The sequence below is a fragment of the Leiobunum rupestre genome, chromosome 5 (assembly GCF_980474605.1).
Source record: "Leiobunum rupestre chromosome 5, qqLeiRupe1.1.hap1, whole genome shotgun sequence".
Lineage (NCBI taxonomy): Eukaryota > Metazoa > Arthropoda > Arachnida > Opiliones > Sclerosomatidae > Leiobunum > Leiobunum rupestre.
Genome location: NC_143388.1, coordinates 62,976,621 through 63,120,799, shown reverse-complemented (window position 1 = coordinate 63,120,799; position 144,179 = coordinate 62,976,621). Strand labels below are relative to the sequence as shown.

General features: G+C 36.7%; 6 protein-coding genes across 11 annotated transcripts; 4 read left to right on the top strand and 2 right to left on the bottom strand.

Annotated features, from left to right (window-relative positions):
* Nucleotides 1-7,728: 7,728 nt before the first annotated feature.
* Nucleotides 7,729-8,885, top strand: LOC149945572 (uncharacterized). The gene is made up of 3 exons (XM_090176609.1): nucleotides 7,729-8,514; nucleotides 8,572-8,734; nucleotides 8,839-8,885. The coding sequence occupies exons 1-3, from the start codon at nucleotides 7,729-7,731 to the stop codon at nucleotides 8,883-8,885; spliced, it is 996 nt and encodes a 331-aa protein (XP_090032735.1).
* Nucleotides 8,886-40,345: 31,460 nt separating this feature from the next.
* On the bottom strand, nucleotides 40,346-65,206 carry LOC149945571 (thiamine pyrophosphokinase 1). 2 transcript variants are annotated; one of them, XM_090175931.1, is made up of 9 exons: nucleotides 65,006-65,206; nucleotides 64,790-64,936; nucleotides 62,040-62,132; nucleotides 61,236-61,307; nucleotides 48,846-48,988; nucleotides 48,352-48,456; nucleotides 45,748-45,897; nucleotides 42,691-42,802; nucleotides 40,346-40,603 (listed from the first exon to the last, which is right to left on the bottom strand). In XM_090175931.1, the coding sequence occupies exons 3-9, from the start codon at nucleotides 62,119-62,121 to the stop codon at nucleotides 40,488-40,490; spliced, it is 780 nt and encodes a 259-aa protein (XP_090032057.1). In that variant the 5' UTR covers nucleotides 62,122-62,132; nucleotides 64,790-64,936; nucleotides 65,006-65,206; the 3' UTR covers nucleotides 40,346-40,487. The 2 variants fall into 2 exon arrangements, with proteins under 2 accessions (XP_090032057.1, XP_090032058.1); XM_090175932.1 differs by having other exon boundaries at nucleotides 64,827-64,936.
* Nucleotides 65,207-65,813: 607 nt separating this feature from the next.
* Nrx-IV (neurexin-4) lies at nucleotides 65,814-93,042 on the top strand. 4 transcript variants are annotated; one of them, XM_090174457.1, is made up of 22 exons: nucleotides 65,814-65,960; nucleotides 66,555-66,644; nucleotides 71,451-71,647; nucleotides 73,055-73,196; nucleotides 74,194-74,397; nucleotides 74,485-74,654; nucleotides 76,245-76,415; nucleotides 77,036-77,194; nucleotides 77,545-77,623; nucleotides 78,533-78,670; nucleotides 78,965-79,103; nucleotides 81,379-81,485; nucleotides 84,375-84,500; nucleotides 84,583-84,786; nucleotides 85,636-85,944; nucleotides 86,209-86,598; nucleotides 86,693-86,929; nucleotides 86,989-87,162; nucleotides 87,224-87,357; nucleotides 87,956-88,052; nucleotides 88,121-88,384; nucleotides 90,545-93,042. In XM_090174457.1, the coding sequence occupies exons 1-22, from the start codon at nucleotides 65,903-65,905 to the stop codon at nucleotides 90,733-90,735; spliced, it is 3,780 nt and encodes a 1,259-aa protein (XP_090030583.1). In that variant the 5' UTR covers nucleotides 65,814-65,902; the 3' UTR covers nucleotides 90,736-93,042. The 4 variants fall into 4 exon arrangements, with proteins under 4 accessions (XP_090030583.1, XP_090030582.1, XP_090030584.1 ...); XM_090174456.1 differs by lacking the exon at nucleotides 71,451-71,647 and adding an exon at nucleotides 70,741-70,937; XM_090174458.1 differs by lacking the exons at nucleotides 65,814-65,960; nucleotides 71,451-71,647 and adding exons at nucleotides 66,156-66,214; nucleotides 70,741-70,937.
* A 4,320-nt stretch (nucleotides 93,043-97,362) lies between these two features.
* On the top strand, nucleotides 97,363-98,007 carry LOC149945569 (zinc finger MYM-type protein 1-like). Its single transcript, XM_090176608.1, has one exon. It carries the CDS (start codon nucleotides 97,363-97,365, stop codon nucleotides 98,005-98,007), a length of 645 nt encoding a protein of 214 aa, XP_090032734.1.
* A 122-nt stretch (nucleotides 98,008-98,129) lies between these two features.
* Nucleotides 98,130-99,413, top strand: LOC149945568 (zinc finger MYM-type protein 1-like). Its single transcript, XM_090176606.1, has one exon. It carries the CDS (start codon nucleotides 98,130-98,132, stop codon nucleotides 99,411-99,413), a length of 1,284 nt encoding a protein of 427 aa, XP_090032732.1.
* Nucleotides 99,414-108,707: 9,294 nt separating this feature from the next.
* Nucleotides 108,708-140,211, bottom strand: Med (Smad/Smad4 homolog Medea). 2 transcript variants are annotated; one of them, XM_090174332.1, is made up of 13 exons: nucleotides 140,169-140,186; nucleotides 140,004-140,105; nucleotides 139,453-139,730; nucleotides 120,493-120,667; nucleotides 119,498-119,527; nucleotides 118,032-118,511; nucleotides 112,556-112,654; nucleotides 110,889-110,996; nucleotides 110,376-110,438; nucleotides 110,129-110,312; nucleotides 109,504-109,672; nucleotides 109,309-109,447; nucleotides 108,708-109,061 (listed from the first exon to the last, which is right to left on the bottom strand). In XM_090174332.1, exons 3-13 carry the CDS (start codon nucleotides 139,687-139,689, stop codon nucleotides 108,844-108,846), a joined length of 1,902 nt encoding a protein of 633 aa, XP_090030458.1. In that variant the 5' UTR covers nucleotides 139,690-139,730; nucleotides 140,004-140,105; nucleotides 140,169-140,186; the 3' UTR covers nucleotides 108,708-108,843. The 2 variants fall into 2 exon arrangements, with proteins under 2 accessions (XP_090030458.1, XP_090030459.1); XM_090174333.1 differs by lacking the exon at nucleotides 112,556-112,654 and having other exon boundaries at nucleotides 140,004-140,211.
* Nucleotides 140,212-144,179: the final 3,968 nt, after the last annotated feature.

Here is a 144,179-nt window from a genome sequence, read left to right as displayed (position 1 = left end):
CACGGGCAATTAGGCAGTTGGGAAGCCGGCGACGTACCCCAATCGGAACACGACAAATTTTATCCCAACTGTCCGTCACCCGCCACTTTGGAGGGCCAAGATATCCCGCCATCCGAAGAATACATCTCCGGCGGACCCACAACCAGCCCCGACGCGCAGGGACACGGCGACAAAATCGTAACTCTTACCGTCAAACGCCTCGAGGTAGAACATTTAATGAAAATGCTCGTAAAAACGCTAATTTCAGAAGGTTCGTTTCGCCCCTTTGAGTGAACTTCGTTATATACCCTACGAAGATCGACGTAATTACCATGTTATAAATAAAATACATTTCCAAAGACGTATTTTCAATGTAAATCGTATTATACAATCTGTACTCGAAAAATATCTAAATAAAAACTTATAATTTGTATACGCTCTGCTCTTTTTTTTTCCACAACACTTTTAGCGAGGACGCCCGCTGGGGCTATTTTACGCTACCCTTTTACACCCCTTAGGGACCCTAAGACAGCGAAAGTGTTTGAAAATAATGGGGGAAAGTGTTTGGCGGCGGAAAAGTGTTTGTCGGCGGAAAGTGTTTGTCGGCGAAAACCCATTGAACTATTTATTACCACCTCGAAAGACAGGTGCCTTAGGGGGACATTCACTTTGACGGATAGGTTTTGACAAGTTGTTGAGGGACCTATTTAACTACTCGGGTTTATAGCTGTTTGCATAACATCGTGTCAGCTGATTCCACACCACCTACCGAATAGGGACAGGGGGGAGATAAATCATCTAACCTATTGACCTGCCGAAAATGGGGGGTCACGGGGCTTACCACCTAGGTTTTATGAGGGGCCAGGGTTATAACATCGTAAATCATCTAACCTATTGACCTAACCTCGTAAATCATCTAACCTTTTGACCTGCAGAAAATGTTCGCAAATGGGGGGAAGGGGGAATGCTTACCCCCAAAAGGGGGGACTGCTTACCCTCAAAGAGGGACTGTTTCACCCCCCCCCCGCGGGATCTCATATCGGTATACACACTCAGTTATCTCTCACAAGGACATTTGCTTATTTTGCTAAAATGTTCTTGAATAATGTTTGTCCAAGCTCCAGACTGAAATACTGGATATTTCCTGGTCGAATTTAATCAGGTCTTCTCATTACATTTATACACTTTTTCTACTGGTGCCATTTTCAAATATTCTGCCTGAGTTAATAAAATTTCAAACTTGAAACTTTTCTCACGCATGAGTCCAGAAGAACTTCCACTAGGGGACTGTGGCGAACATTCCATGGATGATATCTCAGATGATTCACCATTTTCGTTTTGGTTCTTCGACAAGAAGATATCATGAAGGTTGTAATAATTTTTCATAACGCAATCACATATTGCGAGTGGAGTCATGACTTCTCCCAACTAAGCTCTAATGTTTTTCCAAACATCAAATCCTTTTCTCGTGATGGAGCCGTGGTGATAAACTTCCAATTTATAATTCGTAATTGCTTCGCGCAAGTTTTCGACCTCTTTTTTAGATCTTTCCATTTTATATATAAAGCGAAATATACGTAGAACGGCAACGAACAGATATGGGTCTTTCCGATGTACAATAAAATTCTGACTAAAAATCTTTTTAAAAAAATCCTTTATTTGGTGAAACAAACTATATACAACATATTGGGGTTGAAGTTCGTGACCATAGCGTCACGAGAAACTAAAATACTTTAGGTTCAACGTGTATAATACTATATCACACTTTGGTGCGAAGAAGATAATAAAGGATTAAGCCAAGCCCCGACTAATTTTCAATGGAGCCTACAATACTGCCAAGTTAACTTGACAATTTGTTTATAAAACAGTGTAAAACGTATCTTTGTTTCTACATATTTTTGTTTCTTTCTTTAATGCTTTCCGTGCAGTAACTGCACTACTGCAGAGTTAGCTTGTATAAAACTCTGTAAAGTAGGGTCTGAAAACTATACTTAAATTTAATATTTACTGATATAACTGAAGGCGAGGACTGAAGGTATAGGTCCGCTGATTCCTAACCTAACCAAGGATATTTTTTAACGTTATTGGACTTCATTTTAGATAAAATATCTACTACACAAAGCGAAACCACCAAAATTAGTATATTGGGAAAATGCCCAACTTCTAGGATTTAAATAAAATTATGAAAGGCTATCGATGACGATATAATGTACATCCGAACGAGATGTCATTGACCTTCCTACCCCGAACTGTTGAAGAGATATGCGTGACACGGCGGCATCGGCATCGTCTACACTGTACGTGAAACTAATACACACAAATCCCTAGGATTGTGTGTAAAAACCTTCGCTGAAGCAACACTTCGTCGCAGAAAATAATTTATATTTAGACATTTAATAAAAATTATTTTAAAAAACGTATTTCGAAAAATATCTTAGTTCTTTCAATGCTTTGTGCAGTCATAATTTTAACGAGATTACCTAAAATCTGAACCGTTTAGGCTTTAGTAATAGTCTGAACTTGTTTAAGTTGCCCTTTATGGGTGGGTTTTAAAAACACGCGGGATGGGGCCCCCTTTTCGCGTTCAACCTTGAACCCCGCGGCAATTCGCGATGCCACTGACGGTTCCGTCAGAAAACTTGCATTACCACACAGAAAGTGTCATAGTTAAAGTTATGATGTATAATTTGTATATAGGTAGTTTTTAACGAGAAAAAAATATACTAAAAGTCCCAAAGCCTGGAACGCGTGCGTCTACCGCTTGGGGGCGTCGAAATTCAAAATGGCCGCTTCTAGTTTTTATTTTATTTCTGTCAATCTACTTAACCTAGAATCCAAACCTCAACGACAATTTAAAGGGTATGTTTAGCGTAATTATCTTAATTTTTGTCTCTAATGCAGTGGGACTCTTAGCCTTTTCTCCATTTTTTTAAATTGATTTCATCCGTTGTGACTTAAAAAATAATTATTGGAAATGTTCTCTTAATAGGGACTTGGCAGCATGACGTCACGCCCTACCTTTGGCTATGGCCGCCATGCTGTTATGCTTTTTTCAATTCCAAAAGCTGCCAAGTCCCTATTATTTTAAATGAAATATTTCATACTTACTGCCTAACATTAGTATTAAAACTTTTTGGAACGGATCAGTTGTATTGGAAGAGTCGTGCAGTGTATACTGATGCGTAGGTATATAATCCTTCAGATGTTCAGGATAAAAATCCACTATATCTGATATTTCCACAATTTTGTTTTTATAATTTTTTGTACAAGAGCGTAAATGGGTGCATTTCCAGTTTCCTATGGAAACAAAAAACTTAGATTTATGTTTCTCATAATGAAATGTGCTTTACACGTACAATAACTGGACAAGGAGATGAACTAGTAACGGGATAGGGAGATATACTTGTGTATGCAATCTACAAATTCATAAAAGTTAAAATTAAAAAAATTTCCATTATGTAGGTTTAAAAATTAGTACTTTATACTTTAAAAGGTTATACACTTCTATGTTCAAACCAACTTCCAGTTGGTTTTTAACAGTTCTCAAAAAGATTCTGGTTTAAATATTAATTGCTAAAAACTAAAAACCAATTTACATACCTTTTTTGTCTTTTTCCTTTTGTCCTTCATCATAATTAAAATTTAAAACCGAAAAATTACAAAAGAAAGGCCCTAATCGTGAAAGAGAAGCGTGTGCACCCCAAAAACGTTTCATAAAGCGACTGTGAAATCTTGGATTAAAAACGTGTTATTGGATACTGCACTCTACCTTCGCCAATGCATTCTCAGGCGCCTTACGAATGGCCCAAAAAAAGCGGGGCTGGGTGGTGTTTTCATGGAAACAGTGATACAAGTAAATCTCGGCGCATGCGCGTAACGTACAGTGATTTGAAAAAGTTACTGGTTTCTTCGCCATTTAGATCCTTGTTGTTATGATTATTTTGTGGTAAATATGATTTATTATTAAAAACTGATTCCCGCCATTGAAACTCATACCTAAAATTATTAAGACTATATGAAATCTTACAGTGCGTTATATATACGAAAGAATAGAAGTTTGATTACGTTTTAACCTACCTGAAACTGATATAACGTTTTTGACCCAAGCTGTGTAATTCCTTAAACCTAAAACGCCGTCTTCAGAGTTGCCTGTTTTTCTTTTCACTTCCCCTTCTTTTCCTCTCTTTTTCTTCAAAAGTGGCTGTTTTTCAGACGAACGTTATGGTGTATTCTTAAACTGATATATAGTTTAACAATTTCCACTTGGAGCTATCGCACATTTCAGGGAATGTTATTTGATTAGTATTTTTGGCAATTTGTTGGGCTATTCCCGTTTGATTGATGAGTCGGGTGAAATTATTTTTAAACAAAATTTCCATTCGTTCGACAGTTTCATAAAAAGGTGTCGAAATTAATGTTAATCTTCCAACATCGCTTCCTTCTTCCGGGCGAAATACCTTCGGAACCGTGAGGGTTTCTCTTGTATGAGTAATTTTCTTATGTTCTTTAGTCAGCGCTGATTTACAAGTTTCACATTCATGTCGCTTTTAAAATTTCTTGGCCAGGAAGCCAACAATATAAGTTATTACGTTTGCATTTTTGGAATCTTCCGCTTCTGGAATATAACCATCGCTTATCGATTCTTCGTTTTGCCGGAAAAACGGTAAAGAGTCGTTATATAATGGCTTAATCCAGTTGCGTTTAGCGTTATTAAGAAGATCCACTAAATACTCATCGGTGTTCGGATTACTGGCGCAATTGACTGATTCTGGCTCTTGAAATAATGACGAAGCCATAATTTTTATCAATTGTAGCCGAAACAATTGCGGTGTTAGATTATACGAACAGCCCCCAAGTCTTCGGACTTTGCCAAATGTGTTTTCTAGTACGTCTTGGCTTAATCTTGATGTTAATAGAAAGTCCACGCCTTCAATTTCCAAAAGCTCTTCTGTAAGTTGTATTACACAGGAAATAGTGGTCTTCCATCCTTGGATGACTGGTGGCTGTCGGTCACAATCGAATTTCAGGTTCTCAAGTCAAAGCAACTTTTCTTTTAGAAAAGCAACATGCTTCTTTTTTACAATGGCACATCGGTATTCCTTTACGTCAAATTTTTGAGATGAGTTAAGACAGTTAAATAATTTATCCAACTCCAAAAGAAAGTTGGCTGTCTCCTGTGCTTCGGGAGGAAGCTGACCTTTCAAGACATAAAAAGTAATTCCTATAGCAACGCTGTGACTCATCACCTGCGTGGCTAATTTCACCTTTATTTTACTGAATGGAGTTAGACACAAGTGTCTTGCTTTTAGCTTTGGCACAACTTTTAATGGTTCTTTTGAGTCGAGGTAGAAAAGACGTTCAATGGGCGACCAAGAGGCCCTCGAGTAACCAAATAAAGCATCGCGGTTTTTCAAATTGTTCCGAATGTTTTTTTATTAAATGGGATGGATCGTGCATTAAATAAATATCTCGGTCGTTTAGATAAATGTAGGGAGTGTTTTCAGTTATATTTAATCGTTTGTATACGCTTTGGTTATTGGTTCCTTGGCCGCAAATGACAACTTTTACATTAAAGCCGTGAAGTGTATTGTGGCATTGAAGAATGTAGAAGAGAATAGGGTGAAGATTGTCACTTTTCATAGGCCCTCTGGTTAACAAGATTGGTTGTTTCCAATTAGAAGCGATGCCAGCTAGCAAGAATAAAGTAGCATGATTGGCTATTTGCGACTCACTTGTTTCTGTGCCTAAACTGTCGTAGCCCTCGATTAGATCTTCTCCTTCCTTTTAAGCTAAACCTTCTTTAAGCGAAATTTCATTGAATGTCAAAATAGCTAATTTCTCTTTGTCGTTCATACATTGAGCTTTTTTCGCCAAAACTTCCCAAAATTCTTTCACTATGCCTGGTTTACAAGGGATATTTTTCAACCACAATTTTAAGGAGCTCGAACTAGGAAGAATAAACATTTTCTTAAGTAGGAAATATGACTTTGGCCCATGGTAGTGTAGTGTTAGACAAAGTGGTTTTTCTTTCGCTGACCATCTTCTACCCTTAGCTTTTGAATAACCTGCCTTTAATTGCATTTCAAAGAATTTGGTTCCCTCCTTTGGAAGATTTTTCCTGATTTCATTTCTCAACATTTCTTTGGTAATTTTAGGGTTAGATACTTTCTTTAACAACCTCCCATTTCTCAAATACTGTCTCTGCAATAACTGTTTAAGTCTCAATTTGCTAGGGGAAATAATCTTTTCAGTTTGGGTTTTAACATTCTTAGATGCTGCCTTAGCTTTGGATAACCTTATCATATTATTATCGCTAGACCCTTTAGTGCTAGATTTAGGAGTGCTAGACTTCGGACTAGTTGAAAAACAGTTCTTGGTTTAAATCTAGGTCTTTTTGGCGAGTGTCTAATATCAATTTCACAGTTAGGATCCATCGGACTAGCACTTCTTTTTCTTCTAACTGTGAACTGTCTAACCTCATTGGTTTTTAAGGACACCGGGGTTAAACTAACAACTGAACCAGTTTATAAAATGAAGTATTGACTGACTATCCCAAGAAAATTATTATCATATTCCCAGATATTGCTTTACCACTATCTAAAGCCAGTCGTCGTCTTCGACTGGATTTAACTCTGCTTTTTCTTTTTCGATATGTCACTGGTGTTTGGCCTATTATATTAACTTCATGATTTAAGTAATGATTAATTGTTTGTTTATAAGGTTTCGCTACTACCTCAACATTATGCATACTGCTCAAACTTTCACCTTCGTACGTACTACGGCTTCGGGGTTGTAATACTGATATATCCTCATTTTTTACGTTACCTTCCAGCGTGCTAATGGGACTTTCAAAAGCATGAGTATCACTTTGGGCTTGTAATACTGCACTATCTTTGTCGATTTCATTTTCAGTATATCTAATTGGAATAGCATTCCTCAGCAATATACGCGGTTTACGAAGGGAAAACTATGGGTGGTACCATTGCCTCAAAATAGTTTTTACAAGCGCTATCTGTCGCATGAATTATGAACTATTTTACTGATTTTTGTCGCACTCTACCTTTTAAAATAACAAATATTACAACTCTTTACCAAACTCGCCTGATATCGAATGTTCGCGTGTTGTTGTTTTAAAGTATATTTAAAGTTTATTTTGATAATATAATAATAATGACAGGTTGGGGTAGAACCTGTGCAGTACTCGGGTGTAAAAGTAGCGATCGAGATTTAAGGGAGTGGAAGTAAGAAATTTGTCAAAAACATTCTGAGCCTAACAAAGGCCTAACATTGTACCATAGAAATTGCCCCTGCCTGGTTCCATTTTTACTACATATATTCCCCAAAAATGAAACGTTAAGAAGACAATGGTGTGAAGCTCTTGAGAGACTAGATTATACTCCAGGAAAAGCTGCTGTTGTAAGTATTTTGTAGTTATCTAGTTATTGAATATCTCTCTTAGTAACCTCTGAGTGATATATAAGTTTACATTTCACCGAGAGAAAACCCAGCAAGAATCATCCGGTTCCAACGGTTGACCTGGATCTTGAATGGATACCAAACCGCAAGCTTAATAGATCATTGAATTCAAACACTAGTGATGATAGTATTTCATCAAAACGGTCATGTAGTGAAGATTACCTTAACAATTCCAGTGTAATTAATACATCATCTTCATCTGGATATTCCATATTTGAAATATCCAACTCCACATCTTTTGGATCAGCGTTGGAAAATGAAAGCTTCAGTGTGATGGATAAGTCATTAACCAACGAGGAACACCAAATGTGCAGATGCTCCAAAATTGCTATGGTTACTGTTGGAACTCAGTATGAAAAACAAATAGAAACCGCCAATAGTGAAACACAATGGGAAGATTTTACGTTGAAAGATTATGCCTATAATTCTATTCAACCTCTCTTTAGATCAGTGTCCAGTTATAGTATCTCAACTCAGGTTGAAATGCATGACTATCATCATCGTGTTTCTAACAAGGATTGTAAGTTTTATACTGGTCTGGATTTGGATTGCTTTGGAAAACTTGTTAAAGTCTTGGATAAAACATCGAAACCGCCTTGTTCAATGGAAGAAGAAAATCAAATATTTTTGGTGCTAATGAAATTAAGGATGAATCTACTCTTTCAAGACTTAGGTCGAAGGTTTCACATTTCGGGTTCTCTTGCTGGTAGAATATTCAATTTCTGGTTGGATGTCATGTACCAAAAACTATATGGTTTGATATGTTGGTTACCCAGAGAAAGTATTTATAGTACTACACCGAATACCTTCAAAGTTAATTATCCGCTGACCACTTGCATAGTAGATTGCACAGAAGTATTTGTACAACCGCCCAGAAAACTTCGACGAAGAGCCTTAACTTATAGCAATTACAAGAGTCATAACACATTGAAGACATTCATTGCGATAGCACCAAATGGATTTTTCATGTTAATCTCTCGTTGCTATGGAGGGAAAAACAGTGACAAATTTATCACACGAGACTGCGGGTTTTATAAATATTTACTGCCTGGTGATGAGGTACAGAACCATATTATTAGCTTTTATATTTCGGTATATTTATAAATATATTTGTAGGTTATGGCTGACCGTGGCTTTACAATAGTGGTGGACTTACAATTCCTTCAAGTAAAGCTTAATATTCCAGCCTTTACTCGAGGTAAAGATCAGTTAGAAGAGGAAGATGTCACTGAGACCAGAAGAATTGCAACAGTGAGAATCGAGGTTGAAAGGGTGATTGGTAAATTGAAACGTTACCGAATATAGCAAGGAATTTTGCCATTATAATTTTCTCAAAACATGGATAAAATTTTAAACGGGTGTGCTACGTTATGTAATTTGCAGGCAAGTATTGCTGGCAAAAATGCACATTGTTCATTGTTAGGGAATAAAAGCAACATTTTAGGTTAAAAACTTAATTTAATACTTCAATGGTACCAAAATTAAATTTGTACTTCGTGGCAATCATTAAAATTTGTACCTTTAGCAATCACAGTTCCCACTTTTATAAGCAATTGTTTTTGTAAATAGGAACTTACACACGGCAATTTTAACTTTTTCGCGCTAAATGCATCCACCATAAATGGTAACGTATGACTGGCATATACATTTCTCATCTTTTTAATATATCTTCCATGTACTTTTCATTGAATGAGATTTGCAATTGAATTTTGATTTGACTAGTAAATACATAGAAATAACAGAGAGCTCTGTTTGTAGAAAAAAGTTGAATTTGTAATTGCAAGTAGTAACCATTTTTTCCATATTCGTGTAAATAATATTTCCCTGTTTTATCCAATCTAATATCGTACTTATGACTTTTAATTAAAGATTCTAGGTCTTGTGATACTGAAAATTTAATTTCTAAAATTTTATGAAGACCAATGAGGCCATCCGGGCTCGCACTTAACCAGGGTTCTGATTTTGAAATGACCGTTCCCACTTGTTTTACTAGAAGATTATTTTCATCGCTAAAAATATTTCTTGCCACAGGCTCCATCATAGTTCCATGACGAGTAGCACTATTTCCCTTAAATTTTGTGAAAACATGGTTTTTTATAAAATTTGCGGTTGATGTCGTTATTTTCTTTGGAATTCCTTTTGCCGTTGAACCAGAGATGCGTATTTGCCTTGTTTCGGCCCACAATTGACTCCCTCCTTGGCTTAAAGTTTCTTAGAATTGATCAATATTGCTGTCACCAATTTCGATAAATCTTTTAAAGATACTTTGACAAACTAAGCATTTCAAAGATTCGGAAGTAAGGGGTTGGTCAGATTGAATATCATGGCAACCGTGAATGATGGTACGTGTGTTTGAGCAATTTGGCCTTTTCGACGGACGGAGTATGTTGGTTGGGACTGGTTTATCAATAATTTTAGTAGTCAAAGCATCGTTAATAATGGACCCTGGTAGAGAAACTAATTGTGCCAAATCCGAATTTAAAAAATACTTACGAAGCAAATCATGAGTGTAAAATTGTTGAGCAATCTTGCGCTCTTTAAGTTCCAATGGTTCTCACCGTCAGTGCATGATGGACCTTTTCCTACCTCAGAAATTCAAAATTATACTTTAAACATCAGTGCAGTTACGTGGCTGCAGACCCGGGCTTTACCAGCCATACACGTACAAGATGCTGTTATTAAGGTTTTGAAACGAACTAGGCATGATGTTCTTTCTTTGTTAACTTTCGAGATGGGGTCACATCTCCTTTTAAAACTACTAAATTGTCAGCAACTTTCGCCAGCCTCAATTTTCCAACCCACACACTTTCCAAGTAGTTACTGTTGTATAGTTCAAGTATGATTTAGTTTCTTGCTCATAGGTAGCGCCTATAGAGTGATTAAAATATGTACGACGACGAGGCAGGTAGCGGTAAGAAACTCGGTTGTATTAGCTAGTCATCGTGCGAGTTGCACGATGTAAATATAACTTCCATACACCATCAAGTTGGATTCGAATGCCACACCTTCTGCACTACGTGCGCCGCGCAGAATACCTCTTCCGTTAATGCAACAAACGAAAGAGAAGTTAGATCGCATGGTAGATGACGGAGTAATCACCCCATAACAGAACCAACTGATTTTTGCGCACCAATGGTTATTGTCTCAAAACCTAATAAAGATTTCAAGGGGACACATGAAAACAAGAACGGTGTTAACGTGCCTCCGTTACAGTTGAAGAAGGGAATTCGAATTTGTGTCGATTTGACATACCTTAATCAATTCCTCAAAAGGGAACGCTTTCAGGTTCCATCCGTAGACCATACTTTAGGCCAACTGGCCGGAGCAAAGTATTTCACGAAACTTGATGCCAACAGCGGATACTGGCAAGTACCATTGGACTCCAAATCGGCTAAACTAACAACATTCATCACGCCATTTGGACGATACTATTTTAACCGTATGCCATTTGGTCTCAATTCTGCGTCCGAGCATTTTCAAAGGAAAATTAGCACTTGCATCGAAGGCATTGATGGAACGGTAAACTTAAGGGATGATATATTGGTGTGGGGTCAAACCAAAGCAGAACACGACGAGAGATTGAGAAAGGTATTACAACGCGTATCAGATGCTGGAATCACGCTTAATAGATCGAAATGCCAATTCTCCGTCGTAAAGTTTTTGGGCCACATAATTGTCGAAAAAGGGATATATCCTGATGAAGCTAAAATTGAAGCCATCACCAAGCTACCTCAACCTACGAATGTCACTGAATTAAAACGTTTCTTGGGAATGGTAAACTTCTTAGCAGAGTTTGTACCAAACATGTCCGATGTACTCAAGCCGTTAAATGGGCTACTAAGTACAAAAATGAATGGATGTTTGAACGACCACAGATAGGCGCGTTTCTCAAAATAAAGACTATTTAACAAGTCACCCAGTCTTAGCAGTATATGATCCCAAGTGGCGCACGGTTATCTCTGCCGATTCATCGTCGTTTGGGATCGGGGCAGTTTTAAGTCAAGTCCATGAAGATGATCAACGAAGAGTCGTAGCCTACGCGTCTAAAACATTATCGGAAGCCGAAAAGCGCTAAGCGCAAATCGAGAAAGAAGCCACAGCTTTGGCATGGGCTTGTAACCGATTTAAAGACTATATCATTGGAATCAACGTAGAGCTAGAAACAGACCATAAACCCCTAGTGGCTGTGTTGCAAACAAAGCAATTGGACGACTTATCCCCGCGCCTGCAACGAATAAGATTACGGATGATGAGATACGACTATTTTATCTCGTATGTTCCTGGACGAGATCTTTACGCGGCTGATGCCTTATCACGCAGTCCGTTACTTGACGGAGAAGACGATCACGAGCTAGAAGATGAAATTTCAGCTCATGTTCAGCTAATTGTGACGTCTTTACCAGCTACGGATACTCGTTTGGCGGAAATTTGGGAGACACAAAAGCAAGACTCAGTTTTTACGAAACTACATCGTTATATTCGTGATGGATGGCCGTCTAAAAACCAGGTCGCTGTGGAATGCCAAAACTACTTTCCTTACAGGAATGAACTGACGATACAGAATGGTCTAATTATGAAAGGTCCTCGACTTTTAATCCCTGTGAAAGCTCGTGATGCAGTGCTAGACCAAATTCATCAGGGACATAAAGGAATCGTCAAATGTAGAGCCAGAGCGAAATCCGCAGTTTGGTGGCCTGGTTTGTCCCGGGCTATCGAAGAAAAAGTAAAGCGATGCTTAGCTTGCATTAAAGAATCGAATAACAGAAATGAGCCATTGATTACTTCAGAATTTCCTGAGCGTCCTTGGCAGACCGTCGCCATGGATTTATTCTATTTAGACAAACTGTGGTATATCGTAGTCACAGACTACTACTCTCGATATTTTGAAATCCGTCCCTTAAATGATCTAAAAACTGATGCAGTAATCACTCGAGTAAAATCGATATTTGCGACACACGGTATTCCAGTAACAGTCAAATCGGACAACGGACCTCAGTTCGATCCAACCCTAACTTCTGAATTTAGACGATTTGCGAGGGAAAATGGTTTTCAACACATAACGTCTAGTCCCAGATTTCCCCAAAGTAACAGTTTCGTAGAAGCCGCAGTGAAAGTTGTTAAGAAGCAACTAAAGAAATCTGAAGACGCATACTAAGCTTTATTAGCCTACCGAACAACACCTCTTAATGGGTCGAAAGCTGCGTACCACATTGCCAACCACCAATGAACAACTCAATCCATCAATTCCTCCACGCACCGTAGTTGTCAAGATTGAAAAACGACTCAAGAATTCCCAGAAAACGAACTATGATCATCGTCACAATGTTCGAGAACTGTGACCTCTAGAGGAAGGAGAAGATGTCTGGGTCACTGATATGAGGGTAGAAGGCAAGGTAACTTCAAAAACGCCCGAACCAAGGTCGTATATGATCGCGACCCCAAAAGGAGTTATACGGAGGAATCGATTTCACTTAATTCCTATTCCCCAAGTTAGTGAAGAGCCAAAATATCTTAAGGGGAAGATGTTGTATAGTTCAAAAATGATTTAGTTTCTTGCTCATAGGTGGCGCCTATAGAGTGATTAAAATATGTACGACGACGGGGCAGGTAGCGGTACGAAACTAGGTTGTATTAGCTAGCCATCGTGCGAGTTGCACGATGTAAATATAACTTCTATGTCCTATTAAACTATATGATTATTTGTTAATTATGAGTTTTAATCTTAGTAATTAAGATAACATAACAGTTACTAGCTTGCAGGCTCTTCCTTGCATTGGCTGGTTGATTGTCACAAGCTGAACTATTTATTACATAATCTGAGATGGTTTTTTGTGATATTCGACCAGTTTTCTATGGTATCAATCCATTCTTCTTTTGCAATACATCTCCTATAAAATGTTCAGAGTCTTAGTATTCTTGATTATATAATAATTTAAAAGAGTAAACATTACCTATGGTTAAATCTTCCTTCTGCATTTTAAGATTAAGAATATCTCTTTATTTATGTGAAATGATTATTCACGGGCTAATTCCAATAAAGGAACAATTTGAAACATTTAAGTTGGTAAAGTTGTAACCACTGAGTTTTATTCGGACGTGGCCATTTTAAAAAGTAAAATATGGTCACTAGATGGCGCCAGCAATTACTACTAAGATCTTAAAAGTGGGCGGTAACCTCGTAAGCCGCGCACTCTAAGTTGTTTATTTACAACATTTTCTTCCTGTCCTAATAAATCACATCTCCCAGACTGTTCCAACCATTGTTTACATCTGAAAACGAGGCTTAATGTCAATCAATAAATTTGAGACGCAGATATGATTTTACTGACCTTTGTTTATCTTTGGGGTTGTTAAAAAATAAAATCCCTTCTTTTATTTTCCCCTGAGCATTATTACAATTTAAAAATGAACAACCTGAACCACCGTAAGAACGACGATTCGATTTAATTTCTTTTTCAGGCATGCTTTACGCTAGTCTCTACCTATTTCACGAGAAAATATTTGCGCGCCGGCGGTGCCACCATATTTGATTACCAACTGACACGTTCGAGGCGCCACTGGCGCTCCAGACAGTAGTGCCACCAGGCATTTTCCCGGTAATCGCCTCTCTCAGCTCTCCTTGTATTCCTCCATGATCATATAAAAATGGTGAAGATACAATGAGATTGTAAACTCTTTCTTTAGAATCACAATTAAAGATAATGCTAGAAGAACCATCAGTGCAAGACAAACTGTTCTACAAATCCACAAGGTTGAAAAAGATATCAATGCTTTCGAAGATCTATATGATGCAGAAACATACAAAAGACTTTCAGAAACAGGAATGCCACTAAGCAATCCCAATAATTTGACAATTACATTTAGTTTAGACGGAGCATCTCTTTTCAAATCAAGCAGGTATTCAGTGTGGCCATTATTTGTGGTATTAAATGAACTTCCTCCCAATGAAAGCTATCCTAGTTGGTTTATGGTGCGGAAATGGTGAACCCAAAATGGATATCTTTCTTCAACCGTTCGTTAAGGAATTACACAACCTATATGATGTTGGCTAATTGCCCAGATTCCGTTGCAAGACCCATTATGCAAAATTCTACACAGTTTAATGGTTACTTTGGATGTTGTAGGGGAAATTCCGCTTATTGATTACAATAAATATTCAACTTTCATTTGAACAAAGTAATTATTTTAATAGTAGTATAAACATTAACTGTATGCTATCGCACTAAGCAGGAGAGTGAGTGACAAGTAGTAAGACAAAAACAATGCGCGCCAAAAACAAGTTGGCCAAGCGCCAAATAGTTCATGACGTCATATTTATGACAAAGCGTAGTAAAACATAAAGCTAGTTTGTGTTTACATCCCGGTCACCGAGTAACTTCAAAGCCACCATCCCTGTTAAAACAATGCGTAAGATTTTCAGAAAATTAAAATAGTTACGATGAACGTGAAGAAGAACAAACAATTTTAGATATGGCGACTGCACTTGACACTGGACGAAGTGTTAAAGGATTTAGAGGACCAAGTCCTTTGATAAATTTGCCCCTATTTAACATTATTGACTCAATAGTTCCAGATTACATGCATGTAGTCCTTTTGGGTGTTACGAAAAGTACAACCGAAAAACTGCTTACAAATTCCACAGAATATTACTATATCGGATTTCCAAATAACTTATCCCTTCTAGACTCAAAATTAACTAATATCAAACCACCCGCTGAAATCTGTCGACGACCTAGATCATTAAAAGATAAACACATGTGGAAAGCCAATGAGTGGAGAAATTGGCTTCTTTTTTATTCTTATCCTTGTTTAATCATAAATATTAAAATTTTGTTCCATGGTTAAAAATTGTAACTTAGTAAAAAAAATTTTTTTAAAGATCTGCTACTACATGGAGTTGTTTGATTAAATAAAATAAAATACAATATTATCTTCAACCTAACACCTCACTTTTTCCCTCTAATTTTTTCCGTTTACAATTATTTTTTAAATTCATCCTTGTTTAGTTGGATTGCTAAAGAAAAAATAGCTTAATCATTTTGTTTTACTAGCACAGGCCATTTATATTCTTCTTAAGTCGTCAATTTCCATAGCAGAAGTTAATAAAGCTAAATATATGCTTCACAAATGTTTATCGTTACCAAACACTTTACGGAGAGAGGTCAATGATAGCAAATATACATTTTCTACTCCATTTGTCCAAATGTGTCTTCAAATTTGGTCCTTTGTGGGCTCATTCATCATTTGCCTTTGAAAAAGCAAATGGAGATATAATATCTTATGTAAATGGAACACAAGGCATTCCCATCCAAATATGTTCTAAATATATTAGAATCTTAACATTTCAATCTCAGATTATGTTAGTTAGCTCCAAAATGGCGAGATCAACTGTTCACACTTTACAAAAATTAGGATACGAAACAAAATTAGCTTCACAAAGAAAGCAGTTAGTGCCACTAGGGAAACCTGAAGTAAGAAAGCTTACACAGAATGAAATTGTCCTACTTATTAATTAATGTAGCTTGGAAAATACTGCATTATAAACATCATTACATTGTGTTTATAAAAGATGTATTTTAAAAGGTACTATTTTTCATGGAACTCATTGTTTCGTGAATTTGGAATGTCATGGAGAAACCTTTTTAGGAGAAGTCCAGTATTTTTTATTTATTAATTCAAACATGAATATCGAAAATTATGACCATGACCAAGAAAATGAAAGACAGTTTGTTATAATTAGAAATAACAAGATTAAAGAATGTCCAATTCCTAATTACTGCATTGCAAAACGATCTAATAATCTGTATGTTTTTTAATTATCATGTATAAAAAGAAAATGCATTTCAATTATTGTTGAAAACGATATGTATATTGTCAGTTCCCTAATAATGTAGAGTCTACTGGAATTATGTAGTGTTAAAACAATTTGTATTAAATGTGTAATTATCAATATAATGCATTTTTATCAGCATATAAAATACTAAAATTTAATATAATGTAATTTTATTTAAAATTAATATTGACAACTATCAAAAGTCTCAAATAGGACCCTTATTGAAAACCTATTGGGATCCAATAGGATTCGATACCTATTCAACTCCTATCGACACCGACCAAAAGTCGCAAATAGGACCTTTATTGGAAACCTATTGGGATCCAATAGGATTCGATACCTATTCAACTCCTATTAAAAAAAACCCATAGGAAATCAATTTGCCCCTTGTAGGAAACTGATTTGGGAGTAAAGTTTAAAAAAAATTCAATAGGACTTATTGGTACAAAATACGTTTTCTATAGGATTCCTACTGTTTTTTCCATAAGGGATTACTATTAAATCATTAAAGTGTTGGTTGCACGAAAAGTCGATAGTAATAAAATCGAACGAATGTGGGCTAGTTTTGAAGCCCTGGGAGTTCTCTTTCCAAAAATATCATTGTTGAAACGAATTTCCAAGCCTAAGTGTATAAATTTTTCGCTCCCCGAATTCCAGAACTTTTCTCCTCCGTAGCACAAGAAAATCGAAGCTGTATTTTTATTCCTAAAGTAGAAGGAAATGAATTGGAGGGATTCTGTTAACTTGTTTTCAAACCCGAGATTTTTAATCATAATATTAAGCTTATTACCGACATAAAAATTGTTTTTACCTCTCCGATGGGACTTTGTACCCTAGGAGGGGTTATACAACCACCGTGTCTGTCTGTCTGTCTGTGGGTCTGTCTGCCTGCGTTCGCATTTTCGGGGCAAAGGGTAATCACTGCGTACCCAGTTTCTTAGAATCAGGGAAAAGGCTTTTCCAAAAGCGCCCTCTTTTTGTCATTGGGTGTAGTATAATTTTTTAATCGGCCGGGATTCGAACCCGAGCCCTCTTGCACGACAGGTGAGCATTCAACCGCAGAACCACGGATACAGTTACGCTTTACTGAAAATTAAAAACTCTTCCGAGGAGAGGTATATTTTGGCTTGCCAACTTGTTTTTTATACGCGCGCACATTGCGACGCGTGGGACACGATGTATTTATAAAGAATAAAATAATAACAGTTTTACAAGGCTTGCTTGTGTTTCATATAATTATTCTACTACGTAACCTTGTGTATGACTATTTCAATTACTAAAGCGTAGAATTTTACCTGGGTGTTAAATCAACCTGCTTTTAATCCCAGATGTAAAGAAATGTATTACAGACAATTATCCAATGATACGCTTTGCATTTTCTGACGTCACGGGTGCCGAAAATAATTTTAAAAGTCTGGAAATTCGCCGAAAAACTCGATTCCACCATTTTGACTTCTTTTTATAATAATTCGAAGACCGCTTAACCAATTTTGATGAAATTTTCTGTACTTGCTATAAAACGTTTGCTCTTTCTGACAAATAATTAATTATACATAGCTAAAACTTCGTGCAACCAACACTTAAACGTCTTTGGAATATGCAAATTAATCTAAAGACTCATTTAAAAATATTGCAAAGCATAAGTGTTTCAAAAATCTTTGACGACGTATTATTATCTCTTGCTTATTGATTAGACTACGAAGAACAGGGGTAACTGATAAAAGAATGTTTTACCACCATTAATGAATAGGATTAATGGGTCAATCCTCAGCCATGCGTTCCGATCGGTTTTTTAATTATTCACAGACTTTCATCCGCCGTATTGGGTACCGTGTATTTAATTTTATCTTAACTTTATCATTTGGTATATCCATAGACATAATAAAGAAATAGACACCTTACGCGGAGTTTGATTTGCCAAAAATATACGGGAGCGATAACTAGCAGACAACCGGCAGTTGTTCCGTATTCCTGGGGTACTACGTGTAAAGCCCCACTTAAGTGGGGTGGTGGAGTGGTTAGCACTTTCGTCTCGCAGCAAGAGGAGCCGGGTTCGATCCCAGCTTGTGGCACTGGGTGAAAACTCGGAACAACTCCTTCTGCGTTGAGTTTGCAAGTTCTCTCCCCACTGGTTTAGTGGCGCTTTAGACTAGGCGCCCACTGGCTCACTGTTTCGTATCCATCCTGCCTTCCACAAGGCATTGTCTCCGTTACGAAGCAAAGGCTTGTGGAAGCCAGGACGGAGACGTTACGAGGAACAGTGAGTGCTTGGACTAGGCCACGTAGTACCTAACGCTTAAGAATATTTATCCGGTTTAAAATCAGACGCAAAAACTTTAGGGGTGAATTTGATAAACGGGTAGTACTTTTATGTTAGCTAATACGTTTCATAATTCGTTTTGGTGGTTTTTTTAAAGTTATAGAAAAAGTGTTTTCTACTAAAAATCTGTTTTTATTTGGTAAAAAAGGTTAATATTAGTGTTTTTACGCATTGCAATAACAAGTAAAACAATACCGGAAAAGGTTTCATTCCATAAGTAGGATTAAATTATCATATTTCGATGAATATTCATTCTTATTTAAAATCTTTGTATAACTATAGGTTTCCCTTATCTAAACCTACAATACTTTCTGAATGGACAATTGCTGTAAATCGCGACACATTTAAATCATGATTTACTTTGTAAAGATCACTTTTTAGAACGGGTTATACAAATTGTAAATGGCAAAAGGTGGGTCACACCAAACATAGCAATCTCATAGGTAACTAGAATGCTGCCGCCTACGGCCAAGCTTGTCGCAAGTTCGTTTTGAATCTTCAGCCAATGAGAGGCCGTAGACTGGTTCCGCGGAACCAAGGAGGATTATTATCCTCCTTGGTTCCGCTACTATCGCGGTATCTAGGTGACGTCATTCTCTCTGGTGACATTAAATTCTTGGAAAAACCACTCTTTGAGCTCTGATTGGCTGAGATCTGGCTATCGTCTGCCACGGCGTTTGGTCCATTTGCCCGTTACACGGCAGCATTCTAGTTACCTATGAGATTTCTATGACACCAAAAGCCATTCCAACTCTAGTTTGGTTTCCATAGAATTAAAATAGTCTAAATAATTTTTTTATTTAATTTAAAGAAATTACATCCAGTGGAAAGTGAAATAGAAAAAACCGGTGATGCTAACTTCTCACCTTTAAATTTTGACCAAGGATCATTTAGTGTAGGTTTAATTATGTTATTTTAATTTGAGCAAGATCTCCTTGGTTTTTAGCCAATTTTGTTTAGTTGTTATGAAGAGATATTCCTCTCTCTATAAAAGAAATGTAGTCTAAGAACTAGAACTTGCTGTATTACGAAATATTGTTGGCATGGACATCTTCCCAGATCACCACGAACATGTTTGATGCTGAAGTTGGAATCGAACATCATCATTAAGCAGTGGCGGATCTAGGGGTAGGCAAGGTAGGCTACAGCCTACCCGTAATTTTTTAGGGGGCCCCGCCACCCAAAATCATTTCCATCTACAATACGGTTAAGTGTTTTATGAAAATTTTGTAAAATGGAAATTAAAATTTTAGCTTATAAAAAACATCAAATTCAATTTATCGGAACGTTTTTTAACGTAAAGTGTGGTGAAGGGGGCGGGGCAGAGTGTAACGCGACGGGCCAGGACTATTTGTGTTAACCCCCTTTCTCGCCTTTGGCTTTCGCTGCCAGGTACACAGAACACGCGGAAGAGACCAAATATTTTTGGTCGGCTTGCACAAGAAAGATAAATATTCGTGGAAATGTTTCCCCCGATATAGAATAGAAGAAGGGGAGATAAGGATCAAAAGCCGCATACAATAGTGCAACTGCCCCAAGGTTTGTAGAAGCGATTATCGCAACTGCCCGGGCCCAACCTGTCCAACTAGAAGAGGGGAGAGCCTGGAGAGGGGGAACGGTTTGTGTCTTTATAATTATGGGGTTTTACCCGGTTTTCAACACTTTTGCGATATTTCGTGACTCTTTATCTCGACGAGTCGACGATACGGGCCATAGAGTAACCCACTCACATAGAGTGGAAGGCCCTATGGAAGAGCATGAAACATTAATCCTCACGGGCCAGCTTGTTTTCAAGGCGTGAATAAATATAGTCCGAAGAGCGATGGTGTGGTTTTTACATTTTTTAGAGTATAAACTTACTTTTTTATCCAGATATTGTACATGACCTTTAGGCCAACTTGTTTATTTCACGCCTCGAAAACAAGACGTGGCGTACGAAAAGTGTTAACAGGTTTCGCTGATCGCCTTCCACTCTATGTGAGTTGGTTACTCTATGATACGGGCCATCTTTCGTTCCATTTCGTTTTGTGTTACAGAACGAGTTAGTAGTCTTATTTTTTGTCTCTCCAGTCGAGTTTAAAATTTTGGCAAGAGCGGACTTCTACCTCCTCGAGGTTTAAAGAAGCCTTAATGCGCTTGTCTAAAATTTAAACACTTAGATAATATATCTCCACCAAAAGCCTATTTAAAGGTTAATTAGTTATTACTTTAAAAGGCTATTTGCACTTTTTCAAACAGCCTTTTAAGGCTATTTTTACATTTTCAAACGGCCTTTTCAAGGCTATTAGAAGTTACCTTTTAAGACGGTCCTTTATAGGGTTTAAGCTTTGACTTTTCCTAGGTCCTCTACGGGCTTTTCAACTATTTGCTCTAGTTAATCATTTTTCGTGGTTGGGGAAATTTATTATTTAAAGCCGCTCAGCCCGCTCTGATAAAATTCATTTGAATGGTTAGTTTTAGTGTGGAGATTAAATATGAAAAGATTTAATAACACTCACGCTTCAGGAGCCGAAAAGCGAAAGAAGATAAAATTAGAACAAAAACAAATTGATTCTCAAAAGGATACACTTCGAAAGTTTTTCAAAATTAAAACCAATGAAATTATTGAAGCCTAAGAAAAAGCTACAGAACCAAGTGGGCAAGGAGAATTTGTTGAGGATCAATGTATTTCAAACGACTCCGAACCAAAACACGAAGACATAATTAATAAAACGGCAAATACTATTGGTGAGATTAACTTGGCGAATTCAATGCTTGACAGTCGATTAGCATTTACTGTTTTATTGAGTAACGACAAACCAGCAAAAGATGAAAATATAGACAAAGCACAGATACCAACCATAAAACCTGTTAAAGATATTAGCTTTAGTAAAGACGATGACCCAGTTCAGCCTAAATTGAAAACATTTCCACAAACCAATTTTAATGGGCAAAAAAGAAGTTTCAATTTAAATTGGTATGATAAATTTCCAATGCTAGAATATTCGGTTGAAAACAACAAGGCGTATTGCTTTTGCTGTCGTCATTTTTCTACTACTAAGAATTCTTTGACTAACGGTTATTCAGACTGGAAAAATAAAGACATGAGTTTTAAAAAACACTTTAGCTCAGATAAATGTTTGCATACCAAAAGTTTCAAATGTATCGTCAGAGTAAAATTAACGGATCAGTCGCGACGAAAATCGATAATCAAAGAGAAAGCGATGTTACGCGGAATCGCGACGTTTTAGCTACGTTATTCTTTGCGCTCAGCAAGATATTACTTTTCGGGGACATAGGGAAATGAGTGATTCGGACAACAGAGGTAACTTTATCGAAATTTTAGAGATGGTTAAGACGATGTGCCCTGATTTAAAAAATAAATTAGATAAAATGCCCAAAAACGAGAAGTACACTAGTTGTATAATTCAGAATGAATTAATTTCTTTGAGTGGTAACATAATTCAAAAAATGATAAATTGATTATTCTGGTGGATACAAATCTGTAATTGCGGACGAGTCGAGAGATAAAGGTGGATTATAGCAATTGAGTGTATGCGTCAGATACACTGTTAATGGGGCCAAATCTAGTTCTTCTGGTATAATTAAAATTGTTGAAGAAAGTGGACTTCGTATTAACAACTGCGTTTCTCAAGGTTATGATGGTGCGAGTGTTATGTCAGGAAATATAAGTGGTGTAAACATACAAATTCAAAATGCTGTTGGTGGCCCTTGTCCCTACATACACTGTTACGCTCATCGTTTGAATTTAGTTTTAATAGATTGCTGTTCGAAGTTAGGGCCCGTTAGAGAACTTCTTGGACTTCTTCAAGCAATTTACAACTTTCAGTGCAACTCACGTCGTCAGTACTTAGATCCGAGTTTTTTTTAGAATCACAAAGTGCTCTCAATTACAAGGATGTATTGAAAATGCCCCAGAGTTGCCATACAAGGTGGTCGAGTAAACGAAAAGGGATTAACTACTTCAGAAATAGATTGGATGCAGTATTATTAGGTTTAGGCAATATTATTGAAAATGGTAAATCGGAAGAGTCGGCGGAGTGTAGAGGGTACATTTCAAAACTTGGTACTGATAATTGCTTTAGACGAGGTTTTAGGAACAACAAATGGTCTTTCGGAATATTTACAAAACTCCAAATTGGCATATTCACGAGCCGTTGCTTTGTGCAAAGCTACAGTTAGTGAACTTAGAGAAATGAGAACTGATACTAAATTTACTGAAATATGGGTCGAAGCTTCCAAGCTTGCCAAAACAGTAAATGTTTCAATACCAGATCCAAAGAGTGAATTTGGTCCAAGGAAAAGGGTAGTTAGTAAGAAATTGAAAGAGTTCATAGTTTACGATAGCTTAGGAAACAGGGAAAATGAAAACATGAACGTGAGCCAGAATTTAAAAAGTACATATTTAGAGATTTTGAATAGATTTAGCGCAGAAATGAATAGAAGGTTGACCGATAACTCTTCTGTATTAAATTATTTATTGGCGTCTGATCCTCAGAGTGTTCAATTTCTAAACGAGGCTGATGTTATATATGTTTGTAATATTTTTGAGAAAAAGTTGTTAAACGCCTTATGACAACCGAAAACGTTGTATCAACTCAAGACTGTCACAAGAGTATTTTGGACATCAAGGATGGCTATCCAGAGATTGTGAAGTATTTTGATGTAATTCAGTGTATCCCGGTTTCCAGCGCGGCATGCGAGAGGAGTTTTAGCACCCTTAACAGAATAAAAACAAACACACGAACGACAATGCGAGATAATCGTCTTTCAAACTTATCTTTGTTATCTCTTAATAGAGATCTAACCAATATTTTGAAAGATAATCCCATGAAAGGTGTTGATGAGTTTTCTAAACAGAACAAAAGAACCGCTTTTTCTTTTTGAATTTTTTTAAATAAATAACTTAATTTGTCTCACTTAGCACATTCAACAATTTTATAAATTTAACATTTATTTTTAGAATAATATATGATTGGGGGCCCACTTTTAATATTCTAGCCTACCTCGAAAAAATCCTGGATACGCCACTGCGTAGTTAGTTTTTACTATTTTGATGTAAAATTAAAAATAAAACTACGAGCGTAAATAAAAAATGCCCATTTGTTTTGAACACTTAAGCCTCGTCAGGAACCGCTAAAATTAGGTGACCGCCATTTTTTTGTTTACAACTAACTCTCCTTGCGTTAAGGTCGTTTTAGGTGATATATTCCAACAGAGACCGCCAATACACTTTCTCGTCCCTGTATTTACTGTCCTTGCTTCCTCGAACACAAAGTGTTAAAACCATTCGGTCTCTTCCTGACATGAACTCAATACAGTCTTTAAACCGGCGCGGATGGAATATTAAAAATGCCGTTCTCTAAAAATATGTTGATTTCCGAAACAACTGCTTTCAACCATTTTTATAACCCTTTTCTTATTAATATTTTGGTTCATCAGAACTTTATACCATTATAATGAACTCTACCAAAGACCATATTATAATATGGTCTTGACCAAAGACCATATTAAGCAGGCAGACGACAGAGCAAACGACACATTAGTCAAGTGGTTTTATAGGAGGAGGAGCTCAGCTAACACTCTCGGCTTATAAACTCTGCCCGCTATGTTCCGCCACAACGGCGGGGAATCAAAAGTCGCTTGATGACTTAGGCTTAAGGTGGTGCCTTGGGTATTAGCCTAGCTGATTATTATTATTATTATTCATTCCAAGTAGCGTTATGGATTCCTGCTTCTGCTCTTTACAATTGTACAATGAATGAAAGAAAAACTTTAAGATGTTTAAGTTTTTTATTGGAAGGCGATTGTTACCCCTGTGGCGTCATATGGCGAGAGAAAAAAAAAGAAAGAAGTTTTTTCGTTTATATTTTTTGGTATTTTTAAAAATCATTCGTTTTGTGTATTCCATAATCATATATTTGATAAATTTCCCATAGTATACATCAAATATAATCAAAAATCCCCAATTGATTAAAAATCCTTTAATACACTTGATTAACCCCTACGATACTTGGTATGTCATGCGTGGTATGGTTAGAAAGCCCCAGAAAAATCCTGGAAAATAGATATAATTTAAAATTCTAAATATTAAAATTAAATGAAAAAACCCCTAAAAATCTTAAACGTTTCTTTAAAACCGTAATTTAGCGAATCTATTCATTGTCCCACCTTAGTGTTACCTTCCCCCTGATAGACAATCCGGCGCCAGGAAAAAATAGAAAATCCACCCAGAAGGTCAAATTGCACCATGAGGCGACAGTTCTAAATAAGAAAGAGCGTCCGAATTTCCCCCCCTTTTCCACGCAAACTATGTGACGGCCGACCTAACCCCTGCCTTACAGTGTGAAAGGTCATATTCGCTCTGGAAAAATCCCTCCAATAGAAAATAGTACGGCCTACCAAACCCCCGAGAAAATATAACTGCAAGTAAAAACCACTACCAAGCCTACACTTCCGACACCCGATTTCCCCCCCCCCCCTCCCTAGATGGAAGAACAACAAAACCAGAGAACGCGAGGGAAACGACAAGGATTTTAACAGGAAGAGTTCGTACAGAATCGGAACTAGGAGAGATCCCCAACCCAGTTCGGGCTCAGTCCGCGATGTCCCAATAAAAGATGCATAATGCACAAATTCCACGGTCAATCCAAAAGAGGCGAAATGCCCATCGCGTTTAATTTCAAATGAATCCCTAAATCAAGGAACATTTTAACCGTTGTGGAAAAACTATCAGCAGATCGAGTCAACTAAAGGCACTCCTCCAAACCCACCTGTCGTCGAAGTATCATCCCACTGGCAAAGGACATTCCTGGGTACCGTCCCCTTCTTTATCGAGAAATAAAGTCGTTGAAGTCGCTTTGCAGTAACCCGATATTCGAAACACCAAGAAGCAGACCCAGCAGAAAAAGACAACATACCCTGTCAGCGAAACCGTAACGCTGAAAAATCTCCTTAAAAACCCCCCTCACTTTTCCCCGAAACGGAAACCTATGTTTAAGCATACACGCCAATCCCCGACAAGTTAAAATATTGAGTCTAGAGCCCTAAAACCATGTTAAATCGATATTCCCCAATGATTCCTCCAATACCAAGTTAGAGTGTTTTGTCAATTTCCTGTCCCGAGAGCGAGAAAAACCCCGTGTCGAGAGCCCCAAACAATACTCCTTTATCCCGACCAGTATAAAAACCGAGCCCCCAACCCATAACGGTATCTTAACCGATTTCTACATTCTCCACGCCAGTCTTAATTTAGAGGAACTCTCCCTATAAAATTATATTAAATCTCCAAGTAAATTTAAGCGCCTAACGCAAGTTCTTTTTCTTTATTATTTTTCTTTACCGCCCCAATTTTGAGTTCTAACCTTCACCATGGCTGCCAGGTATCCCGAGGATACGTCCGATTTACGTAAGAAGTCCCATTTTTACCGTTTCGTTTATAGCGTTTATGTTTGTGTTATTTTATATCTTTCAATAAAAGCATTTCAATCAAAGTTTCATTGAATATCCTAATCACTGTCCGATAAAATCATCTTTCTTTTACTTATTATCATCAACGCACTGCTACGTCGTAATATAAACGATATACGCGGGAGCGCGGGGGTAATACGATGTGATCGCCTACTGTCGAACTTGTGGATGTCACAGACTGAAAACATAAAAAATATACAATTTTTTCATAGGCAAAGTGGGTAAAACCACTTGTAGCACCGCCTGTTACACTACTATTCCTACTTTTATATATTTCAACTGTTTTCTAATAATTGTCCTCACCAACGGAGATCGGGCCTTGGAAAAGTATGAATTCACGGCCAATTTTCCCAAGTCAAAAACACAATTAAGCGAAACACAGAATGAATTTTCCAAGTTTCAATCACACTGTGCTAAGAGCAACAAATCTGAATCACTAAGTGATTCTTCTGACAGACAGAGTAAGTTTCAATTTTAGAAGATAAAGACGGGAGTTTCCTAAATAAGGATAAGATATTTTATATCCACAAATAGAGACTCAATAAACATAAATGTCACCTTTCGAGCCTCAAATGGAGTTTTCAGAGTCACAAAAGGAGCTTTCAAAGGGTTACCACTTTTTTAAAATAAAATATTTTAATTAAATTTATTGATCTTTGAACAATTATTTTTCATTCTATTGGTTATGAAATCTTAAATTAAATAAAAGATCATAATTAAATTTAATTATTTAATATTTTAGTTTGATCAGATTTGATTAAAGGGAATAATAAATTTAACCATCAGGTTTAATATAAGCTAGGGGTGATTGGCCCTACTTATGTTAAAAACACAGAAACTACAAGATGAATAGAAAGAGTCGATGAAAAGTGTTACTGGCTCGGTACGGGCAAAAGGTTCTCCGTTCATTTCCGCTTGAATCTAATTGGCCGTAGTTTCCAAAGCTTTTTTTGATTGGACCAGAGATAACCGGAAATGAAGGGAGAACCTTTTGCCCGTTCATCGTAGTAAAGCACGTACAAAGGCAGGGCCTTCTATTCCTGTGGTAGTTTCTATGTTAAAAACAAGCTTTTAGGATATTATTTTTCGATTTAATTCATATTCCCTTTAAGAAACTATTTTAATTATCCTATTGAAATACTTTGTTTTTCAATACCATTGCGCATGATTTGATTTTAAATCTAAGAAACTAGCATGCATGGCTTGATTTTAATATTTGGTGAGTTTTTGTGTAAATACTTAACTTTCCTTTAACTCGAAAAAAATTATTTACCACTGGACATGCCTACTATTGTAAGTTTCATAAATGTATATCTAACTACAGGTCAGAGAAGGCCTAAATAGAAACATTATCTTCGGATAAATTCCTCGGAAATATTTGGCTCGGTCTTTGCCGTATACCGTCACGAAATCGACACGGTGGGGGTGTCCTGATCGCGGTCGCCAATAGCATAAAATCTTATCCAGTGCGCTCCGAGGATACCGTTAAGGCGGTTGTGGTGCGATTTACTATCGGCTCCAAATGTCTAGGGTTGCCTGCGTCTATCGTCGCCCATCGTCCAATAAGTCGTATTACGCCCGGGCCAACGCCTTACTTGAAAAGCTGTCCCAGGGTGTCTCTGATATCCTAGTAGTTGGCGATTGCAATTATAAATCCATAGACTTAGATCTGTTAGAAACCCCTCGATTCGTCGTTCTTGTGCACGGTGCTCTCGTGCCACTACACGCAGCACGTTCTTAGTGCTACCAGAACTACGTCTTCCTGTTAAAGCATTCTCGACTTAGCACTCTCGTCTCCCGCAGGAGTTATTGGCGACGTGATACACCACCCAGGTCTCGGGGACCACGATTTCCTTCAATTCACTCTCTACGCTGAACTCCAGTTACTGTGCCTCCCAAACCAGGATATATGTGACAAGTGGGACACTTTAAAGGCTATCCTCTCTGAGGCAGTCTTACGTCACACCCCCTCACGCAACATCTCATCCAGATTCGGTGTCCCATGGGTAACATAATCAGTGAAGTGAGTTATCCGAAAAACGCACCGCCGCTATCGGCGTTGTAAGCTTTACCCAAACCCCGCAAATCCCGCGGAATTTTGCCGTCAGCGTCCGCTTGTTAAAATTCGCGTTACGGGAAGGCCGTACGCGTTACCTCGACACTGCTCCCTTAAACTTTAAAGAAAACAAGCGCTCATTTTACCAGGCTCTCAGTAGCAAGTCGAAACATTCACAAGTGGCGGACCTCCGTACGGCAGTGGATGTTATCTCTTCTCCAGCAGAAAAAGCCAAACTGCTAGCTGAGACCTTCAGCCGGCCCTACAACGCTCAGCGAAGTCCCCCTCCTCCCCCTATGGAAGATAACACAATCTCAAGCACGGGAATCCTAAAGCTCCTTCAGCAGCTAAATTCCCATAAAGCGCCAGGGCCCGATGGTCTTCACCCAGCAATCCTGAAACGTTGCGCGGGACCACTGGCCTCTCCGGTGGCGGACATGATTGCTTGCTCGCTCACAGCCACACTCCCCCAGGACTGGAAGCGCGCCAATGTTACAGGAATACAGACAAATCTCAATGTCTTCCTAGACTTCAGAAAGGCCTTTGACACGGTGCCTCATCCGCTTCTTCTTTCGAAACTACATAGCTACGGCGTACGCGGCCCCACTCTACGGTGGGTAGCCTCCTAGCTGGAGGGGCGTGAGTTCTGTGTAGTCCTTCCTGGTGCCGAGTCAGATTGGTATCCCGTCACTTCAGGCGTACCGCAGGGCTCAGTACTTGGCCCTCTTCTCTTTAAAATTTATGTCAATGACGTAGGCGCTGGTGTATTCTCTCGTTTGTCCATTTACGCCGATGACGTCGCCCTGTCTCGAGTAATTTGCTGCACTGGCGATCACGACACCCTGCAGCTGGACCTCGACCAAATCATGCTCTGGAGCTGCCGCTGGAAGCTGAAACTAAACTCCAAAAAATGGAAAATGCTAAGCCTTCACCGCCCAGGGTTTAAACCCACCTCCTTCGGGTACCAAGTTGAAGGCACGGCCATCAACCACGTTCAAGAGTTCAAGTATCTTGGTGTTACTTTAACTGCCACGATCAACTGGGATGTCCACGTTTCTAGGGCCCACCGAGTGTTAACTGCGTTTTATATTTCGTGCTTAGGTCATAATAATATCTCGTTTAAGGTGAATAAAAAGGTTTAATGTTTAATCAAAAGGGTACATGATACGTTTAGGCCGACGGTACGCAAGAGAAGACCCCGTCGTTGTTAATACCAACCCGAGGTAGTCAAAACTGGGTTTCTACCCCTAGCGGGAGAAACAAGAAAATAGGCAAAGAAATAGAGGGGAGCTTATGAGACTTGACTATGGTGTCTGTCTGAAATATCGATAACATTCGGTCATCCTCTAATTTTAGACTCCTGACTAAATTAGTTACAATTACGTTCTTTTACACTATTTAAATGCATTAATAGTTACAGTTTACATCAAAACAAATAACTAACAGTTTTAGTATATCCGTTTTTGGTTTAAAATAATCTGGTTTCTTCTTCTGGCGGGTACTTCGCCTGGGTTTGTCTTCATCATCACATTCTGAGTCGGATTTGGAATATCCCGATACTGCTTTGGTGCATGATGAAGTTTCTAGTCGCGTACTGTCATCGTTCTCATCTTCTGATGAAGAAGTAGAGCCAAGATCGTCATAAGCGGTGAACATGTGCCACCGTTTCAGCTTGTCCACTGGTGCAGTGTTACGGTAAAACCTTTGTGTGCGCTTTGTTTCTGGTAGGTCTTCAATGATATACCTATCATTCGGAAGTTTCTCAGCCACAATATATGGGCCTCTGTATTTAGCATTGGTTTTCCTAGGTAGCCCAGTTGCGACTTGTTCTCTTTCAACAACTACCATGTTTCCTACTTTGTAATTAGGTGCCTTGGCACGTTTCGCATTGTATCTAGTCCTTTGACGTTGTTGGTTTATCTTTATGTCTTCTAAAGCTTTTTGGCGTTTTTCCATTTCTTCTGGGTCAAAAGAATCGTTAATTTCATCTATAACTTCATTGCCTTTTGGATTTCTGGATTGAAAATTGAATAGCAGAGAAAAGGGTGATCTTTTCGTGGCTAGATGAATAGTATTGTTAACACCCCACTGTACTTGGGTTAGGTGTTCGTCCCAATCATTTTCATCGGTTCTTTCGCTAATGAAGCTATGGATGGTGTGATTGTTCGGTTGTAACGTTCAACCTGACCATTTGCTCGAGGTGTTGCCGTTGCATTCTTAATATGAGTTATATGTAACTCCTTACACAGGTTGTCAAAAGCATTGCTTGTAAAAGCTGTTCCTTGGTCCGTGATTATACGTCGTGGTGACCCAAAGATTCCTACAAGCTCTTCTAACGTTCTTTTAGCAGGTGTGGTGCCTGTGTGTCTGACTGGCTTCAGTAAAGTGAATTTTGTGAACCCATCCACAATCACTATTAGGAATGAATTTCCTCTGACACTTTTGATAAATGGTCCTAAGTTGTCCATATGTATAGTGTTAAATGGAACTCCAATCTTGTCAATAGAATGTAACTGGCCTGGCTTCTTTCCACCTGGATATTTGTGGAATAAGCACTCCAAACAAGATGAGATGTAACGTCTTATGTATCTGCGTAGCCGTCGAAACCAGAACTTTTCAAGTATTTTTTCTAAAGTTTTGTCCACACTGAAGTGTCCGATGTCGTTTGGCAATTTGCCATCTTGCCTTTGCTGGTAAAACCCATAATAACGTTGGTTTTTGGCTCTGCCCAGATTTAACTTTCTTAAAAAATTTCCCATTTTGTAGAACAAATTCTTCTCTAAGCTGCTTCTCAGATTGTAAAATTTTCCTTTTACTTAGTTTTTCTCTCATTTCATTAAGCTGGGAATCTTGCTTCTGAGCTATAACCAACCAATTTGCCGCAAACGCTGTTCGCCAAAATACAGCTCAACCACTCATAAGAACAAAACGACTACTTCCCCAACAAACAATTCAACAACCAAATCAATCAACCAGCAACCAACACGCCAACTATACACACTATCAACAACCATATTACCAACAGCCACCATTTTATTCCAAGAACACATCGTTTCAACTACCATACTATAACACAGCACTACGAGGATCTTCACAGTGGCCTACACCGCGCTACATCAACCGACCAGTGCTAAGGACCCCACAGCAACTACCAACCAACAATAGCCAATCTCAACTCGCGCGCACCTGCTATAATTGCGGGGACAGTTTCCCACACGTTCAAGGCCGAGAAGGCTGTCCAGCTCGAAACAAAACTTGTCAATGGTGCGGAAAACTGGGTCACGTAGAAAACATGTGTAAATCGAAAGCGAACGAGATTGGAATTAACTCAGCAGCGGCTATTATAGTAGAACCTCCAGCCGATTCGGAACCAGACGCGATCATACAACCAGAAAATGAAGCGTATTATATTTGTACACTAATTTCAGACTACGAGCCATCAATTAACAGCTCTAACCAAGTTCACAATCTACCATCTCAACCGCAAAACAAAATGATGAAAATATTCAACATTGGCGGCTTAGAGATACCTGTTCTCAAAGACTGGCGCGTGTCTAAATATTCTAGATTTCAGTACATTCTCTAAAATTTTACCCAGCCCCAAACTTGAAACGACAACCGTAAGAGTTTTCCCCTACGCCTCCAACGAGCCTCTGCCATTAATCGGGAAATTTACAACGACTTTAATATCCAACAACCAGCCTTTTCACGAAACATTTCACGTACTACACCACAGCAAGTCAGCGTACAACATAATTGGCGCTCCAACATTAGAAAAATTAAATTTGTTACCAACGATCTCATCGATTAACATTGCTTCAGAAACCAAAACGCCAGACGGAAAACAAGACAACACTCTAGGAAAATATCAACATCTCTTCGAAGGTATCGGCAAGTTGCGTAATTTCCAAGCTCATATACACGTTAACTATGCTATGCCACCGATCGCGATACACCACCAGAGAATACCTTTTCACTTACGCCCACAGGTGAAAACGGAACTAGAACATCTGATCGACAACGACATTATAGAACCGGCGACCGGACCAACTACGTGGTTATCACCATTAGTTATAGTACCGAAACCAAATACACAAGGTCAGATACGTCTCTGCGTGGATATGCGAGAACCTAATAGAGCAATACTTCGTGAGCGGCACACTCCACCAAAGGTGGAAGATATAATATACGCGATGAATGGAATGAAAGTGTTTAGCCTCTTAGACCTAAATAAAGGCTACCACCAACTTGAACTCGACGAAGTATCTCGAAACATTACCACCTTTTCGACCCACATTGGTCCATTTAGATATAAACGGCTAAATTTTGGAGTGAACAGTGCAGCCGAAATTTTTCAAAAAGCAATTGAAGACGTCATAAGCGGGATCTCCAATGTCATAAACACCAGCGACGACATCCTAATAGGAGGATCAGACATAGCCGACCACAATACAAAACTTGAAGCGACAACGCCTGAGTGACAGCGGACTCACCCTAAATAAAGAAAAATGCGCATTTCAAAAGAAATCACTCACTTTCTACGGACACATATTTTCGAACGAAGGTGTAAAACCCGACCCAAAAAAGGTTGAAGCTTTAGAATCCCTACCCGCACCAAAGAACCAACATGAAATTCGAAGTTTCCTTGGCCTAGCTAATTATTGCGCGCGCTTTATACCAAACTTTTCCACTATCACGGAACCTCTAAGAAATTTAACAAAAAAGAACATTGAATGGATTTGGACAAAGGCTCACGACAATGCTATACAGAATATAAAGAAAAATTTGAAATCCGCTACTACATTACAATATTTTCACCCTAACAAAATCACAATTGTACACGTCGACGCGAGTTCATTCGGTATCGGCGCCATGCTTACTCAGTTGGACCATTTGGGACAGGAGACCATTGTCGCATTTTCAAGCAGAACACTCAGTTCGACAGAAAAGAAATACTCTCAGATTGAAAGAGAAGCCCTCGCGATCGTATTTGGATGCGAACACTACCACCTATTTGTATCTGGTTCCAAATCCATCGTCCTTACGGATCACAAACCTCTCGTCTCACTGTTCAACAACCCCAGATCACTAATATCCATACGAATTCAACGCTGGATTTTGAGACTTCAACAATACGATTTCGAAGTTCAATTCCAACCGGGGAAAGATAACCCCGTCGATTATCTATCGAGACACCCAAATTACCAATTGGGAGATAACCAAATGGATGAACTACGGATTGCTGCGATTACGGAACCATTCCTAGAAGCTATAACCCTGGAGGAAGTGGAAACAGAAACGCTTAACGACAAAGTTTTACATCTTGTTCGGGAGGCAATTCGTGACGAAAGGAAATGGACAACATCCAACCTCGAAGGAAAAGAGCTGAAACGTTGGGAATCCTACAAGAAAATAAGAAATGAAATAACCGAAATCGACCGGTTACTGCTCAGAGGGAATCAAATCATCTTACCAGAAACGCTCGAACGCAAGGAACTTGCTATTGCCCATGAAGGACACCCTGGGATAGTTAGAACCAAACAAACATTAAGGGATAAGCTTTGGTTCCCAAATATCAACGAACAAGTGAAGAAACTAATTGATACTTGTATACCTTGCCAATCTAACATGCCAAATCAACAATATCAACCAATTCAAATGACTCCAATACCAAGTCATCCATGGCATTCTGTCGCAATGGATTACTTTGGACCAACTCCTTCGGGTGAATACATCCTTATAATGGCGGATGAGTACAGTAGGTACCCGATTACTATTATCCTTCCATCAACAAACACATCAATCGCTGTAAATGCCCTCAAAAACATCTTTTCCCTGTTTGGAATACCAACAAAAATCAAAACAGACAACGGTGCGCCATTCAACGCAAATGAGTTCTCGAGTTTTGCCAAAGAATACGGTTTTCACCACCAGCGAGTCACCACAGGCCAACGGATTAATAGAACGACAGATGCCAATCTTGGCGAAAACAATCTGAACCGCACTCTTAGACGGAACATCATGGAAATCTAGTCTACCAAAATACCTCCTTAACTTTCGAGCAACCACGCACCCCACTACCGGACAAACACCGGCATTCCTTTTTTTCAACCGAAACATCAATACACGCCTACCAACACTCCATTTCACATCACCACATGACGAAGTAGTTAGAGAAGAGGATGCCTGTGAGAAAGCTAAAATGAAGAAACAAGCGGACGCCAAACACCACGCCCGAGAACACGAAATTAAAATCGGCGATCAAGTGCTTCCCAAACTAATTAGACGAACGAAATTCGATCCAATATTTGAGCCAAACCCTTGGGAAGTCACCAACGTGAGAGGAGCGCAAATAACAATTCGGAGCAACACAGGGCGTATTCTCCATAGAAATTGTTCAATGCTAAAGCCAATAAAGATCAACAATCAACCCCTACAACATAGACAAGACATTTACGAAAACCAATACGACAGCGATTTTAAACCATCGGAAAAAGAAGGAAATCTGGAATCTCTAACTGCGACCAACATCCTAAGTCAAAGAAACATCCAAAACGATCCAAACCTGAAACTTCAACAAGCGATTATTAATAACAACCCCCACCCCACTAAAAAACACCAGCATGGTTCTCAAAACCCAAATATACCAATCCAATCTCACACAGTAACTCAACCGCACCAAGCAGGAAGAGATACAAGGGGCCTTCCGGAAACAAGACATCCAAGAAACCGAAACAGGAACTTACGCGAAAACAGAAAAGCTCCTAAGCGCTACACTGATTAAAAAAAACATGCATACAATATAATTTAATTAGAACCTAAAACTTTAAAAAAATTCTTGCTTGTTTAAGGGAGGGATGTAATATCCTCTATAATTATAACCAATATACATGTATATAGCAGCATTATGTCAGACATTTGAAAATTGGCGCGCTCGCTAATAAATAACGTAGATTTTTACGGGCGCGCGGTTTAAAATTGTAAAAGCTTTTAGTCGTTATTAAATAATCAAACTATACGGGTGCGTTTTATTCAAACGGTTCGAATTTTACTAGGCCTAACGTAAGAAAACACGAAAGTATGTGTCCCTTTTTGTGATTTTATTTAGCGAGCGATAATCTACACAGTCTTTCGTCTCCATTTTTCTTCTTTATTATGACAATGGGACTTGCGTAGGGCCAAGTTGATTCAGTAACAATATCAGCTTCCACTAACTCTGATATTTTCTTTCGTACATTTTGACGTTCAGTGAAGGAAAGGCGATAGGGGCGAAAGGTTACAGGCTTTGAGCTTTCTAACTCAATTTCCATGAGAGCTTTGTCCGTTCTGCCCAACTCGTGAATATTCTCTGCAAAGCAATGCCGGTATTCATTCACGAATTTCAGGAGATATTCCTTTTCTAACGTTTAAACACTTGACCCGATCTTCACCTGATCGGCTTGGATTGGTAGTCTTTGCTTCATATCCATGTGTAACATTTCATGTGTAGCTTTTTCTTCTTGGCAATTTTTGCCCTGCTTTGATAACTAAGTCATCCTCCGAAAGATTTAGGACTGATAAAGTAGTTTTTCCGTTCTTGTTAATCTTAGAGATACTGCGAGGTATACAGTGCTCTTTACCCAACTGAGACCTATATTGCATCTCGATAAAAATATCTGCTTCCGTATGTGGCTCTTTAATGAAACAGTCCACAAATCCAACGTAGTTGACTGGTACGACAGTTGCTTCACCAACCAAAAGGTTAACAGGTTGTTTTGGAAATTCCGGAATTTGCATTTGCTTTAAACATTCATCTTCATCTTCCTCATCTGATAGCGTCTCTTCAAACAGCCTGACAGTGTTCCTTCGCCTGACAATAGTAATGTGGGGTTTCTCCGTAAATGGTTGACCAACAAATAGTGGAATGCTCTGAGCTTGATCAGGGACAATGTAAATTTCAACCTCTGCCTTTGCTTGGTCGACTTGCATACGATTTTTCAGCATCCCCAATGGGTACGTGACTCCTGCTCCGTAGCTCACTATTGTTGTTCCTGGAGGTGCGACTTCATAGGCTAAGCTTAAGGATTCTGCACCACTTTTCCGTAGAGTTACACATTTACTTCAATGTAACATTTTACTTCCGTACCATTCACTGTTGCTGTCTTATAATATTTCGCATTCGTATCATTGATTTTACCATCGTCAATGTGATTGCATTCTTTAGTCTGTGCCAGTGGCGTAGCCAGAAATTCCTCAAGGGGGGGTCGTAGTATGTGAATGTTAAGAGGGGGTCGAGAAGGGGGTGGAAATTTAGTAGAGTCAAAGGTAGACCCAAGAGGGGGTTTGGACACGGAAACCCCCCCTTGTCTACGCCACTGGTCTGTGCTGACTTTGTGCTTGTGCATTCTTCAGTTTTATGCCCCGTTCGTTGGCAATTTTGACATCTGAATTTCTTTTGGGGTTTCTTACAGTCTTTTCCAACATGCCCGTAGTCGTTGCAATTGAAGCATAAAATTTCACCTTTTTCATTCTTCAGAGGTTTCTTTGTGGAAGGGTGATGATTTTTGTGAGTAGCGTTTTCCGGACGTTGGGAATTTCTTTGCTGTGATTCTTTTCGGTCATTGTGACTAATTTTTGGGCGCGACTCATGGCAGATTCTTAGCCGTTCCTCAGTTCTCTTAATGCTTCTCATTAATTCTTGAGGAGTTGCGTAATCCCTTGCACTCAATGCGGTGATAAGAGCATCATCATTTAGACCCGTGATGAGATAGTCTATCATAGCTGCGTCACTCAACCCACAAAGTCTTGCTTTGGCTACTTTGTCATGGTAGTAGATTTCCACTTTTTCATTAGGTTTACATATCCTCTGTTCCATTTCTCGGTACAGCTGTTGAGTACTTTTCCCTGATGGAAACCAGCTTCTCAATTCTTGTTTCCATTGAGTCCATGTATATGAGGTGTTAGCTAAACCTTCATACCATGTTTTTGCTGTTCCTTTCAGCTTTGGGATAGCGTGATGAATCGTCGCTCTTTCACTCCACCCATACGTAGTTCCTGTGTCGTCCACCTTCTTAATCCAATTGTCTATCGTTTGATATGGAGACGTAATTGGATCAAAATCTGGGATAAGCTTGCTTGCATCTCCCCAATGGTGATGAATTGGAGCTACGACTTCACCATCTAAATGGTTTTGATTTCCATGTCGTCGAGGTCGGTTTTGAACATTTCCATTCTGACTCCGTTGGTCATCTTAACTTGCTAGATTGTCGCTTTTTTCTGAGCTTTCAGCATTACCCGGTCGTTGGCTTTCATTCGATCGCCTCCGTCTTCTCATATTTACATTAAGCGCAGCCATTGCTTGAGCGACAGCCGTCTGTATGACGTCCGCTAATTCTGCGGCATTGTAAATTGCTGGAGCTTCTGGGATAGCATTATTACCTCCATCATTTCCAAGAGCCATAGCGAGTTTCTTTTTTTGTTTATCGTTCAGAAAACCCAATTGATCGTTAGCTAGTTAAAAATTTTCTTCACTTACGTCACTGTTTAGACTTTCACTTGAATTTGAAGAACTGTCCACTTAATATTCAGAAGCAGAACTGTTGTCCGTGAATTCGTTGTCGTTTTTCGCGTTTGCGTTGCTATAAATATCGTCTTTATCGTTTCCTATTACGTTAAGCTCGTGGTTGATATTTACGTTTTCGTTAGGCTTAAGTTTCCGCGATACGTGCGTTTTTGTCTTACGATTTCGTTGGGTTTCGTCGGCGGCAAGTCTACGCGAAGCTGAATACGTTACTTACGTATATCTTCGTTTTACGTTGTACACTGGCCGTTCCGTTCCTTTAAATCGTGAGCTACGCCTCGTTACTTTATTGTCTTCTTGAACTTGCATTAACTTCCTTTCCCTCGGCCACTGGGTGCATAGTAAGGTTCACCTCATAGGCAAGGCTTCAGATCCTCGTGCATCGTCGTAAATACATCGTTTTCGTTAATTACGTTACTTGGATATCTTTATCCCACTTTTGAATTGTTAACTGTGTTTTATATTTCGTGTTTAGGTCAAAATAATAATTCGTTTAAGGTGAATAAAAAGGTTTAATGTTTAATCAAAAGGGTACATGATACGTTTAGGCCGACGGTACGCAAGAGAAGACCCCGTCGTTGTTAATACCAACCCGAGGTAGTCAAAACTGGGTTTCTACCCCTAGCGGGAGAAACAAGATAATAGGTAAAGAAATAGAGGGGAGCTTATGAGACTTGACTACGGTGTCTGTCTGAAATATCGATAACACGAGCTCTCGGCTTCCTCCGCCGAACCCTCCACGGCTGCTCCTTTCCCACGAAAGCATCGGCCATAAAAACCTACATCACTCCGATTTTGGGGTACTGCTCGGCCGTGTGGTTCCCACACACCGCGGCGGAAACCCACTAACTCGAAATGGTTCAATGAAAGGCCGTCCGTTTTGCCACTACAGCCGGGTACTCGTGGGACATCAGTATCTCACAAGTGCTTAAGAATGTTAACTGGCCCACTCTCGCGTCGCGTGGCCGCATCAAACGTCTTGTGGCGATAAACTCCATCATCCAAAAAGCGAATGAAGTGCTTTCACCAATTGCGCATACAATATCATCGTGATTGCATGTGCCCCGCGGTTTGAAAACCGGCCAATCCTATGTTATCCCCTATCTGAAAACTAAGTTTCGGAAGCAAGCATTTGTTCCTTCCTCCATCAAGGACTAGAACTCTCTCCCGGACCACCTGAAGTCTCTGCCAAACCGCGTAAACTTCACACGTGAACTTCAGAAATATCTAGGTCAGCTCTAAGCTGAGCTTCTCTTTTACTCTGACGTGATGGGCAACGCCTTTTGTCGGAATTAAAATACTTGAGAACTTAAGAACTTGGATATGGGTCAGTTCTCTTCCAACATTTAAAACCTTTTTGAACTTTTAACTGTGGCATGCGATATTTTGGAATTGAAATTTTCCAAGCTAAACGACTTCTTTTTTTTAATATTTCTGCATTCTAAATTTCTAGGCACTAGTGAGCTTAGCTTTAATTTAAGAATAACGTTTAAATGAGTACAAGTAAAATACTGGTAATTAAAACTTGTTTATCCATATTTCAGTTGCATGTGCCAAAAGGCCACCCCCAAAGACTAACACAATAAGGAAAAATGCAAGCAAAGTTAGATATAAAACACAAGCTAAATATAACTTAAGACCACGAAAAAAATTAAAAATGTGAATTCTGCATATTCTCTTGCAATAACCATGAAATTTAGAAACAGAAATTGATGATCACACGTGAAAAAGCAGCAAGCTCACACGTGAAAAAGCAGCAAGCTCTCACGTGAAAAAGCAGCAAGCTCTTCTAAAGTTCTGAAAGCAATGTTGACCAAACCACATCAGTCTGTTGAAATGGAAGTTACGTTTCACTCTCACAACAACACTTATCAATGTAAATTGTGAAATAAGAGCTTGAAGAACAGAAATAATTTGAGCTAACATGGACTTACTCACTGCAACAAGAAAAGCTGTGAAAGCAAATTTATAGTTTTACAAATTTAGAACGTGTTTTTGAAAAAGTCTCGTTTTTCTACTAGACACCTAGCTCCCTTTCTTAAATTTGCGATACTTTATCTGTAACAAAGTTCTGACTAAACCACGCACAATTAACAATGCAGAAACAGTCCTTAGAATATTTTTCCAATAAAATATGTCTACAGCAGTGCAATATTAAATATTTTAGGGTAAAAAACATGTGTTACCAACTGACAATGTGCAGTAGCGTATCTACCAGGGGGGCGAAGGGGGCGGCTGCCCCAGGCGCACTCTTATAGGAGTGGAGGGCGCGTTTTGAATGGTCGGTCGCAGATTATCACGACATTTTTATTCCTCTTATTTCAAACTTTCAGTAAAGTCTTAAATTTATTTTCAATGTTTATTACCAAAGCAAATAATATTTGTAGTTCATTTGCCATAATAATGAATTAATTCGTCAATTAATTAATTAATACTTGAAGTAATTCAAATTATTATTATTCATTAATTAATATTAATTGTATGAGAGGGGGCTAAGGTTTTGTCTTCCGCCCCGGGCGACTGTAAGTTTAGTTACGCCACTGAAAATGTGTTACCCAATGACAATGTAGGTTTAAGTTTCATATTGTCAATTTCTGTAGATATCTCATTTGTATTTCAGACAAACAAAATTCAGTATAACTTTTATTTAAATAACGAACTATAGGTATAAAAATACTGACATCTTTAAACAAAATTTAAGTAACCTAGCAACTTTTAAAAACTGTTTACGTAATAGAAAGTAGAAACAATTTCTAGTAATTACTGAATTTAAATAATCGTTTGATTGTGTGCATCAAAGCTCCATGGTCCATAAAAGCTTCTGGTCAGTTATTATAGTTACCACAGTTGCTTGTTCTTCATACTTATTGCAAGAGCTGATAAGTCTACCAAACTCCAAACTGCCATTATCTATAAAAAGAAAAATAGTGTGGTTCCAAAAATATATATTTATAATTGGTCAAACTGACAATAGGAATTTTGGCCTTTTCATGGCGATATTAAAACCAAATGTTACATATATTTAAGGTATTTGGTTTAGTAAATGACATTTTAACATTTTAAATGTCACCAATTTAATGATATTTGATCAGGATAATCTAAAATTTCTAAAATCTAATCTTTTAGTTTTAAATTGAATTTTAGGGTGTTTTCACACCCAATGAAAAATTAGCAGCATAAAATTCGGTGTCAGTGTTAAAATGAATGGGAAACAATTTGGCTTTACCACTGTGATTACGAAATGTTATGGATTCTGCACTACTTATGTAATTAATCACTGCCTGTGCATGCATGAAAAATTAATTTGCCACAAATTTCAGCTAAGTGCACATGTAAGTTGAATCTAACCATGGTGATTAAATCAGGTAAGCTACGGCTGGTAATGGCTGCATCGCAGCTTCGTAAATATCTAATTTTTCAAGCATGCACAAGTCTTGAATAATTAAATAGGTAGTGTATTGTGAAATCAGTGTAAATCTTGCCCTGCACACTTTTGTAAACATACATCCATTCATGGACTAATTAATGTATACACAGGGACGGTCCGCACAACGCCACTCTCTCATAAAATCGGCGACTAAGTCTTGTTAATGCTGTTCCCTCTTTTCCTCCCCCCTTAAGCAAAGTTAGCCGAGTCAAAACGTCATCAAACGGAAAAACGATGCTGCCCTCTATCTGCAAGTCTTGGAGTCTATCGATGTTGGCGTCTGCTTATGATTTGAAAAGAAACGGTTTTTTTCGTTCATTTGAATAAGGTGTATGATTTAAGAGCTTTAATTTATTTAAGTAGTTTTACAAATTAATTATGAGGAAAAAGCTGTGTGTTTACCCTTCGTGTAAAAGTGATTCGAAGTATTGTCATAAAGAACACACGAAAGATTTCTTTATACCTTTACTGTTCATCTTTTTCTAAGCCTTGTCCAAAAAAATCTTTGATTTACCATTATCGGAATCACTTAAATCCACTTTTTTAATTTTCTTTTGGTCTGGAGAAATTGAGAATAACGTCTCGAATGTATGGGACGAAAAATTAATATCAATCAATTTAATTGTTAATATAAATGAATTCATTTACCAAACGCACGTGGAGCTTACAACATCGCCGGCAAGGCGACTGCTTTTTTTTGTACCCTTAAACCTTTCCTCCCGTTTCCATCCCCCTTGACTCAGTTTGTCGTTAGTTCGCACAATCGCCGCTCGAGGGCACATTTAGCAATCGCTAGCCGCTAAATTTCCTATGCGGACCGTCCCTGTGTATACATTAATTAGTCCATGTTCCATTAGTGGCCAAGGACTTTGCTAAAGTATAAGACGGCCCTTACCAAACAATAAGTTGGCTAAAAACCACTTAGGACAACTTGTTTTTCAACTTGGTTTTCAGTTTGTATTTGGGACAAATGCCTACTTAAAAATAACTTAAATCCTCTTTATTAATCAAATTATTTCCAACTAAACCAGAATCAACATTTACATTTAACTACTTAAAAGCAACTTAAATCCTACTAGGGAAACATCTAAAAACCAACTTAAAAATATTATGTAATTTGGTGACTACTAAAAACCAACTAATTATAAGCTTAGCAAAAGCAGTATTTTCCTACCAACTGAATAACAACTTATTACCCCTTTAATAGTAACTTGAAATATGCTGACAACTTGAGCCTACTTAATACCAACTCAATATCAACTAATAATGTGTATACAAACTAAATACAAACTGAAATCCAACTTATTTTTTGGTAAGGGTGTTTAGCCAACTAACCAAATTTTATTTTATTGACAACTTTAAAAGTAAGTAGATTGAAACTATTGGTTTGTAAGAAACTTCATACTCAGATAATTATTTAATGAAACTTTTTAGGGTGATAAGCTGGTTCTTAAGAGAGAAAAATTTAAATTTCACTTTGTTGTAGTAAGTTAGAGATAGCACAAACATTTTTCACTTTCGATTCACTGAAGAAAAAAAGTAAATTACAATTTCAAACCAAATTTTTTACCTAAATTCCACTTCAGTCCGGTTGTTGTTACAGAATTGCAGGCATTTCCAACTGGAATTAATCCACAGTGTTTTTGTTTAACATTCTCAGGAATAAATATTTTGTGTGTTCCCTAAGTTAAAATAAAAAAACTCTTGAAAAAACCTGGAAAATTACAAAAGTTAACTATTACACTTTTCTCTCTTTATTAATAAATAAAAGATTGAAATTAAAATGAGTACATCAAAGATTGATATTGGAACCTGTTTGGACAACATTGTTTTAATCCCTTACCAAAAAATAAGTTGGATTTCAGTTTGTATTTAGTTTGTATACACATTATTAGTTGATATTGAGTTGGAATTAAGTAGGCTCAAGTTGTCAGCATATTTCAAGTTACTATTAAAGGGGTAATAAGTTGTTATTCATTTGGTAGGAAAATACTGCTTTTGCTAAGTTTATAATTAGTTGGTTTTTAGTAGTCAGGAAATTACATATTTTTAAGTTGGTTTTTAGATTTTTCCCTAGTAGGATTTAAGTTGCTTTTAAGTAGTTAAATGTAAATGTTGATTCTGGTTTAGTTGGAAATAAGTTGATTAATAAAGAGGATTTAAGTTATTTTTAAGTAGGCATTTGTCCCAAATACAAACTGAAAACCAAGTTGAAATACAAGTTGTCCTAAGTGGGTTTTTAGCCAACTTATTTTTTGGTAAGGGATATCATTTAACATTCGGGGAGGCTTCTAAAATTATTTTTAACTGTTGTAAATTAGGTTGTCCCTACTTTAATTTGTCATCTTTTAGTAACCATATGGAACTTTAACAATGAACTCCGCGAGCTTGAAGCATTTAGACTTTCCTTTAAAATTTCCTAGCAGTAACTCATTTAAAACACCCAGTGTTGCCAACTGTACTATAATTATAGTACATTTCGATTTTCTCTGTACTAAAATTTCAGTATATAGTATGCTTTTTGCGATAATTGTGCAATAATTAAAGAAATTTTATAAAATATCTCTGTTAACTTAAGAAAGCTGTTTCCATCCCTTACCAAAAAATAAGTTGGTTTTTAGTTGGTTTTCACATTTAAGTTGGTTTTAAGTTGGTTTTTAGTTGGTATTTAGTAGGTTTTCACATTTAAGTTGGTTTTAAGTAGGTTCAAGTTGCCAGCATATTTTAATAAACTATTTAAAGAGGTAATAAATTGTTTTTAAGTTGGCTGGAAAATACTCATTTTTTGAAGTTGGTTTTAAGTTGGTTTTTAGTGGTCAGATAATTACTTATAATTTTTAAGTAGGTTATAAGGTGGCTTTATTAAGAGGTCTTTTTAAGTAAGTTTTAAGTTGGTTTTAAGTGGTCTTTATTAAGAAAGCTTTTAGTTGGTTTTAAGTTGGTGTAAAGTGGTTTTTAAGTAGGTTTTTAGTTGGTATTTAGTTGGCATTTGTTCCAAATACCAACTTAAAACCAACTTAAAAAGTTACAAGACCACTTATTTTTTGGTAAGGGCACCCTTACCAAAAAATAAGTGGTCTTGTAACTTTTTAAGTTGGTTTTAAGTTGGTATTTGGAACAAATGCCAACTAAATACCAACTAAAAACCTACTTAAAAACCACTTTACACCAACTTAAAACCAACTAAAAGCTTTCTTAATAAAGACCACTAAAAACCAACTTAAAACCAACTTCAAAAAATGAGTATTTTCCAGCCAACTTAAAAACATTTTAAAAACAACTTATTACCTCTTTAAATAGTTTATTAAAATATGCTGGCAACTTGAACCTACTTAAAACCAACTTAAATGTGAAAACCTACTAAATACCAACTAAAAACCAACTTATTTTTTGGTAAGGGACTACGCCTAGTAGGCTAAGAATGGAAATATTATACTCCTTGAAGCGTTTGGTTTGTACTTTCTTAGACTTGCAAATACTAATCAAGCGTGTTGTACGAACGAAATTAGCTGTGGAACTTGGAAGTGGGTGACACATAAAAATATGTGAGAATGGCCAACTATGATCAAGTGCTACCATGGTATAGCGAGTAATCAAAGTTGGCCATACTTGTGTACTATTATTATCTAGAAAATTCTACTATTTTTGGGCTTTGATAATATAATTTCAGTTTTGGGAGCTGGCAACTTTGAGGTCTCAGTTTCACAGTCCAAATAATTTCAGGGCTGCCCAAAACGAGCATGGGACCTGAGAAAATGAAAACTGTGTGTCCTGATGGCAAAACATTGAACCAGACAAAGATAATGACTTAATATAATCCAGAACTGGACCCCTCTTGCTGCTTGGGCCCTGGGTAATATATACCACCCTCTCAACAGGCCTAAATACCCAAAACACTACAATAATCTAGGTTTAGCAATAGATTTGTACATTTAAACACCACGATAAATAAATTGGATACCACAAAACACAGCAAATGACATTGATCACTTTCGCTACACAGTGGCGGCGCTACACTCAGGCTAAGTAGGCTATAGCCTATGTCAAATTTTTTGTAGCCTATGAAGCCTATAATAGGGGGCCCCTAATTCATGAAAAGGGGGCCCAAAAATGATTATCAGGATACTTTAAAATTATAAATATTATCTAGCCCCCTCAATCGCAGGCTTCAATTTAAGCTGTAAAATAAATAGCGCCTATATATTTTCTAAACTTTTCTAGCCTAATTATAATAACTTTTAAAATAAAAAGTTTTTTTGAATCTATGTTTGAATTAATTTCATCTGGGGTGTGATTCTACTCTTATCGTTAAAGTTTTAACGAAAATAAAAAGACAATTTCAATTAGTGTAGAATCGCTTGCCCCTGAGCTATTTATGTGGGACCCCCAAAACCTTCTATAGCCTACCCTGAATAAAGTCTTAGCGCCGCCGCTGTCGCTACATTAAGTCACTTCTGGCCCAAATGCAAAAGTTTATTTTCAAAAGATTAATTTCTGCTGATTGTCTAAAGAAAATCCCCATTAAGGAAGTTTGGTAAATTGCTCAAGCCTAGCTTTACTGTTTTATAGCAGATAGCATATTGTATTGGTTGATAAAAAGTTTCTTTAAAAAGATGCAAATGTTTACTTTTTGAAGGAGCCAAGAAAGGGAAGACTCCGATAGTAGAAATACTGGACAAGAAATAATTTCACGTGCGTGATAGAGTGTATCTATATTTCCCATGACGTGATCTAATCGACCTCCACTAGAACACACAGCTACTGTACCAGCACAGCCCTATAAAATAATTTTATTGAAAATAATACTTGAAAGGGCTTATAAATTATTTCACCAAGTCAAATAATAAATTTCAAACATTAGTGCTTTAATTTCCTAGTTTCATTTCACTTACTTTTTAAGAACAGAAATTCTAACATCCTGATGGGTTATAATGTTAAAAGAACAACCAAAAATGTAATAATTTTAAGGTTTATGGTGCTAGTATAATTTTGGGGGGGTTTTAGTATTTTAAGGAGTTGGGGTTTTTAAAAAAGTTATTCTTTGTTACAAGGGAAAGGGGTGCCAAAAACTTGTAATTTCTTAAAAATGATAACCAAAGATATCGCCAGTTGGTAGCCAACTTTGTAAAGAATAGACCGAAATTATTCGATTATATTGGGAATTTATCTGATAAATAATTTTTAGAAGTATTGTTTAGTTTCATTAGCAAACCCAATTTGTAGCATAGACAAATTTAAACAGCAGACTAAAATTCCAGCAAATCAGACATTTTCCTCCCTATTTACAGCAATTGCTACTACTCTACTGAGCAAAAATTAAAAGTGGTATGACAAAAATATCAAATATACTGAAACTCGATCTACCAATAATTTATAATGTAATATAGTTAGTGTAATATTAAATAGATAGAGAATGATGCGGAAAGATGTAAAAATTAAGTGTACACTTTTCAGAAATTGATTTTTAACTCTTACTTCTGGGAAGGTAGCCACCACTCATTAGCTTCCCATTTGAGGCTAAAATTTTAAAAGGTCTTAAATCCCAACTAAAGCTTACTTTGGAAAATAACTATGAATTATTGAATCAGAAACTAAAATTTTGAATACCTAAATCTGTTTATTTTGAAGTTTTTTAACATCAACTGACATTTTCAGGGTATTATTGGTTTGAATTTGGCTCAATAATAAGAACCCTAAAAACAGTTAATTATCCAGACTGTGTATTTTGCAATTCTTCAGCTGATTTGTCAGTGGTAAAGAAATGTGGATGTTAAAAAAAATAAATGGAAAAAGCCTGATGAAGAACTACGGTTCGAAAGCTAGCTGTAAAATTTTCATATTTTAAAAATGTTTTAATTAAACGTTTTTAAAACTTCAGTCATGAAGTATCGTGAATAATGAAATTCAATTCCTACTTATACTGAATTTGCAAAAGACAAATAAAATTTTGTATTTTTAAAATGGAAAGTCACGATTAGGGATGCATCGATATGGGTCCAGCCGATAATATCAGACAATATATCTGCCACAAATATCGGCTGATATATCCACAGATATTGATAAAAGTCATCTATCATAACAGTAGTGTATATGATAAAATCATTGTAAAAGACAGTTCAGTGCACTGTCATACCATTTTTTCTAATTTTCAATGAAAGAAGTTTGCAAGAGCATATCCAAATATGTTTCTTTTCGTTTTACTTGATACATATTATCTATCACAAATCGAATATTGTTGATTTTATTTGTTAACACTCGAAATCCCCTGTCTAAAAAATGGTCTAGCTTCTGAGATCTGGCGTACATGGCGCGGCCAATCACTCTTTGGGTCTTTTAAAAACGTTCTTTGGTCTTATGCGCTTAGTGGCAAAAAATTCTCAGGCCTCTAATGCCCAAGACAAGCAATGTTTTTGAATGGTAGTGTGCCAATAAAAAACGATTCCCAATTCTTTATAGCCTTGCTAGAATATATCTATCGGCCCCTGCATCCAGTGTTGATAGTGAAAGGCTGATAAGTACAACCGGAAAGCTTCTTACAAAATTAAGAAATAGACTAAAGCCAAGCCTTGTTGAAGAAATTGCCTTTTTTAAGGGAAATGTCAGGTTGTGGCAATAAAATATTATCATAAGGTAGTTAATCGAGTATTTTATTATTTTTAAATGTTTTTTCCTGCAAATATTTTTTGAATACCAGTAGCGCCAAATATCGGCTTCGCTTAAGCCGATATTGGCCAATACCGATATTAGAAAAATAGGCCGATATATCGATGCATCCCTAGTCACGATAAAACAGTTTCCCTACAAAACCAACAATTATTTATATCCATAAGTAAAATTATATAAAGCCCAGTGAATTTTAGGAAACCCGTTTAATTTTTTTCTGCTTTCAGCAAATAGAGCCTCATTACCAAAGTTCCAACAAGAAAATTAAACAATGAAGATCTTAGTATCAATCTACTCAGAAAAAAATTATCCTACTAGCAGCCCCTTGTTGGGTAAAACCCTGTTTAAAACTCATGCTAAAAATTTAACACTTTGTGGTCTTTAAGAGTGAGAGTGAATTAATTTTTTTTAAAAAGCACCAACTGAAGTGTCTATAGTAAATTATCATTCCAGTGTTTAAATAGAATAAGATTTTGTCAAATATGAGAAAAAGAAAAGTGAAGTGCAGGAGACAATTCATGCACCAATATTAAAACTTATGTTTCAATAATAGTGATTTTTGACGTACTTGATTTTTGGTTGCATTATTCTTGTAAATGTGGTTCGAGACAATTCGAAGAGCTTTGGTAAAATCAGTTTCATCTTGATCCGGAGTTTCAATTACAGTATTATCCTAATTTAAAAAAATATATATACTATTAAACATCAAGTTGTAATATTAATATTAAGTGATTTTAATGAAATTGAGTCAATCCATTTCAAAATACTGCATTGAATAGAATTGCTTTTATTTTTAAACTAGCTAGGTTTCCAAGTATTAAAAAAAGCTGAAATTCTGCTGGTGCATTTTGTGCACCATTGGAAAACTCCACAGACAAAGTTTGGTAAATAGCTTAAGGCCTCTGACTTAGTTCAGTTTTCAAACACCTGTAGAAACCTAGCTTAAAGAAAACGTTTTTAAAATACAAGTATTTAATCAAATGACCAATTTGTCAGTCTTTAGCCCCAACCATTAGCCTGTTGAGTAGTTTAATTAAGAGTAAAAAATAATTTAAACAATACTTTTTTGGTATAATACTCTAAGGCATCTTGTCCAATTGAATCAAAATCACCGCAAACAATATCCGGACTTGATGTATTTTCATTTTCCATGAAATTTGAATATGTATAGTTTGCTCCACCATCAACAGCCACACGTAAGATAGCTAGAATAAATTACATTTAGTGATAGTACTAACATGTTTTTTATACTTGTGTTTTAAAATCTTTTGAGTGTAGCTTTTAAATTGATTGTTTTCGATGAAATATAATAAAACTAACTTATCAGCAGTTACAATTATTCGTAGAGCACAATTTCATTTTTCCGTTAATTTCACAGGTTTATCCATTTGACTGCTCTTAAGTGGTTGAGATCGCACCGACCAACAGTGGCACCAGCAGGATTTTTTCTGAGGGGGGGGGGGCCCTATGAGTCCCAAAATATTTTTAGGTAGTTTGTAATGATAAGTCTGGGAATAAAATTTTCAATTTCTCTCTTAATTGGAGTGAGATCAATTACATCGGAGACAGATTAGGAGAGAGTCTCAACCAGTCAAATGGAAAACGTTATAAGAGTCACCTAGTGGTGAATCCAAGACCAATCAAAGCTGCTAGATTTTCATCTGCTAAGCTGACTCATTGTTTTTATTATATGGAATGTCTATTTCACAGACCAGATTAATTTCTTGCATTGGTCACTAGGTTGTTAATTAAAATAGACTAATTTAAATCAATGCATAATACAGTCAATTCATATAGACTTGAGTTAAAATATCACAATTTTTTTGTTTCATAGCAAATTAATAGTAGAAAACCTTATTTTCATAACAATTTTTTTCCAATCCTAAGCTGATGAGATGCAAAACGAAAACCGAGACTGAACTTTTCATCATTTTAACATGCTTCAATGTTGGATGCACAAATTGGGGTCCCTTATACAAACAGTACTATAACAACTCTACATCTAGGAGTAGCAAAAATACCAGAAGTGTTTGCTTTACAAAATACGACTGAGAGAAGGGCAGACTCCTCTTATTACCCTCCTCAAATTAAAATATTAACCAATGAAGAGATTTGTTTGTATGACGTCAGGAACCATGCATTTCTGTATTTTTTCAGGAATTTGGGTGCTTTGTAATCAGTTCTAAGGTGCAATACTATTAAGTTAGCTTTTATCAAAAGGAATTTTTTTAATAAAACAAAATGTCATTATTTAGTGATGAATCTAGTAATGACTCGCTAGATATATCGCTAGCTAATGGTACAGAATTTAGGAAAGATAAATATTTTCAATGAAGTCGAGGCTTAAAAGGAGGTAGGTTGAAAAAATATAAAGGTCCAAAAGCAGTTTGAAGTAACATGTGTTTATTAGAATTTTTAAATGCCGTAAAACTTTTGGATAATTTGGAAAAAATTATAGACGGCAGACAAATAGTTTGTTGTACAAAACAGCTGAGAAAATTTTTCCAAAAATGGCCATTGAAGTCTTAGAAATAAGAAGACTTTTAACAGATAAATTTTACAAAATTAAAAGATTGTTGAGGATGTAAAAAAGACATTTTCTTTAATCCAGGTAATATTTACATTTATCACTGTTGGGTTTTAAACATTTATTTAATATTAAAATTTTATTACTCATTTGATGAACTTCCAGAGCTATCAAAAAACATTTTGGCTCATTCTGTAGGGGTTCGTGGATAGGGGTCAAGGTTTGACCACTGAGTTCAGTGAGTTAAGCCGGATGAAGGAACAGTATTCGCCAAACGATTAATTTTTAAAAAACTCTTTATTTAGCCTGCCTATTATTCAATACAAAAAACTCATTAAATTCCAAAGGTAAGTCAATCGCTGATTAAGCTCCCGTTCGCCTTGACAGTGCTGATGACCCTCCGTCTCTCCAGCACGTTCCTTATAAAGCATCAGAAAGAGCCCGCCGTTGTCGACCCTTGAACTCGAGATAGGACGCCCCCCGCAGCAATGGTGGCGCCATCTCTCCACATGTGATCCAACTATAAACGTAAACAAACCCACCGAGGCTTCCCGATACGGCTCGCCGTTACAATTCATTTCTTCGTCAGTTATCTGGAAAAGAAGAAAAATGTGATTTAGATGACTCGGTTTTGTCGACCCTGTCCATACTTTGGATGAAGAAAATGGACTGAGATACACAGCAGGTTTTTTAATGAGAAAAATACGCGGGTCAAAGGGTGTAGATAAAAAATCTATTATTGTGGATAACTTCATAGCTGCTGAAAATGTACCTCACAAAGAAATTGAAACTTATCAACAAACAATAACAAGGAACCACCTAGTTCGCATTACATAGGCAGGCTTTGAATTTTTCCAATTATTGGATAACTTAACGCGAGATAATTATGGTAGTAATTGAAATGATCAGATGGAAAGCCATGCATGCATAATTTCGCAGAATGATTAAAAACGAACAATTAATAAATTTGTGGCAGGAATTAAGCGATGGATCTAAGGTTTTGAGAACCATTTTAAACTTATTTTTTAAAAATTAAAGGGAAAGGTTTTGCAAGAAAAATTAACAAAGTTTACCAAGTTAAAACTAAAAAGCCAATATTGGGCAGTAAGGGAATATAATTGCCAATTGTGCAAGCAATTGTAACAAATAAATTTAAATTTTAAATTCTGTGATAAATAAAAGTTCCTAATTGAAATAATTAAAATTTCTCACAATTTCTTGTTTGATTGGTATTAAGCCTTCTACAATTATGCACATACTCCAGAATTGTAGAATTAGTGTTTGATCCAGTAGCTGCTCTATGAAGACTGAATTGTTGTTCAACTAAGTCTTGATTTAGTTTATTAGCAAGCATAAATGGAGCACCATGATTTAGCACGAATTTCACAATTGCAGGTACAGAATATGCGGTAAAAAATACTTTGAAACATTTAAAATTAAATTGTAAATGTTTTTAAACGATTTTTTAAAATATTTAAAATTAAATAAAAATTTTAAATATTTTAAAATATTTGAAATTAAATAAAAATTTTAAATATTTTAAAACATTTAAAATATTCACTTTTAAGCCACCAAGGAACCATCAGAATTTTTAACCTTTCATTTAAATAGCCATAATTTTCTTTAATTTATTAATAATACAATAGTTAAAAAAGTTATAAAAAAAACTTACCAGTTCACTGTAAAGCTTTAATTCCCTAGTTTCAATGCTTAAAAACATTTTGAATTCACCAGGTCGTTCTTTTACATTTCCCTCCCAATCATCCAGATACTTTGGAAGATCTTTTTTTTCTAGCCACTTAAAGTATAATAAATAAGAAATAATATTAATACAAAGTCACAAATTTTAAACTAAAGCAATATGATAAATTTGAAATTACTTTTAGTGTTTCATCATTAACAGAAGTGTATGCAGCAGTATTTTTTTTTCTTGAAGTTCTTCTATCCTCCAACAGGCGTTTTGTATTTAATAGGTCAAAAAGTTATTGAAGGTTCTTATAAATAAATCTAGGTTCATCTCTTGCTTACCAATTTCTGCTTCTACATGGCACCTTATCTTTCTCTGATGAAAATAGTTTAAAAAACTTGCATTTTGCTGTGGCACACAGAAAAATTTTAATGCCAACTGCGTCCAATTTTTCTGTAGCTTCTCAGACATACTTCACGATTTCTTTCACACCAAGTGTTTTTGTAATAAAAAATGCGAATGGAAATTGGAAATGAGATTAAATTCCCGAATCATGAACTGATAACATGGGTGGAAAAATTGTTTTCGAATAAGTCATTAGTATTGTTCACCAGCCCAATAAGCTTTCCACTTTTAAAATCATAGTTCACTTGTTAGTTGGTTTTCCATTCATGCCTGCCAATGGATACACTGGCTAGTAGTTGGCCCCACCGGCTATACAATCGTGTGGGCCCCATTTCCCATTAATACTAAATTTTTCCTCTTTGGCCCCCAATTTGAGTTGGCTCCGATCTGACCGGTGATCGCCGGTTAGCCGCCCGGGCCTGGTTCTGATCCAACTTTATCAAGCTACTCTTTTGCTTTCCAAAACTTTTTATTATTGAAGCCGCATCTTTCAGATGTTTTAGTCTTATTTACAGTATTATGTGAAGGAAGAATTGAAAATCCTGATTGACGCATCATTTCATAACACAAAGTACACTTGCTTTTGGAAAATGAACAATATTCGATAATATCTGGGTGTCATTTATATTTGTTTTTATTATTGGTTTGACCATTTCTTATTTTATGCTCTTAAAAAATATCCATTAATGACTTCGCATCAAAAGCCCTTTTTCTAATGAATTTTGATTGCTTTCCAACTTATGGTTTTATATTTTCATTTTGTGTTACTTTAGATTTTAGCTTCAATTCTTTCTTTCACATATTGCTCATAGCTGACTGCATTAAAGATCGATACGCAGTACAATGTAAACACTTATGTTTTCTAGATTGCATATTTTTATCCCCAAGCAATTTATGGGTCTTTTGTATTTATTAATTTCTAGTCAATAATAAGAAGCAATTTTAAGTTAATCTGGAAGTGTTTTTTTTACCTTCATTAATGTATAAAATTGTTGGCACAGCTGAATGTTGTTAGCCTATATTTTGCTAACATTCATTTGTGAAATAAATAAGTTTCATAGAACATTAACTGGTGAAATAAATAGAATAAATTTTATGATTAACGTGTACATATTCTGTTGTTTTTATTAACGATTTATCAGAAATACATGAACCGAAATTATCAGCGTCCTATTCCTCTAACACGGGAGGCAAGTTCCCCCGTTTTCCCCCACCTTAGTAGCCGCGTGCTACTTTCCCCTAATCGAAAAGAGAACCTCCCCACCTCCGCGGCGAAGGTTTGAATACGCTACCTGGTGACGGCCGAGCGAAACTTTCTCGAAAAACAAATAAATGAAATATGCTGCTGGGGAAAAATTACAAGCGCATCATGTGTCAGTGGAAGAAAGGCTGTCACCATTAGAAGCAACGTCCAAGGAAAGAATAGCTCAAACAAATATCATCGTAATCAGTTGTTATTAATTAATGAAGCCGGGTTAACGACTAATAAAAACTAGACTAACTTGACTACGTTAAGAACTATAAACAATAAATATTTGTATTATTTTGTTAAAATAATTGTACTTGTTTTATTTGAAATATAAAACTGAATAGCAACGTAAATGTAGCCTTACTCGTAAACGAAATCATCATTTTTATTTCTTATTTCTACTAGCTCTTTTCTCGTGGTTTATTTCAGTTTCTTCTTCTTCTATAGCCTTCTGTTTCTTTGGTCTTCCCATATTCTTTACTACTGCAGGCCTAAATATTTTTATCTGGGTTTCATATATCTTAAGTAGCTCCATTAAGAAATTTTTATTTTATAATTCTAATAAAACTTAAGTATTTCTCTGTTCTTTCATACATAAATGGTCTGGTAAGAATAGTTAAAAAGGTTTAAATTTATTTACTTTTAGCTGCAGCTACCGCGTTCCACTGTTCCTCTGACCTCTATCAAAAACAAAACACGGCTAAGGCTAGGTTTGCAGACCACGTTGCTCACGATTTTCTTCGATGAAATAATTTCTCTTAGCCTCACTAGATGGCGTTCTAGTTACCCGTCGTGCATTCGAAATTTTCTCTGTAGTCGCGGGAGGCGGAAAATAAACAAGGCCTCCCTATTTAACCCTCCCCTGTCACACGGGGAAATTGCCGCCCGAGAAAAATTTGTTCGCTGATAATTTTGGTTAATGTATTTCTGGTTTTATAACGTTACTTTTCGCAAAAATTCGGCCCGCTTGACTGTTGTAGGTGAAGTAGGATGAGGGCAAAATGCCAACACATACCAAAATATAATCATAAACTGATGGCGCCGCATGTTCGCTTCTCTCTCGTGCTGGAGGCGCGCAAGCACCACCCTAACCCTATTAATGTCAGTTACCTGTATATCTCATGGGTTCTGATTTGATGACTACGAAGCTGCATTTTAGTAAGTCCTTCAATACTTATTTTCCGAGCCGTACAGAGTGGGCCAATCATAGTACCCTCGGGGCCAGAGGAGAAATCGTCTGGTTTACCGATGGGTCTAAGACCCGCTCTGGCTCAGGTTCGGGGATGTATTGTCTTACTAGCAATCTCGGCTTCTTTGAAAGCCTTGGTGTCTATGCTAGTGTTTTCCAGGCGGAAATTGCCGCTATCTGCTTCTGTGTTGATTTTTGTCTTAAGAAGAAGCTTCATGGCAAGGTTATCCAAATTTATTCGGATAGTCAAGCAGCCCTCAAGGCTCTCAACCAGTTTCAGGTCTCTTCAAAACTGGTTTACAGCTGTTTGAACCTCCTCTCGGAGCTAGGCACCAATAATAAAGTTCAGCTCTATTGGGTTCCTGGCCATCGGGGGTACTATGGTAATGAGAGGGCCGATGTCTTAGCCAAGAAGGGGGCAGAGGCTGGGTTCTTTGGTCCTGAACCTGCCGTTCCTATCCCCTCTAGCATAGTTCGCGGCCTTATCTCTAACTCCATGACTGACCGTCAACTCAAGCTTTGGCTTGAGATGGATGGCCAAAGGCAGGCTAAAGAGTTTATCTCGGGCCCCTCTAGGCAGAGAGCTAAGGAGCTGCTCTCGCTTTCCAAATCTAATATCAGGTTGGTCATTGGCCTACTAACAGGTCACTGTCTCCTTAACAGACATCTTCACCTGATTGGAATCAGTGATGATCCAATCTGTAGGGCATGTCAGGCTGAGGAGGAAACCGCCTCTCATGTGCTTTGTAGGTGCGATTACTACGCGGCCCAAAGATTCGAGCATCTTGGTATGCATCAACTGGAAACTTCTGATTTCTATAATATGCCGGCCAAGAGGATTCTCCGTTTTGTGTCGGATATTGGACTTTTTAAGTCTTAAGGTTCGGGTTTTGCACAATGGACCTCTGGTCGACGTGCGCGAACGGGCATTCCCAAAGCCCTTCACCCCTTCATCAATAATAATAATAATAATAACCCTATTAATAATAATAATAATAAAAATAATAACGATAAAAATGCTTTTATTGGGTTTCACCTTCAAAATATGACTGATTTACAAGAAGGCCCGTAACAATAAATTAAAACAATTTCGATAATTAATCAAGAGATTAAATTTAAATAGAAATCACTTGTCTTTTAAAATATGTAAATGCAAATGGTGTTTAGTTTATCCTGTGTCGCAAGGAAGTCTGTAAGTCTTCAACACAGAAGTTAAGAGCACTAGCTCTTGTTGATTTGGTGTGAATGTCTCTTGGCTTTCTAAAAGCTGAGTTGAAGATTTTATACATCATAACACAAAGGTTAAATATATAGTGTTGGTTCAGAGTCAACCCATTTAATTCTTGGCGAGTATTTTAGTGACAAATCATGAGCCATTATTGTGAGCAATTTGGAGTTTATTTAATAGCATTAAATTTGCAGAGTTGTAAGAAATATCTCCATAGTTAAAGAGTGGCAAAATTAGCGAATTATAAAGAAGATCGATGTTTTTTGTCTCCAGGGTTCTATATTAAGGTCTAAGAATGCCCAGCCGATGGTTTGATTTTTAAATTAGAGTTTCTATATGTTCACAGGATGTTAGTTCTTCATTTATTATAATACCAAGGTATTTAAAGCTTTTAACCCTTTTTATTGATGTATTCTTTATGGTTGAGCTAGTTTCATTTGAAATTTGTTGTCTTCTTGGATGAAATATCATATACACTGTTTTATCATCATTCATAGTTAGTTTTTTAGATTTTAATATTTTCTTTAAGTTTATGGCTTCTTGACTAATTACGTCTAATAGAACATTTACGTTATAATTCGTCATTAATAGTGCATCATCGTCTGCGTATTCATTGGAAATACTGTCATATAATTGTTTATGAATATCACTGGTGTATACATTATAGTGTTGGCCTTAGGATTCCACCTTGGGGTACACCAGTTCTCACATATCTGGCCGTGGATTGTTGTCTTTCTTGAAGATATGATATGCATTTATGCAAAACAACTTTTAAACCTTCAGCGTTGGAGCTCAACACTAATTACATCGCTACCCAACTCCTCGCATATTGAAGTGCTCTGGTGCCAACTTACTTATCCTAAAGCAAGCGATATTCGCATTGGCGTCTGTTATTGTCCTCCAGATCTCAAAATTCTATTGTTTCAAGAACTGAACTTGCACCTTACTTCAATTACTGACTTCGTAAACAATGAACTTATAATTATGAGAGACTAACTGTAACCTCCTTGCACATCGCAAAATAAGTAATACCAAAGCTCTTTGTTCTGCCACGACTACTCTAAAGCAATTAATTGTGGATATTACTCAACTATCCTCTGGTACTTTGATTGACCACATCTATGTCAGCCATCCCCTACGAATTGTCGATAGTGCTGTCATTGCCCACGGAGTTTCTGATCACTGTGTCAGAAAAATACACTTGCCTAAAGAACCAACTACTTTCATCAAGACCCGCCATCTTTCTTCTATAGAACCTACGAATTTTGTTACTACCCTACAACAAAATCTCAGGGCAGTTAATAACTCGAAACCCCTATGCCGGAACTGTTATGTTCTTTAATTAAGTTGTACTACCTTTAAGTCGAACATATTTAATAACCTATGTAACCATCACAGTCATAGAATTAAACCAAATAGCGAAAACACTTATATTCAATTGTACAAAAACCTCCAAAATGCAGTGACTACACACCTACGTAACTCAAAGAAGTCTTTCTTTAAGAAAAAACTCACTGAAAATAAAAGTAATATCTCTGGAACATGGAATTGTTTGCGGCACTATGTCAAAAACAAACCAAATACCCTCCCTACTGTAATCACCGATCAAAATGGAACCTCTTATTATGATGTCGTGAATATTGCCAATGCCTTTAACATCCATTTTTATTGAAGCTGCCGAAAAATGTCTAAATGAACATCTACCAGCTAATTTTAATCGTGTCTCTATCAGATTGACTACTACCTTAATAAAGTAATGTCTTCCTTTGAACCTGTCTGCCTTATTTGCCTGCTGTGGTCTCTCTGGACCACGGTATCATCAGAGATGTTTCCCCCCAGGAACAATTAGTTCCTTACATTTGGTACCCCGAGTGAGGAACTGGAAGGAAGGATCTCCGAGGTAGCTGCTGCTTCAAACCGATGAAGTCAACAGTACGCAGTATCAACAGTTCCAGTTGCATCAAGCTCTTCTTTCCTTCAGTGGCCTGTAAGTGCCTGGTCCCTGTGTCACTGAGTCTAGAGTGTGATGTCTCTTTCACTGGCGCTCTACAACCTGCCTGCTGTGTATCCCTGCAGTATTGGATCCAGTCCAGAGACGTCTGTTTCAATCAAGGGAATGACAATGTTCGGAGCCTCATCCAACCAACCAGATCTCCAAAGGTGTACCTAGTAGCTCTATGACCACAGCGGGAGTAGAAGCCGACAAGGAATACATGATGGCGTTGGGAGACGTATTTGAACTTTTCTATATTTGTGTATTTTATTACTATATTGTAAATATATATTACTTTGAATTTTATGGAGACTTCCCCAGCATCATTTTATTTTAAGGGACAGGGTGTGTAGGGACCAAGGGTTCCTTGCGCATAAATTATCCCCTAGATGGCGCTTCAGCCGAGTAGGCCAGAGTAGCATATACACGCTTGGTACTAAAGGTCAGTAGACCTAGCCAAGATAAGGGTAGATATATATAAAGTAGTACCAACCTTTGTCCCTCACTCCACACCTAGCCTCCAAAGGAGCTAGGCTTTCTGTATTAATTTATGTGGTTTTAGATATAAAATGTAGCTAAGTAAAGAACTACCTTAATAAAGTCATGTCTTCCTTTGAACCTGTCTGCCTTATTTGCCTGCTGTGGTCTCTCTGGACCACGGTATCATCAGAGATGTTTCCCCCAGGAACAATTAGTTCCTTACACTACTAAGCGTAATCGTTTGACAGAAAGATTATCTTTTTCTGAAATAGACCTGCTTTCAATGGTAAAGCTATTAAAACGAATTTGCTCAAAGAAGGCCCCTGGCCCTGACCTGATTTCACCTAAAATCCTAAGGGTTAACGGCCCTGTACTTGCACCATACTTACAAACCATTATAAATCACTCTTTCTCTACTTCTACTTACCCCGAAGAATGGAAAAGTGGACGTGTTATCCCTATCTACAAGAGCGGGGACCCCACCAATCCAGACAACTACTGACCGATTGCAATCCCACCTTGTGCTTCTAAGGTCCTGGAATGGGCTGCACATGACCAGCTAATACCGTACCTAACTACAAACAAACACCTATACAAATACCAATCCGGCTTTCGGTCTGGCCAATGCACAATCACTTGTGCCGCCTTTCTACTAGAAACCATAATCTCTAGGCTATCCTACGGACACATAGTTGGTGTGGTGTTCATAGACCTTCGGAAAGCGTTCGACACTGTCGATCATTCAATCCTATTAAAAGACCTTGAACTATTGGGCTTCTCGGATGACGATCTGTCGTGGTTCAATACGTATTTAAGAGGCAGAACGCAGAAGGTTGCTATTGGTAACCACTCATCTACAAGCCTACGAACCAGGTATGGAGTACCTCAGGGAAGTATCCTAGGCCCCCTACTTTTCTCAATCTATATCAACGAAGCCCAACTTGCACTCACCGAGGAGGGTCTCCGCATGTTATATACAGTGCGGCAACTGCTACAAAACTTGACAAACTTCAAAATCAACAAAACGCTATCTGTAAGTCCATTCTCGGTCAACCAAGGCATTCCTCTGCTACCACTGCTCTTAACACTATATCGGCCCTCCCTCTCAAACTGCGACGAGACAGCCACATGGCAATCTTTATGCACCTCGTTGAAACTGCTCAAACTCCTGACTATATTACCGAACTTTTTCGAATACCCGCTTCACTCCTTACCCACTACACAAGAGGATGTCAGAACACCTTCCATGTTGACGTACTCTATCAATCAAATGCAGAGGCATAAAACTGTGGAACAATCTTCCCTTCTCTATACGTACTATGACTAATACTCGTGAATTCAAGTATGCCATCCGCGAAAATGTTGTTAGCTAATTAATTTAATTTAATTTTAATCTGCATATAATGTAGGAATTAATTTGTTTTTTCCCGCCCTGTTATCTACAGACTTTGTATATTTAACCGGGACCCCCTGGAAAATCTGCTTGAAGGGGATATCCCTTAATAAAGACCATATTATTAATATTATTATTATTATGATTTAAACCATTGTATACTGTTATCTGATAAAAAATTCTTTTGTAAAATTGAGACCAGGAGACCATGCTCCACTGAGTCGAATGCCTTACTTAAGTCAACCAAAAGTATTCCGACAAATTGTCCACTATTTAAACGTGATACAATATTTTCAAGAAGATACATAATACCAATAACTGTCGAGTTTCAGGCTCGAAATCCAGATTGTAAACGATTTAAGATATTGTATGTATTTAAGTGTTCCAGTTAACTGAGTACAGGATACATATTCAAGTGGTTTTGACAGACATACAGGAAGGGATATTTGACGGTAGTTCCCCACATCTGAATAATATCCCTTCTTGTGAATTGGGACGACTCTTGTCAGTTTCCACTGCGTTGGAAATTAATTACTTCTGAATGAGTGGTTCATTACTTTGGTAAGAATTGGGGAAATTACTATGGTAAGGCCGTTGATTATTTTTGGAGGTAGTTGATCCGAACCAGTGGCTTGTTCTGAACGTGGATTCTTGCCGGGAGTCACACTTCATCTGTTTCTAGCTTATTAGTTCTTCGTGGTGATGACAACATGCATAGTTTTGTTTTGTTTTGTTTTAAGTAACCATTATTTAATAAACAGTTCATAATTATTATTTGAGGGGTTCTTTTAACCACCGTTAGTTAAATTTAGCTAACAAACTCGGTGTACTTAAGGAAGTTCGTTTTACACCCGAAATAGTAAATGATGTAATAAATTAAAATATAACTTAAGATATTAATTAAGAAATGAAGCATAAAAGAAATTAAACTAAATCCGAAAAAGAGGCTAACACTTACAAAACATTTTTAAGCGCCAAGATAAGCAGACAAACAAAACAACCAATGAGAATAGAGAAACAGTTCATTTGAATTAAACCAATAACAGAGGTCTGCCTTCTCTCAGTAAAAGGATATATTCTAAGCTGGCACACCTGTGTTTTTGCTACTTCTAGTCTACATGCACAAACGGTCCTAAGTATAAATAAATTCTTGGTACTCATTTTGAAAAAAAAATTTCATTTTAGATTCACATAACTCTTATTTTGTATAGTTTATTAATATTTTATCTAATAAATTCTCTTTTGAGTGAAAATACAGTAAGTTTTCCATTATTTTCAGATTAAAACCGAAGAAATGGTACCTTTTTCCCAGATGTGTGTAGCTACTTCAGTAAGTTTATCACCTGAGAGATTAAGTATAAGTACTGCAAAACCTAAACAAAAAATAAAAAATTTAATACAGAAATTTCTCTGTTGTTGCATGGGGTAGTACATATTTCAATACTAAGGTAATAATAATAATAAAGCTTTTTATTGGATATCTCTTATCAGTTTGTAACTGGTTTACATAGAGGTCCATTGAATTAAAAAATTAAATTAAGTTAAAGACAATCATATATATATTTTTTCAGAGTTCTCTGGAACGCTAAGAGCGTATCTTCGTTTTTTAATGTTAGGGGTAGTGAATTCCAGAGCTTGATACCACTAACTCTAATGCATTTCTCACTATATTTGTTGGTTTTCGTGGATATAGTGAGAAATGCCTTAGAGTTAGTGGTATCAAGCTCTGGTAGAGCATTTTTCAATAGTAACGTTAAGACCACACTGTTGGAAGGCAATAGGGTTGGAAAAATATTATCACAATGTATGGTAGGGATGAGCTACTTAATTTTCACCCAAATTTTTAAATAGTGGTGTGCCCCTTCAAGGTAGTGTCACCAGGAAAATTAAGGTAATATAAATGTCACTAGTAAATTTTGCATAGCAGAGGTTTCATTGGCGAATTTAAGTTTTAATTAAATTAAAAAATTAAAACCACTTCATTTATGCAATAAAATTTGTTAAAACAATTGTTTAATTTCATTGATTTTATAAGCAAGTAGTTTGAAAATTAAAGAGTTTTCTTTAACTGAAAATTACTATCATTACAGCAAATAAATTCTTACCTCCATTTGAACTGTCATTAGGTTCATAAATTTTTGAGGGGTACCATTCAAAGCATTCTTCCAAACTCATTGCTAATGACATACATATGACACCTAGAAAAAATATTGGTAACATGAATAGCCACAATAAGAAAATTATACACATTTCACAAGCAGAAACCATTAATAAAACCAGTAAGATGTATTTTCAAAAAAATCATGGGGTGGCCACCAAAGCAGAAAAAAGCTCAGTGGAAACTGGGTTTAAGAAATGCCAATTCACTCCCTCAATGAAATTCTCAAGAGGATTTAGGAACTTGCCTAGTTCTGTATTTGTATTCATGCATGTGTGGAATCGATATATAAAATCTTGCTAAATATATGTATATTGGCACCCATGCTGATTGGTTTCTTGTGGTTGTCAGTTCCCATCGAACAAAAATTACCTTCAAATATCCCAGACCATCTATGGAAATTTAAAATGTGGTCTGTCACTATACAAAATACATTGGTACATCAAGTGATGACAAACAATTTGCCATTTGAGTCAGTAGTAAGGAAGCTTAGCTTCAATTAGCACCTGACTTTATACGTCAATTTTAAAAGAAAAGGCAAACAAATATAACTAATTCAATTACTGCTCAGTAAAATTGTTAACAAAATCATCTAAGCCGAAAAGCACAAGTTTCAGATGGGATGTAAGTTCTCAACAACATCAACTGGTCAGTGGCGTAGCTGAGAACTCAGAGGCCCCCCCCCCCCCCCGCCCCAAGCAAAAATCACTATGAGGCCCCCCTTTTCAATTTTTTTATGGTTAGCAGCCCCCCCCCCCGCACCGCGGGCCCGGCGGACCATCAGCTACGCCACTGCAACTGGTTAAACCCTTGTATCTTGATCGAGATATAGCTCCACTATTTTCCCCCCCTTCATGTGGATGAACTCTTTTGTTCCATCCTTTCTAGGCGGCTGAAACTCTTTGCCAGGCCATCTGAAAAGCTCCAAAATCACCCGTATCTAGCTCTTTGTTAGTAACACAGGCATGAGGGGCATTGACTTTTGTCAGTTTTGAGAACATTAAAACTTATCCCAATGTAAGCAAATTGTTTTTGCCTAATACTACAAGATTGAAGCCTGGCCTACATACATAGAGGCTTGCGCCGCCGCTAAACGCCGCCGCCGCCGATAATTTTTAACGCGCCGATCGCGCCGCCGATACAAAGAACGGCGCACCTCCGTTTCTTTTTTTTTCTTTTTACACTTTTTTTTTGTTATATTAAGCTTGGTTTTCATTTACGCGAAAATAACTACATTTGAACACGACGTCGAACGTCAAATTTTGGTTTTCGGATTTCGGTCGACGCAAAGTAATAGCATTTTCACTTAGCGTCTATAGATTTCAGCATTGCTATCTTGGCTAAAGAGAGAGTTATTAATATAACCAAGGCTTATCCACATTTTAATTATGTTTAAATTTAAATGTTGCTTGGTTTATCGATATGTTTTCTAAAATTGCATTATAATAATCAGTGGCGGACTGGGTCTAATATTTTTTGGTTGCTAGGAGACTAAGGGTCCCAGCTTTAACAACTATAACGCTACCATGTTTACGCAGGCCAACTTCATGAACGGTCCATGGGATCCACGTCATCGGGCAGGTTACCTCTATGGCCAATCCGAGACTGATAATAATTTTTTACTTGAAATTCAATAAATGAAGCATTTGATATACTGCATTTTAGACGTGGATACGTTTATAAAATCACATGATAATACCTTAAATTATATTTAAATGGAAAATAACATATCAAATTAGCAATATGTATGTTCACCGTGCGATGATAACCTTCGGCAGCAAAAATGATATTATTCGTAACTCGGATTTATTACTGATTGGAAGGCTCAGAGCGTCAGTGGCATAGCCAGAAATTCGTCAAAGGGGATTCAAGAATGTTAACATTAAGAGGGGTGTCGAGAAGGGGGTATCAATTTAGTATAGTCAAGGTAGGCGCGGGGGATTGACATTGAACCCTCCTTGTCTACGCCACTGCAGAGCGTTATCGTGGAGCACGACCGAAAAAATAAAAAGCCAATATCGAGCCTTCAACCGAATTTCAACCCAGCATAACTGCGAATAACTTTGGTTGTCGTTTGACGTCAGGCCAGTGGCTTACCTCGGAAGGACCATGGACTAATTAATGTACTTTCAAACATTAAAACAAACGTTTTACAAATTGAGCCAATCAGTCCCACGTGTTTTCCAGCCGCTCAGCTACATTTGTATTTTCCCTCCCCTCACCCCTTTTCCTTCTTCCCCGGTTATCATTAGTTAGTTAGTTCCTAACTCAGCCGCCAGAGCGCACATTTTACAATCGCCCAAAGCAAATATTCGGGGAAGGGGCGTCCCTGTGCGAAGTACATTAATTAGTCAATGGAAGGACTAGTACGAGTTGGTATTTGCCCTTGCCCTTCTGGTCGCGTGTATTTTAAACTGTCGTTACAAGAAATAGCTCTAAAATTTATACTAACGCCGGCGTACGCCACCGCCGCCGGTCATTTTGGCTACGCCGAAGACGCCGCCGCCGTAGGTCTAAACGCCGGCGTAAGCCGCCGCCGCCGTAATATTTTGGGTCAAACGCCGCCGCCGACCCATATCAGATCGGCGCAGGCCTCTATACATACACCACTGATAATGCTTCAAAGCTATACAATTAACATTTTCTCCACAAAGAAGAATTTTCCAAAATTTGATACTCGAAAACTGTTTTGTTTACCTTAATTTTGCAGACTTTTGTCAGGGAAAAACAATACCTGTAAGATCTTTTATAAAGAAGTTCCAAAACAAAAGTGACGATGATTGTCAAATACTGGTCCAATCAATTATTATTTAACCATGTTCATCATTCATAAAGCCCAATAGCCTATATTAATTTTTTAGAAATTAAGAAATATTCAAACACAAAATTTGAGTATACAAGATTCACGTTTACCTCGGCCGGGCCGGCAAAAACAAAAACCCACGCGTTAACAACGCTTCATGACGATAACACTGCCCAAATTTTCAGAAACGTATTATCTCCAACAAGTAAATTTTCAGATAAATCAAAATCTTATCACAATGAAAATATAAGCTATAACTTTCACGGAATAGAAAGCAAATTAAACAGGTATTTTTGTGTTAAATCAGAAAAGGCCAAGCTACTGTAATGGGGGCTAAATATACGCCCTTGTTTACTTTCCCTTGGTCTATGTTAAACTCTATTTAAACTTAAAAAGATAATTTTGTTTTAATCGATTGTAACGTGTGGGACAGTTCAGTCCTCTCGTCCATTAGATTAATCAGAGCGAGATATGTGTAACGGCCACGCCAACGGGGGGATTCGTGGGGACAGGGGTGGGGACACCCGTGGCGGAAGTATTCCGACCACCCGTTGGGGGATTGGTGGTCGTCCTCAGTCCTCACACGGCAATCCACAAACACTGCCTCCCGGACGCATGGTGGCTCCCGGCTAAAAGGCAAATTTAGTTGATAATGGGTTTTTGAAATATTGGAAAGGACAGACCATGTACCAGACGACGCGCAATTTGATGAGACCAGGACATAGGGTAGAATTTTAAAGTTCTATTCCATATATTTACATTAAATACATCACGACACTGAGGTAGAAAGCAAACAAAACTAGTTTTTTTTTATATAAATATTTAAAAAAAATTGTTTTCAACTTCTTACAATATTTTTTAATTTATCTCAATTTAGCGCCAAAGTGAGTTTAGCAATTTTTAAATTTTGGGTGTGGTCACGTGTGGTTGGTGAGTGCCGACCAAGGCATACTTTGAACATGACATCGTTCACGGTACACTTTATTTAACGCCTAAAATTGTAAAAAATGATTAAGTGCAGTTTTTTGTGTATTATATTTTTTATAGGTACAATTTTATGTAATGGTATGTATAGTTTTATTTGTATATACCTTTATAACTTAAATGTTTTGTAAAGTTATTTTAATAATGGTTTTTTAAGAACCTGGTATAGTGCTCAAAACATGTAGATTTCACTATTTATATATTTCAAAATCTTATGACTATATTCAGTATTTCTTAATCAATCTTGTCAAAATCCAACTTATGATTAATTTCCATGAAGATTTTGCTATTTAACATTGTGTTAGAATTTTTTTCATAAACATTACTTATAATGAGTTGTTTTGTTTATTTTAAATGTCTCTACTTTCTCTAGGAGTGGTTGTAGTTACCTATTTCAAGACTGTATTTAGCCTCCTTCAATATGACCACACCTTCTACATTTTCAATGTCTTCTTACAACTTCCTATAACTAGACTATTTTAATGTATTTACATACTTTTTGAGGTGTTTTTCATGTTACCAAAACTATGTGAGTTATTTCGTCGCACAGATTCAAGCTCAATTTTTTTACTCTATTAGAATTATACCCAAATTCCCTAAGCTAATTTTATTCATTTCAATTTAAAAGTTAATATTCCTATCCATACCATCGAATTAAAATAACTTATCTTTTAGATTGTAACCGACCGCTGCTAGATGATTCTTCAATTTTTGCCACATCTGTATTGGCCAAAGACAGAGGACCAGAAAGAGCTAGGCTGAATGGTGTGCTTTATTGGTTTTGGTTTTATTAGATACGGATTCAAAACATTAAAGTATCAAATTAAGTTGAACCCAAGCCCAAAATATGGTTTTCCATAGGCAGTAATTAGTTTTAAATCCTTTTTAATAATAATAATTAGTAGTAATGGTGCAACTATAGGGACTTCAAAGTCATGGCTTTTTTCAAATCATGCAATGTAATAGATTTAATTGTGGGTACCATCATAAGTATATAAGATTGTTACACATGCAAAAGTTTTACTGAGAGCTATTCACAAGACAGGCTGCATTATGGACTCCGTCGCCATTTTGCGTCCGCTTGCTAACACGTCACACTGTAAGGAACTAATTTTTACGTAGGCAAAGAACACCTAAAATACTATAGAGTAGTATCACCTCATAGCTTTGGCCATGGCCGCCATTTTAGCCGCGTTTTTTTCTCTATAGGTAAAAAATGGGTGACGATGCGTGATGTAGCACTGACACTACTCTATATAATCAGAACCTATTTATTAATATTACTCACAAAAGTACGTGACGTGGGACTGGTCTTAGGGTACTGTCGGAATAAGCGAGGGAGGGATCTCTTAAGGCAGTCTTCTTTAGTGTTAGCTCCAACTAACTTCACAATTCACACTAAAAAACCCCACTAAGCTGTGAAGGAGAGATTGTGACGTCGATGTTCAATGACGTCATATTAATTATAAAAACGCGGTGTTCATCGGTAGATAAAGTGATTTTTCAGTAGACGCTGCTCTGCAGGTGTATATAGTATTAAGAGATGTAACTCCGACAATTGTTCTTTAATTAATACTGTTTGTTATTTTACAATTAAAGTCTTAGTTCCCATGTTTATTATTTCACTAATTATTTCGTAACCACGCACTGTTTTAAGTACAAAATATAACATACGCAACTCCCTGCTACATATATATACTATTATTAAGACGCACGGGGGCGCCACTAGCACTATGTGGCTCTGTTTTGGCCTCTTGCCAATAATGGGTCTTGCATCACATAGCATTTAACAGTGCATCGCTAGGGGGAGATTTACTTCTTGTAATGACGTCACTCTGTAACTAGCTTTCAGTAAAATATTCCTCAAAGTGACAAACTTATGAAACTATATTATAGACTTATGGTACCATTAATAATTATTTTTTTAATCTATTGCAAAATCACTTCAAGAAATTCACCTCATGTCTCTAATTGGACACTATTAACAATCTTGGAATAGTATTTATGTTATCAAGAATGTATTTAATCTTAGAGAGAATGACTATGTTGAGAAATATTGAGTGTTGCTCCTAACCCCCTTCATGTCCTAACCCTTAAAAAATAATCAAATGAGGCCAGTATCTTATTGGTTCTCTAAAACTAACAACTTCCGATGTGCTTAAAGCATTTGCCAGTGATTTTTATATCCCTGCCCCATCTCGTGTAATGTACATTTAAATTAACCTTAGTTAAATTTAATTAATGCTTGTAATTTTGTTTGCTCTAAATTTACGTTGCCACAGAAATAACCTTTTGTTACATTTTGATAAACACAAAAAAAACCTTTCATATGGTAGCACAGACAAAACATTTGATCAGTACTATTTTTAGAGGTGTGCAAATACCATTTTTTGGGGATCGAATCGAATATCAAATATTTTTTTCAAGGCATGTTAAATACCAAATCGAATGTTTATAACGTCAAATAATTTGGTCAAATATTTTTAGAGCAAAATTTTAAGCCAGTTAACTGATCAAATAACAATTAGTATTTCGAATACCAAATAATTTGACGTATTTGGTTTTGAAATAACCAAATAGTTAGCATATTTGTCAAAAAAATAAAAAAGTAATTGAAATCACTGTTCTTTTTACTTGCAATTGTAAAATACTAAACCAAATGTATAATTTATATTTTGTTTTATTTAATGAATTTAAACTATAATACTTAACTTTTTCAAAGAAAACTTTTACAAACAAAATTTAAAATACACATTTTTAAAGTTTAATTACCCCAGGTCCAAGTCAGCTAGCGACTTATATTCTTTAGTAACTACTAACTATAATTAAAATCAAAGGATCCGCTATATATTTCATGCTTTGCAAATACTTCATCAAAATCTTGAGTTTTTAAATATATGTTAAATACGAATGAGCAGATCTTTTATTACAAATAAAAAATAATATTTAATTTAATTTATAATAATCTTTAACCAATAATTTAGTGAACTCAAAAATTCAAAACCGAAAAATCCAAAAAGTTCCCGTTCTCCCAGTTATTAGTTTTGTTTTGAACTTTGTTTACGTTTTAGTTTTACTTTGCTATTCTAGAAAATTCCATAACAAAGAACACGCGAGTAATCTAGTCAATAGGCTAGAAGTTTTTATACACACTGTATAAATAATGGACGTGCAAGTTACTCTTTATATGGTCCTTTCCGGTGTGGCCTAAAGAGAGGTGCAAGAAATAAGCACTAGTTCGGAAATTTCACAGCGTTCTCCTCTGATGGCCTTGAAACTCAACAAATTAGAAAAAGACCCATGGTTATTCGACCAGTTTGCAAACTATTTGAAAATAACAAATACTTATTTCCTATCTTTTCGAATATTAGACTATTTGATCAAGAGAAACCAGATAAAACCAAGGTTTCAATGGTTTAAATCCAGAATGAAACCACAGTTAAAAAACTCTTGTATCAGGCCCTATGTGTTGATGTTTTTGCCAGACGATTCTAATAAGAAAGTTATAGTTTCGTACTTTCGTTATTGAATGACCCTTGTTATATTGCTTGTTTTCACAGCTTTGCCACTTTAATTTGTACTTCAATTTAACCATGGATTTATGGAAGTGGCTAAATCCGGCTGAATACATTTTGGCTGGTTCTTGCCAACCCTGGGAAATATTTTCAAATTTGGGTTTTTGGCGAAAGTCACATGGGGTGGTCTTACATAAGATTTATACATTTGATTTTATAAATAAAAATTAAACTATTAGAAGATTTTCCCGATTTAATTGTTTGTCTTTTTATAACATATGAATGACAATTCCACAAATATATGGGACATTGGTACACTGCATTTAACTTCTCCAAAAAGTGGTTTTTACTTTTACTTCTTGTAAATGTCTTTTAATTTATTGTTAAGGCATAATTTCAAAGTTTAATTATTTAAATGTTTTCTTAAATCAATTGGAATGTCTCATAATTTTTGAAATGGTCAGTGGTGTGTTTTGGTTGCTTTTATTTTTTTTATTTGTTGCATGATAACTTTTTGGCCAGGTAAACAGGCTCATCTGCAGCATATTACACACGCATATGTGTTTGAAAGAAAATGTATCAATTTTTTTGTTGATAAGTGCTGGTTAGTTTAATTTTAAACAGTGAAATAATGGTTTTGTGAAAATAAATGTATGCCAAAAGTAATTTTTGGAAATAAAGGCAAGTGCTTATATTGTAGGGGGGAATAACTACCCTAGCGCCCCAATAAGAGATGAGTTAGTTGGGTATTGATCTATTTGAACAAGTACTGAAGTAGATTTTTGCATGTTTGGAAAGATATTTTACTAACTTCTCTTAATTCTAACAAGATGATGCCAGTTTGTAGAAGTAGAGGTTATGTTAACGATAAAGTTATGAATGAAGATACTTTTACTAAAAACCACCAACCAGTGCGTATACATAGAAAAGGATTTTTACTTTGTATAATCAAGATTCGGGCCACTCTAGTAGCTAGGACCTGATATTATGTAATGACTTGTTGGTCTTAAATATAACTTCATCAGCAGTACCAGTAGCTAAGTCTAACAAAGACTTATCACATTTGAGCTACTCTCAATTTATTCTAGTTGGCACAGATCCTTAGTAGACTTATAAGCTTTTACTCTAAACGTAACCCTTAGCAACCTCAGGCACTAGGTGTACCGATATTACAACTCATTAGGTAAAATGTAATAAATAGGCTAGGGCTTTTTTTATTATAATACTAGTTCTGAATACCAGTTACATAAGAGCATGAATATAATAGGATGTACCCGTATCTATTCACGCAATTGTTTTTTGTTATATTGTGTGTTTTTTTTTTATTATTTTCTGCATGGTTTTAGGTAATGGAGCATGGACTGCAAAAAGCTCAGATTTTGGGCAATTTCTGACTGTAAATTTAAAAGATAAACGGAACATAACCGGTATAGCTACTCAAGGGAGACCATTCACATCTGAATTTGTACAAGAGTATAGAATAGAATATGGAAATAATGACTATGATTATGCCGACGTGAAAGACAAGGAGGGTCACCCCAAGGTTAGTCATATGATAAGTCCATCTCTTGTAGTTTATCATCATGTGGGAATATATTGACTGTAGACAAAAACGAGCAATGGAATTAGCTCACGACGCATTTTAAGATTTTTTCAAATTTAACTGTTCCAATTTTCAATTACAAATTTCAATATTTTTAAAGATTATGTTCTTTAGTTACTGTTGTTTTAAGATTTGATTAAGTATATTTATATTTATGGCATTGAGGGTTGTCAAAAAACATCTAAGTCAAACAAAAGCCTCTTTTAAACGTACTGATATTTAGTTACCATTATTTTCAAAAATATATTTGCAGAACTCCAGTGTAATCAGGTAACTATTGAGTGTGTTTTTGTTTGAAATAAGTTTGTGGTAATTGATTAGTTTGACTTTCTCAAATTAAATTAATCAACATATTAGTGCAGCTAAGAGTGTTAGGAATAAAATATGAAGCAATGTTTTCAATTTACACATTGACTGTGTAATACATGATAAATTTTAGGTTTTGTTATTTAGATAATATGGCGTGGACAGCAAATATTACAACTTATTACCAATTTTTAACGATAAACCTCAAAGAAGAAAAAGAAGTTAGAGCAATTGCTACTAGGGGTAGATCAAACACTTTGGAATATGTAACTGAATATATTGTACAACACAGTGGTGATGGAGATGCGTGGCGTACTGTTCCAGCTCAAGATGGTACACCAAAGGTGTGGTGAATGCGACTCAGTGTATTAACCTTTCAGTTTTGTGGTTATTGCTTCATAACAGAAAAACACTTTTGTTCAACAAATTTCAACATATTTTAATTTTGCATGCTGACTGAAGAATGCTTCTGGCTAAAATCTCATATCATCAGTAGTTTTATTAGGATATTTACCGCATGTTGTTCGAGATTCACATCAAATTATATTGTACACTTTCAATAAGTGATCAATCACTGAATTATAGAAAAGTAATTAAAAATGGAGTGTATGGGGAAGTAAAATTTACATTTGAAGGTCAGAGAGAGAAAAGCCAAATTGGTTCCAACTAAGTGTAATTAACACACCGCTCACAAGGAGAGAGTAGCTAGCCTTTTAACACAACCAAGAATGTATTTATCCTTAGGCAGAATTACTATATTGAAATTAATTTTAGTTTTGCCCCTAATCCCCCTCATGCTTGAAAAGTAAGCTCGTCCTCTGATTAAAATTTCTTATGTCTTCCAATGCAATTGAAGCACACGTTAGTGTAGTTTTTCTTCACCCCTGCTCTTGAGCCAGTGGAAAATTTGATCATAATATCCACCGATCATCACAACATAGTAAGAGGGGTGACAGAGTGGTTAGCTCTTTCGCCTCGCAGCAAGAGGAGCCGGGCTCAATCCCAGCTAGTGGCAATGTGTTAAAACTCAGGACTACTGCTTCTGCGGAGAGTTTGCAAGTTCTCTCACACTTTTTAGAAGGGTTTTCCCCAAGCTCTTAAGTTTCCCCTTTCTATAAGAGGTTAATGGTAATAGTGAGTGTAGGGGGCTGTAGGCTCGTTTGGCATGAAGGGCTGGCCACTACCCTCCTACGCATTTTAATTAGCCTAGCTAATTATTAATTTTGCCTAAGCATAAATCAATAAGTTCTTGTAAATTCCTGTATCTTAGGTTTGGGAGGTATGTAGCAGTTTCCATTGTAACATTGGCAGGTGCCAAGGGGATGTACCTAATGTAAAAAAGATTTTTCAATATATTTTTGTGGGCTATGTTTTTGTTTCTCCTAGTTTCAAATAGACAATTAGAATTTGAGTATCCTTTAAAACTCATTCTTTACTGGATATGTAGTGGTTTTATATATTTTTATAGCATACCAACCAACTTTAAATGGTTATTTCGAATTTTATGGACGTTTTTGAAAAGTTTATCTGCATTTACTTCATATTTTCTATGTTGAGCTTGTTTAAAATAATGATATTGCAATAAAATATTCCTAATCATGAAAGATTTGAAGTTTGTATCTTCAATATTGTATTGCAGCCTTTTATTGATTGCTTATAAAGCATGATCACCTGTATTAACTTTGTTTTATGTATTTTTTCTTAAATGTGTAAAAATGTATATTATCTAAATATATTTAATTTTTTTACAGTTGTTTTACGGAAATATAGATGGAAATGGCGTGAAATACAATGAGTTTGACACCCCTATTATCGCTCAGTACATACGCATAAACCCAACGAGGTGGAGAGATAGAATATCTCTGAGAGTTGAACTGTATGGTTGTGATTATGGTAATGAGAAATGATTAACTAAAAAAACCAACCTGGCCAAGTATATCAAACAACCAAAAGAATTTGTTAGGAAAATTCAGAAAATGCATTTTGAATTTTCATAAAAATTTATTCAAGTTAATGAAAATTTTTTTATAATAATAATAAATAGTTTCAGGGAATTTGAATCTAAAAAAATGGCAAGAGTGTATTATTATTATTTTTATTACTAGTGGGTTGGAAAGATCTCTCGTTTCCAGCCTGTGCATACCAAGATGCTCAAACCTTTGAGTATCATAAAAAATCACAGATACAAAGGACATGGTATGAAGTTTCCTCCTCAGTAAGACATGCCCTGCATGTAGGACTCTCACTGATGCCAATCAGAAGCTGGCAGTGACCTAAAAGTAGGCCCGTAACCACCCTGATACTACTCTTAGAGAGCTAGAGCAACTCGATTGTTCTTTTCTTAGAAGGCCCAGGGATAAACTCCTTGACCTGCCTCTGACCATCTGTCTCATGCTAAAGCTTGACCTGCCTCTCAGCCATAGTGCCAAGTTCTGAAAGGAGATCTAAATGAGCTTAGAAGTGATAGTAAACTAATCTAGAGCCTTAAGGTAGCCTGGCTATCCGAGAAAATCTGAACAGTCTGGCCCCTATACTTCTTTTTAAGACAAGTCTACACAGAAGCAAATGGCAGAAATCTCTGCCTGAAAAACCATAGGAAAAACGCCAAGGCTCTCAAAAAAGCGAAACTTCAGAGTCTAACAGTAAACCCCAGCTCCCACCCCTGAGTTGGTCTTGTAGCCATCCTTGAACCAAACAATTTCAACCTTTGTAAGGAAGAAAGTCCTGAAATTCGACACTTTAAGGCCTTGCAGTGAAAAAATAATATGAAATGCATTTTTTGAGTTTCAATAATCCTCAAATTTATAGTTTTTGAAATATTTTGCATAGATTTGGTTTTTTTATACATTTTATATTATGTACATGGATAACGCTGTTTCATTAATAATAGTGGCTGATTCCCTTGACTTTGATGGAGAAAGCTACGCAGTACTAGACTTTACAAGGAGAGTTGTAGCATCTCATGAAGATACGATACGATTCCGATTCAGGACAAATAATGCTGATGGGCTGCTTTTGTACAGTCGAGGGACGCAACATGATATATTAGCACTTCAACTTGTCAGAAATCAACTCTTACTCAATATCGATTTGGGTATTGACAAGATTTTACTATTAATACCACATTTTATAATTTCCAAGCCTTTTATATCTGATACTTGGATTAATTTGTAAATTCCAGGTGGTGAAGGCGTTCTCACAAGTGTATCAGCTGGTAGCTTGTTGGACGATAATCTGTGGCATGATGTATTAATATACCGTCATGAAAAAGATATTTCTTTCACTGTTGATAGAGTCGTAGTAAGAGAGAAGATCAGAGGGGAATTTGCCCAGCTTAATTTAGACAGAGAGGTAATATTCTACTTTTAGTTTAAAAATTAATTATTGCGATTAGAATGTGCTTCAATATAATCCTAATTATTGTTTTATGTGTTAATAAGCAGTGCATCAACTCATGATATCATAAAATTTCACTATTACCAAGAATGTTTTGTGGATAGGAGAATTACTATGTTTAGAAGGTTTTTGTGTTAATAGCAGTCCTCTCAATCAAATTAGGCTGGTAACTAATTGACTTCATCCCCCTCTTGTTTGAGTGATAAATTAGACCATTGAATAATGAAATATTTAACACTTCTTTTTAGTAATTACCACCAACAGATAGATTTTCTTTGGGATTGTTGAAAATTTTCATTTTCCATCTATTCTTCATCTATGCATATTTACCGCACTGATATTTACTATCCAGTAAAAAATAACCCTAATTGTGGGGAACTTTGACATTTACCACAAACCCTGTCCTTCAGTCACATCTCAAATTTCAAATCATTACTCCTTTCTCTCTTAACTGTAAAATAATTTAGTTTTGTATCTAAGTCTTTCATATATTATTATTTATATTATTGAAAGGAGTAGCAAGCAGTGCACTTCGACCCTAGGTCCATTGTGCAACCCCCAACCGGTGACTTTTGAGTAAAAAGTCCTATTTCCGATACAAAGTTAAGAATCCACTTGGCCGGGATGTTGAAGAAGTCATGCGTCTCCAACAGGTGCATAATGATCTGCTCAAACCTTTGATCCGCATAATAATCACAGCTATAAATTCCTCCTCAACCAGACAAGCCCTACAAATTGGGTCATCACTGACTCCAATAAGATATGAGTGTCTGTTAAGTTGGCAATAGCCTGTAAGTAGGCCCGTTACCAATCTTATATTGGTCTTAGAGAGTGAGAGCAACTCTTTTGCTCTCTGCCTAGAGGGGCCTGGGATAAACTCTTTGGCTTGCCTTTGACTATCCGTCTCAAGATTGAGATTTAAGTCTTTAGTTATTTGCCATGATAATATAATAAACCCTGATATGCTGTGTTAATTAGTATGTTATGATATCGCTAATGTATTTTATTTTTATAATTCAAAAAATGAGTACAATATTTATGTCTGAGTAAATATTTCTAAATCACCCACCCACTTAGATAACCCGTACCACTACTCTTGGTTTGAAAAAAAAACTATAATCCACAGGATATCGTCGAAATAAATATGGTAAGGTTAAAATGTGCCTTCATGGAAAAGGGAAAACATCCCAGGACATATTTTGATGCCCATACTGAAATTGGCATTTTGTAGAAAAGGAAATTAGTATTGCATTATCTTTTATGTTTCTAATAGAAGATGGTGCGTTAGTCACTACAGTTGCATACACTATTACTCAAGCTGTATATTGGGTTAAATTAGTGTAGAAAGCTAGATTTTTTCTGCATTTGGAAGTATGAGTGAGCTAGTCCCAGGGGATACAGAAGGATTGTATAGAAACTTATGCATAAGCAAGAAAATATAGACAATTTAGGCATCTTTCAACTTACTTTATTTAAAAAAAAATCTTTATTTTGTCACTTGTTTTGATTCTTATAATTCTAATCAGCATATTTCTTGTGTTTCAGTTTTACTTGGGAGGGCTTCCAAACTTCAATCAAGAGGGATTGATTGTGACTAAAAACTTCACCGGCTGTGTTGAAAATCTGTTTCTGAATCAAACTAATTTCATTCAAGAACTAAATGAAAACCGTGACAATTATTACAAGAAATTTGGCAGCCTATTTAGCACTTGCCGGGTACGTGTGTTTATATTTTTTAAATTATAGACACATTCTATATATGAAAGGGTAATTGTAATAATGATATGAAATTTAATTTCTGATGTAAAACTTCTGTGCTAGAAGTGTACTGAGATCTGTTATTCAATCTCACTGCAATTATTATTAAAGATAACAATATTAAAGTTGAAGCGCCAAGTTTTAACCAGTAGCATTAGCATATAGGCAATGAAAAACATAACTTTTATCAAAAACTGCATCTAACAATATCAAGTTATTTTTTTTGTAATTAATGTAAGGCTTTTTTACCTTCTAAGTGACAAGAACTCATATTTTTAACTAGCGTCCTTTGAATCCTATTTGTAGCCATGGTAATTTAGTGAAATTATAGCAAGTCAGATTGATACCATGATAGCAATAAATGTCTTTGGTAGTTACGTGTAAGTTTTATTTTAGTTAGGATCTTGTTCAACTTTTAAAATTGAAATTGGTCGTTATTTGGAAAAGATTGGTGCTTCCATTTTAATAAGGTTTTTGGTGTAAGAACACGTAGAAAAATTGAAACCAAGATTTTATTTAGGTATAGTTGAAGCTTTAGACTTAAAATATTACGTCGTTGATTTTCATTGTTATTTCAGTACATTCAAGTAATCCCAGTTACTTTCACTACTCGAGATGCTCACTTTAAAGTCGATGGATACATGCAAGATTCCATGAACAGCAGTTTTGATTTTCGAACATTTAATGTAGATGGCATGTTATTATCCAACAAATTTTCAGGAGAAGGCCATGTCAAGGTAAAAATATCGTAAAATTTCCTATAATATAACCTTATTTAGATAAGAATTTTCTTACCCTTTCATCCCTATTTGTGTGAATACCCAGAATATCTTAAATTATCTCTTAAGAAATAAAGCCAATAGTCTTATTTAAATCTTGGTATGGTATGACCCAATTTTTGTACCAATGAATAACAAATTGGTTTGTTTAAACCTGAAGCCAAGGAGCGAATTAACCACTTAATATTTTTCTGTATACTCGCTGTAAGGGGAATTGATTTTTAAACATTATGATACACAACTTGCATAAACAAAATATCTTAGTATTTCATAACAAATAATATATTTTAAATTAAAACCCTTCATAGGTGTATTTGAAAGGGGGAAAACTCCAGATTCAAGTACAAGGAAAAGGCACTCCTGAGGTTGTCATTAAACCATTTGATGGTAAGTGAGCCAATAATAATAATAGTTATAGTAATGAAATAATGTGGATATATGCATTGCAAAATATAAATTAAGTATTTTTGTGCCTTAACAATGGTGAAGTAAAGATTTTAGGTTTATAAATTTACTTTTGTGATATTTTTTGACTTAAATTAATTTATATGTATTATATTGTAATAAACTGTAATATATTTATTTCATTTGCTGACAGTTTGTGAAATTTAAGAAAAAAATATTTTCCTACGGAGATTAATAATAAAAGCTTTATTTATTGATATATCTTTTTCAGTAACTACACTGCTTTATAAAAGGGTCTCTCAGTTAAGTTAAAACGTTAAATTATATACAAATATAAATTGTCATTTGGTCCAGTAGTTAAGTATAATTTGGTTAAATGCATCTCTATTTGGATTGTCACTTGGCAAGTTGGGCCTTAACCAGTGTTTTAAGCAAAAATAACAAAATCCATTTTATGGTATGAATACGCGTAGTTCCCCCAATTTCTGTTTAAATGCTTCATAAATTTTCTTTTTCAGACAAAACATGGGTATCTGAATAGATTATTTTGATAAGGCTATCATTTTTAGGAGGACTAATTATGTAAAGTTCAATAAGGTCTTTTATAAAGTCAAAAACTGGGCTATAACTGTCGCTATATTGCAAAAACCAAATTTTTATTTGACCTAAAGTTTTGCTTACCACCATTTCTAAGCTACGTTAACAAATCTCATCGTAATCAATTTTTCTTGGCGACATGATTAGTCAATTTCCCACAAAGTTAATTGTTTAAGTAGCCAAAGTGTCATTAATTAATTAATTTCCACTGCTTTACAATCATTGTTTATTTGTTTAAATAATGAAATGGTATATGTAGGGTCTGTGATTAATTTAATATTGTAAATTCCATAGAACTTCTGAATGATGGGCGATGGCACAAAACTATGCTGATATTGGGTAATAATCGAATTGAACTTCATCTTGATGGTAAACCAAGTGTTACAACAAGGCAGTTTTCGATGAAAACTGGGATGGAGTATCTCCTTGGGGGTAAGAATAATTTATATTTTCTATGAGTGTGCCAGTTAGAAAAATAATTACTGATAGCTGTGTGTAGGGCGCTGTAGAACTGATGTTATACCTCAAAACATGAGATAAAAATATATAACCAGCGTCTTACTCCTTGGCACAAAATCTCTAACTATAATGATTAGACCTATTGACTTAATCTGACTGGTTCGTTCTAGAAATGGTTTTCCATAAAAAATTTACACGCTGAAGATACGGAACTGGCACACTTATCTGATAGAAACTTCTTGTTACATTTTGTATTTTTTTGTGTAGGTGGTGTGTATGGATCTCCAGGATTCATTGGTTGTATGCGATTTATTTATGTTGAAAATCGATATATTGATGTCAAATCACTACCTTCCTACAAGAAATCAACTGATCTCATTATTGATGCTTGCCAGATGATGGATAGGTAATTAATTTTTTAAAGCTGTCTGTGTGTTTATAATTAATATCAAAAATAATTTAAATTAAATGAGAACTTATTTAATTGTTAACCCCTCTATGGTTAAAGGAAAGTTCCACCTTATATATTTCATTATAAATAATAAATCAATGTTTCCCTAAAAATTTGTCTCTAATCAAGTTTCATTTCGGAAAAATTTACTTCGATGTACGTTTGTCTTCCTCACGATACACCCAGCAAAAATCATTTGACTGGCTAAAGCATCTGATAGGCTCTTACGATCCAATCGCTGAGTTGCCTTTTCATCACTTTGTAACCGTTTCGCCTTCCCAAATCATATCCCATAAAGGATGTAACATGATTAGGGTAAGCGGTTACAAGTTAGGGTTGGGCTAAGCCAGTCTTATAAGTGAAAATCACCACACGAGTTGATTCAGTCAAAAACAGAAAATAATTACACTTACAATGACATCGGAACTACCTCGTTCAGGCATAACATATCTCGGGGAAATCTTAATAATACAAAAGGGAATTGTTGGGGCAAAGATTAAAAACATATCAACGAGGTGATACAAAACAATGACCCGGAATCCTCATGGGCAACCATCTCCAGGCGAGACAAAGAGAAAGAGACAATGAAATCGCGTGGCGCAGGACATTTATACTGCCCACGCTAGACTGCTATCCCTCTAGCGGCTGATAGCGACCGGATTTGTTACAACTTATCAAACTTAATTAGAGACAAATTTTAACGGAAACATTCATGATTTATCATAATACTGATACAAACAAGCTTATTTACAAAGAAATATATATAACTTTCCTTTAATGCTATATACTCTGAATGGGGTTTGTTATAGATTTTGAGATGGAATAAATAATGCATTTCGGTAGTAAATACATCTGAGATATAAAAAAGTACTAAGTAAATTAGTTCTTCTCTTATATCAAAATGATGGCTAGCATACTTTGATTTTAAAAAAATTTTAATATTCAGTCAGAGAAAACAAATTTTTGGTTAAATTTATAATGGTATGCTAATTGTCCGAGATATAGTTCAGTTACAATGTATTTTATCGTTAAAAATTATACTTATTATCAAAGGCTTTGCCATTGAACCGACTTACTGTCAGCTGACATCTTGAGAAGAATTCTTTTGACTTAGACACTTTTAAGGGTGGTAAAATTGTATGATTATAGAGCATATTTAAAACACTGAACATAAGTTAGTTAAAATATTAGTGTGAAGTTAACTACAGCGGCCTCATTGAATTTTATATTAATTTTGGTTGCGCCTGGTAGACCTTGTCACGTAGTTTCCCAGGGTATTATTTATTTTGGCCGCAAATGATTATTTATTGTTTTAATTTTAAAAAATTCTCATTTTCATTGAATTTTATATTAATTTTGGTCACGTAGATGCCGAGGGTATTTTTATTTAGGCCGCAAATTATTATTTAATTTTTTAATATAATTTTAAAAATTTCTCATTTTTGGGCATTTTCACGTGTTTCGTTGTACTTTATAAAATCAATTACAGTTTTTGTTCATTTTCTAGATGTTTTGTATTTTTGAGCCACAAACGCTTTTTTCTGGTTGATATTAAAAGTATATACTTGATGCGTAAGGCTTGGTACTGTCCTCTAGGTCGCGTTATCATGGAGGGAAGAGAGAGGAGGATTTATGAATAACCTTTTTACCCCGGGAGCTTGATGCCAACTCCCACAGGGTATGAGAGTGGGGGCTGACAAAAAAGGGGCTCAGCACCCGTCAACTCTCACGGCCTGGCTGCGCGTTCTCTAGTTGGCTCCCTCTATTTTTGTTGAAATTGTTGCCCGTTGTGAAATTACACCGACTACGCCTAAACACTAAAAGAGGGCGCCAAATAGGGAACGCGTGAGGCGACACGAAAACCAACGGGTGCTGATCCCCTTTTTTGTCATGGAATGGGGCTGGGGCGCGTCAAAAAAGTGGTGTCGACGGATACACGACGGAACTATTTTTTAGAAAAACGTTACTAATCCCCTAAAATGACTACTTTGTAAAATGAAGTTAATTAAAAAAATTATCATTTGTGGCCCAAAAAAAATAACTTCGTAATCAACGCGTCAAGCGCGACATTCTCCGCCAAAAAAAGGAAAATTACATGAGGCCGCTGTAGTTCAATTTTGCCAAATATTAGATACTTGTACAATAGTTTTATTAATTTCTGACAACACAATTTATTAGCTTAATGTTTAAACCATTGTTAGCAGTATTTTTTATACTTATTATTCATTAGGTGCAACCCAAATCCTTGCGAACATGGAGGAATTTGCAAGCAGACCTGGGATGAGTTCTCTTGTGATTGCACTCGAACGGGTTATTCTGGAGCTGTTTGCCACACTTGTAAGCTTTGCTTTTCTTGTTTGTTATTAATTTAAATAAATTTGAGATTGGTTAGTGGGACACAACCATGTGCTGTAACTGGGTGGCATTCATTTCCCCAACTTAAGCCCAACTGGTCATTACTCCAACTGTTGGAGTGTCTATGTATCGATTCTATGTTGCCTGATTGCATCGCGACGGCCTCCTATCATGGCGAATCACTGAGGGTCACCACTAGCAGGAGCTTCCCCCAAGGGGGTATTCTCTCACCCTGCTGTGGTGCCTGGTTGTGAATGAACTCTTGGTGAGATTAAACAGGGACGGCTGTCGCGGCTTTGGTTACGATGATGATATCCTAATGATTATTGCTGGGAATTTCCCAGGAACCATTTCGGCTGTGATGAGAAAAGCTCTCATCTCGGTGGAATGCTGGTGTAGGGAGGTTAGCTTCACCTAATAAGACAAGCCTGGTTCCCTTCACTCGGAGGATGGTACAGGACTGGTTTAACTATATTTCTTTCCTTGAGACCATCTTGGTCAAGTAGACTGAGGTAAAATACCTCTGTGTCATTCTCGACAGTAAGCTAACGAAAGCCTCATCTTGATCTTAGTATCAGGAAGGCTAAAATGTTATTCTGGAGTGAAAGGGGTACCATAAGCAAGTCTTGGGGTCTTAGCCCAAAGGTTGTGTATTGGATGATAATCAGGTTTGGTGGCCAAGGGTAGTGCTTAACTCAGTTCAAGCTGAACTACGCACTATGCAAAGGCTGGCGTTTCTCTGGAGGTGCTCCTGAATATTCTACCATTCCATCTTTATAAAGAGGAGGTTGCAATTGTGAGTGCCTATCGGTTACTACATAATGGTTGGTGGAGGTCTGCTATATGGGAGTGTAACCACACTTAGTTGTTTCGGCAATATTCTGGTCATTTACTTATTGATGGGTTTTGACAACATGGCTGCCAAGTTACACTTTGAAAAGCTGTTCAGTGTTTACTTTCCAAGTCGCTTAGACTGGACTGGCAACCCAGTTTTTGAACGAAGGGTGAAATTGTTTGGCTCCAAGAATCACTCAGGGGTGGGAGCCGAAGTTTACTGTCAAACTAAAAAGGACATAATATAAAATGTATAAAAAACCCAATCTATAAACAAATTTGAGGTTTATTGAAACTCAAAAAATGCATTTAATATTATTTTTTCACTGCAAGGCCTTAAAGTATCGAATTTCAGGACTTTCTTCCTTACCAAGGGTGAAATTGTTTGGTTCCCGGATGGCTACAAGGCCCCTTTCAGGGGTGGGAGCTGGCGTTTACTGTCAGACTCAGAAGTTTGGCTTTTTTGAAAGCCTTGGCGTTTTCGCTACAGTTTTTCAGGCAGAGATTTCTGCCATTTGCTTCTGTGTAGACTTCTGTCTTAAAAAGAAGTATCGGGGCAAGACTGTTCATATTTACTTGGACAGCCAGGCTGCCCTTAAAGCTCTTAATCAGATTAGTATTACTTCTAAGCTCATTCTTAGCTGTTTGGATCTCCTTTCAGAACTGGGCACACATAATAGGGTTCAACTCTATTAGGAGCATGGCCAACACTCTGTCCAAGGAGGGTGAGGAGGCTAAGTTCATGGGTGCTGAACCTGCTGTTCCAATACCCAATGGCCTGGTTCGCAGCCATGTGCATGGCACTATGGCCGAGAGATGAGAGACAGGTCAAGCTTTAGCTTGAGACAGATGGTCAGAGGCAGGTCAAGGAGTTTAGCCCTGACAAAAGAGCAACGGAGTGGCTCTCGCTTTCTAAGGGTGGTTACGGGGCTGCACAATGGACCTCTGGTCGAAGTGCTAGGTTGCGCTGGACCCAACCCCTACACTGAAGGATGATTTAGTAGTTGGGGTTACGAGTAGACCATTATGCCATAGCTACTGTATCGTGGAATTTAGATGACATTATGAGCAACGCACAATACCAATTTCCCAAAACACGAACTGCTCATTACTCCAACAGTTAGAGAAATGAACAGTTGGCATTGTGGGTAAAACGGTGTAAGTTGGTTGGGGTAATGGATGTCCAGGGTTATGGTACTTACCTGTGTAACTTGTACCTGCAAAAAATAAAAGCAAAATAAGAGGTACGCCAAAACGGAAGATAATCAGCTTCGAACCGTGCTTAGAAAAAAAAGGCTCTATTACTGATTCACGAAATGTGTGTTATCTGTAGACAACACAGAAAATAAGATTTCCCGTCTGAGAATTACATTGGTACAGTTTCCCATTAATGAACTTTTTTAATCTTGGTAATGCTATAACGTTCATGGGTACAGGATATCTGGGTCTGCAGAGTATTGTGGGTTGTAGTGATAGAATAACGCTGACACATTCATAATAAAACTAAGCTTTATTTGTAACTAATTGACTAGCAACATTTTATACATTAAAATTTTAAACTACAGAAATTATTTGAATGATCTAACTCATTGGAGCTTAGGACTGGAGTGTTCAACAATGGGAAGTACCCTCTATATATACCCCTCTTATCTATCTATGGGCGACACTAGCGCCAACTATTAGGCCTAGTTTCTGCAGTAACGGGTCCATTACAAAGCGTTCTAAATTAATTAAATAAAGTAAATGTATTACTTCTCTAAGTTAAGAGGGCCTAAGGTGGTGCCTTGGGTATTAGCCTAGCTGATTATTATTATTATGATTATTATTATTATTATTAGAGCTAACATGAGTGCCTTACAGGATTATCAGCTTTTGGTGCTGGCTTAAAACCTTGTATACTTCAAAGTGCAGGATATATATTTTAAGTCCTTAGGGGTAAAAAAAGAGTCATAAGATAAGCCACATCAAAAAAATTTACTCTTTTTTACCTGAAATTACAGTACTTGATTAAAAGAAATGTTTTTATCTATTTTTCAGCGATGCATCCTTTGTCGTGTGAAGCGTATAAAATTGATCATCCAAAGAGTCGAGATATTGATTTACAAATAGATGTTGATGGAAGTGGGCCACTAGAGCCTTTCCCTGTCAGTTGCAGATTTCCAGGTATATTCAGTTTAATAAATTGATTATTCATATTTATCTTGGAAAATACCCATTGCTCATAACTTTATACTTGGTTTAATAGTTAGTAGAGAAGTTCAATCTATAATTCATCACAAAAATGAAAGAGAAACAGAAGTAAAAGGATTTATTAGACCTGGCAGCTTTATTCAGGATATAGTATATGATGCAGATATGGAGCAAATTGTTCATGTCGTCAACAGGTCATACTCTTGTCGACAAATGTTAAGCTACAGCTGTTTGAGATCTCGGCTGTTTAACTCTCCATGTAAGTGTAATTACATGTACTTTAACTGATTGAAAAGTTTAATATTATCTAAGTTAAGATTCTTATATTTACAAGTTAAAATCAACCAATTTTAAATTGCCCTAGTTAACATACACTTGTAGAAAGCTATACTTGTATAAAAGTTTAATTAAAACTAATTGAAATACATTGTTGTATAATAGAGGAATAATGCAGGTATGTTAAGTTTAAACACTATTAGACTGCTTCATTCATTGATTAAGTAGGTTTGTATTTATTGACTTCAAAGATTACACAGCCACCACATAATTTGGTTTCTGTGTTTCTAGGTGAATTGCATATAGTTAAACTATTTCATTACACCAAAAATCTAAAAAAATTAAGTATTGTGAAAGCTTTTTAGTTACATTTCAATGTTAGTAATTAAAAGACAATTAAACTTCGTTGTATAGGCTTATATTTAAAAATGTATTAAACTGAGCTTTAGCTTCAGTCCAGAAGTATATTACAAGGAAAAAATTGACAGTGTAGTAGGCCAGTTCTAGAAGACATGTAGTCTTATTGTGCAATTACTGTTCGTTCTTCTCCTAAAATTCTACAGGGTATTTGTTCACTAGCATATGCTTTACTTCCTAATGTTATTTTTATTTAGTACCACCAGTTGAGGTATATTTTTGTCTTAGAGTCAAATTGGTTTTATCTTTGTAAATATGTAAATGTTGAAAATAACAAATTATTCATGTATTTCTAAGATTATGAATTCTTTGCTAACATTATTTGAAAATGTATCGAATAATAAATTTGAATGTATTAAGTAAATATTTCAAATTAGTTGAAATACACATAAAATAATTTGTTTTTATAATTTAGCAAAAGATGAAATTGACTTCAAACCATTTTCTTGGTGGGTGAGTAGAAATAATCAAAAGATGGATTATTGGGGTGGATCTTTACCTGGATCACGAAAGTGTGCTTGCGGCTTGTATGGAACATGCAAGGATCCAAGAAAATGGTGCAATTGTGACACTGAAGGAGGTGATGGATGGTTAGCTGATATGGGCGAAATAACCCAAATGGAATATCTACCTGTAAGGCAGCTTCGATTTGGTGACACTGGCTCCACATTAGGTGAAAAGCAAGGAAAATATCTTCTTGGTGCTCTAATTTGTGAAGGAGATTGTAAGTTACCATTATCTAAATTTTTGAAATGATAAATCAGTTTTTGCAATCCTATAATTATAAAACCAGTCAGTATTTGTGATTGGATAAATGAAAACTAACTCAGTTTTTGAACAACTTTACTTCAATAAAAATCTTAGTTTGTTTTACGATAATCCATTTAAAGTTGTTTCCTATTTAACCTGTTTTTCTTGTGAAGTTATTTTTCTGTCAACAAATTCCACAAAATTATCAGATGTAAATTTCAGCCATCTCTTTTTCCAGCAATTTTCAACAATGTAGCAACATTCAGATACTTTGACGCCACAGTGGATCTGCCACCTTTTGATATGGGTCATTCAGGAGATATTTATTTTCAATTTAAAACCACTATCGAATATGGTGTTATAGTACACAGCAAAGGACCATCTGATTTCATAAAAGTCACTTTGGTTGGTGGAGATCAAATACAGTTTCAGTATTTGGCTGGAACAGGCCCTGTTAGTGTTAGTGTTGAGGCTGCTTATAAACTGAATGACGATAACTGGCACTCAATCTTGGTGGAAAGAAACAAAAGAGAAGCTAGGGTTGTAGTAGATGGTGGAATTAGTGCAGAAGCAAGAGAAAGAACTGGGCCCGTGAGAGCACTACACTTAACCAGCCCGCTTGTTATTGGTAAATGCATCTGTTTTCTGTAGTTGGTTAATAAATATTGGTATGGTTTTATAAAAAATCAGTATATGTAAATCTATTATTTTTGCACTCATAGGGGCTACTGTTGATTACAAAGAAGGATTTCTTGGTTGTATCAGAGCTTTAATGCTCAATGGAGAACTTGTTGACCTTCTGGGGTATGCTGAAAAGGGACTTTATGGAATTTCTCCTGGTTGTGTCGGGAAATGTGAAAGTAGCCCTTGCCTTAATAATGGAACATGTTATGAAGGCTATTCAGGATTTACTTGCGATTGTCAGTGGACTGGTTTTAAAGGTCCAATTTGCGCCGATGGTAATAAATTTGGAGTCATTTGGCACTTTATTGGTTATTTAATATCTTTAAATTAATAGAAATTGGAGTTTCTCTAAGATCTGACAGTTACATTCGCTACGATTTTGATACTAGCATTTCCACTTTGGAAGAGTATATGAGAGTCGGATTCACTACCACAGATCATGGTGGACTAATTTATGGTGTGTCATCGAAAACTGGAGAGTATCTCAATTTAATGATGTCTCAAAGTGGTATGAAATATATTTTAATTGATTAATGCTTTAACATTACTCATTTTCAAACACTTATTAGGTCATCTTCGTTTGGTTTTCGACTTTGGATTTGAAAGACAAGAACTAATCATTAAAAATGAGAATTTTGCTTTGGGACAGTATCATGACATCAGAATGATCCGGTCTGATAAAGGGTCTAAAATATCTATTTATGTAAGTTCTATTTGAAAATCATATCCAGCAACCGAAAAACATCTATGATGTAGAACTATCAGCTGACCCTATCTAACCAGTTGTTTATTTTATAAACATGTATAATTCAGAAACCTGATTTAGCGTGTAGTTAGTTTTACTTCTCCGTTTCCCAAACTACTAGCATTATGATGGCAGTGCCCTTCAAACCATATAAAAATAATTTCTAGGTATTATTTTATAGGCCAAATGGCCAATGTACTAGCATTATGACTGAGGAAGTTACATAAATTGTAGAAATATTAGGGACTCTGACAGAGTACTGTTGTCAGATCAGTAGTAGAAAGTCAGTTCTTACAGTAGAAAGAGGAGTATTTAACTCCTGGACAATTTGTCGTGTTTAAATTAAGCGGTATGCTACAGTTAGTTGGTTTCTCCTTCCCCAAGTTAGAATTGTTATTTATTGAGTAGGATAGCTTCTTCAGAGCACGTTACCATAATATTAAAACCCTACCTAATGACTGCAATAGCTGGCTATAGAGATCAATAATCATTTTTGTATAATAGTTTTTTGATGAAGCTGTCTACCTTTTGTATTCCTCAACTTTTTTTGCTGTAGGTTGATAATTATGAGCCTATAATTCATACATTCAAAATTGAGGGTAAAGCAGATGCACAGTTTAACAGTTTACAGAGTATTTATGTTGGGAGGAATGGTAAGACTTCAGTTTGACAATTAATTTTTAAATATTTGTAATTTTTGAAAATTTGCTTCGTTTGACAGAAACCATGGATTCAGGAGAAGGATTCATTGGGTGCATTTCAAGGGTTCAATTTGACGACTATTTTCCTCTTAGAAGATTTTTCCAGGAAAGTAGAAAGGACAATGTTCGAGCATTTCCAGAGAACATACGTGAAGATAATTGTGGTATTGAACCAATAATATATCCCCAACCAGAAGATGAAACTAGGCCACCCCCCACTCTTCCTCCTGGGGTATATATTCAACCTCAGAGAGCACCACCTAATGAATCTGCAATTTTAGGAGGTAAATTTTATTTTAATAAACTATCTATATTATAAAAACCACTTCGTCGTCGTCATTCGAGCTTTTGGTTAGTCAGTAAGGAAGGCGAAGGCTAGCCGGCGAAAAAAAGCGACCCGCGGAACAGAGGGAAACCGAGACTGCCTTTGGCTTCATTACTGAAGTGGTTCGACTATCTATTTTGAGCTTTTGGTTAGTCAGTAAGGAAGGCGAAGGCTGGCCGGCGAGGAAAAAGCGAACCGCGGAACAGAGGGAAACCGAGACTGCCTTTGGCATCGTTACTGAGGTGGTTCGACTATCTATTTTCTCAAAATCTGTCGCTCCTGAAAGTTGGGTCGTGTTTGTCCCAACCCGCAATACACCCGAAATTTTATCTCTCTCCGCCGTAAATTTCGGAGGGGGGGGGGATCGTTTGTGGTAGTTTCTGAAGGCCTGTGAGATTTGGGAACGGGGAGGGGCGGGGGGTTTCGGCGTACGATAGTCCCGTGGCATTTATGCATCAGCCATTGAATACAAGGGTTTAATGGGATACAGGGGGGTTTGGTACTACTGCGGGTTTGAGTAATTTTGCCAGGAAAAGGGTACCACGGAAATTCTCGCATGGAGAAAAGGGGGAGAGTGTACCACGGTAATTATCACATGGGAAAAGCGGAGAGGGGGTACCACAGTAATTATCACATGGGCAAAAGGGGGAGGGCTACCCTGGTAATTATCACATGGGAAAAAGGGGGAGGAAGGGCCTCACTGGGGTGGTTCTACTATGGGGAAAAGGGTACCACGGTAATTATCACATGCATGAGAAAAAGAGGGAGGCGGGTACAACGGTAATTATAAAATGAGAAAAAGGGGGAGGTGTGTACAACAGTAATTATAACATGAGAAAAAGGGGTAGGTGGGTACAACGGTAATTACCACATGGGGAAAAGGGGGAGGAAGGGCCTTACTGGCGGTACCCTGGTAATTATCACATGGGGAAAAAGGGGAGGTAGGGCCTTACTGCGGTGGGTACAACAGTAATTATAACATGAGTAAAAGGGGGAGGTGGGTACAACGGTAATTATCACATGGGGAAAAGGGGAGGTAGGGCCTTACTGGGGTGGTTCTACTATGAGGAAAAGGGTACCACGGTGATTATCACATGCATGGGGAAAAGGGGGAGGTGGGTACAATGGTAAATATAACATGAGAAAAAGGGGGAGGCGGGTACAACGGTAATTATAACATGAGAAAAAGGGGGAGGTGGGTACAACGGTAATTATAACATGAATAAAAGGGGGAGGTGGGTACAATGGTAATTATCACATGGGGAAAAGGAGGAGGAAGGGCCTTATTGGCGGTACCCCGGTAATTATCACATGGGGAAAAAGGGGAGGTAGGGCCTTACTGCGGTGGGTACAACAGTAATTATAACATGAGTAAAAGGGGGAGGTGGGTACAACGGTAATTATCACATGGGGAAAAGGGGGAGGAAGGAGGAGGAAGGGTGGTACCCCGGTAATTATCACATGGGGAAAAAGGGGAGGTAGGGCCTTACTGCGGTGGTTCGACTATGGGGAAAAGGGGGCCATGGAAATTCTCGCATAGGTAAAAGGGGTTTGGGGCCGTAGTGGGGTGGAGTACCTCGAAACACACAACTAGCTGAGGGCCTGCCTGTAAGGCGGGCTTCTCGGCTAGTTGTCTCTAGTAACTTCTAAATCTTGGTGTTAAAGTGGAAGGCTTACAGAGTTATTGATATCCCACATCATAATAGGAGCAAAGTTCTTCTTAATTCTTAAGTTAAGTACTGTAGTTATGAAAATGCAGCTTTTTATATCAGTAGCGGTGCTTTAAATTTTTTACATTAATGCTTCATAATTGTGGCACTATGGATTTGCCTCTTCCTCTAGTGTGCCATCTTGTTTTAAAACTAATTCCAAGCAAAAGAAATTCAAAATAGCAATTAGTAACATAAGTGTCAAAATAAACTTAATATAATAGAGGCTCCTATATTAACTAAACAGGGCTTCCTTTGTAACTTGCTGATAGACTGTAGTCTACTTAAGTGTGCCCTCCGAGCCATTACTGATTGATGTATTTTCTTTTTGGTTGAAATTGTTGCATGTTAAGGATGTAAACCTGACCAATAGCATAGTTTTAAAATCATAATAATTTAATTTCTTTCAGGTTTATTAGCTGTTATATTTGTTGCGCTTATTATCATGGCAATTATCATTGGGCGGTATATGTCTCGTCATAAAGGAGAATACAAAACTCATGAAGATAAGGGATCTAAAGATGCGCCAGATGCTGATACTGCAATAATGCACAGCAAAACAGGACATGATGTGTCTAAAAAGAAAGAGTGGTTTATCTAGTTTCATGAAAGATTTTAACATGGTTTTCACCTGTATATCATCATTATAAAAACTTAAGATTTGGCTTCTTAAAGTCCCCCATTATTAATGAGGCCACAAAGATTTAAAATATTAAGAGAGATATATTTAAAATAATTCATTATATTTCTAAGCCACCAGAGAGTTGTATCATAATGTTGCTGTATTAAATTAGTGTTAGGGTGGCAGTATTATCAGTGACAAATGACATTTTTATACAGTTGTTCATTCCTGTACTTAATTACTTAACGTATTCATTTTGTTAATGCTTTTTTGAAGTTCTCATCGTTAAGTTCTCAGTCGTACATGTAAAATTTAAAAAAAACTTTTTTAGATGCCAAAGGAACATTTTATTTTAACTTTGAGTGAACCAATATTTAAAACTTATTTAGGTTTTAGGAAAAAGTTTTGAATTTCTAATGGTAATGTCTTATTTATATATTCAATTTGTATCTTGCACAAAACTTACCGTTACATTTATGGTACAAACAAATATTTTGGTGTTTAGGGAATGCAATTGGTTGTTTTTAATAAGCTAAGTTGTAAGTCGACCAATCAAAAGTAAGCAGGGGAATGTATTGGATATTAATAATCTAAGTTAAAGGTACTTTCCTATACTAATATTGATTTAATGAATCTAAGTGTATGGCAAAAGCTTCACTTAATAATCTGACTATCTATATACCAGGGTTTTGAAATCTCTTGTACTTTCACCATTCCAATTATTTTTTTTCAATGAATGAAAACCGAATATATGATTGTGAAAATTTTGAATAACATCTCTCTGGTACCAAAAGCGAAAACCCTTTACTTGAAATATTTTCATGATATAATTTGAAAAGCATTTAAAGCTTAAACTATTTCATACCCCCAAATTGTTGATTTATACTGTGAAAATGTGTTTTGTACTGGTATTGGTAAACTTTAGTGCTCTTTGCACAAACCTTGGATAATATAGGTTGTGGATTGTGCAATATCATATTTTTATGACCAGAAAAAATTTTAAATTGAGGTAAATTAACTAATCCATAATTTCTCAAATTGAACAACAATTAATCTTAATACCCAAAACAATGCAATCATGACTGTATAAGAACATTACTTAACATTACTTCTTACTATGGAACATTTCTTGTAAAGACACTGATTATTTTAGTGTTAATTTCTGCTTTTGTTCCCAATGAGTGTTAGCATGAAAGAACGATTTTAAATCCTGGTTTAAATTAAATTTTGCGTGAGAATTGATAGACACTCCACAATAGAAATTAGTATTTTGGATATGTTTCAAAATTGAACATCATCAGAAATCACATTTATCTTATAATGAATTATTGCTTGATTTTAAATGACACAAAAGTGACAACTATGATTAACTTAATAAATTATATCATGAACATCCACCCAGTAACAAATATATTATTCTATAAAAAAACTTTGAAATTCAATAGAAATGTAATATTGAGTTGGTGAAAAGGTTCTTTTATAATATTATAGTTTAATACTTTTTAATACTTTCGAACATTCTAAATGGCAAACAGGCAAGTGATATGAAATATTAAATAGTGATAAATTTTACTCTACCAGACAATATCTACCAATTTATAAACTGTTAATTTCATAAAATCCTTAGCAACACTGAAGTTTATTTATTATATTGGAGAGTTTTAAGAAATTGTAAGCAATTTGTATTGTAATTTTCATTTTATATGCATTAATTTAATAAGCAAGCCTAATTTCAAAATATCTAAAATACAATTTCCTTTAATCTTTGGTATTTAATTAAGAGTAACTGACAGCTGACGCATGAGACTGGAACTCTGGGTTAAGGTCTATAAGGTGGAAAATCAAAGTCAAATAGGGCACATATTTTGAAATGGAGAGAGTGAATCCTGAAGGATATGAATCTCATTTTTTGAAATCTAAAGAGTAATAGCAGTTCATGAATTTGACTATTATGGTTGATAGGATAATAACGTGAGGGTGGTACTACACTATAAATATAATACTGTCAGCTATAGTTGTTTAGAAATTGTATAATTTAGTTTTTTTTTTTTTTCACTTTACAAGACTGGAAAGTATCTGGTAAGCAAAATCGGTACATACGTAATCTGATATTTTCTCTTAGGATTTTTGTAGAGAGTGAATGGGACTGGGATGTTTTATATTTATCAGTCTGTATTTTTCTATATGGAAATTTTCTATTGTATAATATTCAAGAATACTTTTACACATGGTTTAATGGTGATTTTTTCTTCATTAACCTATTTTGATTAAAAGGAAATCACATTTTTCACCGCCATACCTTTTGTTTTGAAATAAAAATATTGTTTTTAAAAGTGACATTTTTTTAGTAAGACTAACCGTTAGGAATTTTTCAAAAAATTTCAGCTATTAAAGAGCTTGATGGTACAAATTTAAAAATATTCTTTAAAAGCAATTTTTAAAACATGTTCGAATGAATAGTGTTTGAGAGTCATAAGTCTAATATCTGTCAAATACATTTTTTACTACACTTGGCCATTGAAGGGAGTCAGTATCGTTTGAATTTCAGTAGTGTACTGTGGAAATACGGCTAGAAAAATGTTTTTAAATATACACTCATCTAGCATAATTATACAAGCAGTTATGACAATTGACATTTTGGGATACTTATAATTTTATTTAAATTCGGCTTGGTTTTAGTTATATAAGCGGCCCATCTAACCTAGCCGCCATAGCTTTTGTCCATTGGTGATTTCAATATTAACCCAGTTTCTCTTTTCTGGTGTTAGAATTACCATTAGGGTTTACGAAAAAATCTAGTAACATGAGCTAATTCCAGCACGACTGACCATCATTTTTCGAAATTAAAAATTTATATGTTGTCTTTATTTTCCTCAGTTGTCAATCTTCAGAAACTTCAAAATATTAGTAAATTAATTAATTTAATGAAAACTTTAGGCCATTTTAACTTGTTAGAGTGGCAAGAATTCTGATTTAAAGGACATTAAAAGTAGCGTTTGGTTTTAGGGACAAAATGCTGCAGAAATTGCAGAAAATAGTTCAATGAAAATTCGCAGCTCCCACATACTAACTTACTAAGGCTAAAATATTACAACGTTGATGATGATTCTTTTTGAGCAAAATTTGGTCACTGTTTACCACTTTCCCAAACATCAATTTTTGTGCCACATAATTATACTAAGTGGATGTATTTTAGCTTTAAGCAAAGCTTGAGTCCATTTGAAGTGTTAGGACAGTCTTATAACTGTAGGTACGTAAGATAAAAAATTATAACGATAACAGTTTCACATTAGAGAAGTAAACTGTACAGAAACCTAGTCAATGATAGAATCTTAAAATTAGAGTTGTAGGTAAAGGAAGACGAGCAATATAAATACGTGAATAGTTTATTTAGATTGGATGATGGTGAATGGGTAATTTACCATGTTAAACAAAACTATATATAGTGTAAAATAAAAAACAAGCAAACAATATATTCTTTACAAAGCAGTTGAAGGTCATCGTCTCAGTGGGTTAGTTGAGTATACGTAAATAGAGGAGATAAGCATGTATTACTCCAACAGTCAAAATGGCCACCAAGTGAATTGGTAGAAATGTCATCAAATTAAATAGAAAGTGTTGTAGAAAATGCCAACTTCCGTAAAACAATATGAAATTTTTTTCATTTGATTTTGGAGGATGTTTTAAAGGGTAATGCAAGTCTAGATGCAGGGGGGATGAATGTGTAATGAACTTAATAAAGGGATCATCGAGGACACGAAATCTAGAATACCAAAAATATTGCGTTTATTTACGGACACTCCAAATCGCGACTCAGTTAACACCCCAGATGTGAATGATCCATCTCCAACCAGGTCTCCGTTCTATCTCCTGGTTGCTGCTTTACCTGATATTTATAGAACTCTAACCCAGGTGACGCCCCCTAGTAAGAGGGCTGATAACTATTTTGATGGTTAGAATTTTAAGGCCCTACAAATGTATCATATCTTATAGATAAAAACAACATTTGTACATGCACCTCTGGTGGGGGAACTGAAACGTTTGGGAGGAATGAAAGCAAGAGAACACCTGGATTTGAGGTAGAGGGGGAATAAAAGTGTGATTGGAGCATGTGCAGATACGGATTTTATCTAAAAGATACAATCCCCACTTGCGTTGCCCATTTAGGTTCTTAATCAGTTTAGTATATACTCCAAACTTGTTCATAGCTGCTTATATCTACTTTCTGAATTGGGCAATCGGAATAAAGTAAAAACTTTTTTGATGCCTGGTAATAGCAGACACTAGCTAATGGTGACGAAATGACCTCTCATGTACTTTGTAGATGCATAAGTGGTATTACTCTAAGTACCCAAGACGCGCTGTTCTCTGGGACGTGTTCTCCCACTTTTCGTGACGTCAGTACGTGAGGTGGTTCAGGGGGCCGTTGCGAGTGCGAAAAATCCTCGAGAGAATCGAAGAGAGAAAGATTTGAATTTTATTTCTGCTAGTGGCGCCCACTAGTGTGCCAAACGGGAATTAACGGGGCGGAGGGTTAGGCCCAGGCAGTATTTTTACCAACCTTGGGTTAGGCCGTTTCTCTTGTATAGGAGATTATGGAGGAAAGAATATTCAAAACTATCCCCCTCTCCGCAATCGAGACGAGCCTCGGGAATCGAGAGGAAACTAGAGAGACATTCGTTTTTTCTTCCCCTTCAGTTTTCTAGTAACTGAGCACTAAAGCGTAAGCCTACCGCGGCAATGGTTAGCATTCATTTTAGTAGAAGGTATAGGTAGTACTATTTTAGAGAGAGAGAGTTTGGCACACGGACAGGCATGGCCCCCATAGAACCTGTTAATTAATACCGTATTCACTATTTGAACATACATAGTTCAGCACCTGTAATGCATAGTTAAAATGTTTCTTCCCAGGACGAGATGAAAAATGTGCAAGTACTACCACTATAAAAGAGATATCCGGACGTGTTCTTTGAGATAGAAAAGATAATATACGAATTATTTTCCTATATTGTGCATGCAAATCGCCGTCATCTGAACAGTCGCGCTTTGTTAATGTTATTCCACATGATAATGGGTTTTCATATTTGGAATTCTGTCAAGTTGATATTCCGCCTTAATGCGCTCAATATATCCCGTCTGATGTATTTTCAAATGTCCTTTCCTGCTAAAATCAAATTCAATACCCAGAAAATATGTAAGAGGGCCCAGATAAGTAATCTCAAACCTCTTACATAAGCCATGTACAATATCATCCATCATGTTCTTATTTCTTGCCAAAACGATTATATCATCGACATATACGATGATAATATCATTTGTTCCTAGTGTATATGCAGTTACACCATTTCATCTTTATAAAGTCCATTTGTCTAATTCGGTGTACCACTGTCTGCCATTTTGTTTCAGGCCGTATAAAGCCTTTTTTAGATGCCGAACCGCGTCCTCTTTACCTTTTACCACAAACCCTTTAGGTTCATATAAATAAATATCCTCATCCAATGTTCCATATAAATATGCCCCTTTAACATCAAGATGGCGATGCATCCATCTCATCGTGACAGCAAATATCAGGAGTAATAACCTAATAAGTGTGAAGTTTACTACTGGAGCATATGTATGTAAATAATCAAACCCATATTTCTGTAGAAAACCTTGTGCCACTAATCGGGCCTTATAGTGGGCAATCTCGCCATTTGCCGAACGTTTAACGGCATACACCCATTTACTTCCGACTACATTTTTATCTTGTGGTTTCGGAACCAAGTTCTTTTATCATATTTTATTCCGTCTCCATTGCTTCACTCCATTGTTCTGCATTTTCACTCTGTAACGCCTCGTCATAGGATTTTGGGACTTCAAGGCAATTTAATTCAATATTAGGTTGTTGTATGTGTGTTTGTGGTTTAAAATCGAAATCGGCTATGTTGTACTCAGCATTACTTCGATCATAATATCGGATGCAGTGGCGCCGCCAGCCGTAATCGAGGTAAGCGGTCGCTTACTTGAAATTTCAAGGGGGCCCAATTTTGTCGAGAAGGGCCTAATTTAAAAAATGAATATTTCATAAAAATTATTTAGTTTAACCCTTTACCGACATCATAATATCGCTAGCGGATCTGAATATCTTTTTTTCCCTCATGCCGTTAGTGACCGTCATTTTCTCCCCACTTCAAAGGGCATTGTCACTGCTGTCATTTCATTTTTGACAGTGTTTGCAATACCGGGTTTAATCCTTCGACACCGACGCTTACAGGTGGGGAGAGGGAGCTGACTGTCAATTTATCAATAGGGGGTTATGAGTTCTTAGAAACCCCTCTCCCCTACATTCCTTTCACCAATAAATACTTCTCCATCGCGACTTCCCGCCATGGAGCTGGAGTGGAGTAGTAACTTATTACTACCATTTATAGAAGCTCCATGACCCCCTCCTAATGTTTGTAATGGGCAGTTGCAATATGACGACATCAACTACCAGGACAAAAGAGCTCTGGGACATAAGCGTAGACAAGGATTGTTTCCCTGTTCGGCCCCTTTTTTTCGGCGTACCCAAAAACGTTGATAAACGGAGAAAATAGAAGTTTCAGTACTTTTTGGTATAAGTATGATATGTTAGAATACTCCGTAAAATTTGACAAAGTATATTGCTTTTGCTTCCGTCATTTTTCAAGTTCTCCAGATACAGCGCCAGTTTCTGGGTTTTGTGATTGGGGGAATTTAAGCAAAGTTATGAAAGAGCACTTTACTTCTGAAAAATCTGCACACCGAGAAGCGCGTGGAAAATATCTAGACTACGTTCACGCCAAAAACCAGGGTTCAGCTGTCTGCAATATCGACAAACAACACCGAGACGATGTAACTAGGAACAGAGAAGTTTTGAAAACTCACGTCGAAGTGGTTCTTCTTTGCGCCCAACAAGATATAGCACTTCGAGGTCACAGAAATGACAGTGACAATGAAAACAACAGAGGTAACTTTATTGAAATTCTTGATTTTCTGAAGAGGAAGTGCCCGAAATTTAAATCAAATATGGAGAAGATGCCAAACAACACTAAATACACACACAGCTCAATACAGAACGAACTAATTGGCGTCAGTGGAAAACTAATTCAGAAAATGATAGTAAATGAGATAAGCAGCTCTGGCGGATATTATAGTGTTATAGCGGACGAGTCAAAGGATAACGGTGGAACAGAACAATTAAGTGTTTGTGTGCGATATCCTTTCCAAGGAAAGGAAAAGAACGCTTTTTAGAATTTTAGGATTTACATGTTTTCAATGACGAAGCTATTACGTCAGGAATAATTAAAATTTTATCAGAAAGTGGGTTAAGTATTACTAATTGTATAGCACAGAGCTACGACGGTGCCAGTGTGATGTCGGGAAATGCTAATGGGGTGAATATTCGTATGGAGGAATCTGTTGGTGGTTTTTGTCCATACGTGCATTGCTATGCCCATCGCCTTAATTTAGTTCTCATAGATTGCTGCTCAAATATACAGCAGGTGAGAGAATTGCTGGGTTTACTTCAAGCAATTTATAATTTTCAAAGCAATTCCGTACTACGAAGCGAGTATTTCCAAGAATCCCAAAAAGAACTTGGGTACAAAGATAAACTTAAAATTCCGCAAAGTTGCCAGACACAATGGTCCAGCAAGAAAAAAGGGTTACACTTTTTTAGAAACCGAATTGACGCGGTGTTATTAGGTTTAGAAAATATTGTAGAAAACGGAAAACCTGAAGAATCCGCTGAGTGTAGTCAGCTAAGAAATTTCGACAATTTGTTATTGCTAATAATTTTAGACGAAGTTCTTGAGAGAACTAACGTTTTATCTCAGTTCCTTCAAAATCCCAACTTAGTTTATTCGCGAGCAGTAGACATGTGTGAAGCCACTGTCACTGGGATAATTGACATGAGAAATGATGAACAATTTGTAGAAATTTGGAAAGAAGCTTCAACTTTGGCTAAAAAAATATCGCTTATAGGCATAGTACCAGATCCGCAGAGTATGCCAACGCGTTCTCTAAAGAGAAAGAGAGCTAGTAGTAAGACACTACAAGATAGTATAGTGTACAGCACTTTAGGTAGAAGGTCAGAAGATGCTTTAACAATAACGGAAAAATTTAAAATAATTTTGTACGAAATTTTGGATAAATTTCACTATGAGCTAAGAAAAAGGTTGACAAATAACGCTAGTTTATATAATTTACTATCGGCATCTGACCCTCAAAATGCTAATTTCTTAAACGTTGAAGATGTAACTTCATTTTGCAAGGTTTTCCAAAGAATTAAATTTGATATGACTTCTTTAAAATCGCAACTTACTTTGGCTAAAACTCTTGTTAAGAAACATGCATTTGCTTCTCTTGAGGATTGCTACAAATATTTGCTTGAAACAAAAGAACAATTTCTATGTCTTCTGAGATACTTCGATATAGTGCTATGCATTCCGATATCGAGCGCTTCTTGCGAACGAACTTTTAGTGCACTAAATCAAATTAAATGTTATTCCCGAACGACAATGACGGAAAATGGATTATCAAACCTAGCAGTACTGTCAATAAATAGAGAATTCTGTAACATTTTAAAAGAAAATCCCATTACCGTTGTAGAAGAATTTGCAAAAACGCATTGTAGAAGGTTGACATTTATGTTGTAAGGGCCATAAATCGTTCGTCATAAATTAGAGCGTTACAATGTATTAAATTTGACTAAAAACAAATAAAGGGCATACATTTTAATAGCGTCAAATATGTTAAGAATTTCTTTTAAAATTAATGGCTTTTAAATTCTTATTAATGGGGGTAGACTCCTGAGTTCCCCTTGTAAGGGGCCCATTTCTAAACTTTCGCTTACCCACCAAATGTTTCTGGCGTCGCCATTGATCGGATGAGATCATTTTGTGACCGTAGTGTGATCTTATCCTTAGTATAATATACATCAGTTCGATTTCCCATTTGTCTTTTCTTTTCTGTGCGGGTCCATTGTCGCATGTCCACTTTATTAGCTGAACATGGCAATTCACATGGCACCTTCACTTCTCGTGTCCCCCACTTTTGGACCTTCTGCAGACCCTGTACTCTCTTCAGCCGGAATGGCCTGCCAGGAATCGTTAAATATATGGATATATGTCTTGCCTCTTGTCTGATCGATTACTTTAATCCCCAATTGTGTTTCATCAAATTGGATGTGTTTGGTCTCCACGACTCTTCGTTCATTAGGATACCAAATCCGATATCCCTTAGTCTGAAAGGCGTATCCGACAATGATACCTAATTTCGAGCGGCGATCCAATTTGTTTCTGTGTTGTTTTGGCATAAATCCGAATGCCAAACTACCATATCGTCGCAAATAGTGTATCGAAGGTTTCTTTCCTGACCATCGTTCCTCTGGTACTTGTGTGCCTAATTTCTCATGTGGCAAATGATTAATGAGATAGCCTTGACTGACCACCGACTCACCCCACATATATTGTGGTAATTGTGCGTCTTCCAGTGAGGCTCTAACCCCGTCTAATAATGTCCGATTCATCCTTTCAGCAATACCATTCATCTCTGGTGTATAGGTATTTGTCCTTTCTAATTGAATGACATCTTCCCTACAATAGGCTTCAAATATCTGCGAACAAGCTGACGAGGGGGTAGGTACTTCGGATTTCGCTCTGAAATGTCTGGCTAGGCGAGGGAATCGGTCTCTTCTCTCGGAACGGCTAGATAGTGGGTGATTTGAGGGTATTGAGGGCATTACATTATTAAATAGGTCTTTGAATTCTAAGACATTTAATATAAAAAGGGCATTAAATAACTACCACAAAATAATTGCTAATGTGCAAACACTTACTTTTTCTTGTGGACTTCCAAAGGGCTAGTGAAGAGCTTTCTCTTGGTTGCGACATTTGCCGGAGACTTTTGTACCAATGTTTTTACCTCCTCGTCATCAGTTGAAATATTGATAGCTGAATTACTCATTTCATCAGTAGAATTTACCTTTGAAGAATTCTTTGCAAGATCTAAAAGAATCTGGTTTTCAAGCTCTTCCTGCAGCAAATCTGATTCAGTTGGTAAAATTTCATCTTCGAAATTATCGAGATTTCTGGTACCATTTTGATTATAGTCCTTATTGACAATACTAGATTCATTTTTAACGTTCGAATTTCTGGTAAGTAATTTGGGAAATATTCAAATATTGTACTTTTAAAAAAAGGTCATTATTTTGTGAAATCTTACTTGTTTTCAATTCTTTTAAAGGCATTACACGGCAAAACAGTATTCAATGTATTGTTATGTGGCTCATCTACACTGGGTTGAGTTTGCAAGTTCTCTCCCCGCTGGTTTAAGGGGTTTTCCCCAGAGCTCTTCAGTTTCCCCTTCCTTAAAAACTTGTTGAGGTTAACGGTAATAGTTAGTGTAGGGAGCTGTTGGCTCGCGCATGTAGGGCTTGCCACCACCCTCCTACGCATTGTAACCCGGCCACCTGAATTAATGGCTTCAAAAGTCGCTTGATGACTTAGGCCTAAAGTGGTGCCTTGGGTATTAGCCTAGCTGATTATTATGATTATTATTCTATCTAATATACCAGTTTTCGTTGGTTCCTTACCGCTAGAACCATCAATTTGAAACCCGTATCTATCAGTAACGTTGTCTTGATAGCATTCTTTAGTATGTTTCATGAATATTAAGGTGTTGGGTGAAATGTCGATATGCTAACCTTACTAACATCTTGAATTGAAGACTTACGATTTTTGACTAAAAACGGCATTACAAATGTTTCTTTTTGCTATATTTGAATCGCTAAGCCTTGGAAGAACACACCTTTCCAAATTCCTCAGTTTTATTTCAAGCCAGTTGTTTTTGATCGTTTCCCAGTTATCGAATTCCTCGAGAAGATGAACTTTTGACCGATCTCTTTTCGTTTATCATGTATTTTATTATAACCATTAATTTCATTGCTCGACATTGTTAAAACCGAAAATTTTAAAACCAACTAGCAAACTCGCGGAGGAATACTACGCTGTCATCGTACATTCGTGTGCCCTCTAGTGGCGGTAATCGAAATCAAAACCGGACTGGCTAGGGGGGGCTCTAGTTTCTCCCCTTACGAGGCTGATGGAACCCTTTAATTCAGGTGTCCGGGTTGCAATGCGTAAGAGGGTGGTGGCTAGCCCTTCATGCCACGCAAGCCAACAGCTCCCTACACTAACTATTACCTTTATCCTCAACGAGTTGTTATGGGGAAACCGAAGAGCTTGGGGGAAAACCCCTTAAACCAGTGGGGAGAGAACTTCGTTACCTGAATTACAAACCCGCTTAAGTCGATTTGTGTGTTTCGAAAGCACTATCAAACCTTTATACCTGGGGTTAATTTAAAAAAATTTATGAAAAATAAAAAGTTATTGAACTTTTCCAAAACCGCATAAATAATATGAAAAAAATATTTGAGTTCCAAACCTGGGTAATCAGACTTATACCTTTTTGCACCATGCAGTGCTACAGCTTCTTCAATTTTATCTCTGGTCACTGGTAGTCACGCCGTAGGTTGCTGCTTACAAATTTCTAGCCGATTGTAAAAGTTATATGGTCAAAATTGAGTGGTCAGGTTCTGGAGATCATGATTTTTTCCACAATTCAAACTGACCCTTAAATATCTATACAGAAGGTACAAATAATGATTAATTACTTGAATCTATCACTATACTCGTTTACTTTTGAATTAATTTTAATTCTAGCTTTATTCTATTACAGAGAATATTGATGACCCTGATGTTTCTCTAATTGATGACCACTTTGGCGTAGAGTTAGGGAATGAAAATGAAAATTACGAGTCATTTGAAAATCACGAAGAAAGAACTTTGACACCCGAGAAAGAAATACCCATAAATCAAGAAAATGTTCAAGAGATGTTATTTATTATTAGTAAAAGTTGGGTCGTTGGGTTAGACCCAACCTAGCACTTCGACCAGAGGTCCATTGTGCAGCCCCGGCCAATGGAAAAGCCCAGTCTTAGAAACGAAGCGCAAGATTTGCTTCGCTGGGATGTTGGGAAGATCACTCGTTTCCAACCTATGCATACCAAGGTACTCAAACCTTTGAGCCGCACAAGAATCAAAGACACAAAGGACATGAGAGGAAGTTTCCTCCTCTGCAAGGAATGCCCTGCACAAAGGACTCTCACTGATATCAATCAGATGATGATGTCTATTAAGCTGGCAGTGACCTAAAAGGAGGCCCGTAACCACCCTTATACTACTCTTAGAGAGCGAAAGCAACTGCAGTTGTTCTATTCATAGAAGGCCCAGGAATAAACTCCTTGGCCTGCCTCTGACCCTCCGTCTCAAACCAAAGCCTGACTTGCCTCTCATCTTGCCAACTGTTCATTTCTCTAACTGTTGGAGTAATGAGCAGTTCGTGTTTTGGGAAATTGGTATTGTGCGTTGCTTATAATGTCATCTAAATTCCACGATACAGTAGCTATGGCATAATGGTCTACTCGTAACCCCAACTACTAAATCATCCTTCAGTGTAGGGGTTGGGTCCAGCGCAACCTAGCACTTCGACCAGAGGTCCATTGTGCAGCCCCGTAACCACCCTTAGAAAGCGAGAGCCACTCCGTTGCTCTTTTGTTAGAAGGTCCAGGGCTAAACTCCTTGACCTGCCTCTGACCATCTGTCTCAAGCTAAAGCTTGACCTGTCTCTCATCTCTCAGTCATACCGCCATGCACATGGCTGCGAACCAGGCCATTGGGTATTCTAATAGCAGGTTCAGCACCTAAGAACCTAGCCTACGCACCCTCCTTGGCCAGAGATGTTAGTAGAAGTGCTTAATAATACCGAAAACGTTGAAATTGAAAATGTCGGCAGATCAAGAAAGAGAAATGAGAACGAATGGGAGAAGCATAAGCTTTCTCGTGATTATAACCATGGTTTAAGGAAATCTATAAATGGAACTATAACTAAGCGGTCAGTCACTGTGAGAGGCATTTGTAGTAACCCTGCAAAATGTCGTTTTCAATGTATAACGAAGGTAGAGCCAGATGTTCAGGAAACTCTTCATCAGGCCTTTTGATACATGGAATTTCATAGTCGCTTCATTAGTAAAAGTTGCGAAGAAAACTGTAAAGGTCGGTTTCAGAATCAAAGATCGACAAAATGTCTACAAATACTACCTCAATGTACGCAAACTTAATTGTTACAACCTCACAATATTTAGTATCAAAGACGCAAAGGGGTTCTGTTATTTCTGGCCGGAAAATGAAGGACGAAGAGGTGCCAATGAAATTTCATCGTGTGTTTGGAAGTGGCTTTGGGAAAATGATAAATCTGGACTTAAGAAAGTTGTCTTGTTTAGCAATACTTGCAATGGTCAAAATCGAAACAAATTTTTTTTGTACTATGATCTTAGTTTTCTTAAGCAGAGCTCAATTTATTGAGCAAGTTGATCAGTATTTCTTTGAATCAGGACACAGTTTCATGGAGTGTGATAGTATGCACAGCGTGATAGAGAGGCGCATAAAGAATTTGGAACTCTTTCTCCCTTCAGATATAGAGAGAAATGAAGAGATCCTGTGTCAAAACTCAAAAGCCCATACAAGGTTACACGAATGGGTCTTATGACTTTTTTGACTTTAGTTCGGTAAATTCTCAATACCTTAGAGGGAATGCATTTAACGGAATTTCAAATGTTAAACACATTGCTTATTTGAAGAAGGCACATATTGAAATTGAGGTATCAATGAAAAAGGAAATTTCTCCTACAGTCACTCCCAGGAATATTAGATATTTCAAATGTGGCTACAATATGCAAGATCTTACAGACTACAAAATCAGTACTTGTTCAGAGACTGAACTATGGATTGACAAAGCTAAGAAAAGAGATCTATTGTCGTTATGTGAATTTATGCCAAGTGACGTCAAACTTTTTTATCATTCTCTGAAAACTGTAATGATCTGAATGAACCTTTAAGTGTATTGTGCACTCGTATGTTTAAGTTAAACAACATTAAAGTTTTTCTCAAAAATTCCATGATTTTTACTCTTTTTTAAATACTTAATTTATATTCCATGTTCAATTATAGTCTTTATAAAACGAATGTATTTTATATTCTATTAAAATATTTTTGTGTTCTGACTTAAAAAATACTTAGTTTAACATAAATCTATTAGAAAATAAGGTTAAAATCAATATATTACACTTTGGAAATGAAAGAACGATAGTGTTACCACATCTCAAAACCAAAAAAACAGATTTCAGTGCCAAAAACAAATAAATAATTTTTTTACTCCACTTAAGAAATCAAAAGAAAATAAATTCACCATTAAAAAACACACCTAGAAAATGTGTAAAATAACCTAATATATTTGAAAAATATTAAGGAGCAAGTTTGAAAACCACAAAAAGTCGTTTTTCTAAAATTGAACTTTTTTAGATATCTGGTTATGGAACTCAGGTATCGCCTTTCAAACTCAACGCAGAAGTTTTCACCCAGTGCCACAAGCTGGGATTGAACCCTTCTTCTCTTGCTGCGAGGAGAAAGTGCTAACCACACCGCCACCCCAAATGGATGATAGCTAAAGGGGCTTGATTTCATGGAATGCTTATTGAAAGAAAATCAAGCCAAATTTATATATAATGATAGGTACCCCAAAATGTTAGTTGCAAGAGCTCATAAATGTATAATAGCTTCCGACAGAGCTATATGCTGGAATGGTAAGTGAAATAAATAATTTTTATAGAATTTGTAGGTGGTTAAAAACCAGGTTTTGGATCATAAAAGCCAAACTGTGCCAAATACAAGCAAAGCTAATAGAACTATTTCATTTGAACTATTAATCACAATAATATCTATTTACAGTCCATTACAAATACACCATAGCCGCCATAATAAATTAGGTGCCATCTTGTATAGCTGATTGATCGAAAATGCCATCACATAGATTTGTGCATCATAACCAATTATTTATTCAGTAATCACATTCCCTCTTTTTAGTCTCATGTGCTATTTTGGGCATCAAGCCCACGGACTAACGGAAGGTGATGAGCTATCTGAAATTTGGGAAAACCTTCTCTTATGATTCCATAGTCATTGGCTGATGGAAAGTTATTACATTAAGACGAGGCTTAAAAACTGGGTAGACCATTTAGTAAACCAAAGTTACCTTTGTATACTTTTGTTAAAAATTTAATAATTGCCTGCAAACATCAAGAGATTAGTTCTATTTTAAATTAAAATTAAAATTAATTATCAAGTTAAATGACAATACATTTTAATTTTAAGAGGTGTTGGCTCACATGAACTTTCCACCTTGTAACCTCATTACTAGCTGGTATAGTGACTTACAAAATTACATATGACTCAGGACTATGGCTGTGCCTTGAATATAAATTTAACAGATTACTTTAACTGGCTACCTTCAATGTTCTTTTGGGAAACAAATATCAAAGTTTCTTTAGAGAAGGAAATACTTATTCTAATATATAATCGCTACATCCACTTTTAGTTGCCATTGAAAACTATGTAACATCCAGATTCGGTACTTAATATGTTAGTAGTCTCTAACGTACTTGGTGGTGAAGGAATAAGGCTGATGACTTACATATAAACTAGATCTTTATTGCTAACTATTTGATTGCACTAGCAACTACATTTATAAAATAATAATTATAACCACAAGAATTATTTAAGGGACCTAACTCCTATGGAGGTTAGGTGTGGAGTGCTTAACATTGGCAAAAGGGTCTCCTATATATAACCCCTCTTATCTTATCTTGGCATAATGCCTAAAAATAAGCTCCAGATTATAGGGTGATTACCATTTAGTTGCCAGTAGGGTAAGGAATGTTTATAGTACGCTATTATGGATGTAAAAGTTTTGCATTTCATTATAATTTTAGTGGTGTTTAAAGCAATTACAACATCCTGTTTAAGGCATTTTTCTTTAATTTAACAACAGCAGAGATATTACCTCTGAAGAAATTCAAAAGAAAAATGGCAAGAAAATCATTTTTATTGAAATATGAAGTGGAATAGAATGATTATCTAAACGAAATTACAACAGCAATATTAGTAAATTGTATGTTTATTTAAACTTGTGTTATCTGCCTATTTAGTTAAATGTCAAGTGATTGAATGGCATTAATGATTTTATACATACAAATGTAATATTTCAAAACAAAAACTACGTTATAAAATAAGTTCTTTGGAAAAGTCCATGCATCAATGTTTATCTAGTAAAAACAATCCAGTACATTTTCAAGTAGTAAACACTGACTTATTCCTATATAAACTAAAAGGTTAGTCACATGGTCATACAAGATATATATTCAAATTAAGACCATATCAAAAGAATATATCTAGCAAAATAATTAGCTATCAGAAACTTTGATAAAATTTTGTAATTTGTAGACAGATTCATTGACTATCATTGAGTGTTGGGGGCTGATACCAAATTACCCTATACAGTAGTAAATATTTTTTTGAAATACGTAAAGTTATGCCTAATTATTATTTAACATCCAAGCAGTAAAGAGGTTTAAAAGTATGCTACATTATATAAAAAAAATTCATTCGTAGTATTTAAACATTGTAATAATACAATTCAAAATACATGTTAAAGCTAAGACTCATTTTAAATCTATTGCTATTAGAGTTTTACATTATGTAATCTGATATTTTGTATCAGTACCAACACTAATAAGGTATCAGTATTATATCCAACATATTAAAAACTAAACCAACAAAATATATAAAACAATGATTCTTAAAAATTACTTAAAGGAACAGATCAGGTATCAAAAATTTTACCTTGGTTGTAGTAATTAAAATATAAAAATTACTAATAATAATAATCAATGCAACACAATTTTATACGAGGGGAAAATCTTAGTTTTCGCAAGTTGAAGCTTAGTCGATTCATAGTCTACTATTTACATTTTAAACACGTTAGGGTACCAAAAATAGACTTTGACAAAAATTTCCTGAAAGGAACTCATGGCTCAAATTCATCTAAACGTTCTTTAAATTTTTCTTCTGTACCCAATTTACATTTATTAATATATTTCTCTTAATTTTCCAATAAGAAAATTATTATTTACTTTAACAGTTTCTTTTGCATCAGTATTTTCAGTCTCATATCTCCTAAAAAAAGAACTTTTTGCTTTCATTGACTATAGACATACAGCTACAAAACTTTACTAGCCAATAAACTGGCGATTTTTTTTCACTATCAAGGTCAATTTTACAGCATTACACTGCCATCACTTTCTTTTTTCATCCAAACTTAATAATGAGTTAATGGGGATATAGTGGGGAAGGGAAATCTTCTAGCGCATTTGCTTAAATCATAAGCCTATGGTTATGTTCCATAAGTGGGTCAATTACAAATATTTACTGATAAAGCTGTGTATAGAGTAACTCACTTATGTGAAACAGTTGCAAAATTGTTAAAATGCCTTGAAATAAATTTAAATCAGACGGCAAGTTGACTGTTAAGGGCGCTAAAAAATTCCCAACCAAAATACAGCCCACCATTTCAACTACAATAACTCTTATATAAACAAAAATGTCAACTTTGATACTGCACGTAATACAATAGTGAAATTAAAAGTAAGTGTAGACTAGTTGGTACTGTATTTCAAATATATTACAAAATATTTATTTTTCATACAAGAGTACCAAAAACGAAGGCCTCATTTTTTTTCATTACAACACCTACCGAATAAAACTGCACACAATGATACAATACAAAATAGGTAACTCTTCTAATACAATAACGCTTAGTTAAAATACCTTCAATTTAAGAAAAACAACTAGTTCTATGAATAAAATTACGCTTCGTAAAACTTTGGTATACCTAATATTTGCGTGAAAATCTACATTATGAAATTGCTTTTGATTAATCACAACTACGTCAAGTTGGCACCAATTTAAAAAATATATACAGTAACAAAACGTTCCCAAATTAGGTGATATTTGATTATAAATTTTTACCACTTATCTTACATTGACCTCAAGTAGGTCTCATAACATTTAAATGTTCTAAAATACTCAAATTCAAATTGTTCCACAATAAGTTATGAATATATGATTATTCATATTATTCGTGAGGCCTTGGGTCATGTATGGGCATTGTATGAAGAACTTCATCCAAAAGCTGAAGTGCTCTGTGTAAATGAACTTCTATCCAACACGGAGTTTCTTTGATGCTTTGCCTAGGATAGTCAGGACCCCAACCTTTGACAAAACTCAAGCGAAGAATGCAGAGGCGTCTTAGATCATCCACTCCAATACCAGCTGCTGCAGACAGGCCAGGAACTTAAAATGGCAAGTATTTATTTAATACATTTATAATAATTTTGTCTATTTTTACTAAAATTTTGTCTATTTTTACTAAAATTTTGGCTTTTTGTGATCTTGCACTTCCCCTAATACCAGATGCATTTTTGAAGACTATGCACTTAAGTTTTAAAGTAGTTAAATGTTAATAAATGTAATCTTTACTCTCAATATTTCTATATTTAAATTATTTAATAATAATAAATTATTTCCTTATTATACTCACTAATTGCTGGTGCAATTCCTCCAACGGATGCTGGTCCTGGTATGTGACCCGCTACTGCTGCAGCTTGAGCTGCGGCCGCTGCTTGGGCAGTTGCTGCTTGTTGCTGCATTTGTCTGTGACACTGTCTTAAATCAAACACCTAAACATTTGAACAAGAGTTAAAAAAATACAAAAAATTGTTTCCAGATGACATACCTTAATGTAGGCACTTGGGTAGATCTTGTGAACCGCATCTCCTGGAGCTCTTCCAGCTTCTCGATCTAAGTAGTAGCTCTGTACAAATGCACTGTGGTCACTTAAACACCTCAGCCAAACATCACCTTCTCCTCGTAAATCCAATTGGACACCTTTGCCAATGTGTAGCCTAGAAAATTTTCATTTAATTCAAATAAATATTTAGTATAATTAAGGCATGGTTTATTTAGAAGATTTATTTTACATAATTTCAAATTACACTCAATACTATACTTGAAATCAAAGTTACCCTAAACTTACTAATTAAGTGGTCACCATATAACATTAATAAACATGGGCGAAACTTCATTAACTGATTCGCAGATGACTTTAGCCATCTATCATTGTTTTAGAAACACAATAGGTGCTTCAATAAAATCGATTCTGCAACCCGCTCTTAAGTATTAATAGTTTGTATGTATTCTTGGGTTATTCATACTAATCTGCTAACTAACAAAACTAAAATAATGGTTCAGCGATCCCACCTTTAGAACATAAATAGAAGAGGCGCTGCTAAGATTGATAGTCTTTTATTTAAGCACCGATAAGGAGCTGAAGGGTTAAGCAAAACTAAAAAATTATTTACCTGGCTCTCTCGCTTTGTTCGGTTCTATGAACATTAGACAATGCGCCTAAGCAAAACCTATTTCCGCCTGAAGGATCAACATAGCCATCAATAATTACGTGGGTATACGACGATGGAACTTTAAATGTTTCACCGACTTGCTGGTCCAATTCAAAATACGCAATTGAACACCAATACTCCGGAGCTAAATATTAAGAGGCAGTGTAAGAACGCAAAATGTGGTTTTAAAATAACTAAAACTAAACACCTGGTTGACTTGATAATGTGCCTTGTAAAGCGATGTCTTGTTGAAGCTGGTTTTGATGATGCCCTAGAAAAATTAATCATAATTTGATTAAAGAGATTAATATAAATTCTTAAAGTTGTCTAGTTTACAAAATAATTTTAAGGACCCATTTTTTTAAACACTGAAATTAATAAAGGTAAATATTTAAAGCTAAATCTGGTTAACTCAGTTCCTAGGATAGTAATTTTTTTACTTACATCGAAAACCAATTGATTGGTTTGATCTAATTGTTTTTATCATCAATTTAATTAATAATTTGAATGCATTGGTAATGTAAACTAAAATTTAAATAATTAATTACATTTATTACTACTGAAACTGATTTTCTACATTTTTATAAGTACATTGATTATAAAGGCAGGGAATCAGTTTGACAACAAAATTTAAACTAAAATGTGTAGGATAACTATAATTCTAATGGATAGTTAGACTAAAAGCATTCACCAGAACAGTATTTTTTAAATTGTATCTTACAATAGCCAGGAAGGTTAGCTCGAGAAGAATTCTCTGGTAAGCTAGGAGGAACCATAGTTTGGGTGTAAGCAAGTGTTCCACCACCACTGCTTGACCAATTTGCGGAATCTATTAGGTAAATAAAAATAACACAATGTTATTACAGTAGGGCAATTAAAATACAATAGCAAGGGTCTCTATAGCCTGTCCTATCATTCGAACAATTTTTCTCTGAGTATTTTTTTCATGGGCTCTTTATTCTTCCTCATAAAAAATTAATTATAAAAATATTATACATATTTAAAAATATAAAAAGCACCAGGGCCAAAGAGCCACTACAAAAACAGTGATTGCCGCTAAACAATTCAAAGCACTAATTAGACCATCCCAGACTTTCAATCATTAGATAGCGTAATATTTCACTCCTATTTCTAAGACATATCAATGGATTTTTGGGGGTAAGACTGTACACCAATGTATCAATTCATGTCAATGGGTGAAACATGGCATGGCTTATCTATAATGACCTTTCTACGGCTGATTAATACAATGAGCTAGCTTTTAAACCATACTCATATGAAAAAGGGGTCGGAAAATTGACCCATCCTATAGATTTGAATTTGTACAATTTGCTGCATTAGGTAATTTTGACACTATATTCACACATTTCAATATTTTTGGCATAATACAGATTTCTCTTTAGGATATGCAATAAATATAACTGTACCAATTATATTGCTTTTGGAGCTAATTAAGTACCAGTGGCATAGCTAGCATGCGTGGTACCCAAGGCGGATATCATGGTGTGCTACTTACTAGTCTCTAATTTGACTAAGTTTTAATTTTTTTCACGATCGGGTGTCACCCCCAAATCACGTGCAAACAGACCCAGGGTGGACTGCCCCCCCCTAGCTACGCCACTGAGTACTAAAAGTTTCTTTATCATTAAAAATGGCTTAAAATTAAGCTAAACCAAAAGAACTGTGTAAGAGAAGAAATTGGTTTTCACTCGCTTATCATGGATTCATATGAGCAGTGTTCAAATTTTTATCCATTATTTAAGAAAAACAGAAGATACAATACTGCCAGTTAATTATAATATTAACTATTAACAAGATTCTTTGTGAAGTATTTTAAAAGTTTATAATTAAGTTTTCTGTATATATAAAAACTTATTTTTAATTTAAGCGTCAAAAAATTGGACTTTATAAACTTCAAACGATTTAAACTAGCTTTATCATTGTCGCTCTAATATTTAAGCTTAAGATAATTAATAAAATAGGTTTATATTTTTTGGTACAATGGAGGACCCTTCAATAATTAACATGCGTATTATTATTAATACTTCTTCACCATGACAAAATCAATCTTATTATTGTTATTAATTTTAATTGAGTAGGTTAAATAATGGCAATGCTTGTTTGCACTGCAAAAAAGTAGAATTTTGTGCGTAGATAAAATTTTAAGATATTCTTGCTTTTTAACACAGCAAGAGCCAATACATGTTTCATTCTAGTGCACTTTGCAAATTCCTTTATTTTATACTATGCAGGGGTGGGTATGTGCACCTAAGATTTTACCAAAACACCACTGTTACTTCTGGTTATTAAGCTGAATTAAAAAGGCATTACTGTATGTCATAAGCATATCAAAAAATATTGAGTGATAATCAGTGATATTAAACTTACTGTTAACAGAGAAAGTCTGATTGACTGGAGATGTAACACTTTGATTTAGACCATTAAGACCATTTTGTTGAACGTGAGTAACTGCTGTACTGCCTTCAACTGTGGACAGATTTAAACATTTTAATGCCGTTACATTTAGCAGTCTTTAAAGGGTGTTCTACTATTAGGCGGATTTCATTCAGTAAGATTTTAAGCCATTAAGCCTACTTAAAATTAACTTAAATCCTCTTTATTAATCAACTTATTTCCAATTAAACCAGAATCAGCATTTACATTTAACTACTTAAAAGCAACTTAAATCCTACTAGGGAAACATCTAAAATCCAACTTAAAAATATTATGTAACTTCCTGACTACTAAAAACCAACTAATTATAAACTTATCAAAAGCAGTATTTTCCTACCAACTGAATAACAACTTATTACCCCTTTAATAGTAACTTGAAATATGCTGACAACTTGAGCCTACTTAATACCAACTCAATATCAACTAATAATGTGTATACAAACTAAATACAAACTGAAATCCAACTTATTTTTTGGTAAGGGACTATAATAATTTTCTACATATAATTATGTTCCATAATTAAGTGTGTCAGTTTGTTGAAATAATTACTAATAGATGTGTGAAATGACATTGGATTGACTTATCCAAAAAGATTAAAACATTAAAGCAGACTGATTACACGAATCATCGTGGCTCATTGCACGCACTCATTATGAGTGCATTAGGCCTTAGTCTGAAGTCCAACGAAAATGTCTGGTCAGTGTTGAAATGGCTCTCAGTCAAAATTTCACAAGAGGAATTTAGGCCACTGACACACTTATGTGAAACAACTATGAATTTAAGATGTACTGTTATTAAGTGTATTTGATTTAATCAGATTTTAAACCATCATTAAAATTAACTGATTAAAATGTAGAAAATATAGTACACTATCAAAATCCAAGAAAAAATTAAAGCAACTAGAGTACTATTCGTAGCTTGCTCGTAAATTCGCATACGTCATAGCTTTGCCCCCCTTGAAACAACTGCCATGACATTAATTTCACGTGACAGATCACGAGGCTAAATCCGCACGATACCGCAAAATAATCACGTGACCGCCATGGGCTTCTTATTATCATGGCTTACCTATACGCATTACCATGGCAAGGAACACAAGCCACACCCACAAGCAAGCTACGAATTAAGAACCAGCCCTTACCAAAAAATAAGTTGGATTTCAGTTTGTATTTAGTTTGTATACACATTATTAGTTGATATTGAGTTGGTATTAAGTAGGCTCAAGTTGTCAGCATATTTCAAGTTACTATTAAAGGGGTAATAAGTTGTTATTCAGTTGGTAGGAAAATACTGCTTTTGCTAAGTTTATAATTAGTTGGTTTTTAGTAGTCACGAAATTACATATTTTTAAGTTGGTTTTTAGATTTTTCCCTAGTAGGATTTAAGTTGCTTTTAAGTAGTTAAATTTAAATGTTGATTCTGGTTTAGTTGGAAATAAGTTGATTAATGAAGAGGATTTAAGTTATTTTTAAGTAGGCATTTGTCCCAAATACAAACTGAAAACCAAGTTGATATACAAGTTGTCCTAGGTGGTTTTTAGCCAACTTATTTTTTGGTAAGGGAGGGTTGGCAAGAGCCAGCCAGACCAGATTTAACACCTACTTTTAACCAGTTTTAACCTCCATGGTTAAAACGAATTTATTTAAAGTATAAATTAAAGCGCCAAAGCTGTGAAAACAAGCTAAATTATTATTTATTTGGAAATAAATGTGAATAACAAGAGTCATTCAAATTGATACCAAAACAAGTCTAGGTGCCGTAACAGAGATAGGTTCTCCGAGGTAGGGCCTACGATCTGCTACAGACAAATTAAAAAGTAATATTTATTATAAGTTTAAGAGTGGAAAGAGAGGAGCGAAAGTTTTACCGCTCAAAAAAGAGCGGAAAGAGAGGAGCAAAAATTATACCGCTCAAAAAAGAGCTGAAAGAGGGAGCGAAAAGTTTGCCGCTCAAAAAAGAGCGGAAAGAGAAGAGCACCGATTTTACCGCTAAAAAAAGAGCGGAAAGAGAGGAGCGAAAATTTTACCGCTCAAAAAAGAGCAGAAAGAGAGTAGCGAAAATTTTACGGCTCAAAAAAGAGCTGAAAGAGAGGAGCGAAAATTTTACCACTCAAAAAGACGTGAGCGTGAGCGGCTCTTTGACGAAAATGACCAACACTGTTAGGACCTGATATAAGATTTTATTTACGGTTTTCTAATTTGTCTGCTTAATACATTCAATGATAATAAACTTGTACCCTAGATTCTAAATAACTGCCTTACCAAAAGTCAATTTTACCCACTTCCTGCCGGAACTCCGAAAAATTTGCTCCATAGTAAGTTTTTGTAACCAAAACCATGGCCAGCTTTGATGAGGCACTGTTTGTGCAACAGCACATCATCAAAGGTGGCTGTGATAGGACAACATAACAACCGATGGAGAACAATTTTTCAGATATTACGTGCCAGAAGTGGGTAAACGCTTCATTACAAAACTGTTTTTGATACACCTATGCAGGGAAAAAAATCTCATATTAGGGCCTGATATGAGACTTCTTAAGTGGATTTAATGGTTAAAACCAAATTACTGGCTTTTTCAGTTTTATAAAAAAAGCCTGTTTTTGCCAACCCAGTTAAGAACCCATTGTTTTAAATAAATGGGTTCCTAATTCTACATAAACACTTAGAGGCAAAAGTAGGGTACAGCAACCTCATCTTGATTTTTAATTATTTTAGGCGGATACGATAGTTTGTCACGTAGATAGCGTGGGTATTTTTTATTTTGGCCGCAAATGATTATTTAATTTTTAATTTAATTTAATTTAAAAACTTAAATATTTTGGGTTTTTTTACGTTTTTATCTTTTTTTTTAATTATTTTAGGCGGATACGATAAGAGTTTTTTGGCCGCAAATGATAATTTAATTTTTTAATTTAATTTAAAAAATTGAACCTCTGGGTATTTTACATTTTATTCTGGTTATTATTTTCGTCTTGTGTTCGACGACACCACGTGATTTTCAGCACTTGGTATTCCGGTAGTTTGTTAAAACAAAGTATTTCCAAGTGGTATGCCGGTAGTTTGAAGAAAAAAAATTCCATGTGGTATTCCGGTTGATTGTTCAATAAATTACAAGTTTTCTTAATTTTGGGAATTTTGGGCTATTTCTAGCTGTGCTGCCTTTTTATGGCCGCAACTGCTTGGGCCTTTTCACGATTTTTGTAATTATTTACGTCGTGTGTTCGTTTAAGTATTGGAGCCTGACGGCGCCGCACGTTCGCTACGCTCTCGTGCTAGGGGCGCGCGGCGCCCACCCCAGCCCCATACTAAAAAAACGATGGGCCTTCTATAACGCAACCTAGAGGACAGTACCTAGGCATACCCTACCAAGTATTGTCGGGCGTAAAAAAAATGGAGCGTATATCGCAAGACCAAGGGCAAAGTGGGGTTGCGGCCATAAAAAGGCAGCACAGCTAGAAATAGCCCAAAATTAAGAAAACTTGTAATTTATTGAACAAACAACCGGAATACCACATGGAATTTTTTTTTTCAAACTACCGGCACATCACTTGGAAATGATTTCTTTTAACAAACTACCAGAATACCAAGGGCTGAAAAACCGGTGGTGTCTTCGAACGTAAAAATACCCAAAAATTTAAAATTTTAAATTAAATTAAAAATTAAATAATCATTTGCGGCCAAAATAAAAAATACCCACGCTATCTACGTGACAAACTCTATCGTATCCGCCTAAAATAATTAAAAAACAAGATAAAAACGTGAAAATACCCAAAAATTTTAAATTTAATAATTAAATTAAAAAATTAAATAATCATTTGCGGCCAAAATAAAAATTCCCACGCTATCTACGTGACAAACTCTATCGTATCCGCCTAAAATAATTAAAAAACAAGATGAGGTTGCTGAACGCTACTTCACCCCACTTGGACAGTAACCATAATGATTTTTGTGAAAATAAGCACTTAATGCAAAGTAAATGACTAATATAATCGTATAAGTTAAAATTTTTATTTACCATGGTTTAAAATATTAATTTAATAGTTGTTTAAAGCATGACTGATAGTAGTATCAGTCATGCTTTAAACAACTATTAAATGACTAATATTTTGTCATAACTCCTATAAAAACCAATTACAAGTTTTAAAAGACATTAAAACCCAAATTTTGCACACATTTAAAAATGTATTATTGGTATTAATAAAAATCACTCAAAAACAACGTTTTTTCGTACACTATAAAACTCTTTAATTTGCCTTAAAAGAGGCGCGTGACATGTTTCGGCATTGGCGAATTACGCCGCCATTTTCAAACGCATACAAAATCGAATGATTTTGTACGCGTTTGAAAACTAGTTTGGAGTATCAAGTTATATTGTATTATTGGTATTTAATACTTTTAAATAAAATGATATACAAAATATCATTTAAATATGCACATAGAACTGCAAATAAGAATTAAAGAGTTAGTGTGATTATACTCACGAGGAGACTACCCGAGGTGATAATCACCGATTTTGTTGAAACTAGGTGGGTATGTAGACCTTATGGTAACATGAAATTTCACCAAGGGAAAAGTTGCATGGGCAATAGTTTTTCCATGGCAACCGAAAATGTTTTACAACACAGTCTGTATATTGTCCCATTGAAAATAACAATTGATAAATTTTTACATATTTTGATCAAATTGACCAAAATTCATCAATATATCATAAAATTCATTTCATTTGTCAATTTCGATCTATTTTTTTTTTGGTTTTGAAAATTGAAATTTTTAGAAGTGCTCAGATTCCAATGTTATTTTCAATGAGAAAATATACATACTGTGTTGTCAAAAACATTTTCGGTTGCCATGGCAAAACTAATGCCCTTTGCAATTTTCCCTTGGTGAAATTTCATGTTACCATAAGGTCTACATACCCACCTAGTTTCAACAAAATCGGTGATTATCACCTCGGGTAGTCTCCTCGTCAGTATACCTTTAGCACAAAATCATCTCAAGAGCCTGCTGCAATGTCATTTATAAAATAGAATTATTATTATAGGCCTTGCGGAAAATTTTACCATGAACGATTTGTAATATATATATTTATATTTTAGAGATCTTAAAATCAACTTGAATAAATTCAGAAATCTGGGCAAATATCAGACCTTAAGACCTTGCAACTCTGTTAAGAACCTTATTCACAATATAATCAAGCAGCTTAATGTTTCTGAACTGCTATTCCATACGCTGTCAAATTTATCACCAATGAAAGCCTGACATAGATAACAATAAAAGCATTGTCAATTTATAAAACTAAAAAAAGTACTGAAAGACAAACCTAAAAATCACTTCCGTTAACTACTAAAAATTAAGTAGTAAAACTAATTGCAAGAAAATGCCCTTTCTTACACCAAGCATTAAATTCTTACTTTGGGCCACTGATGACGATTCACCAGCTTGATGAAAAAACGATTGTGTTTGACTGTTCATGGAATTACTGCTACCTTGAGAAGTGCAAACTTGCGAGCTTCCAGTAACTGAAGACGTAGGACCTCCCATCTGTGTAGTTGGAGTCTGCGTTCCAGATGGTAAACTTGGCTGAGATATTTGTGGTGGATGTTGAATAGTGGAGTTAGGAGACGTTGGTCCTGATGTAGCCACAATGGCAGCCGCTGCGGCTGCAGCTGCTGTAGGAGGGGTAGACTGCTGAAGTAGTCCACGTCCAAATGGGTCATTCGTTGGTTGTTGTTGGGGTGGGTGATGTTGCACAGTTTGAGGCGTGTGTTGAATAGTTTGCATACCACTAGGACCACATTCCATTTCTCCAAATTCATTTTTAACTAGTCGATTTTCTGCTCCTCCAAAAATACCGACAGAAGAAGACTGTCCATCTGACGACGCCACAGAATCTTGAAATACGCAGTATAATTGCTCTTATTTAAATTTTCAATGATATATTTGAATCATATTGTCTCATCTTAACGCAAGCAGTTTTCCACATGCAAAAAGTTAATTATTTACAGAAAAAAGTGAATCCATGCAAAACAAGGGCAATATTAAAAATATCAGTAGTCGGGATTACCCAATAGTAGTGCAAAAATCAGATTCAAAAGAATAAATATCAACTAATGGATGAGAAAAATAGTCAGTATATACTACACAAAAAAGCAAATAAAGGAACAAAATCAGTTTAAATTGTGAATAGACAAATAACAACAGAGCATCTTGGTAGCATAGAATTTTCACTGAACCAGTCTTCCTTCAGACCGTATACTACCAAAAATAAATAATATTTCCAACAAAAACTTAGGGCCCTTGACTATAGTTGACATGATATTTCACAAATAATGAAATAATTACACTTCAAAACTAATGCATACTTTGGATTTGACAAAAATTATGCAACTACTTAACTACGCAAAGTTAGAGACTAAGGCTTGAAATTTGGCTCAAGGATTTCACTTTCCCATTTGCCAAATAGTTAAGATGAAAATGCATGAAATAAGAACGCTTCACAAATATCATGTCAGTCTAAAATCCATTGGTCCCAGACTTATGTTATATTATATATTTGTGATACTACCAAATATTTCCAATTTAAATTGAGTAACTTTTAACGTAATTTCCAAGAAAAATCATGTAACATAGAAAAATCACTTTGAAACACCAAAACGTATGATTATTAAAGTAAAAATTCCCAGGCCTCCTCCAATGTGTATTTTATACTGGTATTTTTATAAAACAATATTAATCTAAGACTAGGCTGGCTCCCCCCAGTGCAAGAGTTAAATGAAAGGTTAGTACTGTTATATACCCTTATAATGTACACAATTTGAAATAATTCTTTAATTTAGTCAAATTTGGCCAATAAGTAGAAAAAACCATTTAATAATACCTGAATGTTGTAAAGTGAGTCCAGAGAGGTCTGTAATTATTTAATATATGATTTTTAATAATTTTCTTTTAACATTAAAGGGCAATGCAAGTGGCCAGGAATAAAAAATGGTTGGTTGACGAAAATACCAAATACCTCGAAGATGAGTAGTAATTCAAGGTGTTTTTAATCACTTATAATAATAATAATAAGTAAACCTGTAACATGCTCATAGCGTATATGTATATCGTTACAATAAATATCAGTTTTACTATTTAATAATTGAATCTGTCGTTGGATGTAAACAGATTTAGAAATAACTTACAATGGGAATTATGAAAGAAGAGCCTCAGTAAGGGAAGGACCCAGCACACATCCTATCACCAATCGATCTAGCGAGAGCCTACCTGGCCCACCGTGCCTCCTGTATATCTCTAAGAAAATACCACTACCACTTGTAGTAGGGAACTACTAACATAACAGCTATCGAATCAAAAGCGATCTTTAGTCAGATTCATCCCATAATATATACTGTCATTGGGATGTGCACTACAAACCTGTAATCAGTTATGTAACCAATTTAGTACAGCTAAGGGTAGTCTTGTACAACACTTATGGAAAGTGATCAGCCCCACGACCACCACAGACCCAAGTCAGCTATCAACTTTTAATGCCATTTAGAAGAGTAGTAGCAAGCCTTTTATGCCACACAAGCCAACAGCTCCCTACTCCAACTATAACCAATAACCTCAAAAGATATTTAGCGAAAGAAGAAACCTAAGAAATGGAGGGAAACCCCTTTAACAACTGGAGAGCTTGCAGACTCAACGCAGAAGGAGCTGCTTTAGATATTCACCAGGTGTCACAAGTTAGGATTCTCTTACTGTAAGTCGAAAGTGCTATCCATTCATAACATTAACCTCACAAAATAGTTTTTAAATTTTCCTACCGCCTTGTGCCTGATCATTTGCATTGTCTTTTAAACCAACAAATTGTGAAAATAAAAATTATCTTACCAATTCCTGGCGAAACCACCCTTTCATAGTGATATGGGTTAACACACACACTGTCACATTTTAGGTCAAACGCATATGTACAATATTTAACATGTTTAAGTTCATTTTTATGTAAGTCAGGCCACCTCCATATACGTGCATAAATCACATGTGGGAAGCCTTTACGGCCCGCAACCTGCAATGCACAGAGGAAAAAAATTATTTCATTTCAACAGTGGCTCACAAACACAAATAAAAGTTCTACAATCAATATTACGAAAATGCTAATCTATTTAATTGTTAGCAGAAGACTAATATTAAATATACATCATCTATTTAAATTTCTTTCAATGCTGCATTTATCCAACAGACTTTAGCTTTTGCTCCATCTTCTTTCCTTCGCTAAATGAAAGTGGTGATAAACAGAGCCATACGCAAGAAGTCCAAACAAAAATTAGAATTTCTTAATTTATAGGATTTTAAAGAACTAAAATATATCAAATACTGGATATTATGATGCAAAAACAAATTAACGGTAGTTTGCAAACTGAAAGAGTATTAAGTACTAGAATTCAGTAGCAAATTGTCACTAAATATGTATTTCCTAGCTCAAACTTATACACTTTATAGAATATTTCACAAATTTACAGGATAACATAAGACAGACTATAATAAATTTGATTTTATTGGAATTACAGAACAGCTGTATTGCCTGCCACATGTGGGGCTCTCACCTCCCCTTTTAGATGAAAATAGTTCACCTAATATCAAAAATAAATAGACAAACCGAAAGTCTTGCATAGGAGGCAAAGTTCGCACTGTGTAATCTGAGAAACTAATTTATCCCCTTTCTGGCTACGCCCTTTGCAGATCATTACAAATTTAGCGCATTGCACAAGGTACATGCGAAAACCGGTTTTAAAAAAGTTGCTCTCCGCGAAATAGCTAGCAGCTAAGTTCGTAGCCTCCATGCGCACGCGTGTACTACAACTTGATTTAAATCACGATTTAAATCATTTTTATATAGTATTTTTTAAAAAGAAAAAACATCGCCAATTGCTATAATTTAGTTTTAAAACTTTAAATGTCGTATTTCTTGTACTTCCCCCTAATTTTGCAATGGATTCTCCCTGCAGGCGTAGATTCCGAAGAAGTTTTAGTTTTAATTTTAGTTTCAACCTCTCTCTCTCTCAGCGTGTCTGTTCGCAGCCGCCGCGGCTTCCACAGTTCCTACGTAGAATGGTCAATGTGACATTATTAAAATACCACAATTTTGAAAGAACGTTTTTGTTAAAATTTTAAACTTAGCTTAGAAATGTCGTTTTTAGCGGGAAGGAAAAGTAATGTCATTTGGCATAGCTTTATAAAGATAAAACTGCATAACAGGAATGGCGGTAGGGCATAATGTATCGCTTGTGGAGAAGAAATGGAAGGTCTTGTGGTCCGAATGAAGACTCATAAAAATAAGTGTGTAATATCCTCTCACTCATCTGTCGACATTTGGTATCTCTGCTGGGGATGGCGTTGAGTTAAGGACAAACGTTTGTGGAAGCAAGGCCTAGCTACCGGTTTGCATTTCGAATTTAACTCAGAAATCATGATGGCTGAGGGAGGCGCAACTTTGGTAGGCCAATTCGCTAAACTGGATTCATTCAAGAATTATAAGGACTGGAAGTTCAAAATGCAAATGGCCTTGAGAGATAAGGGGTTATGGCACATAGTGGAAGGAACTGAGACAGCCCCTGACGAAACTACTGCAACAGAAGAAGTGAAACAGAGGTATAATTTGAGAACGTCCAAGGCTCATGCAATGCTCGCTCTAGCGATCAGCGATGATTTACAAAGTATCATAGAAGGGGCAGCAGATGCTACGGAGATTTGGACCATTCTGAAGGAAACTTTCTAACCTAAATCACGGGCAAGGATTGCCATGCTGCAGAAATAGTTTTACGGAGTCTCCTATCAAGAGGGAGAGAGTATGTCTGGGTTCGTTGGCCGAGTCTATGCCATCAAGAGGGAACTTGAAAACGCAGGGAGAGCTGTGAGTGATGACGATGTTTCATACTTACTTATAGGATCACTACCAGAGTCCTATGATGCCCTAGCATATCAGATATACCAATCAGCTGATGCCGATTTTAAACCCGAAAAGATAAAAAAGATGTTGATTACTGAACAGGGCAGACAAATGCAAAAGGAGCAAGAGATCTCAAATAAAGTTGACGCATTTATTGTTCAGGGAAAGACGGTTACCGCTACAATCGACAAGAAAGCCCCATCCAATGATAAGGCGCAAGACAAGAAAACCAAGCCTTTCCACGGCGGTTGCTAAGTGTTATTGTGGAATAATAAAGAAACCAATGAACTAATTAATTAAGTTAATTTATTAGGAACGATATAAAAATAAAGCAAACTCAGTGACAACGTAATAGCAACTGCCTAGCTTAACAGTGTGAGGGAGCAGTACTGCCAGGCAACAGAGATAACTGCCCAACAGGGCTGTCAGACCTATTCAATGTATTTACATATACCCCACACTACACCTGTGGATCCATATATTTCCCATGATGGAAATTGATTCTTTCTGACCATACCTAAAGCTTACTATGGCTAAGTATCCTCTGATAACCGAACAACAACACTAAGTATGTGGACATAAAGGTCACCGTGCCGCAGATTGTACTCAAAAGAATACCGACAAGATGAAGAAGAAACCGAAGGGCACATTAAGGGGTGCTTTTTACGCATCAGCGTTGATTACCACATCTACCTCAGATATGTGGGTACTCGATTGTGCAGCGACGCACCATTTTTGCAATCGGAGGGACTGGTTTTACACCTTCACGAGCAGAAGCAACAGTTGGAGAAGGCACATCAAAGGTTGCAGGTCGTGGGGACATATGGCTACAAATGGCAGGTGAGCCGAAGAATTATTTCTTATTACAGGATGTCATATATGCGCCCAAGATGGGAAGGAATTTAATTTCCATCCGTATGATGGACGAAGCTGGGTATTCGGGAACATTTAAAAAGTCAGTGTTTCAGACATTTTTCCCCCAAGGACAGTTCGCTTTTGAGGCTGATTTATCGAAGGAGAACTTTTATATTGTCGATGCTACTGTGCTAGCTGAACTGTTAATGTAATTTATTTATTTATTTGCCATAACTCGAACTGATTAACTGAACTTATAACGATTTTGGTTGGCACCCCTGTTTTTCTTTTGCCTACTCATTCATTAGTTGCTTCTCTCTCCTCCTAGAAGACAGCATGCACAGTTTTGTTTTGTTTTAGAATAATTATTAATTTAAATAAACAGTTCAGCAATTATTTTCTTTGCGAGTTTATTCCATCCACCGATAGTTCATTTTTCCCCAACATGAACCACCTGATAATGAGGGCGATAATTCATGCGCAATGATGGTGGAGGATGTTCATCCGTTAAAGGATGTTGAACTCTGGCATAGACGTATGGGGCATTTAAACGAGGCGGATCTAAAGTATATGGCGAATCATGGTATGTTGAGAGGTCTTGACTCATTAAAATGACATTTGGATACATGTATAGCATGTAAGAAATCTAAGAGCACGAGACAGGCTCATAAGACTAGTCGACTTATCAGAAGCAAGAATATTCTTGAGTTAATACATTCGGATGTGTGGGGACCTGCCCCCGATGTTTCGCTAGGGGGAGCCAAATATTTCATATCATTTATCGATGATAGAAGTCGTTTTATTACAGTGTATACCATGACCCGCAAATCTGAAGCCATTGAGTGTTTCAAGTGTTATAAGGATAGGATGGAACGGCAAACAGGCCTAAAAATAAAGGCCGTTAGAACCGATAATGGGTTAGAATACTGTACGAAGCAATTTGGCTCTATTTGTCAGGATGAAGGTATCGTTCATGAAAGAAAAAAAAATGTATATTCACCACCAATGAATGGTGTCGCAGAAAGAGCCAACCTTGTTCAATGGTATTCAAGCAATGATGGAGGAATCCAAACTACCTATACCATTATGGGCTGAACTGATAAATACTGCCGCACACTCGCGAAACTTATCACGTCATTTGTTACTGGACAAAGTACCGCTAGAATACATCATAGGCCAGATACCTAGCGCAGCGTATTTGAGAAGAGTGGGTTGTCTGGTTTTTGCTCACATACCTCCACAACGTCGAAAACACAAGTTGGAAAAGAGAGCAAAGGTGGGGGTTCTAGTTGGCTATGCACAGGGTACACGTGGCTACAGGGTCTGGTATCCCCAGGACCGAGACGTGATACAAACGAAGCATGTGTCGTTTGCCGAAAATAAGAATGGTGTTGATCATTGTAACATTGCTCAAGCAGACTTAACATTCACGCAATGGCCAGATACAGAAGATGATGATGACCTGCCACAAATAGAATATACAGTACCAGCACCAAAGAAATCAAGTCATGAAGAGGTGACAGAGGCTGGCAAACAGCCGGCAGCTATGGATAGGATTGAAAAGAAACCTACAGACGTTACTGGTGTCTTACCGGAACATTGGAGAAGGGAGTTGAAAATTCGACAATACGGGGCATCGAAGGGGATGGCCGACATTTATTATTATGATCCAGATGGTAACGTTTGGCGCTCAAAGAAGAGTTTACTGGACCACATCGTCAAAAATGACTTGCCCATTAATCCAGACATTTTCGCTTGTGGAGAAGAAATGGAAGGTCTTGTGGTCCGAATGAAGATTCATAAAAATAAGTGTGTAATATCCTCTCACTCATCTGTCGACTTAAACGAATGTGATTGCACTTGAGGATGATGAAAATGTTGATAATGAAAAACAAGGTTAGTATTTTTTAAAGTTTAAAAACTTTTTTGAAATTTAATGTTTTACATTTCAATCAAGCCTAATATTAATTCTACCATTATCGGTAATCCTTGAAGATGGATCTGTTACATTTATACAAAATGAAAACATCGAAAATGAGACTAGTCCAACTCAACCAAAAAAGGCCAAAATCCATCGCAAATAGATGACCACATTGTGAAAACCACAGAAGCACAAAAGCGACAGCTAAATGAACAACTCGCTAGGGGACTCTATGCAACAAACACGTGCTTCCGTTTCGTGGAGCACCCGGAGGTAAAATTGGCTCTTTGGAATCTTCGGCCTGGATATACTCCACCTACTCGAAAGCAAGTTGCCGGGTGTTTACCGGACAACGTTTTTCAAAAAGAAATGCTAAATTACAAAAACCAACTAAAAGGACAAATTGTATTGTAACGGGTTTTGTGAAAACCAACGTTATATTTATGTGTAAATGCTACACTTTCGTATAATTTAAGCCCGTATCCAAAGTTAGATATTGAAATATTTATTAGTCATGGAATAATGACTTTCGTTCTTAGGAGGGGGGGGGGGGGGGTCCGAGGCTACTCTCTAAGTCCTGGATCGAGACTTCCCAGTTCGGATGGTGTACTCTCCCCAGACTCTGAACATTACTCCTCTGATTGTCAAGCGATCTTCCGCTATCCTCAACTGACTGCCATCGCGGAATTCCTTGATGGACCGACAATCTTCAGCAATCCTCAATTGTCAGGCATCAGTCTCCCATATTCAGCGTCAGGTCTCGAACTCTCGATCTTACTTCCCCAGGTGGGTCACGGCTTTCAGTAATGAAGGCCGTCGACCTACCGAAACCTTTCAAGATAGCCTTCCGCACCAAGGACGTCTACACCAAGGATGGCAATGTCCTGCTTCGTAGACTCAGGACCTACAACAACGTGCTAAATACGCAATGTTGGAAGGTCGAAAATAAAGCCGATGAGCCGACTGCCATCCGCTGGATCTTCCAGGTGGATGGAGAGTCGGTTAAGGCTATCAAGGAGGCAGGACACCGAGCCTTAACGGGTCTGGACAGTGGTATCTTTAAGATACTTCATGATCCTGACCCGACAGCTCCGGTGGATCCTGTAAAGGAGGGTGGTTCAGTCGAACCCTCTGCCTTGGAGATCTCAAGGATGGAAGATGAGGCTCTGGCTGGCGGGGACTCCGGAGAGGACATTCCAATGGAAGATAATCTCGTGGAGGAGCTAAAGGCCTTTGCTTTGTCGGACACCGATGAGATCAAAGAGGTTGTACCACCGGAGGGTGCAACAGGGGGGCAGGCTAGGGATGTAAGTCAGACCGGTGGGGGTGTTGGGGTTTCTACAAACACAACCACCACTGTGTCTGAATAGACATCTAAGGCCTGCAACCGAGCTCACCTTAAACCAAGATGAGTGTAAAGGTGCTGCAAATTAATTTGCACCACTGCAAGGCAGCCACTGCAGTTCTCTGTAGGAGGTTCGCAAAGGAGAGCTTCGACGTCGCTCTCATACAGGAGCCATGGACTGCCAATGGAAAGATACTTGGTCTCCAAAATGCAGGTAATATATTCTATGATTATAACTCTGCTACACCGAGGGTTTGTGCACTGACACGCAAGGGCATTCATGCCCTTCCGCTCTCAGTGCACACCTCCAGGGATATTGCCACGGTAAAGCTCATCACGGAAGGTGGGGAGGTTACTATGGCATCGGCATACCTACCATACGACGATGCTCTCCCCCCTCCCTCGCAGGGGGTGACCAGATTGGTCAGCTACTGTGAGGGTTCGGGGAGGAGGCTAGTCATCGGTTGCGATGCTAATGCGCACCACGAAATCTGGGGCAGCTCAGACTGCAACCAGCGCGGTAACGACTTAATGGAATATCTGGTTAGTACCAGACTTCACATTTTGAATAAGAACAATGTACCAACTTTTGTTACTTCTAACAGAAGTGAGGTCATTGATCTCACACTGTGTACAGTAAATGTCGCAGATAAAATCAAGAACTGGCATGTGTCTAACGAACCGTCTTTGTCGGATCACAGACACATTTGCTTCAATATTCTGGTCAAACCTGTATGGGCTTGTACCACTATTCGTAACCCTAGGGGCACAGATTGGTCCGGTTACAGGGAAGACTTAAATTTCTTCCTAAAGGGTGATAAGCCACGGCTGTCATCGGTGTTGGATTTTGATTTGGCTGTTGAACGCGTTCAACAGTCCATTATCGACTCCTATCACCGCAACTGTCCGGCAAAGCCTGCCAACCGGCCAAGGCTAGTGCCTTGGTGGAACAACGAGATTGGCAGGCTGCGCAAGGAAACTCGTAGGCTCTTTAATAGGGCAAAGAAGGGAGGTGATTGGGATGCCTATAAACGCACCCTCACCACCTACCACAAGTCTATCCGCGATGCCAAGAAGGCTTCATGGAGAGACTTCTGTGAGAACATAGCGGATGTTCCCAGTACGGCCAGATTAATGAAAATTTTGGCACACGATAATACTAAGCATCTTGACACCATTAAGTTGAAAGATGGTAGTTTTTCCACGTCCGGTAAGGACACTCTGACACATATGTTAGATGTACACTTTCCGGACTCTAAGCTCACTAGCAATGGTAACACTGACAATCGCCCTTTGAGGATCAATCGAACCAAAAGGGAAGATTGGGCAGTGGCGAATAAGGTCGCCACGCATTCCAGACTTATATGGGCTGTAAAGTCATTTAAACCCTATAAGTCACCGGGACCGGATGAGATTTTTCCTATCCTCTTACAGGAGGGCATTGATATTCTATGCCCTATGCTGCTGAGAATCTACAGGGCTTGTATTGCTCTAGGGCATTTACCTAGCACCTGGAAGCTTTCTCAAGCGATCTTCATACCTAAGCCTGGTAAATCTGATTACCTGGAAGCTAAGGCATTTAGGCCAATTAGTCTTACCTCTTTTCTCCTAAAAATTCTGGAGAAAATGGTGGACAACTACATTAGGGAGGAGGTCCTTTGCAACTCTCCTCTGTCGACTGCGCAGCATGCTTACCAGAAGGGCAGGTCTACTGAGACCGCCCTGCATGGTATCAGCAGCTGCCTGGAAAAAGCAATTGAGCACAAGGAAATTGCGTTAGCAGTTTTTCTTGATATTGAGGGAGCCTTTGATAAGGTCTCCAGTGCAGTTATACTTAAGGCTGCGAAAAGGTTTGGTATCAATGACACATTGTGTCTTTGGATCAAATCTATGTTAACTGACCGAAAAGTGGTATCCTCCTTGCTGGGTGACTCCCTTATGGTCTCCACCAGTCGTGGTTGCCCACAGGGGGGCGTTCTTTCTCCCCTTCTGTGGTGCCTGGTGGTGGATGAACTCGTTCGGAGGTTGAACAGGGGAGGATGCCGCTGTTTCGGTTACGCCGATGATATTGCTATTATCATTACTGGGAAATTCCCGGCAACAGTGAAGGACGTAATGAGGAGGGCCCTAGCATCAGTTGAGAGCTGGTGCAGGGAGGTCAACCTCATGGTTAATCCTAATAAGACTGTCTTGGTTCCTTTTACTCGTAGAAGGATAAAAGGTATGTTTGAGGGTATTTCCTTATTTGGAAAGGACCTAGTGGAGAGCACCGAGGTGAAGTACCTCGGGGTCATCCTGGATAGCAAACTAACATGGAAACCACACCTTGACTACATAGTCAAGAGGGGCAAAATGTTATTTTGGAGAACTAGAAGTGCAGTTGGCAAGACCTGGGGCTTAAGCCCCAGGACTGTGTACTGGCTGTACACCATGATCATCAGACCTATCCTGTCTTATGCAGCTGTGGTCTGGTGGCCAAGGGTTACTTTAAGGACTGTGCAGTTTGATCTGCGCACTCTGCAAAGGCTGGCTTGCGTCGGCATTACAGGAGCCATGAGAACAGCCCCAAGCGCTTCTCTGGAAATACTCCTGAATATGCTTCCTCTCCACCTTTTTATTGAGGAAGCTGCGCTTTTAGGTGCCTATAGGCTTAACCAAAATGGCTGGTGGAAGGCTAATAATTGGGAGCATAGCCACACCAAGCTCTTCCGAGATATGTCCAATCAGATGCCGATTTTAACAATGGGCTCTGATCTGATGGTTACTAAACTCCACTTTAGTAAACCTTTTGAGGTCAACTTCCCTAGCCGTGTGGAGTGGAGTCACTTGACCCTCGGTACCAGAGGAGAGATCGTCTGGTTCACTGATGGGTCTAAGACACACTATGGCACTGGTGCGGGGATGTATTGCCTTACTAATAATTTTGGCTTCTATGAAAGTCTAGGGATACACACTAGTGTATTCCAGGCTGAAATTTTTGCCATTTGCTCCTGTGTTGCTCACTGTTTACATCAGGGGTATCATGGGAAGGTTATCCAGATTTATTCAGATAGCCAGGCTGCTCTTAGAGCTCTCAGCCAGTATAGTATTCTTTCTAAACTGGTTTTTAGCTGCTTAGATCTCCTCTGCACTCTTGGGTTGCACAATAAAGTTCAACTTTGTTGGGTACCTGGGCATAAGGGGCATCTTGGGAACGAAAGGGCCGACGCCTTGGCCAAGGAAGGTGCGAGGGCTGGGTTCATTGGTCCAGAACCTGCTCTCCCCATCTCCCGAGGACTTGTACGCGGCTTAATCTCCAAGTTTATGTCGGATCGTCAACTCAGACAATGGTCTGAAATTGAGGGTCAAAGGCAGGCCAAAGAGTTCACTCTTGGCCCATCTAGGGAGAGAGCTAGAGAATTACTCTCGCTCTCTAGGTCCAGTATTAGGATTGTTACTGGCCTACTTACAGGTCACTGCCATCTTAACAGACATTTAACGCTTATTGGGGTCAGTGATGACCCGATTTGCAGATCTTGTCTAGCTGAGGAGGAAACTGCCTCACATGTACTCTGTAGCTGCCATTACTATGCAGCCCAGAGGTTTGAGCATTTGGGTATGCATCGGTTGGTGACGTATGACGTCTCTAATATCACGGCCGGGCAGATTTTAAGCTTTATGTCGGCAATAGGACTTACTTAAGTCAACCAGTTTGGGGATGCACAATGGACCTTAGGTCGAAGTGTTTGGCTTGACACCCCACTCAATAATAATAATACTTCCCCAGGTCGTTCTTTCTTCTCCCTTCGTTTATGGGGAGTTTTCAATTTTTATACGTGATGAGCGTTTTAACTCCTCTGACGTCACCAGCTTCTGGTGGAGATAAGGAAATTCAGAAGCTCCCTAGGTGGTCTTTATCTGTTTTCCCGCCAATCCTGTCAACAGCTAGATTACACTTTGCACCCCTTATCGTTTATTCGCGGGAAAAACCAGTTCATCACAGTATGTTTAAGTTTGGATGGGTGGTCGAATGTCCACAACGAGCCTATAATATGTATGACAGTTACAAATAGTCAGGGGAATTTGTTCATATTAAATCAATTGACACGACGGGAAAGGCTCATACTAGCAAATATCTTGGAAGAAATAATGAGTGAGGGCATTGAAGAATTCGAAAGAGATTTTGAGGGGAAAGTTGGAAATGCGGTTACTGATAATGCTGCCAATATGGGGAAAATGAGAAAACTCAGAGGGGATAAGGGGGACTCAGAAGAAAATATCAATGTTGTTGCAATTGACATTAAGCGAAATAAAAACGAATGATTTAACTATTACAAAATAAAGGGTTTAATAATATACTTCAAGTTAAAACTGGTTATACATAGATATAAACATTACTGATGTTTTAGAGAGGCATAGTGAGAGCGTGAGTTATCTTACTCATCTAAAAGTAAAACCAAAACTAAAAAACAATATTGGGTCACATGACCAATGACGTCATGCGCCATACGTAGTTATATTAAAGGGCATATGACACCTGTTATCTTTTACACTCCCCCTATTTAATATAAATAGTATTACTCTATTAGTTGTAACATTTTGCGACAATTCATAAGTTAGATTTATTAAGAATCTTAGTTAAGATATCGGCGACGTTATCAACTGATTTATCATATTCTAGGTTAAATAAATTCTTATCAATGTTTTCCCATACAAAATGATACCGTAAATCGATATGCTTGGATCGTTGATTTTCAACTGTATTTTTAGTAAGGGCAATAGCGGATTGATTGTCACATAGAACCAATGGTTTGTCAAACGGTATATTGAATGTTTTAAGTTCATCTATAATTGGTTGAATCCATAAAAGTTCTTTAATAGCTTCTGTTAAAGCGACATATTCAGCTTCCGCTGTTGACAGGGCCACGGACTTCTGTTTGATAGCACGCCAGGAAAATAGACTGGTACCTAGATATACCATGTAACCGCAATGAGAGCGTCTGTTGTCACGATCACTCCCCCAGTCACTGTCACTATAGATTGTTATTTGTGGATTCTTTTCACTGTGATAAATCAGTCCATATGTTGATGTTGATAATACATAGCGAGTTAGCTGACACAGTTTTGTCCAATGATTACGACCCGGATTAGCATTATATTGTGACAAGGCGATTACTGCAAATAGAATATCGGGTCTCGTGCGCTGCGCAAGAAACAGAAGTGAGCCAATAAGAGCTTGATAAGGAATATTTGCCATATATTCCTTGTCTTCTTTGGTTGTTGGGCTATCTTCGTTGGTTAATACTGTGTTTTGAACCATGGGAAGACTGACAGGTTTGTCCACAGAAATTCCAAATTTCTTCCCAATCTTGTTTATGTAGGGTGTCTGGTGAATTTTCAAAGTTCCATTGTCTTGGAAATCAAACACAACACCTAGAAGGTGACGAATTGGTCCGAGCTGTTTTAACGCGTATTTTGTTGATATTATATTAAATGTGTCAACTATTACATTGTTGCTTTTCGCTAGTACCACCAAATCATCCACGTATACGAGAATGATCACTTTATATGGTAAGTAATAGATACAGTTGGTACCACGTAGTTTTGAAAATCCCAGCTGCTTGAAACTTTGATCCAACTCCAAAAACCAGTGTCTTCCACTCTGAGGTAAACCATAGAGGGCTTTGTGTAGTTTTAAACAATGGCTAGAATCTTCCTTTTCATACCCTGGAATCTGCCTCATGTATACCGGGGTATCCAAAGTGCCATACAAGTACGCATTTGATACATCTATATGGCTATGTACCCAGCCAAGGCACAAGACAAACAATGAGATAAATAGACGGATCAGTGAAAAACTGATGACAGGGGAAAACGAATCTTCATAGTCCACTCCCGCCACTTGTGCAATACCTTGGGCTACTAGGCGAGCCTTGTATCGTATTATTTGTCCATCATGATTCTTTTTTAGCGTGTAGACCCATCTGCATCCAATAATACGTCTATCAGGTTTATTTACTACTGTTGCCACTTTCCGTTCCTCCAATGTTTTTATCTCTTGATCCATAGCTTGTTTCCATTGGACTTTTTGAGGAGATTGAATCGCTTCTTGATAATTTTTGGGCACTTTAATTTCTGTACAGTATGATTCATAAATCGCTGATGTATCATCTTGTGCGATGCAGGACAGATGGGTAGCTGCATTTGGAACCACTTTTCTTGAAAAATCGAATAAATTTAAGTCATAATTTAGGCCATTTTCTTTCATATATCTCACAACATCTGGTTTTGATCGTAGTTGTATCCCATCAGGATCGTAAACGTAAATATCCTTCAGACCGGCAGTGGCACCAGACTTCCTTAGCTTCTCTTCCCTTGTCCAGCCAGTTGGCAAACCCGCAATCGGCCTCCTTGTTGGTTGTGTGGGTTGATCAGCAGGTACCATTTCTTGACTGTCAACTGTTATTTCAGAGGATATTGGTTCATTGTTTTCAGTTTCTATTTCTTCCGTAGGAGGGTCTTCAATTGGCCAGAATAAGTTATCATGATCTTGTGTTACACCTTTGACAACATCTATTCCTAACTTGTTTTCATCGAACGAGACATGTTTCGACTCTTTGACTTCTCTGTCCTCCGGTAACCAGACACGGTACCCTTTTGTATTTGTGGCGTACCCTATGAGAATTCCTGGTTTGGCTCGTGGTTGAAACTTATTTTTACGGCGCTGTGGTGGGACATGTACGAACACCAAACATCCTATGCGCTTAAGAAAACGTGCACTCGGTTTCTTTTTTCTCCACAACTCCAAAGGTACCTTATCACCCAGCTTCGAGTGTCGGGAACGATTTTTTAAGGTAGTTGCTGTTTGCACCAATTCGGCCCAAAGAGAATATGGCAATTTAGCGTCATCCATCAGAGCTCGCACTGTGTTTAACAGAGTTCTGTTTGCTCGCTCGGCAACTCCATTCATTTGTGGTGAATAGGTATTGCTTCGTTCATGTTTTATTCCCGCAGCCTTACAATAGCTTTCAAATCGCTCGGCACAATACTCCATGCCATTATCAGTTCGCAATGCTTTGATACTGTGGCCGGTATAATTTTCTACCTCAGCCTTGTACACTTTGAACCAGTCATAAGCCTCGCTTTTGTTTTTCATCACATATACCTGCATAAATCGACTGTTATCATCAATAAAAGTTATGTAGTACTTCGCACCACCCAATGATGTGACTGGGGATGGTCCCCAAACGTCCGAATGAACCAACTCTAAGAGACTCTTGCTTCGTACATTTGGCAGTGGTTTATGGGTGCTTCGTGTGCTTTTGGCCATACGACATGGCATACAAACACTAAGACTGCCCTTTGGGAATTCCAAACCTTCCAACATTTTATTTGATACCATATATTTTATATCCTCTTCATTTAAATGGCCGAGGCGCTTATGCCACAATTCAATCCCTTCAAGAACTGTTGTATTATGTGTCTCAGGTAGTTCATCTGTTTCCTCTTCGGAAAAACCATCCACTTTGACCTGCGCTTTTACAGTATAGAAGTGTTCGTCAGACAATAATGCTTCAAACCCAAAATCCCCATTTGGAAAAAAGGTAGTACATTGTGACTTCTCTATTATAACTTTATAACCGGCTTGGTCAAGTAGTCTACCAGAAATCAGATTTCGGCGCATGCCGGGCGTATATATAACTCCCATCAGCCTGAATACATTTCCACCTTTATCTTTCATCTTTAACCCAATATCGCCACTACCTTCGACCTTTGATATTCCTTCCCCTACGGTGGCTTCAGTGTTCCTTGGCGAGTAATTGGAAAACCATTCTCTGCGGTTACAGAAGTGGTGAGTTGCTGCTGAGTCTATAATCCAGTCATCAGCGTTGGTAGTTGTAGATGACAAAAAAGCGGAAGTAATAAACGCTCCTCTTATTGGCTTCTTGTCTTTAATTATCGCTTTGGTTTTCCCATCTTTGTCTTTTGATCGTTGTGCTACTTTGTCTTTATTGCGACAGTCAGATGCACGATGCCCCCATATATTGCATATGGAACATCGGCCATTATACCTCCCAGTATTCGACCTTGTTGTACCTCGAGATTTCCCAACTTGAGCTGTATATGCATTTGCAGTTTGACCATCAGACGTTTCATTCATGGTTTGACGTCCATGCTCGGCGATAAGTTGATTTTTGATAATTGTCGGAGTGAACTTAGTATCGTCACCGTCATATATCACTGACACCAGGCTTTGGTAGGATTCTGGTAAGGAACCAATCAGTTGGTAGGATATTTCCTTTTCGGCCACTGTTTCTCCAGCTTCGTCCAATTGTCTCTTGGCATAATAAACCCTTCCTATAAAAGCTGGCATACCTTCACCATCCTGGTAAGTGAGGTTATAAAATTGTTTACGCAGCATCCCGATACGTGCCCGTGTAATTGGCTCAAATGCATCTTGTAATGCTTTCCATATCCCATCTGGTGTAGTCAGACCCTCAATCAAACTTCTTATATCAGCTGATAATCCTAATGCTAGGTTGGAATAGGCCTTGGAATGTCTATCTGCATATCGACGTTTGACGTCATCAGCGGCTGTGCTTGCAGGTGGAACTTCTGTTCCATCTATTATTCCCCATAGGCCTTGGCTCCTCAGAACCATTTCCATTTCAAACCGCCAGCTTCTATAATTGTTGGAAGTCAATTTGGTAACTTGCCCAAGCATGGTTAACCCTCCTTCTGCCATAGTAATAATTGCACTTGGTCTTGTATGCGTGTATACAAAAAGGCCTTGGCTGTCGTCTTGTTTCCTTTACTTCACTTTTGATGTCCCCAGCAGAGATGCCATTTGTTGCAATTGACGTTAAGCGAAATAAAAACGAATGATTTAACTATTACAAAATAAAGGGTTTAATAATATACTTCAAGTTAAAACTGGTTATACATAGATATAAACATTACTGATGTTTTAGAGAGGCATAGTGAGAGCGTGAGTTATCTTACTCATCTAAAAGTAAAACCAAAACTAAAAAACAATATTGGGTCACATGACCAATGACGTCATGCGCCATACGTAGTTATATTAAAGGGCATATGACACCTGTTATCTTTTACAAATGTTCTAACTTACGGTTGTTCCGCCCACATTCTAAATCTCTTAGCGAAAGACCTAAACAAACCAAATGTAACTAAACACGTTACAACTGCTGTAAAATATTTTAGAAACACTCATTTTGCATTGGCTAAAACGAAAGAAGCTGAATTCCCTCGTTTTACCTGTTGCGGTTCGTTGGAACTCAATGGCAAAATGTCTAGAATCGTATTTAGATAACTGGGTTGAATTAGAAAACATTTGTGACGAAAACAAAGATGAAATAGATAGTTATTTTTGGAAAAGTTAAAAATAGAGTTGCAAAAAGAAATGCTGAGGATTTGCTATCCATACTGAAGCCTATAGCATTAGCTCTACACAAGACCCAGAGCAATACCTGCACTATATCAGACGCAGTGAAAATTTGGAAAGATTTGGAAGTAAAATTCTCTGATTGGGATACCACATACAATTTTGATGGGTTGATGACGAATTTTCGAAAATGATATGAGATGGCTCCTGCCCATTTTTGAGATTATATTATTGATCCTAGATACGATTCTAGTAATCTCTTGGACAGTGAAAGAGAAGTAGCTATGGAGTTAGCAGAAGAGCTAGACGGGAACTTTAATGTGTTCGTTGTTAATTTCGAAAATTAATGGTCCCCTTTTAAATCTTACATGTTTAAATCTAACATAATTAAACAGCTAAGAGCTTGCGAATGGTGGGAAGGACACAAAGATGTAGTAGCAGAAAATGTACTTGAAACTGCATTGCAATTGCTTACCGCCATAGCTACGTCAGCTGGAGCCGAAAGGGTTTTTAGTTCCTTTGGATTGGTGCAATCCAAATTGAGAAATCAATTAGACAATGAAAAATCTGCATTTCAACCCCTCCTCCAGCCTCTCTTTGTATGATGACGAATAAATTCTAATCCCCACCATAGTAACAGTTACATGTAAATTTGTATTTCTTTTGTAAAATAAAAACTTATTTATAATTATGGAAGCTTAAATTTAACTCATTATTTATTATAGATTGGCTTTACAAAAATAAAACCTATTCGTTTTAGGTAAAAGTATGATTATAAATGATATAAAACATGTAAATTTTAAATAAATCAAAAAAATCAAAAACCAATTAAAATCCGATTTAAATAAAAAAATCTATTTATTTGTTTTTTTTTAAAAAAAAACAAATATTGGCAACCCTGGCTTAGGGTACTCCGCACGATTCGTGTTCTATGCATTTGTAGCGTACATCAAACCGGAAGCTGGCAAACATGCATATAATACCAAAATGAAAGAGGCGAACCGCACATATTTGTTATGGAACACGAAAATTTCAAAAGTTGGCGGCCTCCTCAAATGGCTATAGATATTATTGGCGCTGCTTTAGTAAAAATTTTTAGGGGTCTTACTCAAAAAACATGTTGATATTACATTTCCTTTAAAGGGAATAGCACCTCATTTATTTGTTGTAGAGCACAAAACACTTCCAATGTTGGCCGCTCTCTCCTATGGCTTTAGATAGTTTTGGCACTAGTTGGTGAATTCTCAAAAATCATAAGGGGTCTTCCATAAAGAACACATTGAGGTTATACTCCCTTTAAATAATGCTCAAATATAAAAAGGTGCACATTACCTTTTCAAATTATGTTCAAATCGCCCATACCGCCATCTAGTTCAAAATCTCTGCAGTCATTCGTGCTAGAAATACCGTGACAGTTCCTACACATTGTGGAGCACATTAGACCCATTTTTCAACATTCGCATTTTACGTCACAACTGCCCTTACACTTACACGAAATCATAAAATTTCGCTCGGGGCAGGTTGACAAGCTGTAATTATTGGGCGCAACATGTGGCCAAATATTTTCCAGCCCCACTCTAAGGCATTTAGACTCTTTGCTGCGCTTGTGGATGGAAGTGTTGCCAATTCAAAGGTGCTACATATCGGTGAATTTGCTCAACTAATGAACTACTTTTAGTTGCTCCATATAAGGACATTAAGAAATATTCTCCTATTTCGGTTATTTTTGCGTGACTGACTCCAGGCTGATTAAAAATTTAAACTTTTTGATGAAGATCTTGGTTTGGTTTTAGCATTTAGTAAGCTTTTTTTTCCCTTGGCGATAAAGGGCAGATGTAGTGTCACAACTTGCGCTTGTGCTCCAAGTTCCTTTTCTATTGACTTAATATCCAATACTTTCGTTGGAGAATTTCCTTGCTCTTGTTTTATCAAAAATAAATAATTTTAATTTTCGGTATCAACTTGTACTATAAAAATTACAAGTACGTCTGTGTCTTCTGAAACAAAAGCAACATTTTTGTAATTTTCCTCTTTAGCAAAATCAAACGCCGTCTTTGCGATAAGAATGTCAGCGTCACTTTCTGCTTGTATGGCTCTAAGACCAGATGATTGTAATTTAGTGATAATATGGTGTATCAATGATTCTTTGTTTTTAGAATTTCTAAGGAATGCGTCTTGAGAAGTCGTTGCAAGGTTATATTCTTCGATTTTGAAATCCGGAGCCATTGATTTTGCTTGCCTTCTTCTATGTTCTTCTCCTTTCGTTGTTAAACTGTTTGAATAGCGGTCCTGAACTTAAACCGATGCAGATCATTTTACACGAGCTAGATAGAATCCCCTGAGACTACATGCATAAGCGTTCTCGGCTTTAAGCTTGTACTAAAATAATTTGGTTTAAAACTTGTAAATAACATGAGTTGGTTACAACTCCATTTATTGAAATATACCATTTAATTCGGAACCACTCCTGTGTAGAGTTTGCAAGTTCTCTCCCCACTGGTTAAAGGGCTTTTCCTCGGAGTACTTCAGTTTCATTTTCCATAAGACCTTGCGGAGGTTTTAATGTAGGGAGGTTAGTGGTTAGCTGTGGCAGGGCTAGCTACAACCCTCTCACGGGCTTTAATTTCCCTTTTATTATTATTATCATTATTATTAAAAATTTTGGGCTAATACATCCAAAAAACATTATTATACAATTAACTACACTACATTTTTAAATAATACTCGTTCTGTTTAATATGTAGCCTTTTCATAATTCTGTTTGCCATTTTTGAAAATGGCGGAATGTTTTTATTTTCCTTAAACGTCTGATAGAAAACAATTCGTAGAAGAGTTCTTATCATTTAAACAACAAAATTGTAACCAAATCTTTAATAATTTTCCGCTGAAACTAGGGTTTTCAAGAACTTTATCAATTTACTCTGTTTCAATGCATGTTTGCCCGTTTCCGGTTTGATGTACGCTAAATATGCATAGAGCACAAATCGGGCAGAGTACTCTAAGCTACATTTTAAACTATAACTTTAGAAAATCAGATAATTACTTCCAAAGTTATGTAGAGTTTTACTAATTTTGGCAACTATTTTCCAAGATGGCGGATTTTCCCCACGGGGGCGAGAAGGGGAGACCACACCAGGTTAAAGAGCACATTCAATTCTATAAGCATGGAAATATTCGTAACCGATCTAATTTGTTCTGGGTCAAACCCTAGAATGCCTGTACTACAAGGGGATGCGCTGGCAACACCTTCCAGAGTTCAAAATGATAGATATTAGTGCCGGCAAGAACTGATATTCAGAGTTTAAAATGTGAAAAGATCGATTAAATTCCAATTTGACCAACTGAATCAAAATTCTCCTGCTCTTAAAACTATGTAGTATTTAGTAGTAACGAAAAATTACCTGTAATCTACCGTCTAACGTCCTTTGAATAGTGACACATTTGCTGGGGTGGGCACCATTTGTCGTAATGGCCGTTATAAGACTGTCTAGTTCATCTCTCTTTTCTTTTAACTTTTTAACCAGACTTTCGATAGCTCTTTTGGAGAAACTTTCTGACTCACCGCCTTGGCGATGACACATCAAACTATGAACTATGCTTAAGCAAGCATCAGCTGATGTGGGTGCACTGGCAGACATTTCAGTTGTGGCAAATAACCAATGTAAAGACCTCAAAATTCCTAAAAGAGTAATGTTTTCAGAAAAGAAAACCATTTTGACTTATTAACCATTGCTTTACTTTACCAAGCGCAAACATTATCACATATAAATTAAGAGAGTAATCCGAATGCCTATTACATTTTCAAAGAGGTTGTTGACATAAAAAATTCCATGCTTGTTTTTTGTTTTTTTATGTGTTTAATTTCCCCTCCCTACCATAGGCAAGCTACCAGTAGTAGTACCAGAAAGTGCAAAGGCTTAACAAAAATATGATAAAGAAATAAGTACAATACCTCAATTTTAATCACATGTCTTATGTTACCCTAAGGAAATAACGATCGATTACGCTTTGTTAATTGTTCGATTGGGAAAGTTCAATGTATTAAGTTACAAATCTTCAAAAAGAAAAAAATTTCATTAAAAACATGAATTACATGACGAATTTGTAGCTTACACACCACAACAACCAAAAACTAAATTCACAACAACTATGCCTTAAAAAAAGAGGTGGCGTCCGTCAGTCGCTCTCTCTTCCGATGTAGCGCGTACGATCATGGACATGGATAGTAGGAAACCGAGGTCAGGGATTACTAATCGCTGCTGAACGTACCCCAAGTTAAAAGCGAAAAATTAAGAGGAGAACAACATTTAGGGGAAACTAAGCTTTATTAGGGAAACAAGTGCGGTACTTCACTATTATGTAAATTACTAGTTCTTATCTACTCTTAATTGTACATCCTATCTTGACCTAATTCTGGAATTCAAATCTTATTCATATCAATGTATCATTGTTATTTGTTGTGCACCCCGATCGTAACTTTACTCAGAGCTGTTAAGGCTATATCATAGAAATCTCATAGCCCTAGCCATTGAATTGGGAATAATACTGCTAGAATTACAATTACGATTTCGGTTGCCATGGTTATGTGGGACCTGTTCTGGGTACGTTCAGCAGCGCTCATCGGACTCACCGAGACATCAATTTCCTACTGTACGCTTTTTTGCGTTTCCGGTTTTGATGTCACGATAGTCATCGGTAACTCACCGAAGTCATCGGCTGGAAGAGTCGGTTTTTCCGATGACTGACGTCATTTCTGACGTAAAACTACTATAAAAGCTACGGCATTTTAAAAAAACACCGATGACTGAATAAAAGCGTTCAGCAACTTACGACGTAATTATGACGAAAAAGCTCATCGGTGGAAAATATCAAATCCATCGGTTTTTTTTTCGTTGACTGCTGCTGAACGTAGCCCTGGGACCCTATTCTGTAAGCACTTCTCGATCTCGAATCGCTCTCACGAGATGTCGAAAAGCGCTATTCTATAAAATATTTGTCGAAAAATGCTACTCGAATTCGATGGACTTCTCGATTGCGACAGAGGTTTCAACCAATCATCGAGCTGGTAGTTCTTTTTAACTACTTCCCCCCCCCCCCTTCTCCCGTGTTGCCAAAAAGCTACCACTACCCAAACCGTCTTTCTAAGGGAAAAAAGCAATGGCGCTTGCTATAGCTCGGCTTGTATTGTTAAATATAGCCTTAGAAATCGATAATAGGCGTAATTTTCAAAGATAAAGGGTTATAAGAGACCAAACAATAAATCCTTTGGACTTAGAGCTCGGCGTTTGGATAAGAAATAATTCATATTCATAATATTCATTTTTATCCACAAACGAAAATTATCCGAAAAAACACCGATTATTTTACATGTTAAATTGCTATATAGCCGTGGATAATATCCATGGATAAACAGTTAATCGTAATTTTTATGGTTAATAAAAACTTTAGCGGTTAATTTAGCTGTTTCGCCGAGCTCTATTTGGACTTTAAATATATACTGCAGTACAATGAAAATAAATATCCTTTCTCTAAACTATAAAACATGGGCGTTTGTAATCAGCTGTTTTTGTGAAGGTGTATTCTTATTGGTCGGAAAATAGAGAGCCTATGCGCGATTACAACCGGAAATAAGTAGAACCCACGTGGTCTACTCGCTTGTCGAGAGTCGAGATGTATCACTTCGAAGTCGATTTCGATGAAGTATAGAATAGCGTTTATCGAGAAAAGACTTCTCGATCGAAGTGATCCCCTTCGAGATCGACATCGAGAGTGAGATCGAGATAAATTAGAGAATAGCCTCCCTGATAAGACTGTACGAAATTCATCTTTATAATTAGGTGGTAGCGCCATCTATATTTTGTAAAGTTATATGGCTAAAAATAAATAATTATTATCTAACTCACCGTAACTTGAGTTAAAAAGGATCGTGTTGACAGAATAAAATTATTTTTAAACAACTTCAAAGGTTTGTTTGTTCCGAGTAATAATTTTCATACATTTCAATTTCGCATCAGATTCGCGAAAAAAATTAATTGCAATATAGTTGCCACCACTAGAGACTGATGCCGCCACTGTAGAACGATAAAGTTGATAAAGTCTCCTAATTCAACTCAATGAACTCTTACTGAAATAAAAGCAAAAATAAAAAACTTCGGCTGTAGGCCATTTGGGCAAACACAAAACCATAGAAATCTCATAGGTAACTAGAATGCTGCCGTGTAACTGGCAAATGGGCCAAACGCCGTGGCAGACGATAGCCAGATCTCAGCCAATCAGAGCTCAAAGAGTGGTTCTGCCAAGAATTTAATGTCACCAGAGAGAAAGACGTCACCTATCTCCCGCTATAGTAGCGGATCCAAGGAGGATTATTATCCTCCTTGGCGGAACCACTCTAAGGCCTCTCATTGGATGAAGGTTCAAGGCGAACTGGCGTCAAGCTCGGCCGTAGGCGGCAGCATTCTAGTTACCTATTAGATGTCTATGATCCTACTTTACCATGCACAAAACTTAATACTAACGACAAAAACAATTTCAAAAGTTAAAATGTTAAAATACAAGTGCAAGACGCGAGACTTGAAACCGTGACGACAAAGAGGCTATAAAATACTAGAAAAGGACTGTCATAAAAGGGGCAAATTTGCAATAAGTTTGACCAGGAAACTATAGAGGTATACACTTGGAATGTCTACGGTTCCATTGGGACGGTGATACGAAAGCGCGTCGAGAAAATTCGGAGCTTAACTACGTCAAGTGTAAGACGTAACACGACATATCAAATTCATTTGCTCGGGGTTTGACGCGAAAATAATGCGTCGTCATGGTAACAAATAATCGATCTTCCTGCGCAAAAAATCTTATAAAACAATGGATTTAAAAACCTAAATTTGTTATCGTACTTAATATTTTGAAGTAATTATAATGTTCTTCGCGAAAGAAGTGTAGTGATACCTAATTTCAAGTATTTGTCTGGTTATAAAAGAGATAATCAGGCAATAACCATGATTAGGCTTAATGACAAGTTTTCGTCGAATTAGGGTAGCGAGGCGCGAGAGTTTTTCTCGTGAGTTTTCCCGCTTTAAAGGGAATATAACCTGCAAAGCAATCTTTATGGAAGACCCCTTCAATATTTCAAATTTCCCTGTACAGTGGAGCCAAACCTTTTTAAAGCCAAAGGCAAGAGCGGCCAGAGCTGCAAACGTTGGTGTTCCACACCAAATACCTGAGGTTATATTCCCTTTAAGACACGCCCATTTCTACGAACTTCATCGCGGCCGTAAAAATCTTCCTTGGACATTCCAAGTGGCAAGTGTATACCTATAGTTTCCTGGTTTGACGAATAATAGGCACTTAAATAAAACATTTTCAGGGAAATCAACCAGAAGTAATATATCCGAGTTGAAAGTTACTGCTTTTTGAAATAATTGAAACTTTTCACCTATAAGCAGATCGTCGTGTTTTTAGTAAGCCTTAATATTTCAAAAAAGCTACTGGTTTAAAAGGAAACACTTGTTGCATACCGTACTTGTGAAAAATTTCCATTATTTCCACAAGCACTATATAAACAGTAACTTTCAATTTCTGATTCTTGGCGATTTCCTTGAAGATGTTTTATTTAAGCGTCTATTAGCCCCTAGTAATTAGATTTAAAAATAATCCTTTTATCCCTAAAATGTCGCCCACCCCATAGAAATCTCATAGGTAACTAGAATGCTGCCGCCTACGGCCGAGCTTGTCGCCAGTTCGTTTTGAACCTTCAGCCAATGAGACGCTTTAGAGTTCCTGTACTATCGCAGGAGCTAGGTGACGTCTACCACGGCGTTTGGTCCATTAGTCAGTTACACGGCAGCATTCTATTTACCTATGAGATTTCTATGGCCCATCCTACATGCCACATATTTATATTTAAGAGGCCACATATTTGAAATTTATTTATGTTTTTATTGCCAAGTAAAGTTTTTCGGGGGGAAAAATCTTTAAAAATCAATTCGTTTACTCAAAAAGATAGTAGACCATAAACAGATAGATTCGGGAGGCGAAGGGAGCGGAAATCGAGAGAAAGTTTAATGAACAATTGAAAGAAAAGAAAGGGGCTTGAGGGAATTTCGGGAAATAACCCAGCGGGCATGCA

Coding starts and splice junctions, on each gene's coding strand:
- Med (XM_090174332.1), bottom strand. CDS start 139,689: ATGTCTGCCAGTGCACCCACATCAGCTGATGCTTGCTTAAGCATAGTT. Junction 119,528..120,492: donor GGTGGTTTCGCCAGGAATTG/GTAAGATAATTT, acceptor AAATAATTACAG/ACCTCTCTGGACTCACTTTA. Junction 109,673..110,128: donor GAACAAAGCGAGAGAGCCAG/GTAAATAATTTT, acceptor AAAATTTTCTAG/GCTACACATTGGCAAAGGTG.
- LOC149945572 (XM_090176609.1), top strand. CDS start 7,729: ATGGATAAGTCATTAACCAACGAGGAACACCAAATGTGCAGATGCTCC. Junction 8,515..8,571: donor ATTTACTGCCTGGTGATGAG/GTACAGAACCAT, acceptor ATATATTTGTAG/GTTATGGCTGACCGTGGCTT. Junction 8,735..8,838: donor CGAGGTTGAAAGGGTGATTG/GTAAATTGAAAC, acceptor TGTAATTTGCAG/GCAAGTATTGCTGGCAAAAA.
- LOC149945569 (XM_090176608.1), top strand. CDS start 97,363: ATGTTAGAATACTCCGTAAAATTTGACAAAGTATATTGCTTTTGCTTC.
- Nrx-IV (XM_090174457.1), top strand. CDS start 65,903: ATGATTAAGTGCAGTTTTTTGTGTATTATATTTTTTATAGGTACAATT. Junction 74,655..76,244: donor AGCTTAATTTAGACAGAGAG/GTAATATTCTAC, acceptor CTTGTGTTTCAG/TTTTACTTGGGAGGGCTTCC. Junction 81,486..84,374: donor TGGAGCTGTTTGCCACACTT/GTAAGCTTTGCT, acceptor TCTATTTTTCAG/CGATGCATCCTTTGTCGTGT.
- LOC149945568 (XM_090176606.1), top strand. CDS start 98,130: ATGTCGGGAAATGCTAATGGGGTGAATATTCGTATGGAGGAATCTGTT.
- LOC149945571 (XM_090175931.1), bottom strand. CDS start 62,121: ATGTCATTAGCAATGAGTTTGGAAGAATGCTTTGAATGGTACCCCTCA. Junction 48,457..48,845: donor TAGAGTATTATACCAAAAAA/GTATTGTTTAAA, acceptor TTTTTAAATTAG/GATAATACTGTAATTGAAAC. Junction 45,898..48,351: donor ATAATGCAACCAAAAATCAA/GTACGTCAAAAA, acceptor ATTATTTTATAG/GGCTGTGCTGGTACAGTAGC.